Source organism: Danio rerio, chromosome 17, assembly GCF_049306965.1.
Source record: "Danio rerio strain Tuebingen ecotype United States chromosome 17, GRCz12tu, whole genome shotgun sequence".
Lineage (NCBI taxonomy): Eukaryota > Metazoa > Chordata > Actinopteri > Cypriniformes > Danionidae > Danio > Danio rerio.
The window spans coordinates 32591677-32733003 of NC_133192.1; the positions used below are offsets into that span (position 1 = coordinate 32591677).

Consider the following 141327-nt stretch of genomic DNA (forward strand, 5'->3'; position numbering starts at 1 on the left):
CTTTGTATGAGAAAATGACTGCAGATTTTCGCTTATACTGTCTTATTGCTCATTGTCATAAATTAAAATAAGGACTCCTGACAGCTGAGCGGGACTCTGCAAAATAGTGAAACTCTGACCAATGTGAGGAGAGTTTACTCTTACATGACTTGTTTTAGTTATTTTGATCCAGTTAGAAACTTTGCCATGTGAAAGCGCACCGCACCAAGAACAAAAATAAACAAAATTTTTATTACTGTTTTGAAAAAAAAAAAAAAAAGAATCAATCCACAGGTGTGAAAGCACCCTAAGTAATTACAAGTACCTAATTTTTGGCATCTCATTACGTAATTCAGATTACATATTACTTAATACCCATAACTGCTCTTAAAAAACCGGAAGTTGCTGACACTTTAATTTTAGTATGTTATTGTACTTTCAACTGAAACATATATTGTGTAGGGGCGGAGCTGTCTTCTTCTTCATCATTCCTTTGTAGCAAGAGGGGCGTGATTAAGAATTTTGTAGCAAACGGTCAAACTTTGAAGATTACCAAAACAAAAAAATTTTTCCAGTGGGTTAACTTGCACGAATGAATTGTTCACCTAAAGAGAATGTGCACTACAGCAAATTTTGATTTCACAGACTTAAATAATAAAACACAAAGACAGAATGTAAAAATACTAACTTTATTACTTAGTTTGTATTAAAACATATTACAACAGAACAAATTCACACCAATAATACCTCTCTTTCACTGAAAGAACTATAAACAGACACACCCACAGGATGAAGTACAGCATATTTCTGACATATCTAGACACAAATCAACTAACAAATGAAGGACAATGGCTCCTACTAAACATTCCTCTGCTCTTTTTGTGGTTTCAGCAGTTTTCCACCTATTGACGCGGCTCTCTCGACACACACCGGCATCCAGAAAAGCGCTACAAACTTCCAGGCTCATTAACATCAAAGTAAATCTGTGAAAGAGCTTGTTTTCTTTCTCCTCCTGCAGGCATCAGACAGTGTAAAAACAGCCTCAATGTCCTCGCAGTGGACCGTGTCATGCCAAACGTAAGACGGGGGGAAAAGTTAGAAGCCTGTTTTTTTTTTCTTTCCACTTTTTTTTTCTTTCTCCTTCAGGTTAATTATACCTGAAGGGAAATCCTTTTAAATGCTCTTTGGCAGCGTGTAGCATTGGCAGCAGGATCAAACGGCCATTGAGTAAGATGCCTATAAATATAACACATTCATTTGTCTCCAATTCCCTCCTCCCACCCCGCCAGCTTTTTTGGCGTTTTCCTCCTTCTCAAAGCACGGCTCCTGAGGCTTTAACCCGCCTCATGTACACCGCAGAGTTCACATCTGGAACCAGATGGCTGAAGCCACTTCTGAAAGACGCAAGAAGTCGACCTGCAGACATGTAAAGGCAAAGAGAGCCCTTGGGTTAAACACGGCCCGTTTCCAAACAGACACAACAGTCATGCGCTCTGATGATTTATAATGGCGAACAGCGGTTTATTGAAGGGCCTGTTCATCGCATAGACATTTATTTGATGCTTCAGAGTTTTTTTTGTGCCGTGTTTTGACGAAGAGGGGTGGTTCTGCTGATTTATTACTGTCATTTTCCATATAAAACACATTTTTTTAAAATAACACACCATGAGTATCATACCTTTAATTGTTTTTTTTTTTTTTTTTTTGGTCTACTGGGAAAGATATTTGTGTGCTGAGATTGTATTTGGAAGGAAGTTACATTTTATTTAAGCTGTGTTTGTTGCCTTTGTCTGAATTACACTGTAAAACTAAATAAATCTGTGTAGAATTATGCTAAACAAACACACAGTAAAACATTCTTTTAATTGGTATTTGTTGTTTATTGAAAAAAAGAGGAAAAAACAAGAGAAACAAAAAAATTAAAAACATTTAGTTAAAATTTTGTAGGTTGTAATCTATTTTGCTTGAATTTAATTGTATTATCTTTCAATATGTCTAATATTTAATATATATAGTCATATATAGAAATATATTCATATTGCAATGTATATTGCAGAAAAACAAAATATCGCAATGTACAGCCCTAATATCCCAATCCGTCTCATTATGCACCAACGTTTATCCTTTTCATCATCCTGTTTCTCAGTATTTAACTGTGAATTGATTTTAATTAATGAATAAGTTAACACATTGCTTAATATAAGAATGTTCAGTGCATTTGCCTGTCTCTTTATAACTATTTTCAGAAGCCATCAATCTAGGTCAGAGGTCACTGAGACCTTGAGTGGAACTGAGGGCTGAGGACTGGAATCAACTGTTCCTATTGTTATTTCTAGTAGTTAATACTATCTAAAATGTCTAAAGTGATTTTGTTATTTTTATGGTTAATTCTTTTAAAGTGATTCTACTTTTATTCAAGATAGACTTTGTATAGTAAGAATATAACTGCCTGAATGTAATTATACCGGTTTTTAACCAGTTTTGATAAAGACGGCTGAGAGTACACTCAGCCTTGGATTAGAAGCAGATTGTACTTTAAGTGTGTGTGTTCTATTTGATTGTTGATCCGTTTCACAGGTCTGGAGTCAGCTCTAATCAGTCTAAGGGATGTCTGACGTTTATGCTTAAGATAATGTTCAGAATTGTGCGCACGAACCCCACGTGGAAATTTTCCTAGTCTATCTGTGTTTTAACCAATCAGGTTAGAACACCTATATGTATGACGCAGTTAATGATGTTATGTGAGAGTATAATTGTTATTGATTGGTGATTGTAAGCAAAGCGGCCTAGGAACTCATTGCGAGTGTTGAAGCTGGCTTCTGCGAATGAAACTGCAGACTATCTTCAGCAAACTTGATTTATTTATTTAAATCTCTGACTCCGGCTCTTCTTCATCTACCAGGCTGGTCATTCTTTGGGTTAAACTGTAAACTATCCCTACAGTTTATACATATATATATATATATATATATATATATATATATATATATATATATATATATATATATATATATATATATATACATACATACAGTTGAAGTCAGAATTATTAGCCCCCTGTTTATTAGCCCCCAATTTCTGTTTAACGAAGATTTATATTTAATATTTTTTTAACACATTTCTAAACATAATAGGTTTAATAACTCATTTCTAATAACTTTATTTTATCTTTGCCATGATGGCAGTAAATATTATTTTACTAGATATTTTTCAAGACACCTCTATACAGCTTAAAGTGACATTTAGTTGGGGGCTAATAATTCTGACTAAGATAAAATAAATCAGTAATGAGAAATGAGTTATTAAAAACTATTATGTTTAGAAATGTGTTTAAAAAAATCTTCTCTCCGTTAAACAGAAATTGGGAAAAAATTAAACAAAGTAGCTAATAGTTCTGACTTCAGCTGTGTGTTATATGCTTTTTTGTGGCACGTTTTCACCAATGTATGTGCAAAGCCAAGTATGCAAATCAAAATCACTGACCTGTCCATGTAGTTTGGCTGCTGATAGAGAAGCTGGTGCAGTGTGTATGAGAGTTACAGATGAACGCCGCTTCTCTGACGCTGTGAACCGACAACACACAACCCTGCTGTCTGTACGACGGCCAGCATCGGTATTCAACATTCACAACACTCCTCATTCCTTTCAGGACTGCATAATCTGCCAAAAGAAACAAAAAAAAAACATTCCAGGATCCACTCAACACCCATCTGTAAAATATTACCATGACTTAAAGCGAAAAAAAGTTTCCTCTCGCAGCAGAAGTGGCAGAATCTCATGTTACTAAATGTGTGCGCGACAACAAAAGACGTTCATGATGCTCTGCCAAAATCTCTAAACAGTGGAAAAGGAGTTTTACAAGAGCTGTTCGGACATACGATTTGAAGATTTTTTTGGGCCTCTTTGAATGCCTCTGTGCAGCTTTATAGTGGTCATGTGATTGATTTACGGGTGTCAAAGCTCACAGCGAGGGAGTGAGGGGTGCAAAACTGGCCCTTGAAGATAGATTGAGTTACACACGTTTTATGAGCGAAGTACATCTTCTTGAAGGTGCGGCTGGAGACACACTGCGTATATCTGGAATGCCGTCATGATTGAAGACAAATGTAATGGGAGCTGAAAAGTGTTAAAAGGGTCATGAACTGCCATTGTTGTTTATTTTGTACTTGTCTCCGAAGTCCACTACTGATCTCATCAAGAATTTAACATCATTTAGAAGTAATAGGCCCTGTTTTGATTATGACTGGATAATAATCTGCAGATGTAACATTTTCACAAAGTTAAAAGTGTTAAACTTCTAAATAAATGCATGACGGTCTACAATAAGACGGCAACAAATTATTATTTTCATAATCAATTAATCTAACAACTATTAGAGCGATTAAATTATTAATAATCGATTATTTCAATGACTAATCAGTGGGTTTTGATTGATTATTCAGCTTTTGCAACAAGTTAAAACCTCATAATGACATAAGCATGTCCAACTCTCAATTTATAGTGCAGTGTTAAGGCTGATTTATACTTAGTTGAACAATCGCACATTGACAAATTTTCTCACAACTAAGCAATCAAGTTGTCTTTCACTCTAGAGCTACAGCGCTGTATCCAACACAATCTAACGGCAATTCATAACTTTTTCATAACAATTCGTAATCTCATTTATATAATTTTGTACAATTTGCTTATTCCCCATTGGGTTTAGGCGTGGGGGTTGTTGCAACACCTCTTTTTTAAGATTGTAATTTTCTTAATACTAAACTCATACAAATTGAACGAATTAGCCACTAAACAATAATGCCCAAACTAGGGTCAAAGACAAATGGTAATGTTTGATTTGGCTCACCATACCACCTGAAAAGAGAGGGAGAATGATGGGGAGGTGGTTGGGGCAAATTCCTTTGACAGAGACCATTATTTATATTTTAACCACTTGTTTCTTTGTTGTATTGCTGAGTTACAAAAAGCCAATTAAAATAAATGTTTCAGTTAAATGTAAAAACTAATTAAAAGTAAATTAAATGTAAGATGTAAACGTGCTTGTCATCTGACAAAAAGCAATGGTGGGCAATTCAAGGCGAAAGCAGGAGCATGATGACTAGTGTTTTCAGCACTAAACAACATTGTGTTATAAATGAGATTTTTACAGTAATAAGTCCATTATAAAATGTAAAAAAAAGAAATTACACTGCAGTATTTGGTTTGGTATATATTCAGCCCACATCCCTCAATCCAGTTTGGTTTTATAAAAAATTTGGCCACCCCTGCACTAAATTGACAAAACCCAAAATAGTTACGTTTCCTCGTGAGATCAGGCTGCTGTTTTGGTCAAATCATGATAATGAAGAAACTCCCGAGTGAAGAATATCTGTTGACAATCTTTTTTATTGTCAACCAATTCAACAAGCCCTAATAAAGGATCTTTCCAACCTTCAAATATGGATGCTGCTCTGATTTCGTTTAAAAACTTTAGGTTGAAATAGTTAGTAGTGAAGCAGTAGTGAAAATGTAATAAAATCAGTACCTGACAATTGTGGCATTACTGATCCAAAACAGCTGACGACATTTAAAGTGCTGTTTACAATGTTTGCATGTTTTTGTTTTAAAATACTTAAGTATTGTTATGATTAAACCTGACATCCATACTACTAAGGCATCTTCAACCTGTGAAAACTGAGCATTTTAAAAATACTAAAGACCCTTTTATTAGGAAACGCTGATGTTCCTTTCTATACAGACGGACTGACACATAGATTTTTGAAAATCCACAATCATTCTCTGTCTGGTCTTCCGGACTATTGCATATGTTTTCCTGATTAGTCAAGCCCCTCTCATGTGACCATTACATAACCACAGACAGCAAGTACAAATACGGGCACATGCCCAGTATGTATGAATGGTCCTGTATCATGTGTTTTAGGCTGTATAGTGTGGAGGGGGATTGTTTTTCTGAACCGCCTGCATGAGGAGTGTTTTTATTCTGAAACGGTATTTGAGAACAATAAGGCACTAGTGTAAACTGCACTTAAGTTTCAAATGCAATTTCAAACTGTGCCTCGCTTGTAATCAAATCTGTGGTAAAATGAATTAAACAAGGTGAACTAGTTTTTACTAACATGGAATGGAACTTGATTAAAAAAATAGCTAACTCACTCTTTCATAATGGAGGGATCATTTTCCACTTTTTTATTTGGTTTCTGTGAAGACCTGAGCTTGTCTCTCTGATTAAATACTAATTCATATGCAAATATGTGGGCGGAGCTAAACAGGCAATGTAGAAGCAGGCGTCGATCCTTTGTTTAGACACTCTATTACGTAATAAAGCTGTTTGGGCAGATTGGCTTCAACATAAGCTGGTTTAAAGCAAACAAACCTACAGGATATTTTAAACTACAAAGACATAGGGCTCTATTTTGACGCTATATCTATATCAGGGCGCAAACGCTTTCAGGGCGTATCAGAATGCATTTTTTCTAATTTAAGGACGGAAAAATCCGCTTTGTTTCTTAAATAGCGACGCGCCAGCAGTGCCCCTCACAGTGACTTCCTTTTTAGACCAGAACGCCTATGGGCGCACATATGAGCGCAAATGCATTTGCTATTTAAACAACGTGGTGGAAAACAGCAAAATGACATTTGCGTCCAGCTGAAACTAGCAAGTAACATTTGCGCCACGCCTTGCGCCGCATTGCGCCGGGTCTATGATAGGGCCTCAGAGTGTCAAAAGATCAAGGCAATATTTCTCAAGAATAAGAGGTATATTTCATGACTGAAATCAACGCATTACCTTTGGTTATTGATGTGGGTAAGTTCTCCAGGTGCAGTCCGGACTTGTATATATGTAAAATCTTCTCGAAGGCAATCAGGGTTTCATTAATGCTTTGCTTCAAATCTCCTGTGACAAGAATGTAAAATGAAGCTTGCATTACAAAGCAGCTTTTCCTGTGTCGAGTCGAGTTCATGGAGATGAAAACTCACCCGTGGCATTCATTATGTGGTGAATAAGAGGTTTCAGCAACGGGGGAGCCTGATGAGGCAGCAGGTAGGTGAAAAAATACCTGTAGGGGAAATATTTCATATAATTCATCCAGCAGAGTGGCGATTCATGCTGTGAGATCAATATACTACAACTGCTGCCCCGACACTCAGCGGGGTGGATAATTAATCATAACAGACACATGAGGGGAGACTTGAGACTCTTGTAACACAACTTTTTTTCATTATCTGTGGCTCAGACAATAAAAGTGCTCACCTGTAGGCATTGTAGAGGTTTCTCATCTCATTCAGACCCTTGCAAGTTTGGGCCGGGGAGCATCGCAGGGTGAAGTTGCGGAGGGGAAACTGCAGCAGGCAGTCAGAGTCCTCTTGACAGACCGGTTCATGAATACTTGCATCATCCAAGTCTGTTAACTTGAGTTCTCCAGACACCATTACAAACTGTCGAGGCTGGAAATCCAGCAGGGCAACTGATCCCAGAGGTGAGACAGACAGGTATTGAAGGAGTCGCACCAAACCAAGACAGACCTGTGGGATAACACAATCAAAAGGAACTTTTTAATAAAATAATAAGACTATTTGGCTGTAATTGTCAGACAGTTCATCCTCACCTTGGAATTATAAGGTTCTATCTGCTTTCTGAATGATTTTGAGATATTGAGCTTCAAAGATTTTGCATTCCATATAGCAAACAGTATGTGTGTAACCAGGCCCGGCGCTACGGGGTTTTTTTTTTACCCAGTTTTTATAAAGGCTTGTTCACTCAAAACTGAAAATTCTTTCTGTCATTAATTACAAACACTCTCGTTGTTTCAACCTTTAGAACACACATTTAAATATTTTAAAATATATGACATAGCAATTAAATTATGAAAAATTGTGGGGATAAAGCTATCCTATAGTCCAGAGATCCGGTCACAGCGGGTCCGCGTCAGGTAAGGTGCGCCCGTAAATAAAACGCGCACACGGCGATGGAGGCGCACTCAACTCACAAGGGAGAAAAGTGTGTGACATGAGATGAGCAGCTTAATTCATTACATGTTTTGGTTAACTAATTCTTTAAACACAACTCTCTTGAGCTCTAAAAGGAAGAAACGCAGAAGAAATTTGCTGTTAAATTAACTTTAGCAGAGACGCAACTGCCAGTCATTTTCACATTAGTTATTCAGGAAGATATAGCCTAATCAAAATGTTTTAATAAAAATAAATAGTTCACTGCACAGTCCCACAGTAGGCTACACTATAAATAATATTTACATTAATTAATTATTATTATTATTAATATTATTACAATTAAGCTAAAATTGACAAAACGCAGAACCTTTTGAATGTTTGCTTTTATTTTGACATTGCTAAAAAGCGCACTTTTACAGTTGTGTAGAGAAACATCCCATTATGCAGCAGCAGTCAAGGTATAACACTTAATAAATTCCTTTTGCGTTTAAAGATGATCGGCCTACGAAGTCAAGTTTGCAGTGCTATAAATGGAATATATTGCGGATCAACCGAGAAACCTTTTACATGCTGCAGGTAGGCTCAATAATCATCTTTTAAAAATATCTAATTTAGACTGCTATTTGCTCATGCAAAAATAAACAACATAAAATATATTGTAAAGCTAGAAAGAGCTAAAATACAGTCAGCATATCGAGTTTGTTTTGACTTGTAGCTCATGGCCCTAAAATGAAAATAACCTGAAAACAAGTTATTAAAATAGGCTTAATAAATAAATAAAATGACGGGTAGACCTAGCCTAATGGTTTATGATGGTTTACAAATGACAACCAGACAATATCACGAAAAAAACACACTTATGATAGCCTAAGATAAATCTTTATTTTTACATTTAAAATTATGAAAAAAGTTATATAGCCTGAGTTGTTATCTGTGCCAAACTAATTTTCATGGTAATAACTGTAAATTTTGGAATCTTTTTAAGGTATTTTTCTGGCTACACTAATGCCTTTAAATGTAACTAAGTAATTGTTTCAAATGACATTAGATTGTAACATTTAGCTTTTCCCTAACACTGATGTTGGTTGGATAATAGGCTACGTGAAGCGGGATGACTCGGTTAAGCTGATTTCACAAGCCTATATTTATTTACCGGTTATATACGAATAGTCTGATCATGGGTCAGCTTGCATGTGTAGGCATAATTTGACGTCTTTACCTAAAACTTTAAACATTCATATGCCTGTTATTTTAAATAAAACAGAAATAAACAAGAAGAATAACATATGATTTAAAGCACTCGTTTGGCACTAAAGCAATGATCCGTCTGCATTAATAAGCGGTATCGTTGCATTAACGGTATTAATAAAATCAGTAAAAGTGAAACTGTGCATATTATTATTACTATTAAAACGTATATTACTGCCTTAGGTCAGTAACAAGGTAAAGTAATAATACATGTGAATAAATAGCCTAAATGAAAGAAACAAGGGAGACCAAAATCAGTCATCAGGTCTAGTGCCCCCCTATGGATTTAAAATGCCCCCTCAGTTCTGACATCCTGGCGCCGGGCCTGTGTGTAACATTTGTTTTTTACATAAAAAGTCTTAAAATGTAAACTTCTAAAAAAAATCCCATAATGTAAATAAGTTGTCATTTAATAAGAATATGTCAATAACTCAATTTTGACAAAAATGTCATAGAACCTTATAACTCTAAGGTGATGTCATGTTAAGGATTTTATATACACATGTAGTATGTTTATGTATATTTAAATTAAATAAAGAATAGTAATATACAATAATTGTACAGTATTACATACTATAACATAATATTATTTACTATAATACTAATCTACTACTATTAATTATATATAATATTAATCTACTCCCTCCACAGTCTCCCTGTTAAGTTTAGAATCAATTATAAACTTTTGGTGTTTGCTTTTAATGCAGTCATTGGCCTTGCTCCTACTTATTTATGCAAAATTTTGCACATTCACAAACCCAGCAGAGCTTTGCGATCTGCTGACCAACTTCTGCTTGAAGTCCCTCGGTCAAGATACAAGCAGTCGGGTGACCGCTCTTTTGCAGTGGCAGGTCCTAAACTCTGGAATTCCCTTCCTACTGAGCTTCGTACAATCACTAACCTGGTACGTTTTAAAGCCAAGCTTAAGAACCACTTGTTTAAATTGGCTTGTAATGCATAGCACTGACACTTCTTTAAGTTGTAATGTTTGTTGTGTTTATTGATATTTTTGTACTGTTTTGCACTGTCTGCTTTTTTGTTGTGTTGTATAATTTGCTTTTACTTGTGTAAGGCACTTTGGTCACCCTTGGTTGTAGTAAAGTGCTTTATAAATAAAAGTTGATTGATTGATTGATTAATTAATGGTAACACTATGAAATAAGGTTACATTTGTTCAAATTAGTTACCCACATTAGTTAACATCTTAGTTAACATTCATTTCAACATTAACAAACACAATTTTATGTGTAAATATTATAATAACACTAACAATAACAACGATTAAAAAGATTTTGCGAACTGTTAGCTAATGGATTAACTCGTGTTAACCAATGGACATTTATGTGAAGTGTTGCCACTCATTCATTCATTTTCCTTTGGCTTAGTTGCTTTATTCATCAGGGGTCACCACAGCAGAATGAACTGCCAACTTTTTCAGCATATGTTTTAGACAGCGGATGCTCTTTTACCTCTGTTTTTGGAGAGCTGCTGTGGCTATACAGTGTATCCGAGAGTGAAGTTGAGAATGACTTCATATGTTTTTCAGTGTTACAGCACTGCAAGCCAGTACTGGGAAACACACTCACATTCACACACATACACTATGGTCCAATTAGTTTTCTCAATTCACCTATAGCACATGTCTTTGGACTGAGGGGGAAACCGGACCACCCAGAGAAAACCCATGTGAACATGGGAAGAACATGCAAACTCCACACAGAAATGCCAACTGACTCAGCCGGGGCTCAAACCAGCGACCTTCTTGCTGTGACCTTATGTCATCTTGCTGTGCTTGCTAACCCCTAAGCCACTGTGTATACAATATTAATTTCATTGTATTCTAATTTGATGGGTTTTTATCCAAAGAAAAAATTTATCCAAAACTAATTTGAGAAACAAAACAATATTGTTAACTAAAGGGTCTTACTGTAAAATGTTAAAAATGTATTTGAAGTGCTTCTGTTATCTTAATTTGTAAATCATGTAAAATGAAACATTTATGTAAAATTAATTTAATTATTAGATTAACATTATCATATTGCAATTTGGTGTTGATTTTGTGCACTTATATTTTGTTTTACACCTGAATCTCCACTGTGCCATCAATAACATAATCTAATCTGTCTTAAAAGTATGTAAATATGAACCCTATTTTTGCAGCTAATTATTTTTATGACAGCTTTTTTATACATGTAAATATTGCTGTAACACTGAAAAACATATGAACTCATGCTCAACTTTACTCTTGGATACACTATATAGCCACAGCAGCTCTCCAAAAGCAGAGGTGGATGAAACCAAACACCTTTTTGAATAGCTCTCGACCACGTGTTAAGACTTTTCAGAGAAGGTAAGAATGTCAAAGAGACACTCGATTACAGCCCTTTAGCTTAAACACATTTGTCATCATCAGAAATCAAAGGCACACAATATCAGCACCTGCTTATTGCACACCAACGTGAACATGAGAGAAACACTCCATGGTGTAGTGAAACTCAGTATCGCCTCGCTCCCTCAAACAGTGCCAAGAACTGATCAGGGTAAAGAAGAGTAAAAGGATGGACATCTGAGACAGACATCTGTCCCCTCTGTACTATTTGATCAGGCTCAGTTGGTATGGAGATGGGGCTCCAGTTAATCCAGCTAAAGCTGAAGAATTTCATCCACCCCCACCTCAGGTATGCCCTGTGGGGGGACAGTGGGTGGGGAATCTCTGATTAACACTCCATAGGAGGCCTGGGGGTGGTGCTCTTACCCGAAAGCGCTCTTCCCAGGGGCTCTGCAGGAGCTGGATCATCTGAAGTGGCATCCCCTGCTCCAGAACTGCTGTGATGCCACCAACCAGGATGCTGTCCTGACATTGACCTTTCAGCTAGAAAGAGCACAACAAGATCAATTAGGGCACATATTAAACATTTTAACCTATGCATGTCTAATACTTTACATAACACAATGAGACAAACTGTAGGCTGTTTTTACCTCTACAATATTAGGGTGCTGAAGTTTCTGCAATAACACAATCTCCTTCCTCAGCTTGAACGACACCAGCTCAAGGCATCCCTGGGAATCTTGGAAAACATCCAAGCATAATCTCATGTCAGTGCCTTGATGGTTTACAGATTTCAGTGCCACAAATAATCCGTTTGGCAGTGCTGCTTTTAACACTGTTTTGGTGTAACCTGAACCAAGAAAGTCAACAGCTTTCACGCCACCAAGTTCTTCACAACCAATGTCAGCTGCAGTTGGATTATCCAAACTAATTTTCCCATTAAATCCTTCTTGTTGTTGTATGTCTTCAAAAGTGATGTCCAGAAGCACAAGTTCTTGTTGTCTTTCCTGAAGTTGTTGGCGCAATGTGTCGCGCTGTGGAGCAGAACCATCTGGGCGGGCAGCATCACCAAAAGGCTCGTTCTCTTGGAGACCAAAGTGCCACTTTTTCACAATAAGCGTTAAAGACAAAAACAACAAAGCAAGGAGGACGAAAGCGCAAAACGGACTTCTTTGGAAAGTCATGGCAAGTTTAAGTGGTAGGTCCTTTTTGTGTACTGTCAAAGTACGACAGCGTCTCTGTTCATACTTCACTCTGGCGCTTTGAGTACGTGCGTACTGTAATTTAGTGTAGTAAGTGTGAGCTGCGGTAACGCCCAGTGGGCGTGTCTTACTGCTCATGGCCAAATAATCACCTCCCACACAATGCAACCTCCATTAACACACACACACACAGATAAAAGAGCCTATGCGTTTTAATATACATATCATCAAAGGCTAAAACGTTATGAGTTTTAAAATAAAACTGATAAAGTTCATGCTGAGGTGTGAATTGATTTATTTCATTTTCTAAATAAATAAATGAATACATCGAATATTATAAACGTTATTTATTTAAATATAAATTGTTAATTAAACCCTAACTAACAACCCCTATTACATCGTTATTACTATTAATATGTATCCCAGATTGCTTATTCTTAAGCCAGTTTTGGCTAGATAACATCAATTTTAATTCCTCCTCTCTGATTCAGTTTGTCTCTTCATGTACTTCCGAGTGAAGTTATCACTTTTTTTTTACCAGAGAGCTTTGATCATCAAGTATAGAGATTAAATGCTAATAATTACTGTGTGGCTCTTTGCTGTTTTTACGACAGTCGCAAGACGGCGCCAAAGAGCAGCCTGTGTTAGAGAAGCATGACACGTAACGCTCGTACAAGTAATAAACATTTGAGTTATAAAATCATTTAAGTGGGGTAACAGTCTAGAGTCGATATATTGGGTTAATGGAGAATTTATTTATACACATGTATAATTAGATATTCGATGAGGATTAATTGGATTCAATCTCTGCAAGGTGAGAGATGCACCTACCTATCAATAGGTGGTGGCAAAGTGTCACAGGCATCCCATGCACGTTCTTTTATTTCAACATAAAACATATTTCTACATATTAGGATGTAATGCTGTTTGCTCCATTAGTTATATGCAAAAAACACACCTTACATGACCAAAATACACTGACATTTATTAAATTTAACAATACATACAATACAAATAAGCATAATTACTAGGTGATACAAGTGATCCCCTAAGACACATTACTCTTCATAAAAGAGGGTCTCATTAATTTAAGTGCTTAAAAGAGGGTACAATCCCAAAAGTAGGGTGACAAGGTGGCGCAGTGGGTTGTATAATTGCCTCACAGCAAGAAGGTCGCTGGTTTGAGCCCTGGCTGGGTCAGTTGGCATTTCTGTGTGGAGTTTGCATGTTCTCCCAGTGTTGGTGTGGGTTTGCCCTGGGTCCTCCGGTTTCCCCAAAGGCATGCAATATACAGTAGGTGAACTGAATAAACTAAATTGGTCATTTGTGAATGAGTGTATGGGTGTTTCTCAGTGATGGGTTGCAGCTGGAAGGGTATCCACTGCGTAAAACGTGCTGGATAAGATAGGAGTCCATTCCGCTGTGGTGACACCAGATTAATAAAGGGACGATGCCAATAAGAAAATGAATGAATGAATCCCTAAGTTTCTAAAAAGACAGAGACTTAAAGTAAGAGTTGACCCAAAATGATATTTGCTCACTATTTACTCTCCTGTAAGTAGTTCCAAGTTTTTTTCATCTGCTGAAGGTATTTGAAGAATGCTAAAAATCTATAAGCATTGACTTGCATTGTAGAAAAAAAAAACAAATACTACATAAATGGTTACAGGTTTCTTCCAAGATATTTCAATTAATGTTCGACAGAAGAAAGAAACAGACAGATTTGGAACATGTAAAGGGTGAGCGAGTAAATGTTTACAGAAAACTCCATTTTGGTTGTACTATCCCTTTAATATGCATAGTATATCTATGTCTGCAATATAATTTGAATACTATTAAACTATTGTTGCAATGATGTTCATAAACACAGAGTGACACTTACACAAATCCTATCCTCCTGGAAAGCATTACTTTGAAAGCAAACATATTTTATAAAAACAACAGCACAGAAATGTTTTCAGCATACTGTTTCACACACATCTTTTGCCTTTGGGAGCTTTTTCTCACTGCTGTTTTATTAAGGAAATGTATCTTTCTGTCTCGATACACGCAGAGGAAATAAAACAACAACGTAGCTCACATCACTTCTCACTGGGTCAAATGTGCCTCTAGAGATTACTGAAACACTCATGATCTGAAGCAAACATGCCTGAATGGATAGCACTGGGAGTTAACACACATCATGTCAAAGCTGGTTGAGTTGAAGCATGTGATAGTCTTTTTCCAGAACTCTGTCTGCAGAGAATAGTGAGTCATAATAATGAATAATATATTAGTTCGGTGCTATTTAAATTTGTGATGAATCTCATTATAGGCATGTAACAGCTCATTTTTATAAATTGCTGTGTGAGATGTTCTCCTACAGCCCAGCTGGTGTTAAACATAAACTGTGAAAAATAATGTTGCCCCCCTCACATAACATTTGTATATATATATATAAAAAATCTGAATTGCTGTATTTATTATATTTGTCTGCAATCAGTCTTTTTGATCATTTGTAAATTTAAAAAATATATATATATAGTCAGAATTATTTCCCCCCCTGAATTATTAGCACCACTGTTTATTTTTCCCTCCGATTTCTGTTTAACCGAGAGATTTTTTCAACACATTTCTAAACATAACAGTTTCAATAACTCATTTCTAATAACTGATTTATTTTATCTTTGCCATGATGACAGTAAATAATATTTGACTAGATGTTTTTAAAGACACTTTTATACAGCTTAAAGTGACATTTAAAGGCTTAACTGGGTAATTAGGTTAACTATAGGCAGGATAGGGTAATTAGGCGAGTTATTGTATAGCGATGGTTTGTTCTGTAGACTATCAGAAAAAATATATCTTAAAAGGGGTAATAATTTTGACCTTAAAATGGTTTTTAAAAATTAAAAATTGCTTTTATTCTAGCCAAAAGACTTTCTCCAGAAGAAAAAAAGATTATAGGAAAAAACTGTGAAAATGTCCTTGCTCTGTTAAATTTGGGAAATATTTGAAAAAGAAAAAGAAATTCAAACGAGGGCTAATAATTATGACTTCAACTGTATGCATGACATAATAATATATAATAATTATTTAATCAGTGTTCCATGAATGGTTGCCAAATTCGATATCTTCACATATTTTGGGAATGGCCTAAAAGTGTACATTGGCAGGAGGTTAAAAGCGAGATTAGTAAAGTTTTAGCATACAACGTATTAAATGCACCCAGTTTTTTATTTTTTTATTGTATTTTTTTTTGCTTGATGGCTTCCCCCCTGATCAGTTCAGTAAGTCTCACCTATTTGCACTACATATATTATTAATAACAGCTAGGAAGATAATTACAGTGAACTGGATGAAGACCCGTCAACCTACTTTGACAGAATGAACACAAAGGCTGAATCAGATGTCCTTTGAATTTATTTTGTCTTTTTTAAATATTTCCCAAATGATATTTAGCAGAGCAAGGACATTTCCACAATATTTCCTATAAAAAAAAATATTCTGGAGAAAGTTTTTTTTTTTTTTTTATTTCGGCTAGAATAAAAGTAGTTTGTAATAAAAAAAAATAAATAAAAAAAAACATTTTAAAGACAATATTATTAGACTCTGTGGACCCGGTACCGGGTCTGGGACGTCACTGACTTTCGCTTTAAGATTGAAAGGGCATTGTACCAGACCCCGTAAGTGGTTTCGTTTGAAAGTGTAGAATCTATATTTTATGCACATATGGATCACTTGTTTTATTTTACTGTACAAAAGTTATTTACACTGAAATACACAGTATTTTGGATACCCAAGCTTGGTATTGAACATTAATTTTCATATTTATAATATGGTTTATATGACACATGTAAAAGTTATAGCTCAAATGAAAGCTCTTGCTGGTGCTCATATGGTTCTAGCAGTCTTTTTACTGAATTATATTAACATATCAAATAGTTGTTGAATGAATCACGGTGTTTCCATGATGCAGAAGTGAAAACAATACATTCATGATCAATAAGCAGCCCCAAGATAGCACAGACAGCGGTCATCTCTTACCTTGTTCTGTGTGCTTCAGGGCCATTTCTCCTGTTTTTTTAAGGTGATGTGCATAAGTAATCCTTTTATATGTCTGACAAAATATTACTTCTCACATATAAAGCTCTAAATAATCGAGCTCCTGTTTATCTAACCAACCTTCTGTCTCGCTACAATCCAACTCGCTCTTTAAGATCTCAAAACTCAGGGCTTCTGGCAGTACCTAGAATAGCAAAATCAAGTAAAGGAGGTCGAGCCTTCTCTTTCATGGCTCCTACACTCTGGAATAGCCTTCCTGATAACGTCTGAGGCTCAGACACACTTTCCCAGTTCAAAACTAGATTAAAGACCTATCTGTTTAGTAAAGCATACTCTCAATGCATCACCTAGCGGGTTCCACACAGGCTTCTGCATCTTGCTTATATACACTATGAACAGCAGCTACGCTAATTATTCTCTTTATTCTCTATTTTCACGTGGGGACACACATCCCGAGGTCCTCAGATTATGCGGAGTCACTGATTGGATCCAAGACCAGCGACGAGATGATCCCAAGGTTTCTATATCCGGGACCAGGCCATATCCTGAGCTGCTGCTGCGCTGATGGTCGTGGGGAGTGGAGAACATGTGTCTGATTCCAGCGACGCTCCAGGGACAGACGAGTCTTCGCTAAGGCCATCTTCCAGCCTCCACCACGGTGACTGAAGCTCTGCACAAGACTTTTGGCCAGCGGAGAAATTAAAATGGTCGTGCCCAACTGAGTCTGGTTCTGTCAAGGTTTTTTTTTTCACTCCCATCAGGTGAAGTTTTTTTTCCCTCTCCGCTGTCGCCACAGACTCGCATGGTTCAGGATTGGTAGAGCTACACATCAATGAATTTGCTCTTCAGTGTTTGAACTCTCAGTAATGATTAAATCACACTGAACTGAGCTAAACTCAACTGAACTGAACTTAAACACTGTTCCAGTTACTATGACCATTTGTGTGAAGCTGCTTTGACACAATCTACATTGTAAAAGCGCTATACAAATAAAGCTGAAATTAATTGAATTGAACATGGTCCAAACAGAGTGAATTATGTTTGATCAAACAAAAGAATAGTGAAATATGAAAACAATGATCAATCCCTGTGGCTTGTACAGCACGTCTTATCAGTTGGAATGCAATAACTTTTGCATAGATTATGGTACACATTGTTCTTTTTTCCTATGATTACAGACATGTGCAGGAACCACCAAAATGAATTACAGCACGCTAGACCACACAGAACCTAAAATGTACACTTTCAAATGAGATTTTATAAAAAAAAAAAATACAAAAAGCGCCTCTTTTTTTAGGTGTTTATTATGACACAGACAACATATACAGGTATTTTAAACACTTTTACTGACATCATGCATGGCAAAGATCAAATAAATCAGTTATTACCAATGAGTTATTAAAACTATTATGTTAAGAAATGTGTTGAAAAAATCTTCTCTCCCTACACAGAAATTAGGGGGCTAATAATTCAGGGTATTTATTAATTCTGACTTTAACTGTATTGAGAAAATGACTGCAAATTTGCAGTTTAAATCAGATATTTTTTAACAGACCTGGGCATTAATCGAAACAGAATTACTTAATCTTTGTTTTCTTTTTTTTATTTATTATTATGATTTATCGATTATTATTTTTTATCTATTTGTTTAGTTTTTGTGAATGTAAACATTCAAGTAAATGTTATGTGTATATTATGTTTATTTAAAAAACTTTATATATTCATTCATTCATTCATTTTCTTGTCGGCTTAGTCCCTTTATTAATCAGGGGTCGCAACAGCGGAATGAACCACCAACTTATCCAGCAAGTTTTTACGCAGCGAATGCCCTTCCAGCCGCAACCCATCTCTGGGAAACATCCACACACACACTCATACACTATGGACAATTTGGCCTACCCAATTCACCTGTACCGCATGTCTTTGGACTGTGGGTGAAACCGGAGCACCTGCAGGAAACCCACGCGAAGGCAGGGAGAACATGCAAACTTTACACAGAAACGCCAACTGAACCGAGGTTCGAACCAGCGACCCAGCGACCTTCTTGCTGTGAGGCAACAGCACTACCTACTGCGCCACTGCTTCGCCAAAAACTTTATATAGAATTATGAAATTATTTTACTAAAATGAAATTAGATTACTAAAATTATTAAATTATTGATAAATAATAATAATAAAAAATTCATCTAAATTAAGTGATACTCCCATTTAACAATACTGAAAAAAAAACAAATGTACATATTTATCGATTAGTTTATATCAATAAACAAATTTTATGGGTTAAATTGTTATAACAACTCTAGAACAATGGTGCATCTGAATTGGAAGGCTGATAACACTGACAGATTTGCTAATTTATTTATCTCTTTTCAGAATCTACTGTATTTTAGTGCTATAGCAAGTTTTATATTTATGTCATAGTTATAATCATTTATAATCTGTTAACATTTTTGAGCAGATCAATTTTCAATTTTAATATACAATAAAATTTCCCAAAAACGTAGTAAGCTAAAACTGTAAACAAGCTGTAAACCAGTTGTGTTCCAAATTTTACATCGATATCTTAATAAATTTGCATGATTTTGTTTAGGTGCACCACCAAATATTTCTATTATTCATTCATTCATTATTTTTCTTTTCGGCTTAGTCCCTTTATTAAACATGGGTCGCCACAGCGGAGTGAACTGCCAACTTATCCAGCATATTTTTACGCAGCGGATGCCCTTCCAGCCGCAACCCATCTCTGGGAAAATATTTCTATTAATTATGACAGTATTATGTATTACTGCAGGACCTTTAAAATAATTTAATGTGTAGTTTTTTTTTTTTTTTTTAAACTTTATGTATTCACATAGCAAGTGGTTAATAAAATGAATACAATTAAAATAAATTTGTCAAATATGACCAAACATCTACAGAGATTTAATATTACAACTTTGGGGGCTTAAGCCCCTGATGTATTGTCAAAAGCCCCTGATCTTTTGGAATATGTTGCACTTAAATAAAAATAGGTTGTATAACATTTATTTTGTTATCAAAGTTCTGTCAATTAACACGTGTATATCACGCGTATTCATATCGGTACTCACACTTTCCTTATCATCCGTGTCGTCCATCTTATTAGCGCATGCATGATCCAATCCACAGGTGACGCTGTCACAAAAAACTAGGGTCCTAAAGATGCGGTCCTGAAAATGAAGCCACTCCAGTTGTGCAGGAACACCCTTCTCATGTGGTTTCAAACTTTTGTACGTTTCTTTCTTCTGTTGAACACTAATTGCCATATTTAGAAAAAAGCTTAAACCTGTAACCATTTATTTCCATAGTAGGAAAAACAAATACTATGGAAGTCAATGGTTACAGGTTTCCAGCTCTCTTTAAAATATTTTCTTTACAGAAGATAGAAAGAAAAACGGAAGAGAGCGTAAATTACGGCAGGATTGTCAGTTTTGTGTGAAAGAAAACCTGTTTTTTGTCTTCTGCTGTTATTTACTCACTGTAAATGATATTTAGAAGCATTGCTGTAAACAAACAGGTGCCTGGCCAAAGTGACATTTTACATATAAATGTGCAATTTACCACATAGCATTCTCACAGTATGGAAAGTATTAATTACTATAGGGTTACTATGCTAATAACTATGTGAACATCCACATTCTGTTATTGTAAAATTACATTTGTGATCCAACAGGAATAGTGTTTTTGAAAATGACACAGTATTATGGTGACATTTGAATATGTATTTGATATAGGCTTAATATTGACATTGCCGTTTTATATTTCTAACATACAGGGCCATTGGAAAACCACAGAGATGCAATGAAGATGGGAATCCTTGTTAGCATCAGGAGCATGATGAAGTTTAAGAGCCCTGTCAACTGTGCTGAATGTCTGCTGTCCTGGAAGAGGAGATGATGGTGCTCGACAATAGGAGACTTTATCAATGCATCTTCTGTGCTTTTGGATTATAGTATCTACTCAACCTGGAATACGATGACTGAATAGGTTTACATGGTAAATATTTGAAACAGATGCAGCTTTATGTGCTTGAGGTTGCTCTTGAAATTTTTTTTTACTTTTCTTGAAACTTTTGTGAGTTTTTTTCTGTTCTGGAATCATCTGTGTCAACTGGGTAAAGGAACCCATTGTTTAGATTTGATGGTGCTTTTGACGATTTTAATATTCATTTATTAATTTTCCTTCAGCTCAGTCCCCTGTTTATCAGGGGGAGCCACAGCGGAATGAACCGTTCATTGTTTATATGCAAATATATTAGATGTTTAATGTTAATGAATGGGTTTGACCATTAAAAATGTGATTTCATAAGTTCAGATTATCTTTTGTAGAATGAAAGTATTCAGGTGACAACACTAAACAATGGTTAAAGTAACCTCACAAAAATACTCACATTTTATGCTGTTTTTTTTATTATATTTTTGCAGATATTTGGGATATATATTAAGTACACTTCAGCTCTATGTATTTTTGGCTGGAGATTTCCGCTCTCATTCACTTCCATTGATTTTTAGATGTTAAAAACTGTTTGTTATGATGCTTGATGTTGCAAACTGATATTTTCTTAATATATTATTCTGCTTTCTCTGTAGAGTCATATATTGTAAATATTATTCAATCAAAAAATTGAATAAATTATTTTAAAAATTTTTTTATTTATTGTATGTTTTATTATTATTATTATTATTATTATTATTATTGCTTATTTTATTATAGTTTTATTATAATTTTAATAGTGCAATTAGTGGTGGATTGTTTTGAAAATCAGGTTAAAAGGGTAATAATAATTCCAGAATTGTTACTTTTATTTATTAATTATAACTTGATAAAAATCAACAGAATAGAGGAAAAAGAAAAGAATCGCAGCCTCTTTTATATGTATTAAATGACAAATTTATTAATTGATTCATTTATTTAGAATGGTTGCTTCCACGAATCCTGCGACTTCCACATCTTCGGGTGATTCTGATGTAAATCTGCTGTCCAGAATCAGCTGGTTTGTCTTAGTCGGGCATCTCCGCTGAGACCAGTCCACTATGGGTGACCCTGCCGGTATCTGTGAAGTACCAGTGGCGAAGCTCTCAGCATCACTGATGCACACAAGCCCTCACAGCACGTCAAGCTGCAAACCACGTGAGGGACCCTAACCTAACCTACCCTAACCTAACAGACACCGCAAATCACTAAACGCATCGAAACTCTCAGAAGAGTCCAGCGACCGACCAGCAACACGAGAACAACCGCTCAGAAAACCTCGACAACCGTGCAGAAAACCACCTGAAACATCCTGAAGACCACCGAGCAAACCAAGAACTTCAAGTCAACAACACCAAGAATCAATAAAAACAACCAATTGATGAAACAAAACATGCAAAAGGAAACTTACTGTGAACTTGCTCTACAACTATGTACACTATATACATACGCAGGCCTGCAGTGTGGTTTGGGACACTGTGGAGACTCAGCGTCTGGCCCTCTTTCTGCTGGGCTTCTCAGGCAGTGGCTCTCCACTGATGTCCACATGGACTCGAGGAGCCATGATGTTTGGTCTGGACCCACATCTGCGTTCTGTAATGAGGATTCGTCCATCAGCCTGCACCGTCTCCTCCATCACAGGACACCTGAGCGCCTCCCACAGCCGCTGCTTGATCTCCAGGCCCAGCTGAAGGCTGTAGGGACGACTCTTGATCATGGGCTCGACCACAGAGCGGTAGATGTCCTGGTAGGCCTGAACGCTGTAGCCATGGATCGAGAGTGGCTCCTCCTGCTGTCCCACGTCCACTGAAGGCACTGAGGATGCTGGACGGATTTGGGGCAGGACAGCTGCGTTCTTCAGGTGATGCTCCTTCAGACCTGGGGAAGAGATACAGCTGTAAGTATGATCCAACCTGATCACAGCTGCAGGATCCTGAACAGACGGGACACCCTCCAGCAGGAAGTCCTTCAGGTGTGCTGGAAGACTCCTGGTTCGTCTGAGGCGCCGCTGCTCCATGATTATCAACTTTCCAAATCAGACAATCTGGTGAAACTTGTCAAAGTGAAGAGTTGAAAGAGCTCAAGTGATCAGATTCAGAGAGATGTGTTGATTTCAGTGTAAACTCAGGTTGCCGTGGTGACAGAATATTGGAGTCAATTAAATGTAAACAACACTTGATCAGCAGAAAGTCAATCAGAGCAGTAGAGGAGTTCTTCTCTATTGCTTCTCTATTACACGTTGTGTCATTTTTACATTATAAATAAGTAAATATAGTGTGAACTAAACAAAATGTGTAATACAGAAACATTAACACTTTCAGTTAAATTTCATTAAAATCAGTTGGGGGTAAGCAGATATCCTGATAATTATAATTATAATTATTATTATTTTTTATCATAATCAGATCTAGATCCCAAAACAATAATATAAACGAAAACATACATACAATTTTGTCTTTTATTTAATTATTTACTTATTTATTTATTTTCATAATCAATTTTAATCAAATTTTGTCGCAATCAAACTTTATTTAACCAAATTTCAAATACGTTTTTTTTTATCTGATCATATTTTTGCATTAATTATTTCATTATTAGATTCTATAAAACAAAATTACACTGTAAATAAAATAATTGTTGACGCTGACAATTAAATATTGACTCAACAAATGACTTCACCATAATAAGCCCCAAACGAAAAAAAATCCACATTATTAATTTTAGCTAATGTTCTGAAGTAAAAATGACAAATATTCATTCACCAAACATAAAACTGTGCTTTGGCAAATTATCAAACAGAAGTGAAAATAGTATTTGTGTTTGGCGAACAAACCTTGCAGCAAAAGCGCGTGTACGCATGCGCGTGAGAGTCGTTTGTTGGATCAGGTTTAAATTCCAGCGCAGCAATGGCAGAGCTCCTCCGAAAGAGCGGAGAGGATGGACGTTTAGACCGGCGGGTGGCAACACTGAGTTGTGAATGAGACCAAGATGGGCGGAAGGGAAGTAGAATCCGGAAGTGAGTTGGATATGGAGGATGAATTAGATGGCGGGGAAGATGAAAGAAAAACAAGTAGCAAGTGGACTTTAGTAGAAAAGCGAAAAAGGAGAAAAGATTGGAGCCAGACTTCAGGAACAGAGAGTGAGAGAGAATGTCACCAGGTGAGCAAAATAAAGCAGGAGTATAAAATAATGGTGAAATTTTTGTCAGGGGACGCAAGTAATTTGAATCCTTTGAAACTGACAAAATCTTTAAAAGAAACAGTTGGAAACATAGAAAGTGCAAAAATGCTGAGAGATGGGAAAATGATCATTTTCTGTAAAGATAGCAAACAACAAAAAGTTGCTTTAGGGTTAAAGTCTATATTAGGACAAAAAGTCACTAGTCAAATAATGGGAGAAAAGAAATGGACGAGAGGAGTCATTACGGGAATACCAACAAATATAGCTGTAGAAACAATTAAGAAAAGCATTACGGGAGCAAAAGTGATAGATGCAAGGAGACTAAAAATAACCCGAAATAATGAGAGAAGTGACAGTCTGTCGATAATGATACACTTTGACGAGGAGAAACTGCCGGAAAGAGTGTATGTTGGATTAATGAGCTATGCAGTAAGACTGTTCATCCCCCCCCCGCTAAGGTGTTACAAGTGCCAAAAATTTGGACATGTTGCAGTAGTGTGCAAAGGAAAACAACGTTGTGCAAAATGTGGAGGGGAACATGACTACGGAAAATGTGAAGAAGGTGTGAAACCAAAATGCTGTAATTGTGGGGGAGAACATAGCGCGGGATATGGAGGTTGTCAGGTGAGGAAAAGTGCTGTAAAAGTTCAGAATGTTAAGATCTCTGAAGGAATAACATATGCAGAAGCCATCAAGAAGGTTAAGACGGAAGAAAAGAAAGAAACAGAAGTTAAGGTTGTAGACACAAAAATGAGAAAAGAGTGTTTGGTTCAAGAAATAGATAATTCCATGAATATTCAAAATAAGATGGAATTTTTGACCTTTATGGTAGAAGTGGTAAATTGCTCGGCCCAAACTGAAAGTAGAACAGAAAGAACAAGAATAATTCTAAGAGCAGCGGAAAAGTACTTGAATGTTGTAGGAATAACAGTTGAACAGATAAATGAGAAACTAAAGACGAATGTAGCAATCTCTCAGTCATCATGTGGAGAAGTATAATGGTGTTTTTAATCTTGCAGTGGAATGCAAGAAGTCTGATATCAAATGGATTAGAATTTAAAAAATGGATAGATGATTTTAAGATAAAACCACATGTAATATGTGTACAAGAATCTTGGCTAAAACCCAATTTAAATTATGTGGTTCAAGGATACGAAATAGTAAGAAAAGATAGGAAAAAAGGAAATGGGGGAGGAGTGCTTACTTTAGTTAAGGCAGGGGTTGCATACAGGGAGATAAAAGTAAACGAGGAATATGAATCAATAGTAATAGATGTAAGGGCAGAAAATCGTAACATAAGAGTGATAAATTTCTACAACCCCTGTAAGAGATTGAATATCGATCTAACTAAAAATATAGGAATAGAGGGACATGATAACATAATATGGTGCGGAGATTTTAATGCACATAGTACCTTGTGGGGATGTGTAAATAATGATCAAAATGGGCAGGTAATAGAAGAAATATTAGATTCCAATGAGTTAGTATGTTTAAATGATGGAAAAATAACAAGAGTGGATGTATTAAGAGGAAGAAATTCAGTCATAGATTTAACAATAGTATCCAATAACTTAGCAAGGCAATGTGAATGGGAAGTCTTATATCATAGTACTTTAGGGAGTGATCATTATCCTATAAAATGTTCAATAGGGGTAGAAGTAGATGAATGTCATGAGGAGAAAATGACAAGATGGAGATTTAAAGGTGCTAATTGGGAAAAATTTAAAGAGATTTGTGAAAATAAAATGCTTAGTACAAAATTTAACTTTGAGGAAATAGAAGATACAAATAACAAAATTAATGCAGTTTTATGTAGTGCAGCACAAGAGGTTATAGGGAGAAATAAAGGGGGGAAAATTAAAAAGGCTGTACCATGGTGGACAGAAAAATGTAATGAGGTAATTAAAATCAGGAATAAAGCTTTAAAAAAAGTTAAAAAGACATACTCTTTTGACGACTTTATAAAGTATAGGAGAACCCAAGCAAAAGTAAGGAAGGTAATAAGGACAACAAAAAGAAATTATTGGAGAAAATTCTGTGATGAAATTGGCACAGATATAGATATAAATGATATGTGGAATATGATCAAGAAAATGGGTGGAAAGCAAATAAATAAAAATATTCCAGCTTTAATAAAAGAAGGTAAATACATAATGACCAATGAAGAAAAAGCAGAGGAGTTGGTAGAAGTATTTGTTAAGGTTCACAGTAATAATAACTTATCAGACAGTATGAGAATAAAAAGGGAACAAATCATAAAAGAAAATCCAAATGTATTAACACAAAAATTACCAACTGGGGACACATTGGATGCAGATTTTGCTATACATGAACTGAAGCAGGTAATACAGAATTTAAAATGTACATCTCCAGGTAAAGATGAAATTTGTTATGAAATGATAAAACATCTTTCAGATACATCACTAATTAGACTTCTAAAGCTCTTCAATAAAATATGGGAAGTGGGAAAACTTCCTATGTCTTGGAAACATGGAGTGATAATTCCAATTGGAAAACCGGGCAAAGAGAATACAGTAGCAACAAATTATAGACCAATTGCGTTGACATCCAATTTATGTAAGATAATGGAGAAGTTAATAGTATCTCGGCTAAATTATGTGTTAGAAAGTAAAAATCTTTTAAATCATTATCAGAGTGGATTTAGAAAAGGACGAAGTACAATGGATCCAGTTTTATGTTTAGAATCTGAAATTAGGAAAGCAATGATGAATAAGGAGGTGTTAATAGGGATATTCTTCGATATCGAAAAGGCATATGATATGCTTTGGAAAGAAGGAGTATTAATTAAATTAGATAATATGGGAATCAAAGGAAAAATGTACAATTGGATTATGGACTTTTTGTTTAACAGAACTATTCAGGTAAGGGTAGGAACAAGTTATTCTAGCATACATTCTATAGATAATGGGACCCCACAGGGTAGTGTATGCAGCCCGGTATTATTTAACATTATGATTAATGATATATTTGAAACGGTTGGACAAGATATAGGCAAGTCTTTATATGCAGATGACGGTGCTTTGTGGAAAAGGGGAAGAAACGTAGAATATGTTAAAGAAAAAATGCAAAAAGCAGTTAATGAAGTGGAAAATTGGGTAAATAAATGGAGCTTTAAACTGTCTGTAGAAAAAACCAAAGTGATGTGTTTCTCAAAAAAAAGGAAATCCCCAAATATCATAATAAATCTATATGGGCAAGAGTTAGAGCAGGTTCAAGAAATCAAGTTCCTAGGAGTATGGATAGACTCAAAACTTACATTTACAACCCATATAAAGAAAATACAAGATAAATGCAAAAAACGATTAAATATTCTAAGATGTTTGGCAGGAGTAGAGTGGGGTGCTACCAGAAATGCATTAAAAAGAATATACTGTGCTATGATAAGGCCAATTTTAGATTATGGCAGTATAGTATATTGCTCAGCATCTAAATCTCAGCTACAAAAAATTAGTGTTATTCAAAATCAAGCATTAAGAATAGGAAGTGGAGCATTTCGAACATCGCCCATTCCAGCGATTCAGGTGGAAATGGCAGAACAACCAATAAAGTATAGAACACTTAAGCTGAAAATGGCATATTGGAGCACTATAAGAGGGCATGCAGATACACACCCAGTAAAAGCAATAATCAAAAACTGTTGGGAACATGAATATAGCAAGAACAGGAGTTTCGGGTGGAATGCAGAATTGGAGGCCAGGAAATTAGGATTGGATCAAATAAAAATAGGACCTACATTAACTATACCAGATACACCTCACTGGATGTTTCAAGTGCCACAAGTTGATTTACAGATACACAGTATAATTAAGGATAAGAACAGGAGTCTGTCTAAAGATAATATAGTAAGACGATATCTAAAACAAAAATATTTAAATTATACACAAATATATACAGATGGGTCTAAAAATCCAGACAATGGTTATACAGCAGCAGCTCTATATATTCCTAACAATAAACAAAATGTTTCAGTGAGGTTAAGTAATCATATATCAGTTTTCTCAACAGAATTAATGGCAATATCAATGGCAATACAGTGGGTGGAACAAAATCAGCCATCAAGAGTAGTGGTGTGCTCTGATTCATACTCAGCACTACATTGTTTGAATATGGGGACCTCAGAAACACGACAGGATCTACTAAATGAAATATTTCAAAACATAAATAAAATAAACCAAATAGGAGTAACAGTAAAATTTTTATGGATCCCTGCTCATGTAGGAGTAGAAGGAAATGAAATAGTAGATAAGATGGCAAAAACAGCATTGGGGAAAGATGAGGTGGATATTGAGATCCCGCTATCTAAAACAGAAATAAAATATATTATAAATAAATCAGTAAATAATCTTTGGCAAGAGGACTGGGATTCAGAATCAAAAGGAAGACATCTGTATAATATACAAAATAAAGTGGGGAAAGAAAGGAAAGTATATGGGAACAGGAAGGAAGACACAGTCATATCCAGACTTCGTATAGGTCATTCCAATTTAAACAATTCACTATTCAAGATAGAGAAAAGGGAAACAGAATGCTGCAGACATTGTGGACAGATCGAAACCATAGAACATGTATTAATCAAGTGCACAAAATATAGAAGAGAGAGGGACCAGTTTAAAATAAAACTAAGAGATTTGGACATGACAGACATTACAATCACTAACATTTTTAAAAATGCTCAGAAAGAAACAAAGGTATATGATTATCTGCTAAAATTCTTGAGGAGTACAGGTTTGTTTTACAGGATTTAATCGGAAAGAATTATATTTTGGTTATTTAGTTAGTTTTATTTAGATTTTTATTATGAATATTGTTTATTATTAATAATTTACTATGAAAGGGTTTAAAATAGGTATTTTTTATTTTATTTTATTTTATTATTATTATTTTTTTTTTAGAGAATAAGTAAAAAGCCTTCCACTCATTGAAGTCTCACACTCCAACACAGTAGGTGGCGGTAATGCACCTCAAGCTGGTTTGCCACCCGCCATTAAACGAAAAAGAAGAAGAAGAAGCTCCTCCGAAACATCATATTCAGGCGATTTCCTTCATCAAAGATATGGTGAGTAGTGAATTCTGTATGTATTGAATCGTTTTTAAGTTTAGCCAAATGCAAGTCTCAGTAATTCCTGACATAAAACGAAAAGCATGGGTATTACGTTAGCCTGCCGCTCCGTCATAATGTTGTACACAACACGTTAACGTTAATTACAGACATTGCTCTGGCTAGTTATATGTTACCGGTTGTCAGTTCTACTGTAGCCTTATTTATTTTCTATAAAACAAAATATTATGTAAAACACAAGCCTGCCTTATTGATTTCAACTTAAAAATATTAAACATTGATTTGAAGTTGTTCTTAAAGGGACAGTTCACCCCCAAATCAAATTGTACAGGTAGCACCTATGTCTGCAGCCGGCACTTCGCTCCGGATGATTACAGTGGTGGCTGCGTCGTTCGCCGCCTGAAGAGTGGTGTTGTCCCGAGCCTATTCCCTTGGAACAACTTTACAGCTCCTTTGAGAAGGGAGTCAGTATATGACAGAACCTACAAACGTCAGTCTAAACAGCTATGCTGTGAAGATAGCGACACGGTGGCTAAGGCAGCAAGGATGGATCACGACTACATGACACACCCACCTGCATTGAGGTAAAGTTGGTTTTATATTCACACATTCGTTCATTTAGAAGTCTCTATATTATTTACCATGTTACTTTGAATATTCGATCGAAATTAGCATGCAAACATGACTAGAAAACAACATTAACACTGGTTATTTGACTGTGAACAATGCTGTACTGATAGTCATTGGCTGCTAATATGATTTCGCTATTTAGAGTTTGCAAATAATACTTTAAAGAAATTATTTTGTTAAGGGGAAAGTCTGAATGTGCAAATATAAAACCAACTTTACCACGATCCCACCTGCAGGTAAGATTGTTCATAGTGTATTTAGTTAACGCTAGTCAACTATGTGTACCGTTATGCATTTCTACCTGAACAAATTAATGTTAATAATATAAGCTGTTCACGAAACTCAACTAATAAAATAAAATATTTTTTTTTAATAATGAAACAATTTATTGCTGTGACATCTAGTAAATACACGAAGTTTTATCATACTAGCATGTGTGGAAGTATTTAAAACAAGTGTGTTACAACTGGCCCTGTGTTAGGTTCTACCCTGCTCTCCCCTATTTTAATTGCATGTATTTAATTATTTATTTAATTAACTTCGGAAGACAACTCAGGCTCGCCGAAAACACTCCAGCTGCCTTTTCTCCGCCAAAAAACTCCTACCGGAACTGGGTTTACACGTTGTTGACGTACTTCCGGTTTTTGCGTAAAAGGTCTATAGTATGATCCTGCACAACTTTTTTTTTATTTTTTATGATCCTGCACAACTGGAGTAGCTGCACTTTCAGGCCTGCATTTTTATGACCCTAGTTTTTTTGCGGAAGCGCCACCTACCGGATTGGATGACATAGTGCGACTGCATAGATATATACAAATATAGGTTGTAAAGGTTGTAGAGAGTCGACACAAGAATGATTCAAGAATGCACTTTTATATAAATATCCACACACTCATTTTTTTTTTATTAATGCAATTCAACCACAAAAATGACCCCACTGTTTAATCAGTTGCTGCATTTAGACTGGCTGTAGACTTCAGCTCCTGTGAATGAGAGAGAGGGAGAGAGTTCAAATATATACATACACACACACACACACACACACACACACACACACACACACACACACACACACACAGTGGGGTAAATAAGAATTTAACACGTCCCCATTTTTCTCAGAAAATATATTTCTAAAGGTGCTATTGACCTGAAAACCAAAGAAAAAATATATGAATAGAAAACAAATCTAATTACTTTACAAATTGTTATCAACATCTGGTGAAAATTTCAAGTCAACAGCACCTTTATAAATATGTTTTCTGAGAAAAATAGAAACGTGTTGAATATTCAATTTCAATTCATCTTTATTTGTATAGCACTTTTACAATGTAGATTGTGTCAAAGCAGCTAAACATTTATTAAATTTAAAGTCCAAACACTGAAGAACAAATCCATCTATGTGCAGCTCTACAAGTCCCAAACCAAGCAAGCCAGTAGCGACAATGGAGGAACAAAACTTTACCAATTGATGAAAGTGAAGTAATAAACCTTGAGAGAAACTAGGCTCAGTTGGGCACAAGCATTTCTCCTCTGGCCACACTTCACGTGCAGAGCTGCAGTCTAGGCGCTGGAGGCTGAAGAACACTGGGCATCCATCGTGGAGAAGCTGCAGGTGTGAGTAGGTCACCAGCAAGTTTTCAGGCTGGACCACAGGATCAATGCGGGCACTCATCTGTCACTTGGGTCTTTCATTAATCAGTCTCATGCTCTCCACTTCTCCATGACCACCATTGCATCTGCTCATGATACGGTCTGGTCCAGGAGTATGGATACATCTAGAAGTCCTCTATGGTGGCATCATCTCTTCACATCTCTAGAGGGCCTGGGATGAATATCCCTGGTGGAAATAAGGAACAAATAAAATAATTAGCGCAGCTGCTGTTCATAGTGTATTTAAACAAGAGATTTTAAATATCAAGACAAAAATTAAGTGCTATGAGATAAAATAGCAGTTTTATTATTAAACATGAAACGCACATGATTATTTATAACAAAATGTCTGGTGCATTAAGACAGCAAGAGTGTGTCCTCCAGGTGGTTTGTCAAGCCCACTCACCCGCATAGAGCACATAGGTTAGCACCGTCGCCTCACACCAAGAAGGTTGCTGGTTCAAGCCTCGGCTGGGCCAGTGGTAATTTTTGTGTGGAGTTTGCATGTTCTCCCCGTGTTCCGGTGTATGAGTGTAAATGGGTGTTTCCCAGTACTGGGTTGTGACTGGAAGGGCATCCACTGTGTAAAACATATGCTGGATAAGTTGGCGGTTCATTCCGCTGTGGCAACCCCTGATAAATAAAGGGACTAAGCCGAAAAGAAAATTAATGAATATATATATATATATATATATATATATATATATATATATATATATATATATATATATATATATATATATTCTAGAATATGTAAAATCATGTATATGAACTCAAAAGGTTAACCGATTGTTATGCAATTAAATTTAGATTAATATTTAAGAGGTATAATAACAAACATTTGCTTTACAGTGTTAGCTATATATATATACCTATATATAATATATATATATTTCTGGCTTAAGTTTATGCACTGTTGGGAGAACCAAACAGGACACCTTACTCCCAACTCCATATTTTTAAGTACATAAGAGCAATACCCACCTATTAAATGGTCTCCCTTCTTTCGTCAGTTTCTTGTCAATCTGTCATCTGTTAAATTCTTCTACTTCACTAAAATAGAGAACAATCACTGTTGAATTAACATATATACCAGTAACAAAAAGGCTCTTTGAGTATTCTGCAAAAATAAACCATATTCTGACCTGTAAAAATCTTTACCAGAAAGAAAGACCTGCTCAGCATCATCCAAAGACAAGTTCCTCAAGACATGTATGATGGCCTATGAAAAAAAAATCATTTAAATATGGACTAAAATACCACCACAGAACAGCAAATCATTTTACATGGGTTCATAAATGAGTAGCACCCAACATGCAGTTTATATACTTCTTTTACCTGAGGAATGCCAGGCCAAATTACACCACAGATAAGTTGCACTTCATCATAGATATGCTATAAACTCAAGAACACAGCTAGCATTTGTAACTGTATTTAAAAAACTGCTTATCTAATAATGTAGAGTTAATGCTAAACAAATAAAATAATAATACATCAACTAGTTGTAATGCTTAATAATTTATTTATAGTATGCAGATTTTATAAAGTGTTACTCAACAGTTTGAGATAACCTCAGTTAAAATAATCCTGTAGTTTGTTTTCTTTTCTACAATGAGCCTGGGCAATCCAATCATATTGGCCATCAGTTCTTATTCGCCAGGTAAAACATACCTGATATACATTAAAAATATGAGACTCTATATAGTTAAGGCCTGCAGAATAAGCCTAACTATAAAAACGGTCAAACATCTCATTCATCACTGTAAAACATGACAAAACATCAGGCTAATAACACATATTGTGGGGCAAACAGGCAGTCAGCACAATGTTTATTGTGCTAATGTAATACAACGTTGAGTAGAGGTTTTCACACTAATAAAATACAATATAGATAAATCTACAACTCGCACATCAACGTGCTTTTACCATCTTAGTTTAATGCATGTGTCACTAAGCACATTAGCCGTTCAGTCAACAAGCCAATAAATCAACAATGTTTCATTAAACCATGGCCATGAACTACAAACGTCGTTACAATCAAACTAGAAACCGAACTCTAGAAAATGTATTAACAGTTATAGCAGCTCTCACTCTGGCTGTGTAAAATTATCCATATTTATTATTATTATATTTTATTCTTCTGGAAAAAAATCGTCACATAACATTTTTGTCCCAGACCCTTGAAAGTGCATGGGGTAAATCATGCGGGCATTTCTGCATAACCTCACAATATAAAACAGTAGCATTACAAAATAAACACATACTTTAACAGTTTAAAATAAAAAAATAGAATACAGTTTAACACTTATAAAACATACAAAGCCATTAATAGACACACTTAAAAAATTATCACTAGTGTTACAACCAATCCCGGTAACGCTTTCTTTTACAGCCCGCAAAGTACCGCGTAAGTACAGTGAAATTACAGTGTACTTTTCTGTACGTACTGTGTAAGTATAATGAACGTATGTGTAGGTATAAGGGAACAAACCGTAATGCTTGGGTAAAAAGGGGGTAACAACCAGATGTTCATCACGAAAATTACCGCGTAAGTACAGTGAAATAACCGTGTACTTTTCTGTACCTATAGTGTAAGTATAAATAACGTTTACGTAAGTATAAGGGAACAAACTGTAATGCTCGGGTAATAAGGGGATAACAACCAGATATTTAGCATAAAAGGTACCGCGTAAGTACAGTGAAATAAGGTTGTACTTTTCTTTAAATTGCAAAAGAACAAACCATAATGTTTGCGTAAAAGGGGAGTAACAATAAGATATCCATCACGCAAAGAAGTATATTAAGTTTACGATGTACATTTCTTCAAGTATTGTATACATATAAATAATTATGCAAGGATGGTGACAACCTATTGCTATCTGCAAATGTACTGTATATGCACCTGCGTGAGTACATTAGTACTCTTATTCAGTGCTTGGGTTTTATATGGGGTGTTTAATGAATAAAAGGTTTACAACCTGTGAAATTATGAACCCTTATTGTATACTGTACGTATTTTAAATCTGCAATTCAATATAAAATATATTTCCATACACTACTTACCTTGTTTACTCGTCGATCTCACCAAAGCCATCAATGTCTCCATAACTCACTATCAACAAATAACTTTGCATGACATAGGCCTACCGTCAGGGTTCAATGCAGATTAAAACAGGCTCGCATCTTTACTGCTGTTGAAAAGGGGGCTAACTGTTGCATTTCAGTAAATGTATAGCTGATGCTTTATAGAAAAATCTAGTAATTTGGTCTTCAATCAATAAAAACCGCTGCTGTAGTTTACTCTGTTCTTAGTGTTCAAGTATACACTAGTATGTTAAAGTTCAGCTTCTTCCCTCTTTGTTCCCTGTAGTTAAAGGGTAAATACAGTATTTGTTCCCTCCTTGTTCCCTGTACTTACAGGGTAAATACCACATTTGAGGGTTGTAAATTAAAGTGAAGCTTTGTTCCTCTCTTGTTACCTCCTTGTTCCCTGTACTTACAGGGTAAATACCACATTTGAGGGTTGTAAATTAAAGTGAAGCTTTGTTCCTCTCTTGTTACCTCCTTGTTCCCTGTACTTACAGGGTAAATACCACATTTGAGGGTTGTAAATTAAAGTGAAGCTTTGTTCCTCTCTTGTTACCTGTAGTTAAAGGGTAAATACAACATTTGTTCCCCCCTTGTTCCCTTTAGTTTACAATGTAAAATCTTAAAGGCAGTGAAATAAATATACAAACACACAATATATTTCTTCTTTACTTTGTAACCTTTATTTTAATAAATAAGCATTTTAAAAGACTTCATATTAATCAAACATTGTCTTGTCTATCATTGCCTATACTCATTCATTTTCTCTTCGGCTTTGTCCTTTTGTTAATCTGGGGTCGCCACAGTGGAATAAACCACCATCTTATCCAGCATATGTTTTACGCAGTGGATGCCCTTCCAGCTGCAACCCATCTCTGGGAAACCTCCATACACACCCACTCACACGCATTCACTACGGACAATTTAGTCTACCCAATTCACCTGTACCGCATGTCTTTGGACTGTGAGGGAAACCGGAGCACCCGGAGGAAACCCACGCGAACGCAGGGAGAACTCCATGCAGAAACCTTCTTGATGTGAGGAAACAGCACTACCTACTGTGCCACCGTGTTGCCACCCAGCTGCAACCCATCACTGGGAAACATCCATACATACTCATTCACACACATACACTACGGATAATTTTACCTTACCCAATGTCACCACATATTTTTGGACTTGTGGGAGCACCCGGAGGAAACCCACGCTAACATGGGGAGAACATGCAAACTCCACACAGAAATGCCAACTGACCCAGCCGAGGCTCGAACCAGCGACCTTCTTGCTGTGAGGCGATTGTGCTACCCACTGCGCCTGCCTATACTCAAACAGCAAAATAACACATTATTTCCTTCCCCCTTTTTTTCTGGCATCTCTTGCTTGGCTTCCTCTTCTGCTCTTCTCAGCTTCCACTGAGGACTCTGATGGTGAGTGGCTGATGAAATCCCATGGGTCTTGCTGCTCTGCATTTATATAAAATATATGAACAGACAGAAAGGCTTTTAGTAAGCTATAGACATGTTTATTTTCCTGTTTAATGTGTGTGTAGTGGTTGTCCAACAATTTCACACACTAAACATTTACAGATACCATACAGACACTATACATTACTATCAAACAAAAGTACTATCATCAGATCATATGGGAGATTGTGATCATTTATAGTGATAATAATTAAAGCGCAGAGGGGAAAAGGCTTAAATATATGTGCAGGCAGTATAGACTTTGAAGTAAAGATTATTTGCAGTTCAGTGTACATATTTAAATTCTGTGTCACTCATTAAATGGTAAGTAAATGTAACGTTTGGGTTAACTACCCCTAAGGTTAGTTTTTGATTAAAGTACATGTCTTAACCCATCATTAGTCCTAAATAAAGTGAAAGATAACATAATATGGTTGATGTACTGTTATGGACCCTTTTTACATTTCAGCACAGTGAATGGGAAAGTACAACACATTTTTTTACAATCTTCTTTGCTCAAATAAAATGAAAACTTTACGATGGTGTTGTCTCGACAATTAGAAAAATAAAAATATAGTGTGAAACTGATAACGCCAGCAAGAAGAGAGAATAACTTCTAATTTACTCATGACCATAGACACTGTTTGAAACACCTCGCACATGTAATCATATTATATAATGCATACGTAAATACAAATAAATGTTATTTTATAAAAAAAATCATATAAAAAACTCAAGGATTTTAGATCCTGATGATCGTTAAACGCGTCATAACAGTGTTGTGAAAAGGGTGTAATTGTTAAAAATACGTACAAACATCAGATATAAACAAAAACCTAAACAAACACTTCTATGTACATAACGTCATAAAAATACTTGTTTTATTTACCTCGCGCTGCCGTCCTTGTACTGCCGTGAACAGGAAATTCTGGGAATGGAGGACGGAGAGTTGAATCGATTCGTCTTCAACAAACCGATCGGTGTGACATCAAAACATCGCGAGAACAACAGACAGCTCCGTGTGCATTTGAATCCATCTCGCGATATTGTATCACTTCAGGTACGCGCCTACTGATTCGTTGATTCAAACGAGTTGTGAATCAAGAAGCCTCTAAAGATCCGAATCAAACTGCAGCAGCACGCCACGAGGTTTTGCTCAGACTTTTGGGACGTTTGGAATTGCTCCGTCTTGTCACCATGTAACACATGTGAGTAAATCGTTGTCAGTACATAAGGCTATTGTTACGATTAGAAATTGTGCATTAACCAGATTATATTTATTTTGTTTCATTTGTTTTTAGCGTAACATTAACGTTAGTTCATGGCCGAATCTAAACGGCCAGCAGCGAATATTTACCAATGTTTACTGTCGTTTACTTTGCACATCTTAGAAATGTTGCCAAAGTTCCTATGGATTTAGTTTCTTCATGTCATTCCAGAAAGACTGGATGATGAGCAGGTCAGATCTCTGTGGCTGTTGTCATACTGACTGTGCAGACGATTTTCTCCCTGTATACGTTAATTACAGCAAAGTTAATGACAAAATTAATGTTTGGAAATGTAAATTGATATTTTCTGTAGCATGCCAGTTTGATATATCAATAACCCCGCCCCCCCCCCCCCCCACCCAATTACTAGTAACGTTTGCCTAGGACTTTAGCACAGTAGCCTACTATTTAAGCCTTTTCCCCTCTGCGCTTTAATTATTATCACTATAAATGATCACAATCTCCCATATGATCTGATGATAGTACTTTTGTTTGATAGTAATGTATAGTGTCTGTATGGTATCTGTAAATGTTTAGTGTGTGAAATTGTTGGACAACCACTACACACACATAAAACAGCAAAATAAACATGTCTATAGCTTACTAAAAGCCTTTCTGTCTGTTCATATATTTTATATAAATGCAGAGCAGCAAGACCCATGGGATTTCATCAGCCACTCACCATCAGAGTCCTCAGTGGAAGCTGAGAAGAGCAGAAGAGGAAGCCAAGCAAGAGATGCCAGAAAAAAAGGGGGAAGGAAATAATGTGTTATTTTGCTGTTTGAGTATAGGCAGGCGCAGTGGGTAGCACAATCGCCTCACAGCAAGAAGGTCGCTGGTTCGAGCCTCGGCTGGGTCAGTTGGCATTTCTGTGTGGAGTTTGCATGTTCTCCCCATGTTAGCGTGGGTTTCCTCCGGGTGCTCCCACAAGTCCAAAAATATGTGGTGACATTGGGTAAGGTAAAATTATCCGTAGTGTATGTGTGTGAATGAGTATGTATGGATGTTTCCCAGTGATGGGTTGCAGCTGGGTGGCAACACGGTGGCACAGTAGGTAGTGCTGTTTCCTCACATCAAGAAGGTTTCTGCATGGAGTTCTCCCTGCGTTCGCGTGGGTTTCCTCCGGGTGCTCCGGTTTCCCTCACAGTCCAAAGACATGCGGTACAGGTGAATTGGGTAGACTAAATTGTCCGTAGTGAATGCGTGTGAGTGGGTGTGTATGGAGGTTTCCCAGAGATGGGTTGCAGCTGGAAGGGCATCCACTGCGTAAAACATATGCTGGATAAGATGGTGGTTTATTCCACTGTGGCGACCCCAGATTAACAAAAGGACAAAGCCGAAGAGAAAATGAATGAGTATAGGCAATGATAGACAAGACAATGTTTGATTAATATGAAGTCTTTTAAAATGCTTATTTATTAAAATAAAGGTTACAAAGTAAAGAAGAAATATATTGTGTGTTTGTATATTTATTTCACTGCCTTTAAGATTTTACATTGTAAACTAAAGGGAACAAGGGGGGAACAAATGTTGTATTTACCCTTTAACTACAGGTAACAAGAGAGGAACAAAGCTTCACTTTAATTTACAACCCTCAAATGTGGTATTTACCCTGTAAGTACAGGGAACAAGGAGGTAACAAGAGAGGAACAAAGCTTCACTTTAATTTACAACCCTCAAATGTGGTATTTACCCTGTAAGTACAGGGAACAAGGAGGTAACAAGAGAGGAACAAAGCTTCACTTTAATTTACAACCCTCAAATGTGGTATTTACCCTGTAAGTACAGGGAACAAGGAGGGAACAAATACTGTATTTACCCTTTAACTACAGGGAACAAAGAGGGAAGAAGCTGAACTTTAACATACTAGTGTATACTTGAACACTAAGAACAGAGTAAACTACAGCAGCGGTTTTTATTGATTGAAGACCAAATTACTAGATTTTTCTATAAAGCATCAGCTATACATTTACTGAAATGCAACAGTTAGCCCCCCTGTGCAACAGCAGTAAAGATGCGAGCCTGTTTTAATCTGCATTGAACCCTGACGGTAGGCCTATGTCATGCAAAGTTATTTGTTGATAGTGAGTTATGGAGACATTGATGGCTTTGGTGAGATCGACGAGTAAACAAGGTAAGTAGTGTATGGAAATATATTTTATATTGAATTGCAGATTTAAAATACGTACAGTATACAATAAGGGTTCATAATTTCACAGGTTGTAAACCTTTTATTCATTAAACACCCCATATAAAACCCAAGCACTGAATAAGAGTACTAATGTACTCACGCAGGTGCATATACAGTACATTTGCAGATAGCAATAGGTTGTCACCATCCTTGCATAATTATTTATATGTATACAATACTTGAAGAAATGTACATCGTAAACTTAATATACTTCTTTGCGTGATGGATATCTTATTGTTACTCCCCTTTTACGCAAACATTATGGTTTGTTCTTTTGCAATTTAAAGAAAAGTACAACCTTATTTCACTGTACTTACGCGGTACCTTTTATGCTAAATATCTGGTTGTTATCCCCTTATTACCCGAGCATTACAGTTTGTTCCCTTATACTTACGTAAACGTTATTTATACTTACACTATAGGTACAGAAAAGTACACGGTTATTTCACTGTACTTACGAGGTAATTTTCGTGATGAACATCTGGTTGTTACCCCCTTTTTACCCAAGCATTACGGTTTGTTCCCTTATACCTACACATACGTTCATTATACTTACACAGTACGTACAGAAAAGTACACTGTAATTTCACTGTACTTACGCGGTACTTTGCGGGTTGTAAAAGAAAGCGTTACCCCAATCCCTGTAGCCTATAGGCCTATCTGTCATTTAATTCGACATAGTCAAACATAACCCACTGTGAAACCGTCATAACCCCATTCCACAGTATTCAGCAGCATCTCCTTGGCATATATAGTTCTTTAAATAATAATATTTCGACATGTCTTTAGCTACACACCCTTGCAGTATTCAGACGCTGTGGTTTTGTTCTCCAACACCACCCTCTGCCGAACAGCGCGCGCTCAACTCACTGTCAGCAGCATCCACACACACACACAAACGCAAACACGCACACACACATTCGCTAAAGCAGAGCTGCCTTCAACACTAACACAACCCCGCTTCCACTGCATCCCTGCACACAATTACACATCTGACCCCAATATTAAACACACTCCAGCATGGAAAGCGGGTCCATTTCCAGACAGCGCGAGGATGCTGAGATGCCAGATTCATCCACGACCGAGGGACCTTCTCTGGAAGCACCTCAAAGGTACGTTATGCTACTGTATGTGGATAACAGGGATTATAATGCTAATTGTGAAGGCAAGTGTGCCTGATGGTCACCTAAATGGCTGTTTTTGCGAATAAACAGTGATAGCGGACGTGTCACTTTTAAGCGGTGTTTCATTTGAGCTTTTGTTTACAAGCGAAAATAAATAGCATACTGTATGTCGAGGACTGCAAAAACGGTAGACTGAAAGTACAAGCAGATCACGAATAATATACAGTAATACTACTATTATTATTAAATATTGCATTGGGTTTGCTCTCATATTAAAATCTACAAACTGTTTTGACCGCTGATACTGATGGCACGGTTGATGTTTTTGGGTCACAAAGGCTATTATAAATTCATTTTCATGGCGAAATCCATGTGGATTTATATTTGACCTGCAGTAATTCAAGCGTTGAGAAGAACATTGGAAATTTACTTTAGATTTAGAAATAAATATCAAAATCGAGTTTGCCTGTTTCATGTCTGCTGCTAGGTGGAAATTGAAGTGGCATGTCAGCTTTAATATATATAGTCTGCATTTAAAGCTATGGACGAAAACTATGAACACTTGAATTTCTGGACGCATTGGATTTACTTAATTCTTAATATTCGCTGTATTATCTTTTGTGCAGAAAATGACCATTGGTCAAAATATCTATTGGTCAAAACATTGGTCAAATTGTTATTTGAGGTTGGTTGTCATTGTGTTGTCTAAAATGATTAAGCATTTGTTTTTTCAACTAATTATCATTTTACTGTATGCTCTGAATGAAAGTATTTAAAATTTTATTAAAAAATCATCAGTAGTTTTTGGAAAACATTAAATAAAATAGATGACATAACTCATTCATTAATTTTCCTTCAGCTTATTTAAGTCCCTTATTTATCAGGGGTTACCACAGAGGAATATTGTGGCATATATTTTGCACAGCCGCAACCCAGTACTGGGAAACACCCATACACTCTTGCATTCGCACACATACTCATATACTACAGCCAATTTTGTTTACCCAACTCAACATTTATTATACTCAGTTTGTTGCTATTATGTTTGTGTACACTTGTGTGATCTCTGATCTTGTTTTTAATCACAAAATATTAGCATAATAATTTTTTATACAACCCCAAATCAGAACAAGTTGAGAGAACAGTATGGAAAACACAAATACAAATAGGAAAGAAGAGATTGAAAAATATACTTTGACTTGTATTTCATTGCAGAATATACAACAAACATCATTTGATGTGTTCCTCATTATTATTTTTTTAAAATAAACACGTATTTTAATTTTGATTCTTGTAACACATCAATAAAGGTTGGACCAGTAAAACATATACCTCTTTGTAATGTTGCCATTCCTTTTCACAGCACTTAAAAGACATTTAGGGACCGAAGACACCAAGTGATAAAGTGTTTCAGGTGTAATTTTGTCCCATTCTTCCTGCAAACAAGTCTTAAGGTGGTCAACAGTACAGGGTCTTCATTGTCACATTTTGCCAGTCAAAATGTGTCACACATTCTTTATTGGTGACAGATTTGGACTGCGCTCAGGCCAGTCAAGTACCTGTTTCCTCTTCCTCCACAGTCAGGACTTTGTAATGTGTGCAGAATGTGGTTTTGCATTGTCCTGCTGAAATATGCATGCACATCCCTGAAAAGTTAGGCAGCATATTGTGCTCCAAAATCTCTATGTATTTTTCAGCATTAATGGTTAATTCATCACAGGAGTGCAAGTTACCCTTGCCAAGGGCACTTGACCATGACAGACCAAATCTTTTGGACTTGTTGCTAACCACAGTCTGGATAATCCTTTACTTCTTTAAGTCTGGTGCACATGGAAGTCCATTTCTTGCAAAAATAATAATAATAATAAAAATACCTGAAATACTGATTCATCTGAACATAGTACACATGTACACTGTGTGATGGTCCATCCCAGATGCGACCAGAAGTCGGCAGCTCTTCTGGACACTGTTAACATAGGGCTTCTTTTTGGTACAGTACAGATTTCACTGCCATTTATGGATGCAACTACATATTGTGGCACTTGATGCAGTGAAGGATCAGAGATCACGGTTGTTCAGCTTAGACTTCCTCCAGATTTCTTGAATCTTTTAATTATGTGATGCTGTTCAAGGTGAATAATCCAAATGTCTTCCTATCTTTCTTTGAGAAACAACGTTTTAAAACATTTAAATAATTTTCTCATGAATTGGTTGGCAAACTGGCGATCCTCTGGTCATCTTTTCTCCTAAAGGACTAGACCTTTCTTGGATGCTGCTTTTGTACCAAATTATAATTACAAGCATCTGTTGACATAACCTGTTTTAAATCACATCATTATTTAACCAATTTACCTGATTTTTTGCCTAAATCGCTCCTGTCACAACCTATTTTGAAATGTGTTGCAAGAACCAAAATTGGAACGTGTACATTTTGGAAAAAAAAATTAAAAAATCGTGAGGAACACATTAAATGATGTTTTTTGTATTGTCTACAATGAAATACAATTCAAAGTACATTTAGAAATCACTACTTAATTATTTTATTAGCATTTTCCAAACTAACATTTTCAGATTTGGGGTTGTAATAAAAAAGGGATATTCCAAATTCTGTCCTATTACTTGTTCCAAACTTCTTTTGTTGAACACAAAACAATATGTTTTGAAGGAACCTATAACTATTCACTTCTATAGTATTTGTTTTTCCTACCATTGAAATCAATGGTTACAGGCTTTCAGCATTTTTCATTATATATTGTTTTTCAGAAGAAAGTCTTAAAACACCCTGTGTTAAGTTGCATTTGTTCTTTAAAAAAAGAAGTCTACAGCAACAAAAGGAAAGCAGCTCTGTTCTATATATCCTCGTTTGTCAAGATTGTTTCTTTCAGTCGGCAGTAATTCTAATAATGAACTACACAGTGATGTAAGACTCTAAATGGAGGTGTTAGAAGATTGATTCTGAAAAAGTTAATCACACGGCTCATCTGTTACTCTGACTGAGATGTTTAGCTTCAGCATAACTAGGTGTAGATTCCCTGTTCTGCTAACATCGACCGTAATTAACTTTAATGATGAAATGTGTCTGTAGATCAAAGTTACAGGGAGCAGATGGTGAGATGCGTCCTTCAGCTTTGGTGGAGAAGATCCAGCTGAAGCTGAAGGGACTCATGTTTGAGTGTGACCCTCTCAAGAGGAGCCTTGTCTTTATATTGCAAAGCGATCCGCACACATGGGCCCTTCTTACCAGCCTTTGATTTGTTAATCAAAGGTTTTGTTCCATGTTATTATCTGCTGTTTATGGTGCTTAAAATGGCTGCGCGTATCCTACACACAACAGCAAGTGCTTCATCTTCACAAAACTGTCACAAACAAGCCTGGGAGATGTTACAGTCTGGTGGAAATTACATTAATCTGAATCATTTTGTGAAGAATTACATTACTGAGACGACAATGAATCATTTTTTTCATCTTATGATCTAAATGTTATTTAAAGTGCCCCTATTGTGGTGTTTTGAAGGTTTTTATGTGCTCTCCTGCAAAAGATTTACTTCCAACCAAGGTCAAAAACACTATGAGATTTATTTTAACAATCTAGGCGCAATGTCTAAAGCGCATAGTGCTAAAGCATTAAGGGCATGTCTGGATCCACTTTTGCTATTTTAAGGATAAAAAAAAAAAAAATGGTTTGTGCCACGCACATGGTCTAGCAGTGTTGTGCTTATTCTCTTAATGAGTGATGGGTGTGTTTTGAGCATAACATGCATTCAATCAATCAGAGGCTTGTCTCCCATTCAGAGTCAGTTGAGTCGTGTCATGTTGCATTTGCTATTTAAATGGCAATCTTTGTAAGAGGAAAAAATGAGAGCTACACTAGCGAGAAAAGTTAAACAGACCATCTGCAGTGCGAGGATTAGGATCGAGCCTCCTCCATTCGGCCTTCACTTTCACTTTACTTTACTTTTACTCTTTACTTTACTTTTTTACTTTCCTGGATAAGGAAACAGTGTTGTACACACTCCACTGAAGACATCCATTAGCCTACATAATAAATTTAGTTTATTATAGAGCTAATAATATGCCAAAACAATCTGAATTTGAATTGTGTTCGTTTTAATTATTGACAATTGTAATTTAATGAATCTGAATTTGTCGTTGAAAATTGTTTTGACAACTTTTTTTTAAAACTGAAATTTAAGACATCTGAATTTTTCAAGGCAGATTTTTTTATAGACGCAATTTCAAACTTCAGATTTTTGTTTTCTGATTTCATAGACTGCAGATTAATAAAGTACAGTTTCAAGTTTTCAAGATGAAGAAATTCAGAACATCACCTACCTTTCTGCACTGAATCTGAATTTCACGGTCTGAATTTCTGGTTTTGAATTTTAGGATATTGAATTGATGTTCTGAATTTTGGATCTTAAAAACCTCCACAAACTGCAGTATATCTGCAGTCTATGAATTCAGAACACAAAAATCTGAAACTTAAAAATGCGTCTATAAAAAATTCTGCCCTGAAAAATTCAGTTGTTTTACATTTCAGAGTTATGAAATTCAAATTCAAAATAAGAAATTCAAATTCAAAAAAATTCAACACAACATAAAAATTCAGATTTAATAAATTTCAATTTTCAATAATTCAAATTAACACAATTCAAATTTAGATTATTTTGGCATATTATAAATGCACAATATTAACAAAGTGTGGTCAAAAAATTAAGTTATATCCAAACACACAACCTGTTTTATGCCCCATAAGCATACATCTTTAAAACCCAACAAGTGGAAAAATCTGAACTTGTTTTTACTGAAACAAATATAAATTTGCATATAATAAATACTACAACTGCAATGCACCAACAATGCACCTTAACACACTTCCTTTATAGACCAGCACTCCCATGAGTTAATAAAGTGGCGCAAATGTATTTCCTATTTTAACAACATATCGCAAAACATGAAAATTAGGGTTGCACTGGTCAGAAAATAGCAACAAATCTTGCCATACATGTCTTGCTTTTTATTGCACCTGGGTGGATGATAGGGTCCAATGGGTTTCCTCTGGGTGCTCCAGAGAAACAGTCAAAGAAACAGTCCAAAGACATGCACTACAGGGGAATTGTATAAATAAAATTAGCCGTAGTGTATAAGTGTAAATGAGTGTGTATGGATGTTTTCCAGTACTGGGTTGCAGCTGGAAGGACATCTGCTGTGTAAAACATATGCTGGATAAGTTGGTGATTCATTCCACTGTGGCGACCCCTGATGAATAAAGGGACTAAGCCGAAAAGAAAATGAATGAATGAATGACTTTAAGCATTTATTTATCATCTCTTAAACAAATAGCTTACTATTAATTGATTGGTCAGATGTCCAGGTTTGTTTTAATTAGTCAATAAAACTCTAATAATTGTGCATTTAGATCACCTTTTACACTTACAAACAACTATAAATATGCAAAAAAGGGGCATTTTAAAATATTGTTCATAAGCAAAAATAGTAGTGTAGTGTACTACATATATAATAAAGTATAAAGTAGCTTTGCACGCAATAGGATGTGACTATGATCGGTCTCACTTGATTCACCCTTTTTTTTTATCGAGTCTGAGTCATCATATGTATCAGTGGCCTGAAGTAAATCTCATGCACCGTCAGGGTGCATTATACTACATGATATTAGTCAGTGCTTGCCAGCCAACATGGCTGATATCCACTGAAATGCTGTGAGAGCATCTGTTCAATCAGTTCCGTTTCTGTAACGTTTCAGCCATTCTTTCAAGATCACAACTTTCACCATGCAAGATCAACTGTGCAAAAAAGCTTGGGTGAAATGCGAAAACAAACTGAGCGATGCTACTGCTTACTATTTATTTAAATTTCAACAACATATGCTCATAAGATTTGCTATGAAAGAAGCAAATTAGGTTGCTCCTACATATTGTAAGCTGGAGTTAAACTGGAGTAGATTTGCCCTGGAATTCAGTCAAAGATATTACTGGGTTAAGGACAGAAACTCATGAGTGCAAGATTTCTGGTGTCTTACCTTGTCGGCAGCTGAACGGATTTCGCCCCTACAGTCTGACAGGCCACAACAATCACTTCTGAGTTCTGACAGTGCAGACCGTCTGACACGGCACACCAGCTGCAGAGCTGTCAAATCAAATTGAGCCTGTGCTCCTTTTGAAATCCTTCCAAATATCTCCAGCATGCACACAACTAAAACGCATGAGCTGACCATGTCAATGACTATCGCTGTAAAATGGTCCCTATTTTGCTAAGTCTTTTAGTAAGTGTAGAAAATTAGCAAACCTGTGCGTAAGCCAGTCACAATATTTTGTTGTTGTTGTTGTTGTTGTTGTACGATATATATTTTTCCAAAATATATTGCAATTAACAATATTATTGTCATTTTTAAGACCATTCATTTTATGCCACTTAATCTGATTGTATCTGACAATATAACAGCATCACAACACAAGTCTACTCCACAAACTTAATTCATGCAATTCCACTCTTTCAAAGAACACATAATATTTTATACTTGAGAATATTTCATTTAACTATAGCCATTTTAACAGTTTAATAATTAGGCATTTGAATCAGAATGGGAAAACGTCAAACTTAAATAAATAAATAAAAATAAATGTTAACAAAAAAGTGCTAGGTAAAAAATAACATGTGCATTGTCTGCTATCAGATCTGTTTTCAATTGTCAGGCACCCACATGAAAATATGCTGAAGTAGTATCTATATTAAATAATATAGTGTTTTTAACCATACTGACACATACATTACATTAGCTAACATTAGCTAATATGTTGCTAGAATTGTTTTATTATGTATGGGTGATATATATAGCATCACCAAAAATTATTGAGGTCATGTCCATGTGTTGTGCAATAAGTCAATATATTAATTGTTGTGACAGGCCTACCTGTGTGTTTTTTTTTACAGAAAGCCAAGTAGTAAGACTGTTTGTTTAATTCAGTGTGATAATAAAAAATTATCTACATCAGGTACTCAGGCAAACATTCTTTAATGCCGCAATAACTCATCATATCTGCTGACAATAACAAGTTTATGATGCATTGCATTGCATTATCAAATTTCCTGATGCTATTTTTGCAGCTCCATGTTTATCAGTTGATCCACAGCAAAGATGGCCATGTTTTATTGCAGGTCAATATACACTCATTGGCTTTATTATGAACACCTTGCTCAAAGTTTGGTTAGACCTGATTTTACTCGCATAACTGCCATAGCATCGATGTTAGTTCATTTTAATATGATGATAGCATCACACAATTGCTGCTGATTCCTTGGCTGTTAGATGTAAATGTCCAATTGCAGTACACTGGATGACTGGAAGTAGCCATAATGCTCAATTTTGATACTAATGACCTTAAAAGCTACAAAAAATCCCCACTGCTCCTTTTGACAATGAACAGCATGATTGAGGCAATTTAGGATGAATCCATGCTTTCTTGTTCATTCATTTATTCATTCATTCTCCTTCAGCTTAGTCCCTATATTTATCAGGGGTCACCACAGTGGAATGAACCGATAACTTATCCATAATGTGGTGGTTCATGGAGGAATGGAATAGATGAAACGTGAGATTGACAGGTGGATTTGTGCATCGGCAGCAGTAATGCAGACAATATATCAGTCCGTTGTGGTAAAGAAGGAGCTGAGCCGAAAGGCAAAGCTCTCGATTTCCCAGTCAATCTACGTTCCTACTCTCACCTATGGTCATGACTGAAAGAACAAGATCTCAGATACAAGCGGCCAAAATGAGTTTTCTTCGCAGGGTGGCAGGGTGCACCCTTAGGGTGAGGAGCTCTGTGACCTAGGAGGAGCTCGGAGAAGAGCCGCTGCTCCTCCACATCGAAAGAAGCCAGCTGAGGTGGCTTCGCTGCATCTATTTCGAATGCCTCCTGGACGCCTACCTAGAGAGGTGTTCCAAGCATGTCCCATCGGTAGGAGGCCTCGGGGAAGACCCGGGACATGCTGGAGGGACTATGATCCCTCCAGAGGAGCTGAAGGAGTCTGGGGTTCTCTCCTAAGACTGCTGACTCCACGACCCAGCTTCGGAAAAGTAGAAGAAATTGAATGAATGATGAATGAATGCTTTTCCAGCTGCAACCCAGTACTAGGAAACTTCCATACACACTCACATTCACAATTTAATTAATTTAATTTACTTATAGCGCATATCTTTGGACTTGTGGGGGAATCCGGAGCACCTGGAGGAAACCCACGCAAACACTGGGAGAACATGCAAACTCCACACAGAAACGCCAACTGGCCCAGCCAGGACTCCAACCAGCAATCTTCTTGCTGTGAGGCGACAAGGCTAACCACTAGCCACCATGTTGCCCTGCATTCTTGCTATTCATGCAAATTCTGATCAGTTCATACAATTGTCACAGTAAAAATCCAAACTCATCAGACCAAGAAGGAATTGTAGTCTCAGTGTGCTGTTTTTTTTTAAGCAAGTAGGAGCTCCATTGTATTACATAAATTTATCCTAGGTCTTAAATTCAAAACAACACATCAAATTAGGAGTTTTTTTTTTTTTAGCAAATTAGTATTAAAGAAGCAAATATAAGTTGATTTTGGATTCTTATCCCAACTTAGAAAATCATATCTTATATCTAGTCAGAAAATCTTAAATTGAGTCTCCATCACCTTCAACAATTCATTCTCAGATCTGTTTCCAAGCAACCAACACTATGTGAGATGCCAATGAGTTAGCCAAAACTAAATGGATAAACAAAAAAAAAACTGGCAACAAAACAAGACCAGAAAAAAGTAATTTTATCGGGCTAGTCTTGTCACTTGCATAGAAGACTGTAATATGTTGTGTGGCAGACTTATAATTACTTATAAGTGTTTTGACATGGGGGCGTAACTGTGGCGCAGTGGGGAGCACGATCGCCTCACAGCAAGAAGGTCGCTGGTTTGAGCTCCAGCTAGGTCAGTTATTATTTCTGTGTGGAGTTAGCATGTTTCTCGGGTTTCCACCACAGTCCAAAGACATACGCTATAGGTGAATTGAATGAACTAAATTGGCCGTAGTGTATGTGTGTGAATGCAAGAGTGTGTGGGTGTTTCCCAGTGTTAGGTTGCGGCCCCAAGGGCATGCGCTGCGTTAAACTTCTGCTGGATAAGTTGGTGGTTCATTCCTCTGTGGTGACCCCTCGTTATTAAAGGGACTAAGCTGAAAAGTAAATGAATGAATGAATGTTTGGTCATGGAAGTGTAACAAACATTTAGGGTCCTCCAAGAGCCTTTCGACCATTAAAGATCTTTGTTTTCAATTATCGTTAAATGTAATGCCATTGTTGGACAGCACAATTATAAGCATTTTGTCTCTTCGAATAAATTTGAAGCTAGTACAGCTACCCTGACCTTTGTTGCTCATTCTGATGCTCAGATTGAACTTCATCAGATTGTTTTGACTAAAGTGTATAGAACTGCAGAAACACATTTAAACATGTGTACCTAATAAAGTGGCCAGTGAATATATAAAGGAGCTCATATCAAGCAGGCGATGTGTCAAGAAACAATATAAGCATTTAGGTTGAGGAAGATGTTATTTTACAGTGTGAAAAAAGGCACACATGTTCAAATTTGGCATTAACTTAAGCACTACTGGCTCAAAAGTCATTTTATTTTTTTTGCACATGATTTATCTTGTATTTTAAAATGTCAACAGCTAAGTAGGATCAGTCTTGCATGTTAAAATCTGCCTAATTTAGTTTGCACATTTAAAGAAACCAAACAAGACAGCTTATTTGTTGCTTGAGCACATTTAAACACTTGACCAGCAGTCATGATGTGCGCTAGTGTTTGCATAGCTTGTCACCTTGGTAATACTGAGAGTCAGCAAAAGCACATCTCTGTGAAAACAAGCTTGTTAAAGGCCAAGTAATTCAAAACTTGATTGTTCACAGACACTGTGTTTCAATATTTGAGAGTGTAGATGAATCGTATTCTCACATAAAACCTGCCAGCTTTAGTTGAAGTGTGGTAAACAGGGTTAAACAGAGGAATAGCTAATATGTAGGCATAATATTAGATATAAAATTGGTAGTCTAGCATCACATTACATTTCAGCACAGTTACATTTCATTAACTCTGAACAATTGAGAAGAACATTCCTGAGCTAAGCTTTGGTTCTTCAAAGTGATTCCATTTTAAGCAGTTGTCCCTCTCTCATCATATTTATTCCATTCTAGAAGAGTAATAAGTACTAGCGAGCCTTTTTTCTCTCATCTGGACAGACTCTTTATAAGCTTGACAGTGTAAGCTGATGGAGTCCCTCCTTCGTGGCCTAATTGGGCCTTCAAGCATTTCGCTGATACATTCTTTTAGACATCGTTGCTAATCTAATATACCCGTATGTTGCCAGCAATTCAGTAGTGCTCTGATGTATTTCCTGACAGAAATAACCAATGTTAAAAGCATACTGTTCAGACCAAACAAGACAAGCGTAAAGTTGTATAGGGCTGCACAATATATTGTTTTAGCATCGATATTGCAATGTGCACATCCACAATAGTCACATAACAAGATCTGCAATGTTAAGTTGGGATTGTATAGTTTAGGGAATTATATATATATAATATATAATACATATATATATATATATATATATATATATATATATATATATATATATATATATATATATATATATATATTATTATTATTAATTCCGCTGTCACAACCCCAGATTAATAAAGGGACTAAGCCGACAAGAAAATGAATGAATGAACATTGAAATTACATAGCCACAGATCAAAATACATGACATTTGTGGAGTTACTGTAGAGTTAACCCTTAATAGAGTAAAAGTTTATCGTTTGCACATGTTTTAAGCGCAAAGAGCACTCAGACACAATATTTCATTGAAAATAATGTTATTGAACTGTTTAAACATTAAAATCTTTGCAGAGTTATTTTAAAATTGGTTTTTTTTTTTCAATTTCTGTACCTTAATAAGATTTGAATGTACTGTGAAAACCACAAAGCACTGTTTATTTCACTCTTATATTTGCATATTACATTTCATGCATGATTTGTTCCCCTACAAAATCATGACAATCGAAGGAAAATTGATACATTGTTTCCAAATAGGGCTATTCAATTCGTCTTGTAAAATTGTATTTATATCGCAATATATATTGCAGAAATAAAAAATATAACAATGTCTTATTTCCTAATATTGTGCAGCCCTAATGTTGTATATGCTTAAGTATGGGAATAACTCATTTTTATATATCAAAACCATTACAAAATTTTGTTCTAAGCGGTTAGCAGTTTGACTATAAGTACAAACACAATGAGCTATTTAACACAACAACTCTTTTCAGCTGATTTAGCACTTTAACAACAGTCATAACAGGATTTTCATTGCCCAAACCAAAATGTGTCAAAATAGTAACTAAATTTTTTATTGCTTCATCAGTTGAATCCACAATTGAGTGGCAAGGATGATTTTAGATTATTTGATAATTTTCATCTGAAATGACTAATTATTATAAAGAATTTATAAAGAAATTGTAAAGAAAGAAGTTATAAAGAAAATCAAACAGTTACAATCTGAAGGTTAAAATGTATAGATATTTCAAGAAAGAAACCATTTACCTGTTGAAAGAGCATTTATAGGATGTGTAGTTGATGGTTGAGCTCAAGAAAATCAGTAATGAGATTCTCAGACAATCAAAATAGGTGTCAAATAATCCAAAACTCACTCAAAGAATAATTTCCGCATTTAAGGCTTCTTAATGAGCGCATGGTTCTAAATAGAACTGTTACTCTTTCTTATAGTGTACAAAGTTGTCCTGAAATGCAGCAAAACTAAACAAAGTGATTTTCTAAGAAATTTGTGCTGAACCAGGGTTGCGTTTTCTAAACAATGACCACATCTCGAAGCTATGCATCGAACTATCATAGTTCGATGCATCGCTTGGGAAAAGAATGATGTAGTTCATAATGATGCTCTAAACATGATGGAGTAACCAGTTCTTTAGAGAAACAACCCTATAATTTATTGTGCAAATTATATTGTTTTACATGCACTCGCATTTTAAAAAATCCAATATTAGTTTTGGTAAAAACATGCACTTGTTTTTTATAATATGTGAAATATAAGTAAAGACACAAATAGGACCTAAATATGTTTCAAACCATGCTGGCATCCTACGTCAAGTGGTCTCGCCACTAAAGGAGCGACGACCCAGCAAACAATTAATAATATAAAACTACAGAATTTATGCAATAACTCAATTCAATTCAATTCAGCTTTATTTGTATAGCGCTAGCAGTAGATTTATAATTACTACTAGCGCTTTTACAATGTAGATTGTGTCAAAGCAGCTTCACATAAATGGTCATAGTAACTGGAACAGGGTAGTTCAGTTTTTAGTGTTTAAGCTCAGTTCAGTTCAGTTTAGCTCAGTTCAGTGTGATTTTAAATCATTACTGAGAGTTCAAACACTGAAGAGCAAATTCATAGATGCGTAGCTCTACCAATCCTGAACCATGCGAGCCAGTGGGGACAGCGGAGAGGGAAAAAAACTTATTTTATAACATTAAATCAACTTGTAACTGAATCAGCTCAACTGACACATTATTCAGCGCACTCAAATCATTTAACGTGGTTTATTGAAACTGATGGGAGTTCTTCAACATAACTCAGCTTGTTTTTTTCACTTTAAAATGTATTATTAAAAAGGTATAGCTAACAAGTAAGGCACATAAAATTTGACTTCATGATGTGACTCTTATATTTACAGTGAGATCCCTGAAGTTTCGTTGTGTCCTCCAGACAGTGACAGCACAGAATCTCAGATGTGTCCTGTCGAGATAGAGGAAAACCAAACCAAGAGCAGCAGTCCCTTCAACTCACACTCCTCGACTCAACTCGAGCGTCAAGTGTCACAGGGCTCTGCCTATCATTCACCACCACACAAAAAATGCCCCTGCTGTGGCCACCAGCAGCCCAGTCAAAGCGATGTCTGTCCGGGTCAAATGAATGCGCTCCATCAAGCAGACTGTGCAGCAAGTCCTGTTAAGACTCTCTATAGCTGCAGTCCATCGCGCCTGCCTTCGTGTCATACTAAAATGCAGTGCCACTGGCTTCATGGATCTCATGATGGCAGCAACCACAAGCCTGTACAGCATCACATGGTGACAGTGAGGTCCGGACTCTTTTTCTATTATGATTGCAGTTTTAATAACCATGCAAAAAGTGTAAACATTTCAATATGTCTGTATGCTCAGTAGGAATGATGGTCTGCACAGGATACCAAGGAGGTGAGGTGGTTTGTTTTTTAATAACATCACATATTAGGAATATCATAATTTTCAGTAGAGCAGTAGTGCAATTATGTTCAATATTAGATTTGGTTTGCTAATGTAAGTCTAAAATGCACTCTGTGCCACAAAGCAATTAGAGTAATTTGACCATTTAAACATCATTTATATTTTACAGCTATTCCCAGGTCATAGTGGAGTACCCAATGACTGTACTCATCTCATGTACGCTGGTTCTGTTTGCTTGTTCTCTCGCTGGGATCTTTACTGGTCCTCTTCCAGACTTTTCAGACCCATTGTTGGTGAGCATTTCCACGTCTACAATATATGATGTTTGGTCATCTGTTTTGTGCTAAAAATAAAAGGAAAATATCAAAAAAATGAGTACAAATTCTGCATATGATTATAGGGTTAAGTTTAAAAGAAGATATAGTCATAGACAAAACTGTGAGAAAAATATACTGTTACATTGAAAAGTTAAAAAATGCTTAAATTGTGCATTTTTTTCCACAGAGACAGAAATAGGCTAGTTTTTTGTGTGTGGCTTAAATACATTTTCAAGAATAAATTGACCAACGATGGCCTTTCTTCATTAGAATTGTAAATTAGAGTATTATGTGACTACAATTCATTTTTATAATGATTTCAAAGAGTTTCTGCTCACCGCTCTTGTGCCTTTGATCCAATCTCGCAGGGATTTGAACCACGTGGAACAGACATCAGTGTTCGACTAGCAACCTGGACGAGGCTAAAGCAAAACACTGGGCCTGGAAAGCCACTGTCCCCAGTTCCATGGCAGCTCACAGAAAAAACTACAACAGGGTATATTCCTGGTCATCGTATGATAACAAAGGCCCCAATATACTTAATGAAAAAATATAATGAAACCAAATAACAAAAAGTTAGCTTTGAGTTTGTCTTAGAAAAAAACTACTGGCAAACAACTTTGAACTGTCATTCTGTTACATAACATACGCATGGTCACGGGCTCTGCCTACCAAAAATATTCTCTGATTAATTTCATGTTTAGTCTGATGAAGGTCATATGTTCACAAGTAAAAATAATAAAAACCAGAGAGAGAATTTATAGTAGAAAGCCGTTCAAATTTGAATGTTAAATTTAACACTGTGAAGCTGCTTTGCTTTGAGTATATAGGAGCCTCAAATATAAAATAAACAATCATAAAGACAAATGTTTGATGTTCCTAATATTTAAAAAAAATCTTTTTGTCTTGCAGAGAGGACACAATTAAATCTGAACCTCAGTTCAGAGAGCGATCGAGAAGAATGCTGCACAGAGATAACGCGGAGCACAATTTTTTTTGTAATGCCCCAGGTTAGATTTTATTAAGGCATCATAAGGTATTTACCAACCTAATAAATCAGTGAATGGACTACAGCTTGTTTTATGTGATGCTGTTTCCTATCTCTGCTTTTGCAGGAGAGCGCTATGCTCAGCTGGTCTTCCGCTCTGGAAACTCTGCCAGTCTCTGGAGTCTAAAGGCTATTTACTCCATGTGCCAGATGGAACAGACACAGGTAATCCAAGGACTATAATCTTCAAAAATGGTATAATATTCTTAAAGGTGCCATAGAATGCACTGTTACACTTTTTAAATTGTTCTCTGATATTTACACATAAAGTATGTGGCTTAGGTAAGTGCAAAAAAATCTCCACAAATCCTCTCCAGCCCATTTAGAACCAAGAAATTGGCTAATGTTACTCTTTATTTTACCTTATTTGTAAAGGTTGTGTATATTAATAAACTCTGCTCTCGTGTGTGGCCTATATCTCTGAATCTGACGCAGCATGATGTACTCTGAGTACATATGTTAAAAAAAAATCAGACTTCAGTTGTCGAAAAATATTTGAAAATACTGAGTAGATGCTTTGTCATTTAACAATCATTTCAACTGAAGTGCCTACATGAAGGCTGATGTGAAGCAGATCACGTGAGCTATTTGTAGACAACTAAATCTGCTCCTCCTGCTCTTTAGCTGTTTGTGTTTCTGTTGCCTCATTAGAAACAAATATATACAAAGTTAGTACACAACACACATGTTAAACTAACAAAAAAATCTGTCAGACCTTATGCTTCTTTGGTGTGGCGCTGAATATAGTTATAATCGCTCTAAACTAAGACAACATACTCTGGCATCATGCATGACTGCCTGCTTCCTACCGTTACTTAAAGCCTGTCCAGTGACAAGACTTGGAAAATAAGAGGAAGCAATTATCATAGTTGTTATCCGACTAGGAAATGTTGAGGCTGATCAAACACTGCTGCGGCAGTGCATATTAATGATCAGTTGATTGGTCTGTTTTCCACAAGGATTTTCCACTCAAAGGATATACATGAGGAAACAATGGTGTTTGAGCCTAACGATACTGCCTTACGGTCTTTACCATGAACCAAAATCGTATTATTTAGCTTTGTCTAGGTATATCCAGAGTTTTATTTTATGGCACCTTTAAATTGTTAAATGCATATTTTGGTGGATATATATGAGATTGAATGTATCAATAAAACGTAATTGTTTTATCATTCATTTTAGATCCGTTCAGGACCACAGTTTGATAAACTTTGCCAGGTCAAATCAGAGTTCTACGGCTCCATGGTGAAGAATGAGTGCTGTCCAAGTTGGTCCTTGGGAAACTACTTGGCTGTCCTCAACAACATTTCTTCCTGTTTTAGTCTGACTTCACAACAGGTCTCTGAAAGCCTTGGCCTGCTTAGATTCTGTGCCCCTTACTACCACGATGGAAGCCTGATTGCATCTTGCACTGAGAGGAGTAAGTTTGGCCGCTGTGCATCCGTCCCACATCGATGTAAACTATCAAGCATCTTCCAGATCCTCCATTACCTAGTGGACAAAGACTTCCTAGGGCCACAGACTGTTGAATACAAGGTCCCATCCCTAAAATACAGCATTGTATTTCTACCAGTGGAAAAGAGTGATTCATTGATGAACATTTATTTGGACCATCTAGAAGGTCACAAGCTCACATACAACAACACCACCATTACAGGAATAGATTTGGGGATTAAACAAAAACTTTTCAAGTATTACTTGGCAAGGGACTCCATCTATCCTGTTCTTGCAGCTCTTGCACTTTTAATCACAATTGGACTGTATCTGAAATCACTATTTATAGCAGCGATGTCACTGGTTGCTGTCATATTATCACTTTCCACCTCATATTTTTTCTACAAAGTTGCATTCCGCTTGACATTTTTTCCACTTCTCAATCTTGCAGCAGTCTTTGTGCTTTTGGGGAGTTGTCTAAATCAAGCCTTAACTTTCGTTGACTTCTGGAAACTACAGCTAAGCCACAACCCTCCAGCTGTACCCGAGAAAAGAATGAACCGCGTTTTACAGGAAATGGGATACTTGATAATAGTGTCAGGTCTGACATCTAGCGTCACATTTTACTCGGGCTACATAAGCAGCATCACTGCCGTCAGATGCTACGCTGTTTATCTTGGCAGCGCCTCATTAATCAACACATTGTTTGCTCTCGTTTGGCTTCCGTGCACTCTGATTTTGCAAGAACGCTATGCTGTACTGTCTTCAAATACTGTCGGAAAAGTGGCATGGAAGCCCTGTTGCTCAAAAAATGCGGGTGGATTCTGGGAGACAAGTTCAAGAAAGCGTTGTCTGTTTACCTTTAGACAAAAGCTTCGGACACTGGGTCGAGGGTTTTCAGACACATCAAACCTACTGTTTTTAAAGATCCTGCCTTGTGGAGTGGTGAAATTCCGATATATATGGATTTGTTGGTTTGCTGTGCTTGCAGCCGGTGGAACATACATATCATGTGTTGATCCTGGCATGAAACTGCCAACTTCAGACAGCAGGACAACTCAGCTGTTCCGTTCAAGCCATCCCTTTGAGAGATACGATGCTGAATATCGCCACCAGTTCATGTTTGAGCGAATGAAAGACGGCGAAGATGAACCCATGACGCTGACTTTAATTTGGGGCATTGTACCATCAGACAATGGAGACCACTTTGATCCAAAAAGTAATGGATCTTTATCCGTTGATCCAGGGTTCAATATGAGCAGTCTACAAGCCCAGATATGGTTGCGAGATCTATGTGGAAAAATTCAAAACCAGACCTTCTATTCTCCATTCTCAGCTGAACAAGACACAGCAGAAGACAACGTGTGTTTTGTTGAACATCTGATACACTGGGTTTCCATACGTCGCTGTTCTGAAAGTGAGGATGCATTTAGCTTCTGCTGCAATAATATTCCCTTTCCTTACCCACCAAGGGTTTTTGAGCAGTGCCTTAGCATGATGGTGGCGGAGCAGCATGCAGAAGGGCGCTTACCCAGTGCTGGAGGCTTACGGTTTGATTTAGAGGGTCGAATCGCTGCTCTTGTGGTAATATTCAAGACTGTTCAACTTTATAGCTTCAACTACAACAGAATGTCACAGTTTTACCAAGAGATCTTATCCTGGTTTAATAGGGAAATCTCTAAAGCTCCAGCTGGACTTCAGAGAGGATGGTTTGTAAGTCAGCTAGGCTTATATGATCTCCAGCAATGCTTGAGTTCTGAGACTCTGGAGGTGGCGGGTTTTTCAGTAGCTCTAACATTTGCACTGCTCTTACTTACAACGTGGAATATTCCATTAAGTGTGTACGTGTCCATTGCGGTGGCAGGAAGTGTGTTTGCTACTGTTGGTCTCCTTGTGCTTTTAGAATGGCAGTTAAATGGTGTGGAAGCACTCTTCATTTCAGCAGCCGCAGGTCTCTCTGTTGACTTTGTAGCCAATTATTGCATTTCATACAGCCTGGCCCCACACAGCGACAGACTTGGCAGAGTTGCACATTCAATCAAGAGAATGGGTTGCCCGGTAGCTACAGGTGCTGGGGCGTATTTTTGTGTGGGCATTATTATGTTACCGGCAACTGCATTGCTTTTTAGAAAGCTTGGGATCTTCCTCCTGCTCGTAAAGTGTGTTGCTTGTGGCTTTGCTACGTTCTTCTTCCAGTCGCTGTGCTGCTTCTTTGGCCCCCAGAATAACTGTGGGAAAATAACCCTACCCTGTGTTACACAGCAGTCCACTGAAAATATACTGTCGTCCTGTTCAGCAACAGAACCTGGGACCAACAATCCTGCAGCTAATGGGGCATTCGGCTGTGGCAAAGGTTCTCGTGTTCGAAGAAGTTTCAATAAAGAAAATGAAGGCTTCCTTTGCCCTAATCAACAGCACCACAGAAAGAGGCAACCAGTCGGAGGACGGGAACCAGAACAGTATGAGCTTCAGCCACTCGCTTGCCAGTTGAGTGACAGCTTCGAGAACAGCACTTGCACCAGCAAGCTGTCCAACAGACCTTCTGTCCTTTCTGATGACATTCAATTCTGTGGCCTTAGTCCAAAGCAAGACTATGATCGAGTCAGCATTGAGGCTGACAGCACAGAAATGTGTAGCAGGCACCTTAAGGGATGCAACCCACCTCCAGCGCTCCAGACCTCATCCCCGTACAAAGAGAACATGTTGCGTCTTCCACAAGATGCATGTAAAGAGAAGGTTTTGTGCAAGAAATGCAGAGGTCAGTCAAGAGGTGGGCTTCAACTTTGGAACGTGTCTCTATCGTCTTCCTCTAGTATGGATGAAATCATGATCACTCAGACTACAGACACTGTCAATGAAAGGTCACTCTCAATGGATGACCATATACACAAACGACTGTTGTCATGTCAGTCTCAAAGCTCCATAGAGGGACTCGAAGAATCCAATGACACTTGCTTAACTGAGGTAGAAGCGGCTATTCCTCAAGCTGGTAAGATCGAGGATGAATTTCAACCTGGCCACCTTAATGGCAAGAGGGATACTTTACGTCTGTCCTTGAAGGAGACTGTATATGACCTTGCATCTCCAGGGTCTGGTAGGGTGAGGACAGCTCAAAGTGATGTGCCAGTGATACTGCCCAACAGCAAACCCGATATGCCTGATGTCTGGATAAAAAGGGAAGGAAAAGGTGAAGGTGGCAGCTGATCAATATTGTCAACACGCTGAGCAAATCTAATCCACAGCATGGCCAGTACTTTCTATGGTGGGCTGAACATTTCTACTCAAATTACACTTCCGAATCTGGCTGAACAATGCTTACCAGACAATGCCTTGCAAACACCAGTTAATAGTACAGAATAATACACAGAAATTGTTTTTATAAGCATGATTCCTTGCATGCTCGTGAATATATACACAGAATGTGCACCTATAATAGCCTTTGAAAACAAAATTCTTCAGAGGCCTTGAACTGCAAATGTACAAACACTTGTTGAACAATCGTGCCTGTTCTTTTACACAACCAAGCCATGAGTTTTTCAACAAAACACCATCATTTTTGCAAAGGTCACAATCATTGATTGATTTCTTTTGTAGATAAAAAAACAACAACATAACAAAAATGTTCTCCAAGTAATTTTCAGATATTCTTTACTTATTATTCATTATTACAGTCATTTTACTCTAAACGTATGCCAGGAACACTTGGCAAAAACACGCTTGCTACTGTGGCTATAACTGTTCTACACATGAATACATTCTTATCGCATGTTGTGGTAAATAATACCTTTTCAAATTTGATTTGTTCACAAAAGCTGTACAGAAGTATCATAATGTTATTGCCAGAGACATAAAAATACCTCAAGGACTGCCCATCAGAACATACTGTAGGCCAATTACCACAGTGAGTTTTACTTAGGATGCTTCAGTGTGTGGATGTTTCACCAATGCCCGAGATTTACAAATCACTGCAATATGACATTTGAACCCTATATAAGACTGTGAGTGTTACCTCTGTTCAGTATGTATTTGAAAGCTATGCATTAAGTAGAATGCATAAGGTTGTATGTAAAAGTTGTTCCGTGACGTGCACAAAGATGTCATTCCTTTATGAAACTGGAACATTAGCAGAAGTCATTTGTTTGCTGGAAAGAAGATCCTTTATACTCAGAATGATTTAGTGTTACTTCATTAAGGCCAGCGGATGTATTATCGCATCTTAAAATACAAAGTGCCAAAATGTAAGAACAATTTGTGCCAAAAGTTTTTTTTCTTTTCCTGAAATGATGCAGCTGTATTATAAAACCTGCTGGTGTGGAAATACTGTTGTTGGCAGCCTCTGTGTAAAGTCAGATTTGAAGTTGTCTGAAGATAAACTATGATGAAGTTCAATAAAAGGAACTTATTTTTAATTGAGGTTACAGTGTCATTTATCTCTGACTTTCCATGGCGACTTCAGGTCACAATAGGTGGATGTAATTAAAAAGCTCTCTCATGCTCTATTATGGTGCAGGGAGAGGGAATAAAAAATTAAGAGACCACTTAAAAAATATTAATTTCCCTGTACTTATTGGGTATGTGTTTGAGTAAAATGGTAACAATATACCATTTATGATCTATATTTATTATAATATTTCCTCCAAATGTAAAAAAAAAAAAAAAAACTATAAATATTTACACACACACACACACACACACACGCACGCACGCACGCACGCACGCGCACACACACACACACACACACACACACACACACACACACACACACACACACACACAAAGTCAGAATTATAAGCCCCCCTGTTTATTTTTTTCCCCATTTTCTGTTGAACATAGAGAAGATTTTTTTTTCAACACATTTCTAAACATAATAGTTTTAATAACTAATTTCTAACTTTTGGATCAATCCCTTCACCATTAAACTGACTTCGTGAAGTAAACAATGTTTGATAACAACAGCATTTCTCTGCCACTCCGTTCACCTAGTTGTGGTTAATGGTAAGTGAGTTGAACTTGTAACCCAAAGGTAACTTGTGTTCCTCTGTGAGTTTAGTATACATTTTGCACAAATTTCATATAGAAAGTCCTTTCTTGAAGATGATATCCTTTGGTTTAAATCATTTAATGCAGATAATGAGTCAGACACCGTATCTGTCCATTGCGTGGCCAGTAAAATTCCCATCATCTCTGTTTAATAATTATTCAACCTATTAACAAGCTTAGATTTGAAAGGGTGACAGGCCTATTAAAAGAATTCTTTTTTTTCTTTACAGAATTTGTAATTAAACTCTTCTACACTTAATGTAACAATAGGATTTCTGAAAACTTCAAAAAAAACATAAAAATATGATATATAAACGTACAAAAATATCTGTTTTTGCAATTGAACTCATAAATATCCTGCTGCTGCCTTGTAACGGGAGTATGTTTTTTTTAATCTGTCTGTATAGACCAGTATTATCAAATATTTTTGTTTCATGTATTGTGACATTCTGACATCTTAAGGCAAACTGAGACTGAGAATGATGATGTTCTGAAGCTCCACATTCTGTTCTTAAGGTTTTGTATTTTACCTCATCTCATTTCTTCATAAGGTTTTGTATTTTACCTCATCTCATTTCTTAGACACTATAGCCATTAAATATTTCAAACACAATTTCACAGCAATTCGTAACTTTATGATTTAGTGGCTAATTCGTTTGATCTCTTTCCTACAATTTAGTATGATTTGCTCATCCCCCAATAACGGTTAGGTTTAGGGGTGGGGTTGGATTGGATGCCACACCTCTTTTTAATAATCATTAATTTTCGTACGACTGAACTCATACGAATTCATCACGAAACTGAAAAAAAAAAACGTAAAATAGTTACATTTCCTCATGAGATGAGGCTGTATATTTCTGGTCTTAGCATTGCTCAGTAGCTATTTACAATCATTGTTGACTTGCTCCTGAACATACCCCCAACAACAACAGAAAAATTTTTTTGAAAAAATAATTACATTTAAATTAAAATAAAAAAATCAATTGTTTAAAAGTGTTCTCAATAGTTCAGTCAGTACAGTATTCACATTTTTGTATAATAAAGTCTGCTTTATTGCTGTATGTTCATGTCAGATGTCCTTTCCAAGTATAAGTAACTGAAAGAAAAGAAACACAGCAAGGCGCCACAGTACTGACCAAAAATAGCCAACTTTTAAGTCAATCCCAATTCACACTAAATATATTTAGTAACTGAATAATCATTGTGTGGTAGAGTCCGCCAACAAAACTGCATAAACACATCTGACTTTAGCTTAATCCTGAATCCAGTCTTCTTTAGCCCAGTCGGGCAGTTGAGTAGAGTATTCAAAATCAGGTCCCTTATAGCGCAGCGCATGCAGATACATAATCAACTCTTTCTCTGTCGGGTCAGGCCTTACGATTTTACACTCTCCACATAAATGATCTCTAACAAAATCCTTTGATCTCCCAGTTCTGCTGGCATCATCGGAGGCCAAATCCTTATCTTTGCGTGCCCCGTTTATCTCTCCCACAGACTCAGATGTGCTCTGCTGAACAACTTGCATACTTTCTGCCTTCACTTCATCCAGTGACACTTCACTGGAGCCACCGCTTGACTCGATCACCGTTATTTGCTCGTTGTGTCCTTGAGCGCCATCCTTACACTTTGTCTTTCCTGAAACCTCTTCATCAGGCAAATCCAGCAAGTGCAGGCTCTCCTTTGACCTATGTTCTTCGATGAGAGCCTCTAGGAGCTCCTCGTCGCTCATACCCACCAGCCCTCCTTTCGCTCTGTTCGGACCCCACGCGGAAGATCCGTAAATGGGATCGTTGAGAATTGGGAAGCCCAGGAACTGAAGGTGAACCCGAATCTGGTGCGTGCGTCCTGTGAGTGGCCGACAGCGGACCACACTGGAGCGTCCGTTAAAGCTCAGTCTCTGGAAGATGGTGCGGGACTCTTTGCCTTTGGGATCAACCCTACAGAGACCTACGCGAAAAGACACCACCAGGATGGGCTCCTCGCAAACCACCTCTGCCTCTGGAAACTCTCCCTCCACACGACACACATACTCCTTCTCTAACTGGGAAATGAAGAAAAGATTGTTAAAGTCACAAAAACGTCACTTTATTTTAAAGGTACAATTCCCACTATTAATAAACAATTAACTAAGAATTTAATATCCATAAACTACCAATCAATAGACTACCAATAAGTACTTATTAATAGTAACTAGTTAGTAGGGCTGGGCAATATTCAGAACCTATAAATCAATCAAATTTTTCCAGGTCAGTTTTTTCAGACACTTTCCCTGCTGTGTGTGGAGTCACGTGACCTCGCTCTGTTAAGGCTGATTTATATTTATATGTTTTTTTTTTTACTTATATATTATTCTGATGTTATAGTTCTGCCAAGCCCAAATGTACAGTCCTTCGCATACCTGCGCACCTCTTTAAAAACTTTTAACTACACGTCACAACTACACATAGTGCAAACTTTGTTATTGGTCAGCTTAGTAGCAGTGATAAGGGTGGGCAGCACGGAGAGTCGTGTTTTAGACAATGTGTGTTTTAATTTCAGTTGTTTAGCATTGATGTATAATAAAATATCATAAATAGTAGATAGTGCGTGTTTACTTCAATTATTTTAAAATCATGTTATGCACCCTTCATTTAAAAATCTCTCACTTGTAATAAGTGAGCATATTTACTGTACAAAACTTGTCAGTGAACTATGAGGGTAAAAACAAAATAAATAAATAAAATAATCATTCATTAATCGTAATCTAGTTAAAATATTCAATTAATCGAGATTTTGATTTTAGGCCAATAGATATTGAGTAGGATTAAGCATGTAGAATAAGATTATACTTTATAAGTACTAATAAACAGCCAATATCTTAATAATAGGCATTAGGTAATAGTGGAAATTAAAACTAAATTTTACATTTAATTAATTTAAACTATTTATTTAGTTTAGAATTTAAACTAAAGTGGTAACAATTTTAGTCATTTTCTGTTGTGTGTACATGATGTGTGAATTCCTTTTGGCATACATCTCTTTTTAAACTAAATAATCATTTATCAGTATGCCATGATTGAAACTGGTTTAAATTCAAATTCTCTAATCAAAACATATATATTTTTCAATCATTCCATATGATTAAATCCACAGTAACTGTGAATCCCCGTTCATTTGAAGAACAAACATTACACTTTATAAATGGGCCACATTTGTTATGAGGTATCACATTAGTTAAAGAAAACTTACAACAAATAATAATGTTTTAGCAATTATTAATTTTAGTTGATTTCTGCATTTTTAAAACATTATTAAAATCACTCAAAGCTATATTTGTTAACATCAATTAATACAATGTGATATAAGTAACACATGAACAAGCAATGCACAAGTGTAGTTCTGTCACTTGAAATGAATGAAAGTTAATAAATGCTGTAACTAATGACACTCAAATGTAAAAGCATTAACAGTTATGTGACTATACTAAATAAATGCTTCATTAAAACATTTCAATTGGGGGACTAAAGTGTTTTTCTTTTAAAACTTTTGAAACATTTTATTTTAATTCATGCTAAAAAATTAAACAAATTTACACAAAGAGCAAAATACTACATCAAGTGACACACATTGTCTTTTTTATACTGATCACCACAAGTAAATTGTGGTCAAGAATATTCCAAAGCAAATGAGGGTATAGCTTTTTATGCTAAAAGGCTATTTCAACCATTTCTTTTTCCCTCACCATTTACTCTAACTCAAATAGCTCTCAGTGCTTCCCCCAGGTTTGAAATATACTTGCGGTGGTATCCTTTACCCACAGCACATAAGTGGTCAACTACATGCGACAAACAAAAAAAATGTGATTTTTAACTACATTTTTATTTATTATGACACTGTTATACACCTTTTCTTTTTAATGGGTTAAAGTTACTTTTTATGCTATTCAGTATTGCTAAAGCATTTTAGATATGTATAAAATATGTAATATATTAACATCATTAAATTAATCAAATATACAGCAAATGAAATATAGATAACAGAAAAAAAATAAAAATACACATCATTGCTAAAAATTATAATAATTTGTAGAATAAAAAGTGTAGATTATTTAAATCAGGCAAATTAGTTGATTAGCCATTTCTATTGGTGTACAAATATTTAGCAGCCAGTATATTTTATTTTCTCTGAGTATATAGTAAAGCTTATCTGAGTCATTTATTAAATGATTAATCATTTAATGTTTTTCTCGCGGCTGTGTGCTTGCAGTCAGCTGCAAAAGGTAATGCAAAAACGCATACAGAACCAGCAGTAGGAAAAGTGCAGAGCAAAGAAGAATCGATTGCAAATGTTTGGCCTTCTTGGACGGATACAAAAGAAAGTGTAAAAGCATGATAATAATAGTATTATTCATGCATCATCACCAAATATACTCGTGTGGGAAGCACTGAGCTCTATACTTTCATGATTTTTTTTTTTATATTTTAAACATAAAACAAGAAATGAGATATTCTGATGAATATTAGTAAAAAGCAGCCACTAATATTCATAGTAGGAACAAAAATATGATAGAAGTCAATGGCCATTTTTCCCAATAGTCTTCAGTATATCTAGCTTGTGTTCAACAGAGGAAAGACCCTCAAACCGGTTTGAAATAAGTAGAGTGAGTAATTATTATATTATTTATATATAAATTATATATATATAATATAATTATGATTAATATTTGGGTGGGGCCGCACAGTGGCTCAATGGGTAGCACTGTCACCTCACAGCGAGACGGTCACTGGTTCAAGCACCGGCTGGGTCAGGTGTCAGTTTTAGTGTGGAGTTTGCATGTTCTCGCTTTGTTCGCGTGGGTTTCCTCCAGGTGCTCTGGTTTTCCCCACAGTCAAAAGACTTGCGCTTTACGTGAATTGGGTAAGTTAAATTGTCCGTAGTGTACGAGTCTATGAATGAGAGTGTATGGGTGTTTTCCAGTGATGGGTTGCAACTGGGTTGGCATTTTATTCCACTGTGGCGACCCCTGATTAAAAAAGGAACTAAGCTGAAAAGAAAACGGATAAATGAATGATGAATAATTTGGTGAACTATCCTCTAAAATAGCTGTACTAAATATGGCGAACAAACTGAAGGACGTAAGACAGAATTCTCCAGATTTCTTGGTATGTCTCACCTGTCTCTCTCGAACCATCACGTCCAGTTTTTTGGAGACCTCGAGTGTTCGTGCAAACAGCAGCACACCTGAGGTGAGGCGGTCCAGACGATGAACAGTGTGGAGGCCAACAAGACCTTTCTCCTTTCCCAGAATGAAGATGACAGTGTTGTGTCGGTAGCGACCGCAGGGATGGACAGGCAGTGAGGAGGGTTTATCCACCACCACCACTTCACCATCATCCACCAGAAGCTTTAAGGGCTGGCCGCACACCGGAGGCTCATGACGATGAACAGTGTTCCTCAACAAGTCATTGTTCTAATCGAAAAACAAAACATTGAAGAAACTTTGAGATGCACTTACAGTTTGGAGAACCTGTTTACAATGTAACTCAAACTAATTTTAAATAACAAGATTCTGCTGTACTAGAAATATTCTGTAAACCTACTGAAAACTGGGTTAGTTTTTGTGATTTGTTTACTTTTTTCAATTATCTTTTTTTGTGGTTTTTCACCTTTATTATGACAGGACAGTAGAGATTTCTGACAGGAAAGTATTGGGAGCAGAGAGAGAGAAAGGATCAGCAAAGGACTTTGAGCTAGGAATCGAACTTGGGTTACTGTGATCATGTCGGTGCTATATGTCGACGCACAGTACCACTAGGTTATTGGCATTGACGTGACTCGTTTACTTAATGTGGCAGTATAAATTGTATCACAATCATATCGTTTTCTTTTTTTTTCGAGACTTTTCATTTCTTAGAGTTGTTATATTTAACAAGTCATTGAAGTGATATTCAAGACTTATCTCAAAATTTTGGATTTGTTTGTGTACTGAATGTAATTTGTTAATAATAATACGTGCCATTTTATTATTCGATGTCTGAAATCACTGAGAGTAAAATAATGTCACCGCACTGTGCGTAGTTAAGTAATATATATATATATATATATATATATATATATCAGAACATTAAAAGTACCACTAGATTTGTAATAGTAATATAACTTTAAGTTATATTAACTTAAAGAGCAAAGAAATGCATTACTTAAAAAATAATATTTGTTACTTTTTATTTTAATTGATTTTTTTTTTTTTTATAAATTGCTGAATTAAACCTAACGTAGTTACGTTGAATCATGACCTCAATGAGAAAATATGTTAATTATTTTGAACGCAACGAAGAAATGGAAAAGTAGAGGATTGTTTCAATGGACAATGATTTTCAGTGATTGTCCTCAGCAAAGGTGAGGAAAAGTAACGCAAAAGTAACGTAACGCCTTACTTGGCAGGAAAAGTAACAGTTAATGGTTACTTTTAGGGGGTGTAACTCAAATATTGTAATGTAATAATTTCAATAGAAACTTTCCACAACACTGCTAAAATATAGGGCGACATAAGGAAAATCAAGAGATCTCTTACCTTCAATACCACATTCAGGTCATCCACAGGGGTTTCATTCAGTTTAATTCGCCCCTCTTTGACAGCAGCATTGTAGTAATCCAAAGATTCCGCCCGAAATTCCTTCTTAAAAACGTCCAGAAGAGTTTTACCAATCCAGCGCCCCTTACAGTAAGACTTAAAGTCAAAATAATAGGGGTGCACTTTTCGCAGACCGCCTTCAAAATAGTAGGAGGTTTCCGCGAAGTGCTCCTGGTTGAAGCTGACGCCGGTGTTGCGCTTCTGCGGGGGAGGCACGTAGCGCTCACCGGGCCGCAGCTGCTTTCCGCCGCCACGCTTTCGCTTCCTACCGCTGCATTGTCCTGCAGCCTCATCCGTCTCCTCGTTTTTACGCTTCCCGCAGCTTGTTTTGACAGTGCTGTCCGTGTCCCCGCCGCCTTCTTCCCCTTTATTGTCCATGTCGTACAGTGATAAATGTGTGTTCACCGGGTGTTTTGAGGACTCTACTTGCGTGCTGTTTCTCCTGACATTCAGCACTGAACAATGGGTTCTCTGAGTTTCAACACTCACGTTTCTGTTCTGATACACGCGTTTTATAAATTCACTATTTTGTCTTCTTCCAAATCTTAATAAAGTTAATGCTTGTACGTGTGTTATCTTCCATACGTGAACCATGCTATTCAGCGGCTCAGCGATACATTTCCGTCTTGTGTTGATGACATAACGTGACGTCATGTGTTAGTGAAATATCTGTAGAGTGAAATGTTGTAAAACCTCCCAAGATGTACATTTTTTGGACCAATATTTCTGAAAGTATTCAATGGAAGAGAGTTTATTACCTGAAAAGTTCAGCATATCCAACAAAGAGAGGATCATGTATATTTGCATCATGTATATCCTACAAATTACCAAATTGCTAATTATTTTGAAATATCTCATTTGTGTACTTTTTGCAATGTACATGAAAAAACTTTACTTCACTTATTCTATAGTTGCACTCACGATAAACATCTTTGGGATAACATTTTTTTTTTTTTAATTTATCATCCTTGTTTAAATATGATTTAAATTTATCTATGAAAGATCTATTTCTGTATTTCTCTGGCAATGACCATGCTTGATCTTATTGTTAAATCTTTTATACACAAAATAAATTCCAAAATTTAATATCTAGATTTAATACTTTCCTTGCTGTAATTTCGTTCAATAATAAATGTCTTAAGCCTATTAATAAGAAGAATAATACGTTTCTTAAAGCTTATGATAATCTTTTTTTCTTAATGATTGAGGCTTTGTAAAGGTTTTTTTTCCACTTTCTCTTTCCTAACTTTTGCTATTGTATTTTGTCTTCAATGCAGTCATGTTATTTTTCTTGTATTCAATAAAAAAAGTAAAATGCTGTAATTTATTTTATTTTATACACTTCCCAAAGCCAATTAAGTAGAACAGATAAATGTGTGTATTTTTTATTTCAAACTTACATTTAGAGTAGTCCAAACAAATTTTCTTTATTTATACAATTGCATATTTTAATAGCATTTCTTAATTAGATATATTATAAATCTATTTTACTTTTTAATATATACAGTATAATACTGCATGATTATATATTATGATAGTTGTATATAAATTTTCTCTTTCTTGAAAAAAAAAAAAGTTTATATGGTTATTCAGAAATCATATAGAATAGTAAAGGGTTTTTCAAACATCAGTTATGTTGGGGGTCCGTGGAAAATAAGCTAAATGCATAAAAAAAGTTTAACCAAAATCATAGCAGGGTTTGTCTACAAGAAGCTAAGTTTGATGAAGGCCTCTCACACAATATGAACTTATATGAAGGTTTGTGGCATTTAAAGGGCACTTAAAATAAAAATCAGCTTTTGGACAGAACTGTGTGTGTGACCCAGGAGTGCGGTTTCCCCAGCCACCGAATTGATTTACTCGTGCCACGTTTCTATAATAACATGCATACAGAACTTGTTTTTTTTTTTGCGAATAAACTGGAATTAAAGCATTTGTTACAAGGTTCTGTGATTTTGATAAGTTTTATAAGTTAAAAGTGTTTTTGAAACAGAGCATGTTTGTAATAAAGACAGTAAAACCCAATTGGTATTTTTGACTAATAAGCTGTGTTTCAGCTTCATTCGAGTCTGTCTCTATCACTGACTGCTGTTTATCTGATGTAACATGATGAGAGGCAGACACACACGTGGCATGATGGGTGGGGAGAAGCAGCTCATTTGCATTTAAAGCCACAGGCTACAAAAACAGCTACAATGTATTCAGACAACAAAATTGGCAGATTCTGGAGCCTATTAATAAATAATCTGATAGGTATTTTGAGCTGAAACATATTCTGGAGACACCAAAGTCTTATCTTAAATCTTGTAAAAGAGCTAAAATAGGTGCCCTTTAAAATATTACAGTGACCTGGCAAACTATACTGATTCCGACGTTAATAAGCAAAAGACACAAGTTTTTTTATTCTGTTTACATTTATTGTGTACATTGAACATCCTACATTTACCATGTAGATTAATACAAAAATGTCCTTAATTAAAAACGTTAAATCAGATTACACAGCTGATTAGACGACAGCAAAATCTGGCTCATGCGCAGAAGAAAGGAAAAAATTATATATATTTTTAAACTAATTCTAAGTCCAATACTTAAAAGTATTTTGTTTGCAGTTTATTTAAGCCTTGGCATATAACTTAGTAGTGAGACGTTAAAAGGTACCATGATAGCAGTACACTATTTCCATTGCTTCTTGCTGTATAATATGCCGAATAAGCAGAGCACATGGCCACTTATGAAGCATACTGAGATCACAAGCCTTAGATATGGAAGTTCTTGCTCACTCAGGGTTAACGTCTGTGAAGACACACACCACCTACTGAGCTTGTTTCAGTCTTCTAGCAATTTCTGCATCTGAACCTCAGTTTTAAGTCGAGAATCGGTAGGATCCAGTCGATTGTGTTTCTAGGCAGCAGGTGAGATGGGATGAGAGGCTTTTCTTCAGCACTACGGGCTTTCCGAACCACAGCACCAGCGCCATCTCCTGCAGGGGTAACCATACTGCAATCAGAGCTCATCGCTGGAAAGAGAAACAAATCAACAGCCACACACTTCAGATGAGCTGCAGTACAGTACAAAGCAATGTGTTTTCATTCATCTCTGAAAGCCAGACCCTGCAGGAAAAACATCACTTTTTTCATGCACCTGACAGTTTAGAGATTTTGGGCTTTGGGGCTTATCTTTATGCAATGGATCATTCAAAATACACTTTTATTTGTTCATTTTCTCACATGTATCAGTTTGTGTCTATAGATTTCAGTTGTAGTACAGATTTTTTTAAGGCTGTTTTCTTATTAGGAGTTTTTTTTTTTTTTTTGATTAAGACTAAATCTCCACTTCAGTAGCATTTACATACCCCCAAAACTTCATTATATTTAATTCCTATCTTTGTGCTGAAGGTTTTTACCAAGGGTTCATACATTAAACAGAGCTCCCACTCTAACCCACGTGACAAGTTACCAGACTTTCACTGAATAAAATGCTAAATTTCCATGACCTATAATGAACAGTTCAACATGCAGCCAATAAATAGCAGCAAAAAGTATTTTAACAGCCTGGTGACTAAACTGTACTAAAGTGTTTGTCGTTTTGACAAGCAGAAAAATTGATACAATGATTGTTTCACTTACTTTTCTAGTGTCTTGAACTTATGATTTTGTTGTTAATCTTTATGAATCCATTACCCAAAGAGCACCAACACATTAATTACTCCTGAATCACTTTTGGTTTGATTTTAAATAAAATGATATTGAAAAACAGCCTAAACATAACAATAAGCAAGACACACAAAAAACAAGAAATAAAACCGTGTAGAAAATTAAAAAAATTAAATTTTGATAAATAGAAAGAGAAATTTAAAATGTCAAACGAAAATCCCAGATATCCCATGATTTGGGCAAAAATATGTACAATTCCCTGACTTATAATATCTGGAAAAGACTTATAAAATGATCTGATATTCCATGATTTGGGCTAAAATTTATAAAATTCCCTGACTTTTAATAATTTGAATAGATTTTTTAAAATTTTAAATTCCCTGATATGACATTTCTTTCCTTAAATAATGCATAATAATGAAAATGATTTTTTGGGGCTGTTTGCAGTAAATTCTAAATTAAGCTGTGATAAAAAAAAGAGATTGCGAAATTCCCCTCAGTAAAAACCTTGACTCTAATAAAAAGTAGAAATGTCTGCAAAGTAGCACATTCTTATTTAAATAATGGCTTGTTTGCATATTTAAATAAATATTTTTAGAAAACTTGCAATCCAATTAAATGTAATCAATCACCTTATTAAGTCTGGTGATAAACATGAGTTAATTATTATTTGTTTTTCACCCTGTTCACCTGCAGTGTCTTGCCTTATGCCGAGTTCAGACTGCATGATTTTAGCCCCAGTCTTGACTTACCGACAGGTTTTAAAAAAAACTGCTGACAAATGCCTGACATCACAGGCAAATCAGTGCTCGTTCATGTGAGTAACAATCACACAGTATGACCTATTAAAGATGCGATCTCAGAGAATCATGCCGTGTGAAATGTGCTGACTGAAAATAACATTGGCGATTACCTAGAGCCAATGTGAGATTTGCATCCACTAGTATGGGTATCTGCAGGCCAGGGGGAGGTTGGGGTGAAGTTAAAAGTGCTCATTTTCAGTTTATTTGTACCCAAGAAATTGAGGAAAAAAATAGAGTAAATTTGTCCTCTATCGCCAATTTATCTTGCAGTGTAAACAAAGCCTCGACGAAATGCTACCCCAGATAGTCATGCAGTGTGAAAATATCTGTGGCACGACTACTTTGAAAATCATGCAGTCTGAAGTCGGCATTAGGAACTCAAACGTACCCCGGCCACTGGTGTTGCTTGTCTGTCAGTGGGACATAAACCACTCCCATCAGAGGTTTTCTGAGGAACGTGCCATCGCTCTGTCGGTCGTACTGCTCCAGAACTTGGCTTCCACCCTCTGGGCCCACAGGCAAAACAAGTCTCCCACCTGGCTTCAGCTGTTCCAGGAGCTGTTGATGCACAGGTTTAAATAAGACAACTGCAGGGTATGTGAACAAGAATTCAATCAGATTCATTCTGTGCATACAGCTTTCGGGAGTGTAGGAGCAGCTGCTCCAACATGAATGGCATCATATGGGGCTTCATCAGGAAAACCAAAGCGTCCATCACCCACTGTGGACACAAACATTAAGCATTTGTAATGTAATGTAATTTCAACACCAATGTCATCAAACTTAGATGAACAGAAACAATGTCAATGTAAAAAAAAATCTATTATATTAATTCCTCACCCACTAATTTAATTCGTCCAGATGCAAGTAATTCTGGGTCGTCTGCCTGGACATTTTTCACAGAGGACTGCACCAGTTGATCTATGTGGTCTATTCCCACTACTTTTCCAGATGGTCCAACCTGTAGAATAAACACAGTAAATCATAATGATGATTTACAAAAAGAAATTAGCAAATACATATACATTTTGTCTGGCAAAACAGTAGAAATGTAATATGGTGTTAATTGGTTTCTTAATTGGATGGCATGGTGGCTCAGTGGGTAGCAATGTTGCCTTACAGTAAGAAGGTCACTGGTTTGAGTTTCGGCTGGGTCAGTTGGCATTTATATGTGTAGTTTGCATGTTCTTTCCGTGTTTCTGTGGGTTTCCTCCCGATGCTCCAGTTTTACCCCACAGTCCAAAGACATTGAATAAACTAAATTGGCCGTAGTGTATAAGTGCATGTGTGCATGTAGGAATGTATGAGTGTTTTTGTTTTGGGTGGGGGGCTTATATTATAGCCATTGTAATTGTAAAACAATTACAATGGCTATAATATAATCTATAAATGTTTTAGAGAAGTCACCTACAATGTATAATAAATGTTTCTACACCAAAAATCTGTCAAGAACAATTAGAACAATCATGTTTTTTACATAAATCTATCTGTTACCGTGAATGGTAAACATGGTTTGAAACAAAAAGTAGACTCTTTAACTGCATTTAATAAGCTTAATATGCAGATAAAAGAGCTAGTAAATTTAGTGTGGACCACAAATTTGACCAAACGTATATAATGATCATTATTGATTATAATTTAGTAATTTGTCACTAAAAACAAGATGGAATAAGATCATACTTCATTTTGTAATACAGATATATTTGTGTCTTGAAAAAATAGCAACATTTGGAATTACTGTTAATTCGAAAGTAGTACTGTATTTCCATATTTTTAGGATTTTCAGGAACTTGAATATTTGTTTTTCTTTATTTTAAATCCTACAGTGTCTTCAAAACTGAAGATGAGGTGATTATTTCTAACAGCTGTTTATCCTAAAATAAGGGTTCATAAGGCAGCTACTCTGCATGTGTTCAAAACCAAAAGAAACACATTTTCAATAAGCAAAACGATGTTCAATAAGAAAAACGATGATCAAAAAGGTAAATGATGATCAATAAGGAAAATATGTTACTAAAATGTACCACAATCATGCTGCACTGCTTGCTACAACCTTGAATAACTATTTTGCACAATGTAAAACTTTAAATACCTCTTTTGCACAATATTCACCTTTAATACCTCTCTTGAACAATATCCTGCACAAATTGTATAGTTGGGTCTCTTATAGTACAGGTATGTCCAAACTTGGTCCTGGAGGGCCGGTGTCTTGCAGATTTTAGGTCCAACTTGCATTAACACACCTGCAAGGATGTTTCTAGAACGCTTGATGAGCTAGCCCATGATTAGGGTTGGAACTAAACTTTGCAAGACACCGGCCCCCCAGAACTGAGATTGGGCACCTCTACTATAGTATATATTTTTTAAATACGTGTTTTTTTTTAATGAATGATTCATTTATGTAGCACTGTTGTCCTGCGAGACACAACATTCGCTGCTCTGTATGTTCACACATGGAGCAGAATGAAAATAAAGCTTGACTTGACTTGACTTGAAAGTTGAATGACCAAAACTCTGTTAATAAACATATTTTAAAACAAAACTCACCATTCTGGCAAAGCAGGCAGTGAGATATCCACTTCCAGACCCCACATCCAGCGCTGAGGCTCCTTCTGTTAACTTATCACTGAGGACCTCAAGAGCATGTGCATGCTACACAACAAACCATTCATTGTAATGCATAATAATTGACAATAACATCTATTTTTACATGTGTTTTTCTGACCTACCATATGAGGGGCACTGATTGTAGCCTTGTATCCTTTGCACAAAACAAAACAAAAAGTTGTTTAAATGAAAAATGGTCGTGCACTCGTTTCAGTTTGCTTCAAGCAGTCAAAGCAATATGTTTGCTGAAATAAGAAAGTCACCTATGGACTGAGGAGAGTCAGCGTACGGGTGGTCTCTGGAATAAATCCCTCGATCAGTGGCAAGCATGGCATTAAACACTCTGTCGTTGCGAATGACTCCATGATCTGTCACAGAAAGACACATTAAACTGTATGGGACTCCAGGAAATGGCCTCAAATTTGTGTGTTGACATGTACAATTGCTTTCTGTGTTTACTATCAACACTACTGGTCAAAAACAAGAAAAAAAATCTACTTTTTTTGAAAGAAATTCACCAAGGCAGCATTTATTTAATCAAAAATAGTGTATAAACAGTAATACTACAACATATTATATAAATGAGTGGTTTTCTATGCGAGTATATTTTTTAATTTTATTTATTTATATGATTTAAGTCTAACACTTTATTTTGATGGTCCATTTGAGTATTAGTAGACTTTCTGCTTAATATCTGCTGATACTGCTCCTTCAACAGCTATTTAACTGACTATAAGAAACTTTGCAAGTACATGTCAACTTACACTTACCCCAACCTAACAGTCTACTTATAATCTAATGAGAATTAGCTGGCATGTAGATGTAATGTAACTTAAATTCAACAAACAGACCATCAAATTAAAGTGTGACCGATTTAAACAGCAATTCCAGATTTCATCAGTTTATAAAGCAGTAAATCATCATTTCATAATAACACAGAAAGCAGTTATTTAACACGTAAATATTTTAGTTACTGCTGTTTAATCAAATAAATGCAGCTATAATTAATTACATTAACAGAAATCTTGCAGAAAAACAAGTATTTATCTACATACTGTATATCTCTATATATTTTCTTACCTCTCAAGCGAGTGATGAGTTCTACATGTGTTTTGCCACTAGACATCCATGCCATGGTTCTGGAGAGCAGCAAACCCATAGGGACCGCTACTGCCGCCAGCCTGAGGACAGACTGCATTGCCTAATAAGCACGGCCTGCAACAAGAAATTACATTCTGATTTCACGATCAGTCCACAAGAACAACTGCCACGTTTGGCCAGGATGTAAATTCACTCTAACATACACCTGACAAAAGTTATTATTTCATGAGAAAAACTAATTGGATATAGATATATTTTATATATACAGCTATATTTAATATTCTATAAAAATAATATTAAGATTATTTTTGAAATAATATAAAAGTGCCTGTTTTCACACATAATATTTAGACATTAGAAATGTTTTATGTAGTGTTCAAATAAGCCTGATTTTAAAATCTCAACAAACTATAACATTTGTTATTCTTGTCAAATGTTATAAGCTAAAGGTGGGAAAGGGTCTAAATCAGAAATTCCCAAACTAGGGTACTGCGACCCAAAGTTGGCCCAGGGTAACCTTTGATTTGGCCCGCCAACCAATCAGATAGGGAAGGTTTGGGTGAATCCCTCAACAAGGGATCGTCATTTCTAATTAAATATAACCTTTTGTTTGTTTGTATGTCTGTTTAATTGCTGAGCTACAAAAAAGCAAAACTGAAATTAAATGTTTCAATTAAATGTTGTGACTCAATCAGGTTTTTAAAAGAGTTTTTTCTTTCTTTTTTTGCCATTTTGTTGACAGATATATATATATATATATATATATATATATATATATATATATATATATATATATATATATATATATATATATATATATATATATATATATATATATGTGTGTGTGTGGCACGTTGCTAAAAACCCTATTAGGACACATTATTTAACTATCAAGTAAAAAAAAACGTTGAACTCTGTTATAAATTACATTGTAAGAAGTAAATTATAACATGTAAAAAATATATAAATAATAATACGATTAAAGTATTTTCTTTATATTTTTAAATATTATTAAATTGGAATGTTACCATGGCAACTTTAATGTAATACAGTTTGGTATATTTAGCTTCTGCCCACCACCATCAATCAAGTTTAGTTTTTGGCCCTTCATAAGAAAAGTTTGGGCACCCCTGATATAAATATTAACATTGTACTCAAACCCATTCCTAATAAATCCAGTAAATCCAATTAATTCAATTGATATTTTTCAATAGCTGAATGTTTGTGTATTAGTGTGTATGATATAACGTTACACTTCGTAGTCTTCAAAGCCTAAAATTAAGCCAGCAGCAGGCTTGCTACTTTTTAATTCTTTATTTAGCATGGTACATACGTTTTTGTGCAAAATAAATTTCATAATTCAATCTTTACTGTTTGTTCGAATCATTAAAATAGTTTTAATATCTGAATACCTGCTGTCGGACCTCAGACCGCTGATGCGTCCAACATGAGTCCTTGATTCAGGTCAACAAACGTGAGAATCGGACCTAAATATTGCACGCCCTACATCAAATAAAGAGCGAAATAAGAGAGCGTTACTGTATACGCAACAAACTGGGCTTTACGTTAGACGCAGTTTTCTCAACGCATGACTAAAACGTCACAGAGCATTACAAATTAATATTACGCAGCGCATTGAGAACAAGTTTGAATAAGACTGTTTTAAAATGGTAGCAAAGGCAAGCTATGTTACTATAAGCCAAAAGTACGTAACTGTCAGAGCGGAGCAAAAATCTTACTCGTAAATTTCGACCCGATGTCAACGTGCTGAAGGAGTAGACGGAAGTCGAGTTTCCAAACACATCACTTGGACCAATCACATTCAAGGAAATTCTGACTGACAGGCGTAACAGCCAGTGCGATTCGGTAGGTAATCCCTGCCGGTTACGTGCATCTCAGCAGCAAAAGCAGAAGGATGGGTTTTACATGCTAATGCTTGTATTTATTTATCCTTTTAATATATGATATTAGGTCTGAGGTGTACCGAGAGCATCGTAGTTTAAGGTAAGCACCACTGTTTTGGTTTTACGACTGGTAATTGTATACAGCTTCATTAAATGTACTTGTAGGAGAGCTAGTATGTCAACAATCGGTTTGATAACGTTACATTGGCATGTAAACAATCAGCCAATGACATTTTACATGTATTCATAGAATATCCTAACTGGCATGTGTTTTTAAGGTTTTAAATCCACTAATTTTAATTTCCATGTTTTTATTACGCGTGTAAACAGCAAACTTTTAATAAAAGCATTCTCCATTAAATTTGTGCTTTAATAATCAGGATAATCATGATGATTGACGACTTCGAAACCCACGCGGCCCGGTCTAGCGGTGATCTGTGGTCAGAGGTCTGCTCCAGTCTGCCAGAGCCTCGGGAACAGCATGGAGGACAGTTCACAGACTCATTTGAGCCTTCCTCTCCTGGCGACCCTCACACAGACTTCCCCAGAGCTGCTAACTTTAGCCCATGGGAACCAATGGCTGACTCTGAGGTTTACATTGCTGGTTTAGGTACAGGAGATTAAATATGATTACTCTGTATTTAATATATGGCCTGTTGAATTGTTTGTAAGTGCATGGTACCCTGCTACTTCACAGAAAATCGACTGAAGAGAATCAAGGGACAGACAAGTGAAGTAACATCAAGGGAAATGTTGCGTTCTTTGTCCCAGGCTAAAAAGGAGTGCTGGGATCGATTCCTTCATGATGCCCAAACCTCAGAACTATTCCAGGAGGGAAACTTTGATCAGAGGTTAGTATAGAGATTTTAGAAATGCCAGTCTCGTTGAAACAACACACACACACAGACAGACAGCTAGACTGGAAGTTCTGTATTGGGAAACCCTAATATGTGGCCTGACATAAACTAAGGTATGGTGCTAAAATTGACAATAGGAAACTGTCTTAATGAATGAATCATTGGATCAAATGATTAGTTCTGCAGTGTTGCTCAGAGATGCACAGTTTGGATTTTTAAATTTTTACTTATTTAATCAGGAATGTCCCATTGAGATGCGTTTATCTTAAGCATAAGACAAAGTTAAAAAAATAATACATACAAAGACAATAGAAAACAGATTTTTTTTAAACATAGCTGGTACAGATGCCATCTTTGGTACATTTTCAAATTCATTCCATATACATGGAGATTAATTAGAAAATGCAGATCGACCAAACTGCATGAAAAAAAGTAAACAGACAATATTGTGTCTTAATTGCAGCTTACTCAATATTGATCTCTTGTTGAACTTGAATAAATCAATATAACAATTTGATTGCTCTCATAATTCGTACAGTAGAAATTCTATATTTGTATTATATTATTGATTTACATTTGATTAATCAATTTCTGTAGTATATCTTTTACCTGAATGCTGTCACTGCTCTGCAGAACTGACTTCTAAAATTGCTTTCATATCCTTTTTTTTTACTAATAAGTAAACTGTTAATTTAAACTAATAATAATAATAATAATAATAATATTTTTTCAATATTACTGTTTTACTAAAATTTTGATCAAATTAATACCTGGGCATTTAAAAAAAACATTTTAATCAACCATCAATACAGAAAAGTATAAATAAAGATGCCATTAATTGGAAAAAAGGCATACATTTATAGAATAATTATGCAATGTTGACTATAGCCTTTGCATATTTATACTCCTAAAATACTGACATTTATCTGGCCATTGTTCCATACCAGTGAGTTTTAGCATTACATTGTAGCGTGTCAGGGGAAGGTCAGAACTCTTGGCCAATCTAAACACTAAATTTGTTCTGCCTGAACTAGGTTTACTCTTGGATTGTGTCTGTCCCCCACATCACCGATAACAAGTGTGCAAATGTGCTGCTAGCCAGATAAGATGCCCACTCTGGTGAGAGTAGCAAATTTTGATGATAGTCTAAAATCATTTTACAATCTTTTGTGACGTGGTCCATGGAATCCTATTTTTGCAATGGGATAAAAAGGAATAAAAACTCACATTCTGTTTTTAATCTAATGGCACAATATATAGAATTTTTTGTTTATTAAAATATCCTAAAATCATTAAAGCAGTGTTCTATATTTTTCTGATTATGTACATTATGCAAAAAGTTTCAAAAGTTGTTAAAATCCAGAGAAACAAGCAATTTTTTTAATGGTAAGGATGTCATACATCCTTAATTTCCATTTTGGTTTTATTGAAAACAGGGAAATGCCAAAGATGCAAATATCAGACTGCAAAGTGCAGAATTATGATAGGACCCTAAAATGTATTAAGTGTGATATAACAGCACTGCTTCTTCCCCATGTGTTCATGAGTAGAAGAACTAAAATTGGTGTTTTGTGGCATAATAAAAGTTCTGCTGCTTTTGTGCCATGCCGTATTCGTCTCTCATCAGCATTTGCTTAAATGGCCTTGTTTACTTCAATGGCTTTCAGTCTTACTCTGTTTCATACTACCATGGTAATAAGTGAATGTATGAATGAATGAATATGATTTCTGCAGGAGACTCATTGAAGACCACGATTCCACACTCAGTCACGGCAACAGCAAACTGTCTTTGTTTGTTGTGAATACAGTATACTGTGCATTTAAATATCAGAGAACAGATATTTTCTTCTTAGATTTGCCAATTTATATCTTGAAATTCTGAATAAGCATCTTGCAGTGTTTTTTTTTATAAGTGTTTTTTTTATATTTGTGATATCTTGCTATTTTGAGATCTTATTTATATAAGAATATATTTTCCCAAAAAGGAAAGAAAGAAATATTAACATACTCTTGCTGTGTGACAGTTTCATTACATTAAGTCATTTAGTAGACAATTTTGTCCAAAGCTACTTAAAAATCAAGAAGATATTAAGCGACTCAACACGAATATACACATGATACTTGATATATTAATACTGCTAAACAGAATAAGCTTGGAAACGTTTTTTTCATGATGTGATTAAATGCATTTTCAATTGGCATTTGCATGATACCAGTAATACCAGTGATTCAGCAATCCTTGTGGGATTGGGAAAATCTTTCTACCAGTGAGGAACTGTGAATGAAAATGTCCTGGAAAATAATTTAGAGCCGTTCTGTGATGATAACAGGAGATGACACTCGCTTACTTACCTGGAGGGGTATAGACTTACAGAAGCAGGTGGAGGTGAGAGGGGTGCAGTGCCAGTGGCTGTTCTTTTAGTAAGCATCAATGATTTAAACTTGTTGCAAGCTTTGACCAGTTGCCAGTGCAGGGGAATAAAGAGATGTGTGACTTTTGCTCAATGAAGACCAGACAATCTGCAGCTTCATGAATCATTTGTAGAGGTTGAAGGGTGTAAGATGGGAGAGCAAGCCAGAAGAGCATTACAATAGTCCAGCCTGGAAATCACAGGAGCTTGGACCAGAAGTTATGCTGCATGCTGAGTCAGGAACGGTCTTATCCTTCTTATGTTAAAATAGTAAAAACCTTTCTGATTGTGCTGCTGTGTTAGCAGTGTGGTCCTTGAAGAATAGCTGGTCTTCAAAGATCACCCCAAGATTCCTCACCAAATTAGATATTTGTAAAAAAAAAAAAATGTAGAATTTTAGAATGAACATCTCTGGCCCTTGATCCTGTACAATAGCCTCTTCCGTGCATTAGGTATTTCAGCAAAACTAAAAGCTATTCATTTATTTTGTAAAGTAAGACCATTTCTAGTTATTGGCCTGTTAAGAAAATAAATTTTAGTTGATTAAATTATGGATTTCTTTTATTTTCACATTTATCAGTCTATGTGTCAACATATTCATATCAGTTTAGTACTGCAAAATATAGTACTGCATATTTATGGAGGTGAATCAATCATGCTTCTGAACTAGTCAAAAGAACTATAAAAGACAGAAAAGAGTATTGATGGGAGAAACAAACTGAACCAACAGATCAGTTCGCTGTGTTAACATTTGGAAACAGCACATGCTAGTGACACCTGGTGGTCCAAATAAAATAAATGCAACAAACTCGGAAAACATGAAGGAAAATTAGCTTTTTCAAACACATTTCCAATAAATAAATGTATGCAGTCAGCTTTTCCAATATGTGAATGCACATCTTTTATACATTTTTTTTTTATTATGCGAAAATCACTTTTATAAGGGGTTTCAACACAGTTGTGGGGCAACAGTGTGCGAATATATCTCTTTGTACACTTCATTAGAGGCCCATTAGTGATGATTTCTCTCTCATTAGCTAAAACAGCTCTGAGTGAGAAGTAGCCACCGGCCATTAAGATTTTTTTACTCTATTACCTTAATCTGCCCTGCCAAGGGTGTGCTTATGTGTTCATGTTTAAGTGCTAGTCTGATTTCATCATGTTGTTTATAGATGTTTAATAGTCCTAGTCTTCATGTTGTTTGTGTGTATTCTGCATTACAACTATCAACTTCGGTGCCTTGTTTTTCTTGGGAACTAATGGGGTTGAAACCAAAGTTTATTGGACCATATAGCTTTGGTACTTTCTCAAGTGGTGGACCTAAATTTTTAATAGGTTGCTGCCAAACCGCACCATAGCTCAATACCATAAAGTTGAGCTGATTTCAACCCCTCTTGATGCTCAAGCCATCCTAAACGTGTTGTGACGCTTTCACCAGAGCATGAAGCTGGCTTCTATTGACAATGAATGACTTCCAGCTACATTGATGCTCTCGCCGATGGCGGTTAGAGTTTTCACTGTAAATGCTAAAGATAATGCCAGCGACTAAGAGGCGTTATATATAGGGTTTTATGGCCCATTTCTCCTGAGTGGTGCGGTATAGGTCGGTGCACTTTATGGCCGTTTCCACTGTCAAAACGTACCAAAAAGCGAACTGTACCATACCACTTTTTGGGTACCCCTTCTAAAGGTTACCTAACATGACAACTGGGTACCAAAAGGCGGAGCTCATGCACAAGCCAGGAGAATGAAAACAAAACAGCCTTTTAAAAATACACAGCCGAGACGTCACACCGTAAGTAGAATCTGTCCTGTGTCCTGTTGTTGTTTACAAGGCCGTCTAAACTGTGAGTGGTGTCACTTTCTCAAGAGAGCTTGCGTGCTTGTCTATATTTCACGTGCACGTGATTATTGAAGTGCTTCTCACATCCGATCCTTTCTGAGACTGAAGGAAAAGAGCGGAAAAACAAACAAACAAACATGATTCTTTCAGCAACCTAAAAAATTAACTAACTGCATCTATAATCAAAATTAACTATAATCATCACCATTTGGACTATTATGAACTCTGAATGCTGGACTTACTTTTTAACAGAGGTTACATGTGCTGGTGAAGATTACAGATACTGATGAGAGGTTTGCACTGGTTTGCATGTTGTTTTTGAACCCAAAGAAGGACTAAATGTTTGCTGTGTGTAGTTTTTCTGTAATTGGTAACATATCAGAGACTGTAAGGGGCTGTGTATTCATACATGTTGCATTTATTTATTTATTTTAAATAATCGCAGACGTTACAGGAGGCTATTTCGCATTGTAGAAAGGTTAGTAATGAACATTTATAAACAAGTATTTGTGTGTAAAGAATCTGTTTTGTGAGAAGTGCTTCTCATACGATTTGTGAACAACCTGTAAAGCTTTACTTTGACATTTCCTCGAGCGAGAATGACGTCGACTGCAGCTTTGTCATACACCACACCCACCTTAAGGGTACCATTGGCAGTGAAGACACAAGCCTGATAAAGGTGACCAGTACCAAACCATACTGTGCCACTTAGTGGAAACGGGCCGTCAAGAAGCACAAATGATAGATGGCTTTCTTCTAAACCACTTCTTTTCAGTGATAATGTTAGTCCTGTTTTGAATCTGCCACTATGCTGACCTATAGACATTTGTAGCTCCGCCCTCATCTCATTTGAATTTAAAGCGACAATCACCAAAAATAATTAAATGTGGAGAATTTAGGCTGAAACTTTACATACACACTTAAGGATATCAAAGACTTATTTTACAAATAATAAAAAAATTGGGGCATAATAGGTCCCCTTTAAAACATCTACAAGCTACTAAGTGATTCCCCACTGGGGGCAATCTGAGTGAATTCCATGATTCATGTGGATTTTATGGTATTATACGAATCCTTCCAATGAAGAAATAATTAATTCTTGAAAGGTTTTGAAATTGACTATGCCAATTTGATATGCACTTCAAACCACTTTTTTGAAAAACAAAAGATTTTTACTACGATTCAAAGCTTCATAAAGCACCGAAAAAAGCAGACATCATTAAGAGACTGTGTTAATACAATGTGTTAAAAATTATATGACAAAGCACATAAGAACAGTTCCTGTCTGTGATTATGTTGAATAAATGGTCTGCGTGTAATTATTCTGTCTTGGTATTCTTGTAGTGCTTTGGAGCAGTTCAAGCGCTGGCTGTCTCCTGAAAGAGTGGCCATCAATGCAGAAGAGCTGGAGTACCTTCTCCTGCCCACACAGAACAGCGAGACCCCTGCCAGCTCCAGCCAAACTGACAAACCCTGTGTGGAGGAGGAGGAAGAGTGCCTGAGTCCAGAGAAATAATGACCATATCACAGCACAACCTGTATGCTGACCAGCAGTACAAGCGCATATTGTGATCCATTTAATGGGATAATATGTTTTACAGAAATAAATTAAGCTGGTGCTCGATTCAAGATGAATTATTGTACACATTTTTGTTGGTATATGAATAGATCAAATCTCTTTATTGGAGATATTATGCTTGCCAAGTAACATATTGTGTGGATGGAGGAAGCCAGTTTGTTATGAGAAAGTATGTGTATAAACAACATCACTACGTCATCATGTAACATTCCATGTATGTATCATCTGATGCATTTCTGTATGTGTTGATTTTTCTCCCGCCTGTAGTATTAAAGGTGATGCTGTTATAAGCTAAACAGTGCATCCATGAAGACAGGATTTCATTCAAACATTAGTAGAGATCGTTAAGTGTAACATACTCCATGTCTTTAATGATGTTAGCAACTGTACACTTTATTCTGAAAAGATAATAAAATGACGAAGGAACCATAATGAGATTCTTGTGTGACCTTTGTAGTGGTGCATACTGATTTTTTTTTGCCCAGCAGTAACCAATAGATGTCAGTATTGTTGAATATGGATGAGACATCACTTCAGGGCATTCCAATCATTATATTGTTCAAGCATCATTGCTTTGTTCCACACCGGCTGATTTAATTCTAGAAAAAAAAAAAAAAAAAAAAAAGAGTTATTATTTATATATATATATATATATATATATATATATATATATATATATATATATATATATATATATATATATATATATATATATATGGCCTGACTTCTTTGTTTTCTTGACGTTTTATTGATCAGGTTTTCTGTAAACCTGCTTGGAATTTCCTCCACAGGAGTTGTTTTGTGTTTACAATATTGTGAACAAAGATTGGTCATTATGGATGCTGAGAAAATACAACAGACCAATGCTTTGTTGAACTTTTTTCAGCATTCGATTGATTTGTTTTGAGGAGTTTTCACATTACTGTAATGACTTTATGTTTGCGTCTCTAAACTTGCGAATATGTTGGAGGTTAGATGTGATTGATTCATAGAAACCTATAGTGGACAAAAAAGAATGAAGAACATTTTGCTAACTTTCCATTTTATTATCAAAACATTCTCTGACTGTGTAAAACATCCTTTTTAAAAATGTTTTTAAACTTATTTTCTTGGCTATAAAACATTGAGGAAACATTATAGGAAAGTTACTTTTGATTTTTTTGTTAACATTTCATAATCACAAGTGATAACATTTTTAGACAAATGTGCAGCTAAATGTTTAAAAAGAAAAACGTGTTATGAACGATGTTAAACTAATGGTTTTAAAACTATTAGAGGCCACATAACTTTGCAAAAATGTTACTGGATGAGTGTTTTTTCAAACAAAGGAAGAATCTTGCAAGAACATTCAGAGAATAGTTCTTGGAAATGAAAAACAAGTTGTAAAAGCATTGTGCTAATATTTATAAATATCCATGATATCACATACATATACAGTTAAAGTCAAAACTATTAGCCCCTCATTGAATTTTTTTTTTCTCTTTTGAAATATTTACTAAATGATGTTTAACAGAGCAAGGAAATTTTCACAGTATGTCTGATAATATGTTTTCTTCTGGAGAAAGTCTTATTTGTTTTTATTTTAGCTAGAATATAAGCAGTTTTAACTTTTTTTTTATAAACCATTTTAAGGTCAAAATGATTAGCCCCTTAAAGCTATTTTCTTTTCTCGGTACAGAACAATCGTTATACAATAACTTACCTTATCCTGCCTAGTTAACCTAATTAACCTAGGTAAGCCTTTAAATGTCACTTTAAGCTGTATAGAAGTGTCTTAAGAAATATAGTAAAATATTATTTACTGTCATCATGGCAAAGATGAAATAAATCAGTTATTAGAAATGAGTCATTAAAACTATTATGTTTAGAAATGTGCTAAAAAATCTTCCATTAAACAGAAATATATATATATATATATATATATATATATATATATATATATATATATATATATATATATATATATATATATATATATATAYATATATATATATATATATATATATATATATATATATATATATATATATATTATATATATATACATATATATATATATATATATATATATATATATATATATATATATATATATATATATATATGTGTGTGTGTGTGTGTGTGTGTGTGTGTGTGTGTGTGTGTGTGTGTGTGTATGTGTGTATTAAATGTTACAAAAATCATTAAATATTTATTTATTAAATATTTATTTCTTACTTATTGTATGTAGTTTCAATTTAAATTATAACTACAGTCATTATTGTTTTTATTACTATTTGCATGATTATTAATAGCAATAATTATTATTAATATTAATGTTAGAGTGATTTCTGAAGAATCATGAGACTGTAGACAGGAATGATGAAGCTTAAATTCATCTTTAAAAACACTGAAATAAATTATTAAATTACAGAACAGTGTGCATTTATTGTGCAATAACATTTTACAATTTTATATGTAGTTTTGATTAAATAAATGCAGCTTTGGTGAGCACGATAAGCTTATTTTAAAAATATTTAAAAGTCCTACTGACTTGGGTTAAAAAGGTACAGAAAAAAAATATTGAAACCATTAACCCAGTTTCTGTGTGGAGTTTGCATTGCATGTTCTCTCTGTGTTGGCGTGGGTTTCCAGCGGGTGCTCCGGTTTCCCCCACAGTCCAATACATGCGTTATAGGTAAATTGGGTAGGCTAAATTGTCCGTAGTGGATGTGAATGGGTGTGTGTGGGTGTTTCCCAGTGATCGGTTGCAGCTGAAAGGCCGCTGAGTGAAATATATGCTGGACAAGTTGGTGGTTACTAAGCCGAAAAGAAAATGAATGATCAGTTACTCATGTCCATATCTGGCCAAATGTTGGGTTAATACAACCCAGCATTCTTTGAAGTGTAAATATTTAGAGATAAAATGTTTCAGGGGAAACATTTTAATGTTGTTAAAGACCACATTCTTCTGTAAGTATTATGCTTCATGAATATTGGCTCCTGCACGTGTGTTCATAACTTTGAGAGAATCTGCAAGAATGTTCTGGAATGTTTCCAGATATAAATGGGATCGCGCCATATGCGTTCAATTATCACTACAACCAAAAAAGGCGAAGTGTAAGTCCAGTAGGTTTTAGTTTAACTTGTTTTTATTTTACATAATGTTAAATGTAATTAAATGCGCCCTCTGAATAATTATAACTTAATGAAGGCTATTTAAAATGATTCCTCTTTTTTACATTCAATTTATTAATATATGTATTGCTTAGATATGTACACGTGTCATAGGAGAAGGTCTGCAAAATCGCATTTCGAACAGACAAAGCAATCTGTTTCATATCATTATACAAGTAGGCTGGTCGTTCACGTGTGCGCACTGCCGTGTGTTGGGGATCTCCGGTCAGCAGCGCGCGCTCTTGTCGGCGATCTTCGCGCTGGATGGACACGAGTTGTGAAGCTTTCATTCGGGAAATTAACAGCGGGTCTTATTTAATCACGGCAATATATTTACGCGACACGTGAAGAAGTGTCACCTATATATTCATTTAGAAGTGCTTTTGGATCATGCATCCTCCACTGAAGAAGTGACCAAGAGGACAAAGGTGGGCAAAATATCGTTTGCTTTGAAATAATGCAGTGTTTTGTAATAACATTTTAATTAGCAAGCTAATTTAAAAGCACTGAGTCATATCGAAAAATTAGATATTTATACTGTAGAACAAAATAATCAGTAAATTTATTTGTAGCCTATAAAGATAACGAAAACAAGCCCATTGCAGATGTGCATTCACTGTAATTTGATGGATTTTAGATTAAACATTTCTTACACTGAAATAAAAACCCAAAGGTGTTTTTGTCCTGTACATTTCTTGCTTTTTAAAAGAGAAATTAAGTGAAGTGAGACACTCATTACTCTGAGATGTCTGGTTGCAGAACTGAATTGAATCTGTCTTTTAGGTGTGTGAGAGCTGGCTCCACCATTACAACTGTTAGATTACCTCTCTAGTGCTGCATGAGGAGAGAAAGATTTTAGTCATACAACTGCTGTGTAGAGGTGTGCTGCTGCTGTTCATACAGTCTCCCTGGATGCAGTGGATTAATCTGATGGTCCAACAAATCAGTCATTATATTGTCTTTGAAAGAAAAAAAAAACAGGCTCGCAGGATGTTCTCATTTTAATGTTGGCCATTATTGTTCATTAATAATGGAGATCTCAATAATGCATCAGGTAAAACAATCAACAATGCCCATTAATCTTTTCTCTTTCTATTTAGAATTTTGTGCTATTATATTTGCTGCTCAATAGGGGGCATGTTGTCACAATTTTTAAGTAAACATTGACAAATTACATTTTGTTATTTGTCAAATTAGGACGCTTGTTCCCCCACTAAATGTAGGGTAATTGAATTTAGGTATAATTTTTTAATCTCACATTTCTGCCTTTTAATCTAAGTTGCAATTATTGCACATATTTTAGAATTCTCACTTTTATCTTCAGAATTGCTCGTTTGTGTCTCAGACTCAGACGGAAATGTGAGACAGCCTTAACCCGCAACTGCAAGAAAAATGTAAGAATTGCAAAACAACCTGCATGAAGAAAAGTTGCAAATCCAACTTGAAATCGGAGGAATAAAAATAATTTATACAAACTCAGAACTACTAACAATGAAGCCAAAAATAAGAAATAAAGCTTATAGTTGACTCATAGTCTAAATTCTTTTTTGTGTGTGTGTGTGTGTGTGTCAGAATGGTGAGACGGCCTAAACTCACAACTACAAGAAAAAAACAATCATAACCGTGATCCAGTACTCAAAATTGTGAAATATTCAATTAAACAGATATTGTTTGTATTCATGAATATTAATTAGGGCAGGGTGAATAATTTAAATAAAAATTGCAACGCTGTGAAAACTGTGACACACGTCAAGAAGAAACAATACAAGAAATCCAGCCTGATCTCACAAACAAATGTAACTATTTTACGTCAGCGTTACCTATAATTCTTATAAATTTATACACTGTAAAAATACTCGGTTCCACACAATTTAATCATGTTGTCCTAATGCAAACCTACTGAGGTAGCTGATTGTGTTTACAAATTTAAGTTAATTGAACATAAAACAATTAAGTCCCCCCCAACCCCATTTCATTAAAAATTTTATTTCAAGTAATTTTAAATAAATAGTTTGAACAAGCAGCAAAAGTCATTTTTTTAATGGTTGGATTTCATTCATATGAAAATGTAAAATTTTTAAAAGGATGCTTGGCCCCAAACCTTTCCCCCCATAGGGGATGAGAAAATCTTATTAAAATGTACAAATGACATTGTATAGATTCATATTAACTACTAAACAATGATACAGAAATTGCCCTACAATTGTGTTGGGAAATCCCCATAGTGTTGTGTTAAACAAAAATTTTTAACTGGATTCATTGATTCAGTGTGACTGATTGACAATAATGCCATTATTACATGGCCTTATCTGAAGGATTTAATTCAAACATTTCACTTAAGTTTGTAGCCGAAAGCAGCATTTCAATTTCATATTGTCTGAATAAACTGATTTCGATTTGAATGTGATTTTGTGAAGTTTGTCAGTGAACTATGACAAAATACCGCATGAAAATTGCCTTTGACTAATCACCAAGCCCTATCTATCTCACACAGCCATATCACCATGCTCCCCAAGACCATATACTCACATATTGTGAGGCCAGCCGGAAGTACTCAACCTGCGGTCTGTGTGAATCCTAATGCCCCAGTAAAGTGAAGGAGACACCATACTGTCAGTGAGCACCGTCTTTTGATTGAAACGTTAAACCGAGGTCCTGACTCTCTGTGGACTTTAAAAATCCTATAGCACTTCTTGTAAAGAGAACCACAGTGTCCTGACCAAATTCCCTCCATCAGCCCTTACCCATCATGGCCTCCCAATCATTCCCATCCACCGAATTGGCTCTATTACTGTCTCTCTCCTCCACCATTAACTGTGTGTGGTGATGGCACTGGCGTCATTGGCCTTTGGCTGCCGTCACTTAATGCAAGTGGATGCTGCCCACTGTTGTTAGTGTGGAGAGACCCCCCTCATGATTGTGAAGCGCTTTGAATGTATGGCCATACATGATAAACGCGCTAAATAAATACTCATTGCTTACTAATATTAATGTAGAATTTCTATTTCACAGTTATGATGTATCTCACAAATCCTCTTCTTGTAAATGTGGAAAATAAGTCAGAATTGTGAGTTAAAAAGGTAGCTTATTCTGCTACAATGCTAACAATAAGCTGTTATGCTACAAAGTGTTCAAATATGTGACATTATTGCCTTTGCTGAACAGAAACATTCTGTCTCAGCAGCAAGTTCAGCGTGACTCATTGACTTCTTCCATTCACCCTTTACAGTGAACGCTTGTAACTCTGAACATCTAACAACTTGTAAGAGTCCTCGAACAGACAGAAGCCAAAACGTCTGCTGAAGTTGTTCAGTTCAAGCCAGCATTAAAGAGACTTCTTCTCCATAAGTACATATGAGTGGCCGTTAATGGAATTTTATTGCAAAGAGATAAAAGTGGATCCTCAGTGCTCTACAGCTTTTAGGAGATGAAGACTAGAGCGTTTCGCTATCTCTTATGCACAATCCAGCAATGATTACCCCGAATTTAAAAATAATAACATACAGTCCTGACCAGGCATCATTTCAAGACGTTATCTGTACATCTTCACTTTCATGAGGACAGAGAACACAGATTAAAGAGATTCTCTCGCTGTGATGTACACTGTGGTCTGTTCGGGTTACTTAAGTCTGTCCTTTATACTGAACACACAAACAAGTGAACCACAGTGGACATCCATTTCCAGGCCGGCGTATAGTGGTCTGTGCTGATATCAAAGGTCATTCAGATCTGAGGAAATACTAAAGTATCTTCATGAGAAAATGCCCAACCAATACATGAATTCGTTTTATTTCACTCCTGCTGAAACAGCGGTTCAAAACTGGGAGGTCATGACCTCAAAACTGGGTCAGAGGTCATTTCTCACAAAATTCAGGGTCACAGAAAATACGACCCAGACTACATTGAATAAGAGGGATGTGTACAAGGCTGACCACGTGTTTGGTGTGGTGAGTTTGTTAGTATGAAATCTATTTATTCCTATTATATCATTGAGCAATACGCACAAGAGTTAATATTCATTGTAGTAATTGTAATATTTTAATATAGTAATATTTATTTGTTAATTGTGACATGACGTGAAGTGGCTTCCAGGTCCAGGTCCTCTATTAAACTGCATGGGAGACTCAACAAATGGTAATAATAAATGTTTACAAAGCATTGTAATACTTTCGAAAATCACGATCGCAATATATCCATGCATAATATCTGATGGCCAGAAAGTGATCATTTTTTTTTAATTGTTAAAATATTGGTGTCTGTGAAGCAGCAAGTCCAGAGACTGTTATGTACACCATGATTTTTATATGAAATTCAAATTCAATGTAAAACTTTGTCACAATTTATGCTATTAACTACTGGCTTGTTACCGGTCTATTAATAAAATATTAGCTGTTCATTAGTGGTTATAAAATATGATCTCATTCTGCATTCCTAATATTTTCCAAAACCTAATCCCAACTTCCACATTACTAACCATTAATAAACAGTTAATTGGCAGTTTATTAGGCTAGTATTGTTAGTTAATGGTCCGTTAATACCGTGAATTGTGACCAAAACTAAATGTTACCAAGATCACTTTAATGAGAGACTTGACTAAAAAGTTCTCATAAATGTATATTTTCTCAATTCAAATGAGTAGTAGTTTGGCCCCGGAAACAGTATTTCATATGTCATGACTTAACAAGCGAATAAATCGTTTTTAACACTATATGGGTCATTCTTTAATTACGGGCACTTTTATGTCCTTTGAATATATATATACATATACAAATTTGTTCAAATTGCTCTTTCCATGTCAAATTTATAATAAAATTTCCTTTTAAAAAATGTAATCCCTTTCTATTATATATATTTTTCATATATTCAACCTCCTTTTAGGTGTCAAAATCACTGTTTAAGCACCTTGTTGAGTTTTAAACTTCAATAATGTAAATAACATTTTAAAATATTATTTATCCGGTAACTATTAATGAATCCTAATTAAGCACTAAGGAAATATGGAATCTGAGGGTATAAATCTTGAAATATGGAATGTGAGCGTTTAAAAAAATCTACATAGAACACCTCTGACAGATCTACCTTTTTAATAAATACTTTCTCTGGAATGCGATATAATTAGATATGTTTATATTTACACATCAAACTAGTCAGCATCAAAGCCAAAACTAATTTAGTAAAATAACAGAGATCATAGAGCAAAATGAGTACATCTGAATGAAAATATAATAACATAGTAAAAATATTAAATAACATTTTAATAGAGGAAAAAAAAACTTAAAATATTAAATCTAGATAAAAATTTGTAATTGTAATTTTTAAAATTTAAATTCACATGTATTCCTAAAGATGTTAGGTGAATTTTATTTTAAATGTTATCTTTTAAAATGAATATAGCTGTTTAGAGTTCCTGTGAATTGCTTTGAAGTGTGCATTTTTATACGATATTTGACTAATCTTTACCGAAACATGAAGAGAGGGTGGGTCTGTGTAGCTCCTCCCTTTTTTAAAAACAGCCAATAGCATTTTGTTTTATCACACCTCTGCCAGTGAGAGTCAATGAGCTCAAGGGCATCAAATGAAAAGCAATTGAGAAGCGTCTAGGAGGCAGGACATGTCAGATTTTAGAGAGCATTTGATTGGTCAAGATTTAATGAGAAACTGTGTGTATGTATTTAATTTCATGGGACCAATTTGCTTAAAAGCACCAAAATCACATTGTTTATATTCACTAAGAAATGTATCCAATGAGTCATTTTCATCAACGCAATAGCCTATAGTGACCTGACATATGGTGCGGTAGCACTTCGGGGCGCCCGAGTTCGAATCCCTGCTCAAAGACATTTCTCGACCCTACATCCCTCTCTCTCTTCCACTTTGTTGATGATCACTGTCTGATTACTGTCCTTGCTAATAATAATAATATAAAATTTTATTTAGAGTGCGCTTTTGAAACAAAGTGATCCCTGAAAAGGAACATAAATAACGAGAGGAACACACTGTAGATATCAGATTGCATATATAATCAGGAGCAGAACCATGAACTGATTTAAAAGGTAATATCAAGGTTTTAAAATCGATGTGTGACTTAAGAGGCAACTCATGTAAGTATAGGGGAAAAGTATGAATGCGATGGTGTATGAATTAACACACATGCGGCAGAGTTTTGAACATATTGTAAAATCTTAAGTAAATTGGCTTGTAGACCCTCAAATAAAGTGTTGCAAAAATCTAAACAACAGGTAATAAAAGCATGGACAAGCCTTTCAGCGTCTGGTGTTGAGAGAAAAAGAAGGATGTGGACAATGTTCCTTAAGTGATAAAAAGCGTTTTTAAAATGAGGTTTCAGGCTAAGTTGAGCATCAAATAGAATACAGATAATAAAGGCAGAAAGGCCAAAAATAAATCTTTAAAAAATATTCATTTTCCAAGGCTGTACTCATTTATGCTGAGTATAAATATATCAGTAAAACATTACTGAAATAGATGACATTTCGGCAGCCATTACTCCAGTCTTCAGAATCTAATCCATTAATGCTATTAAATAATCAAGCTACTCATTTTCTTAATTCTAACCACACAAAAAGAGCTACTGTGCACATTAAACAAATATTCACTTTCTAGTGACATGCTACATTTCTGTTTACAGCGTTTACATTTATCTCAAACAGGTGTCTGTTTATTGTCCCTGCACCATGGCGGACATGGATGACCTCCACAACGAATCCCGGAGAAACATCTCTCTAGATTTATCCTCCTCATCCTTCACCGGACTCCAGCTGCTGATGGATCTGAAGCCACTCTTCATTCCACTGTACACCATGCTTGTCCTGATCGCCTGCTCTGGAAACCTGCTCCTCCTCATCCTCATCGGCCTTAACAAGAAACTCCACAGCACCACAAACTTCCTCATTGGAAACCTGGCCCTGGTCGACCTGGTCATGTGCCTGTTTTGTGTCCCCCTGACAGCGTTTTATGCCTTTGATGAGCGCGGCTGGGTGTTTGGCCAGTTTATGTGTCACTTTGTTACTTTGATGCAAACTGCGACTGTATTCGCTGCAGTCCTTTCGTTGACCGCCATTGCCGTGGACCGATATGTAGTGGTCGCCTACCCAATTCGGCGGCGTGGAGGTCGTTGGTTTTGCGGATGGCTGGTGGTTAGCATATGGCTCTGTGCACTAGCGATGTCAACTCCCACCGCTTTACACACAGTCTACTTGGATCTCAGTGAAACAGGCCATGAAATGGCGGTCTGTGAGGAGTTCTGGCATGGTCAAGAGCTCAGTCGTCTGATATACTCTTGTTTTTTCCTGCTTCTGTCTTATTTTGTTCCTCTGGCTGCAGTTTCCATATCCTACTGTGCCATCTCGTGCCACCTGCAGCACAGAGCTACACCTCGCCTCATGGCAGCTACACCTTCCAACCAGGAGAAATGGGGACGCAAGAGGCGCAAGACATTTCGCCTGCTGCTGGTGTCTGTTCTGTCGTTTGCCTTCTCCTGGCTCCCACTGCAAATAGTAAACCTCATTCGGGATCTGGACACCGACTTCGCCATCCTGAGCAAGAATCACGTCAATGTGATCCAGGTGTCGTGCCACTTGCTGGCCATGAGCTCGGCTTGCTACAATCCTTTCATTTATGCTTCACTGCACAAAAAGTTCCTGTCATATCTGTGCCACAACATGTTTCAAAAACGAAAAGCTCACTGCACACAGAGCAGCATCACCACCTCCAGCCGAATGACTCGCTTGAACACTTGTAGCACTCTGGCTGACATTCCCATGGCCATTAGTAAGACTTCACAGGATTGAGACTTTTTTCTCTCCTCCTCTCAGATGTTTGAGAGTGATCAGCCTGAGACTGATCAGAACTGATTTGTTAAAGCAGTGGCGTTTTGACAAATGCTATAAAGTGAAAAGCATTTTTATCTGCTAGAACGTTAAACCTTTGAAACTAATTTAAGGATCAGTCTCGTGAAGTGTTTAGGAGTTGTAAGCAAATATGTTGCATCTTCTGACCAGTAGGTGGTGCTGTGGCAAAACTGCTTATTTACATTCAGGTCACACTTGTAATGACATATACCTACACTGTAAAAAATCTATGAAAAATTAGTCATGACAGCAAATGTTTTAAGTTCATTGTAACTTATTAAACTAAACTATTCATGTTCTAATTTAATTTGATAAGTTACACAAGCTGTTTTAGGTTAGTTTAACATAATATAAGTTCAATGGACTCAAGGTTAATTTGATTCAGCTTAAAAATTTAAGGCAGCCAGGATTTTTTTTAAACTGTAGTATCTTTTTTTCTGAATAAGCTAAATGTTTGTAAAGATACAGCCTTGTGTCTTTTGTAAAGTGTTATTTGTCATATTTGTGTGCGCATTAGTAATCAACACAGGCTCACTGAAAAATCTGCCTATAATAAGCGGTAACACTTTAATTAAGGTTACAATTCACTGTAATAACAAACCATTAACTAATATTACTAGCTTAATAAACCGCTAGTTAGTTGTTTATTAATAGTAAGGTAGAAGTTTGGTTTAAGTTTTGGGTAAGATTAGGGATGCAGAATAAGATCATGCAAACTAACGGACAGTTCGTATTGTAACAACAGGCAGGTAATAAGCAAGTAGTTAATAGCATGAATTTTGACCTAAAGTGTTACTAAAAAACATACTTCAACGAATGTTTGACTGCAGTTTCTAGGTAAAATGAATGCTAAACATCAATATTACACCAACAGTAGCTGCTTTTCACACTTTACAGGGACATATTATTGACAAATAAAAGATTACTTTTGAGCAACCACAAATATATAGCACAAAACACCTTAACAATCTCCATGATTAATAATCTAATAGATCTGTCTCCTTATAAACAACTTTTCTAGCGTGGTCAGTTTGCTTGGTAGCACACCTTGTACAGTACTGTACTTCAAAAAACTTTGCGTTCAAAAAAGATACACAAAAGAGATAAAAGTAATGTGAAATACATGGCAGGGGTGCACTTTTCTATTAAGTTTGCTTTTAAAAAACACTATTGTTTGGGTTTAGAGAGGGGTTTAGGTCCATTTTTTGCTTGTCTAGGTAATCTGTATGACAAGCCCCACCTTTTCATGGATGTTTACAAAAAAAATGTGTATCTGAAACATACAAAAAAAACCTTAGTAGCATATTTCACATTCACAAAAGTGTAGATGGCATCTTCTGCTGGATTTTTCATCTAAAACGTGCAACAAAACATACCTGAAGCACGTATTCAAGGTTGTTATAATGTAGACTGAGGCACGGTGAGCCTGAGTTGTTATTATGGGTTTGAATAAACATGCTGAGTTCTTAAAGGGGACCTATTATGCAAAAATCGCTTTAAAGGGGTTTAAACAAAGTTGTTTTACAACAGTTTGTGAATGTAACCAGCTTTAAAAAAAATTTGTAATCACACTTCATATAAACAAACACACTTTGTTTGACATTCTCTCTTTGTATTAGTCATCATAGGGGGAAAGCCCTGCCCATTAGTGACAATCTTTCCCTCGTTATCATAGGATGTTAGTCTTGTTTTTGAATCTGCCATTATGCTGACACAGGCAGTGTTGCCAGATATAGCTGACTTTGCAGCCCACACGCTGTCCAAAACTCGCGCAAATAGACAAAAAACGCCCAAAATATTAGATTAATATTTAATTTCGTTTTAATTCATTTAAATCTAAATTATTAGTTACTTTAACTGTCATAGTTTTTAACCATAAAGCAACCAACACAAACAGTCACAGTCAGAACATAACCGGATCACTTGGAAACATTGCCTCCCTCTCACCAACACACTGCACTTATTGTTGTGTATTACACTACCTGTTAAAAATGTTTACTTTCGAAATGGCGTAAAAATTAATCCCATTTGGCGATTTAAATTCATTTGAACATAATTAGGTTATGCCTGTCAATCAGACAAAATCTGTTCTTGCTCTTAAATGCAGAAAAAACAAGATCAATAAAAGTGTTGTGATAAACCGCTGTGAGTTTAACTACGGGATCTGCTTGAATGCACATGCACGTGAAGGGGAATTAGATTTTGCTACTTTCCTTTGCAGGTGCATGGGCCCGCGCAGTTTGTGCTTTGCACTGGTCACTACTAACTGAATGGAGTAGGAGCACACAGATATGTTTTGTTAAATAAGTTGCTTATAAAATTTACATTTCAAAACCGCCCAAATTTGTCACCCTGCCTATGCCATTTTTACCCGCACTATCAAATTCAAAACCATCCAATCTGGCAACACTGCACATAGGCATTTGTAGCTTCACTCTCTTTTGAAAAGAAGCCTAGGAGCACAATCTCATTTAAATGTAAAGAGACAGTCACTAAAATCTCACAATTAGCATTAAAGCATAAAAGGCGCAGTTTCAAAAATTAATAAAACATTATTTGTGTGGTATTTTGAGCTGAAACTTCACACACAGACTCTAGGGACAGCAAAGACTTATGTTGAGTCTTGTAAAATGGGGCATGATAGGTCCCCTTTAACTTTTTGTTACCATGGTCTAAAAGATGATCCGAGTTTATTTTTGTAAAAATCAAAGCATGTTTGTAAATATATGTTATTGTCTGTAAAGCTTTGCTTTTTGTATTCTGGAATTAAACAGCCTGAGTGCAAGAAATTGCTATGTGTGAACTGAAAAATGTATGTATGTTTTAAATATTAAACATCTGAAACAAATAGACCACACTCAAATAAAGGTGTTCTTTTGCATGTGGCTCCACAGACGAGCCATTATTGTTTCCCAAAACTTCAATGGAGAGCATCTACACTGTAAAACCCAACAGTCAACTTTATCAAGTAAAATGAGTGTAGTTAACTTAGAATTGAATGAAAATAAAATTCTACTGAAAAGTTTTGAACGCAGTGTTGAAGGCAATGATTTATTTAAATACCTCTTTACTTCAACTTAAACTGAGTAAATTCACAGTATACGTATTTAGTGTAAATTAGTTTTTTAACATAAAGAGTTTGAGCTACCTTAACTTTTTGGGTTTTACAGTACTCAGTTGTCTTGAGTTCTCTTCATTTATTGGGTTTTACTGTGCTCAAATTGCTTCATTTGCTCAAATGGATTAAGTTCACTGTACACGTTAGAATAATTTAAAAAATGTATTTATATGTTTTATTTAAATTTAAATAAAAATTAGATATGTTTGTTTAAATTTAAATGTTTTAATCATTTGTTTTCACAAATGGTTTGAGTTACCTTAACTCTTGGGGTTTTACAGTGTAAGAAAGCCATCAAAATTGATATAGTATATTTATTTCATCTTTATTTTTAAGAATGTAGTTTTGTGAACCATTCAGAAGTTCTTAACAAAAATGACGTTTCTTGACCAGCTGTGTGCTGATGTGCCAGGATGTGATATTGCATTACAGCTGACTTATTTAACGCTACAAATTTAAAAATCCAAATATTAAGATGGAAATTTTAGAATTGGAATTTTTACTTTATTTAACCCCAAATAATAAAGTGCTTCCTTAAAGGGATAGTTGATCCAAAAATGTACATTTAATCAATATTTACTCACCCTTAAAAGGTCCAAACCTTCACAAGTTTCTTTATTCTGTTGAACACTTAAGAAGAAAAACTGTAGATATTAGCTTCCATAGTAGGAAAAGCACATATTGTGGAAGTCAAATATTTCCATGTTTTCTTCAATATATTGATACACATTAGAATAATGATCCATTAGTTAATGTCAGTTCATGCATTTACTAACATTAATTAAGTATCAATAATCTTGTAATCTATTTATTAATTATAGTTCAACATTACCTAATGCATTATTAAAATTCCAAAGTTGTGCATGTTAACATTAGATAAAGTTCCATGAGTAAATATGAACTAACATTTGAAATAACTTAATCTTAAATAACATTACCTAACATCAACAATGATTAACAGTTATAAATGTATTACTAATTGTTTGTTCATGTTATTAAATACATTTACATTAACTAATGGACCAATATTTATATGTTATATTATAATGGATGAATATTTATATGTTTATATATTATATTTTTATGTTAAACCATTAAGGAAAAAATGTCAAACAGGTTTGGGACAAGTAAAAGATGAGTAAATGATGACAGAATTTAAATCTTTGGGTGAACTTACCCTTTAAAATGTATTAGTAGGGCTGCATAATTAATCAAAATTCTGTTTCAAATTTCAGTTTGGTTTCCAACGATTAAGAAAAAACATTAATTGAGATTAAACACTCATTGGTTTTTACATGAAAATTAGTAAAATCATTTACATGACTTCTGCAGCATGGAAAGTGCTTATTGATATTTATTTAATTCATTTATGTTTTTAATACATTTCTAATTCATGATAAATGTATATCTCCAAAACTTTTTGGATATATGACCCACTGATAATCATTTTAAATAATAGTGAATTATGAGCAAAATAATTTTGATTATTATTTTTCCAGAGTTGAGCAGCCCTATGTATCAGTATTTTAGTAGCTAAAGTGTGCTTATTGGTATTATTTTACCTTTTGTAGCTTGTGATAGTACCACAATAACCCCTTTTGTATATTTTGTTTCTGAGAATGCACCTAAATGGACTTGGTAAACATTTTTTGGCAGGTTGCGAGCCCTGCTCTAAATTCAGACAGTTTAATATCATATCTAAACATTGTAATACAAACGTTTTTGCTGTTTTTTGGCAGCAACTGTCACAGCTGCTAGACGAAAAGTGCAATCCTCTGTAGACTAGACCGCCTCATTTAACAATGCTCGGCTTGACCTTTGTGGACTTTGAGAGATGCAGCCTCTGAATTGAGACCATTTGCAACACCACATCCATTGGGGTTTTTTCATCAGCTGCGCTATTTTGAAGAAAAGGGACTATCTTAAAATGCAACTTTTTGGATGGCATGGCCTAAAGATCATTCCAGTTGATTATTGTAAAAAAAAAAAAAAAAGCACGTTTAAATGTTTTTAAAATACTTTTCATCAAAATAGCATCTAAAATTAAATTAAAACTGATTTAAGACCCTAATTATTCAAGCTTCAGATATACACAGGTGGTATAAATGAAAAAAAAGAGGGAAAAAGGCTGCTGTTCACTCACTGTTCTTATGTATTCATTTAGTGTCATTGTACGGTGATGCATTAATAATGTATGTCCATCTGCTTGATGTTAAGCACTGCACTCAAGTGTCCATTAGAGGTTTACTTAAAACAAAAACACCTCTGTAATACCAAACAATGTAATGCATAGCATATTCAATGCAATAAAAGTGTACCAAGCACATTTGCATTGTCCGTATATTCTTTTTGAATACACAATGTTGACCTATTTCATTTGAAATATTTTACATTAAAACATTGGGATTTATTTTACTAGTGGAGATTTTTCAATCATTTATTTTTTCTGCTGGTTTACATCAATTCTTCACAACAACAAGGCACTCTTTATGAGTCTTCGACTTGTCCATTAAACCGATTGTGATTTTGCTTGAGAATGTATTATACTGTATGTTGAAGTCGAAGGTTTTAAAGCTATTTCTGTTGGCAGAGCAAACGTAGACTATGTACAGTACAGTACAAAACTAATTATTTATTTTGCTTAATATTAATATTCATAAATGCTTATTCACAGTTATAAAATGGCATTTTATTGCATCTACTGGTTGTGTTTCAACAAGGTACTGGAAATATTCCTCAGAGATTTTGGTCATGAATGCAGTGAACTCATTGTCATTTTCAAGTAACCCGTCTCAGATGATTAGCTTTATGACATTGTGCGTTATCCTGCTGGAAGTAGTAATCAGAAGATTGGTACACTGTGGTCATAAAGGGATGGACATAATCAGCAACAATACTCGGGTAGGCTGTGGTGTTGACGCGATGCTCAATTGGTACTAATGGGCCCAAAAGTGTGCCAAGAATATATACCCCACACCATTACACCACCACCAACACCAGCCTGAACTCTTGATACAAGGCAGGATGGATCCATGCTTTCATGTTGTTGACGCCAAATTCTGACCCTACCATCTGAATGTCGCAACAGAAATCGAGACTCATCAGACCGGGCAATATTTTTCCAACCTTCTATTGTCCAATTTTGGTGAGCCTGTGAGATTTGTAGCCTCAGTTTCCTGTTCTTAGCTAACAGGAGAGGCACCCGGTGTGGTCTTCTGCTGCTGTAGCCCATCTGCCTCTAGGTGTGTCAATTGTGCATTCAGAGATGTTCTTTTGCACACCTCGGTTGTAACGATTGTTTTTTGAGTTACTGTTGCCTTTCAGCTTGAACCGGTCTGGCCATTTCCTCTAACCTCTTGCATCAGCAAGGCATTTGCGCCTACAGAACTGCTGCTCACTGGATATTTTCTTTTTTTCAGACCATTCTCTGTAAACTCTAGAAATGGTTGTACGTGAAAATCCCAGTAGATCAGAAGTTTCTTCAACACTCATACCAGCCTGTTTGACACCATCAACCATGCCATGTTCAAAGTCACTTAAATCACCTTTCTTCTCCATTCTGGTGCTCGGTTTGAACTGCAGCAGATCATCTTGACTATATCTACATGCCTAAGTGCATTGAGTGTCTGCCATGGGATTGGCTGATTAGAAATTTGCATTAACGAGCAGTTGGACAGGTGTACCTAATAAAAATAAAGTAGCCAGTGAGTGTATATGGCAAAATATTATTATACAAATAAAGGGAAATTAATCCTGTAGTATTACTTTATTTGTGAATTTCAAATTAATTTTCTATATTTTTTCTATATGAACATTTTATATCTGCAAGACTGTGTTTTTCCGTAGCAAAAATATCAACAAAAATAGCTAATTATTAATACCAAAAAATATACAAGTAAATGAATCCTTCAGTATAAATAATTTGTTTATTTCAAATAAATTTTCTTCTTTGGCTCCATATGGACGTCTGCCCTTAGCTTCGGCAGATGGTAAATGAACCAAATGCAAATGGCCTAATAAACGTCCTGCATTTAAGATGATCATGGCACACATAACCGTAACAGAATTACAAGCAGTTCAATTTAAAAGCACAAGTTATACACCAGACTTCATGACCTCGCTTAAATCATCCAGCTGATTACATCACGCTAATTTGTAACAAATGCAATTAAGCTGGTTATACTTTAAACAAAAAGCTAGCATATTGAAAATCAGCTCAGCTTTACTGAGCGTAGAAGTGTATGAGGAGTCTAGTGTACACTCAAATGGTGAATAGGAGTGCGTTTTGTACACTACACAGTGTTTAGACATTATTGCTGACCATCTTCAAAGGAAGTGTGCGAAACACTGTTAGGCTGCATAAAAGGCCAGAGACTCTCTCATACTGTATTATGAAACTACTTTCATCTGCTGCACCTTCTGCTCAGTTTCTTTCGCCTTTCTGTTCTATTCACTTGGCTGCTTTCATATTGTTATGCATCAGAAAACTGATGAAGCTGATAAGATGTTTTTTTAAAATGTTTGAATACCTTTTAGTGCTTTATTTTCTGTTTGCTTTCAGAAGCCTATTTAACTTTGCCCACATACTTGCATTTATTAATTTTGCACTAAAATTAGCAATCATAAAGTACATTTGTTTACAGTCTCATGGGTAAATCTCTCAATTTTCTACACTACCTTACAAAAGTCTTGTTGTCGATCCCAGTGGAGAGAGCAACAAATAATATCTCGATTTCTAAGTGATCCATTGGAAAAGTGGCAGAAGGTGTATATATATATATAAATATATATATATATATATATATATATATATATATATATATATATATATATATATATATATATATATATATATATATATATATATATATATATATATATATTTATATATATATATATATATATATATATATATATATATATATATATATATTTTTTTTTTTTTTTTTAAATCATCTGTTGAACATCCCAAATACTGCAGAAGATCTGTTTTAACCAACATGAACCCAATATTCTCACAGAATTCAGTCTAGTTTGGTGAAGGAAAAATCATGGTTTGGGGTTACATTCAGCATGGGGGAGTGCAGGAGATCTGCAGAGTGGATCGCAACATCAACAGCCTGAGGTAAACAAGACATTTGTGCTGCCCATTACATTACAAACCACAGGAGAGGGCAAATTTTACAGCAAGATAACACTCTTGCTCATACTTCAGCCTCCACATCAAAGTTCCTGAAATGAACGTCAAGATGCTCCAGGATTGGCCAGCCCAGTCACCAGACATGAACATTATTGAACCTTTCTGTGGTAAGATGAAGGAGGTGACACTGAAAATGAATCCAAAGAATCTTGAACTCTGGAAGTCCTGCAAGAACGCTTTCTTTGCCATTCCAGATGACTTTATTAACTAGTTATTAGAGTCATTGCAGAGATGTATGGATGCAGTGGTCATGGGAGTCATACACAATATTTATTCTTTTTTTCACTGCAGCATGACTTTATATTCTGTACTGTACATTATTTCTGTTAAGTGACAAGACTTTTGTCTAAGCAAAGTCAGACCTTACTGTCCTAATTAAATAATTAAAAATCAAGGCATGATCATATATATATATATATATATATATATATATATATATATATATATATATATATATATATTTTTTTTTTTTTTTTTTTGTAAAATAAGCGTAATCTAGAGGCCTTAGCCTTTCATATAAGCTACTTCTGATACCAAATGATCAATTAGAAATCAAGTGATTATTTGTTGTTTCTAAAACTTGAAAAGACGACAAGACTTTTGTCAGGTAGTGTAGTAGATTCTCTCTGTCTCTCTGTTGAAGAAAGCTGGATTTAAAAATAATCCGGCAGCATTTGTGCTTGACTTCTGAAATCAAAATTACACTGGCACTTTATCTCTTCAAGTCTAAATGGTGCAATTACGCACTTCTCAAACTTTAGATCGCGGTGCCTTCAGAATCCCAGACTGCATTTGGTCAAGAAAACTGCAGGAGTAGAAGGAAATCAGATGCCACACATTAACAGGAGGCAAGATTAATTCAGAACGCTTCTGCCGAGCACATGCTTGAGCTTTGCCAAATCAGACAGTAATTAAGAGATGATTAAATGTCTATCAAGCAGGTGTTTCATAACATATTCACTGCTTTTAGAACTCAAGTAGCATAAAAGTGAACAGTCTTGGTAATTAGTGTTATCTTAAACAATAATTGTTTGCCTATTTATGCTCAGCATTATGTAATGTCTACACTGATAAATGATGCAGCACAGTTTTGTTGCCCATTAAGACTTCATTGCATATTTTAATTAAACTATTCAGCCTACTTTAATTCAAATATGCAAAATAAAAAATAAAAAAGACGAACAGGTGAATCAAACAGTCACCATGATATCACACCAGTAAAGCAAGCTGTTGTATCTGTTTAAGTTCTCAAAATTCACTTTACATTGTGGCCTTAATCACTACACTGTAAAACATTCTGGTTGCCATAAATTAAAATAATAATAATAAAGCTAAATCTAATTAAATGTATCAGTTCATTGAACTTATATTATGTTAAACTGACTTAAAACAGCTTCCATAACTTATAAAATTAAGTTGATTAACATGATTAACTTAGTTTAATGAGCTACAATTAGCTAAAAAAATGATCATATAATATTTTACATTGTACCTACTCACATTTAAGTTAATAATTTATTTTAAAAATATCTGCAAGTAATTAAATCTGTAATTCAGTAATTGCATTCATAATTGCACTGTTGACTTGTCACTAACACTTTAACTCAACCTTAAACCCACCAAAGTAGCACCATATGTGTTGTGCAATACATTTGAAGTACCTAGTAGTAAAGACCACTTAAAATGTAAACTAGGACCAAATATACTTCTTTGGGATTTGCTAAATGACGTCTGTTGTAAGAGAAATTTCTCAGATTTATTTGTGTATAATGATGTTTCAGGCTTCTTGTTCTCAATTCTTTTATTTCACAGAGTTTTGTGCAGAGATCAGTCCTGCTGTTCAGCTCACAGCTAGCGGTTCCTGCACATGCTGTACTGTCTACATGTGAATGTGGCCTAAAACAGAATGGATGGTTTTCACCCTGATGTTCTTGCAGACCAAATAACCTTTATCTACTATAGAAAACACTCACGCTGCTCTTTTACATATAAAGTGAATGGTAAATATCAGCCTTTCCATCTATCTGTCTGTCTCTGTCCGTCTCTATCTATCTATCTATCTATCTATCTATCTATCTATCTATCTATCTATCTATCTATCTATCTATCTATCTATCTATCTATCTATCTATCTATCTATCTATCTATCTATCTATCGACATTATTTCTATTTATCCCCTATTCATTGATCAATTCATGATTGATAGATCCATCCATCTACATCAGTCCATCCATCCACATCTTTAAAAGTCCATTTATTCCCCATTCAATCAATTCATCACTGTTGGATCCATCCATCCACCCATCCAATCAAACTTCCACCCATTTATCTGTATCATCAACATCTTTATGTCTATTTATTCCTCCACTCATCGATCAAACCATTAATCTATCCATATCATCATGTCAATTTATTCCCCATTCAATCTGTCAATTCATCATTGTTGAATCCAACTATCCAATTATCTATCCATCCATCCAATCATCAAACCATCTATACAATCATTCATTTACCAATTTATTTGTATCAATCAATCCATCCATCAACATTGTTAGGTCTAATTATTCCTCCACTCATCAATCAATCCATTAATCCATCCATCTACATCCGTCCATCCATCCACATTTTTATTTGTCCATTTATTCATCATTCAATTAATTCATCATTGTTAAATCCATCCATTCAATCATTCATCCACCCATCAACATCTTTATTTATTCATCCACTCATCAATCAAACCAATTATTAATTCTTCCACATCAGTTCATCCATCCACAACGTTGTCCATTTATTTCCTATTCAATTAATTCATCATTCGATTCATCATTGTTGCATCTATCCATCCATGCAATCATCCATCCATTCATCCATCCATCCATCCATCCATCCACATCTTAATACTGTATGTTCATTCATTCCCCCTTTAATTGATTCATCATTGTTGGATCTATCCAATCATCCATCCAATCATCCATCCAATCATCCATCCATCCATCCATCCATCCACATCTTACTGTACAGTATGTTCATTTATTCCCCCTTTAATTGATTCATCATTGTTGGATCTATCAATCATCCATCCAATCATCCATCCAATCATCCATCCATCCAGCCATCCATCCAATTATCCATTCACCCATTTATTGTATCAATCATCCATCCCAAAATTTGTCTATTTATTTCTCCACTCATTGATCAATTCATATAGCCTCCCATCCACATCAGTCCATCCATTCACATCTTTGTCTATTTATTCCCAATTCATTGTCTGTTTATCCCTTTATTATCCATCTATATCAGTCCATTCATCCATCCATACATACATAAATATATGTGTATGTCTATTTATTTATCCATTCATGTGTCTACACAAACACACTATTGCTATTGCTTCTAGCGTGATGACATCTGTAATTATGTGGCTTGCTTAAGGGCAACTAATCTGGGTATTGAAGATGGACAGAGTGTGGTTCATTCACTCCTTCAATTTACTGGGGACCAGAAAACAAACCAGCAAACTTCAAAAAATGCGCCTGCCCATCTATCCGTATACTGTCTGTCCACCAGTCTATCTATTCATCTTTCTATCCATCTGAATTTATCACCAGGTCACCATCTCCACCAAGAAAGGTTTTGAACCAACTAAAGTGGTCTGAATGAGGATGACTCAATAATGACATTTAAAATCTTCGGTGTGTATCAGGTAAGCTAGAGCAAGTGAAAAGCAAACATCTCATCAGAATGGCACGCTTAATGGATGAATATTCAAAGGGAGTGAGGGCTGAATATTGAGTGCAGGGGGAAAATTGATTCAAAGCTAATTACAAGAAAACAGAGGAGGCCCTTGTGTGCTCTTTGTAGAGTCTGGCTAGTTTAAAAGATGAAAAGTAAATTGGCAACTAGAACAGTGAGGAACAAGACTCTCAAATGATGCTCAGCAGAAAAAGAGCATCAGTTGCAAAAGAAAAAGCAAAATGGCGTCATTTGTCTGATATTATGAGTGCAAACTGCTCGAGACCAAAGGCTCTTTTTAACATTATTAGAGCTACCTTAAACCCATCTACCAGTCTTCTTCCTGGTATGTCCTCCCCTTCATGCAAAGAATTCTTATATTCCTTTAATAGTAAAATAAGAGATCTTGGACTAGGGATAACTCCTCCTTCTCTTAACCTGACTTTCCCTGACACAGCAAGCATCTATTTAAATCAATTTAAATTAGATTCTGCATCATTGTTACTGGAAATTGTTAAACACTCCAGATCACCAGTGGATGTTCTTCCATCTTTTTTGTTTAAGTCTTTGCTGATGTTGCCCCATACTTCTTGAGTATAATAAATAGGTTATAAATAGGTCTGGTTAAAAATGTTTTTAACCAGACAGCCTTAAGCAGGGGTGCCTAAACTCTGTCCTGGAGTGTCGGTGTCCTGAAAAGTTTAGTTCCAACCCCAATCATCTAGCTAATCAAGCTCTAGGTATTTTAGACACATTCTTGAGGCAAGTTGAAGCTAAAATCTGCAGGAAACCGGCCCTCCAGGACCGAGTTTGAACACCCTTGGCCTAAAGCGTGCAAAGTGTCAGGATTCTGCCACTTTGGTCTTGGTAATTCTGGTTTTGGTGGCAAAGTCCAGACACTAGTCCAATCATGTCTTGTATGTTATGCTCGGCTCAAGCTTTCTCCGGCATCAAGTTTCTGTCATTGTGTGTCTTTGTATGAGCACTATTTTGGCCGTGTCCAGGCCGTGCGCTCCTGCTTGATGTGGTTTTGGTCGGCGCTGGGATCGAAACATGCATTTCGCATGTGTGAGTGCATGGTAAGTGTTTTCATTTATCCTGAGCATCTGTCTTATGTTTAGACTTCTGTTTGTTTCAGATCATGGGTTTGTTTTTGTGCCCAGCTCTCTCTCAGCCAGGAGGACCCCAAGACCAACCCATAGCCAGAGGACTGCCACACCAGTAGAACCCTTTCGGTGTATTTGCCAAAAGTCTCCTTGAGCTGGGTAAACTTGGAATATGGATTTATTGGGAGATGGTGAAATATGTCTGCCTCAGGAATGAGAGTGAGATCCTCTATGTGAAAATGGATTCCTTTACCACCAACAACCCCCAAGGGTTAACCCGCACCCAACAGCGGAGACTAAAAAGAAAGGCGTCTTCAGTTAAGGGGGCTCCAGCCCCAGAGTGCCCGTCAGTGTTGGCTCCAGCCCCAGAGCTTCCTGTCGTGTCTTCTAGCCCTGATCCCTGCCAGCCTGCCCAGTTAAGTTTGTTTGTTTATTCATTTTGGTTTTGTTAATGTTTTCCCCCTTTTGTTGCCTTATTTAATTTTTATTCTTAATAAACTCATTTTGAGTTACTGCGATTAAGCCCTCATCTCCTCCCTACCTGATCATACCAGCAAAGTAAAAAATTCAGACCCATTTCAAGTCTGCTCTGTTACTAAGATGTTTTAGATTTTTTTTTTTTTCACAACTGCAAAGTTTTTAGCCCAAAATAATTTATTTGCAAAGCACTTTGGCCAATGAAAGTTGTAAAAATTGTGTTATCTAAATAAGATTGTCATCCTCATCATTGTCAGTTACAGACCATCTAAACTACTTCTCTTCATTCTCAGTCAACAAATAACTCCCCAAGATCTCAGGCTTGATGCATCCACAGCTTATCCAACATAAATGAATGCCAATGCTAAATTACCACACTGTTAAACCCAACAGTCAACTTTACCAAACTAAATGAGTGTAGTTAACTCAAAATGTACTGAAAGTTAATTCTACTCATTTGAAAAGAGTTTTGAACTCAGTGTTGAAGGAACTGAGTTAATTAAATACCTCATTACTTCAACTTAAATAAGGTAAATTCACAGTACTCATATATATTTGTTTGTTTTTTTACTCAAATTGTTTGTAGCAATCGATTTCCTCAAATGGTTTGTGTTGCCTTAAATTATTTGGTTTTACAGTACTCAGTTGGTTTGAGTTCTCTTTATTTATTGGCTTTTACTGTGCTCAAAACGCTTCGTTTTCTCAAATAAGTTCTCAGTACTCATTAGGATTAGAACTTAAATACTTTTTAAGTTAATACTTTTTTGAACTTTGTTTTAATGTTGAGCTTGTTGAAATCTGTTTTCTCAAATGGTTACCTTAACTTTTTGGGTTTTACAGTGCAGTGTCAACACTATGATCAACACTGTGATTCTATCAATAGTTGAAAGTCCACAAGCAGCTGAACACCAGAAATGCTTGTTCATAAACAACCGAAGTATATTTTTACATATTTTACCCCCAAAAATATGATGCTGGATTTAGCAGAGTAAATTTTGGATAATTGGATGAATAAACAGTAATTGCAATACATTCATGTCCATTTCCACATGGATGGACGTGCAATCAGATTCATAAGCTGCGACTGCTTTAATCAAAGCAAGCTGAAACAGCCATTTGCCTGTTTGTCCATGCAGAAATAGAAAACAGACCACACCACAGCCATGGCTTATTCATTTTCCAAAAGGTTTATTCATTTTCTATTTCCAATCTGCTTAATATGACTCACCAAATGAGGAAACAAGAGTAACCAAATTACTTTACTTAATATAATACACATCATATGGACACTTCCTCTGCTCTCGCAGGTAATTGCCTTGTAGATGATTATAATGATGCTAAATTTGTGCATGCTTCTTAGGGTATTCGTTTCATATGCAGAATGTTTCTTATCTTGACTCGTTGTTAAAGTTATTTGGATATTGCAGTGTGAAATTACAAGCGGTCCCTATTTTGGTGTCTGCATTAAGTGATTTTACATATAAAGCCTATTGCTTTATTGTTCTGATGGTTGAAGGCTAGCTAGCATTTAGTGAGATAAAAGTATTTAGCTCAGATTAATATTCTGTGTCCATTTGTTGATGTTGGACGAAGCTGTAATTCATCCGTAATTCATCTTCATCATGACTAGGCCAACATGGAGTCTGAGTGCGCAGAAATCCACAGATTTCCACAGATATTTAGTCAATCAGAGTCTATTTATTTCCATATGCAAATGTGTGAAAATATCTATTGGTTAAGTTTTTATATTAATTTCAGTAATATTATTGACTAATATGCAAATGTTTATATGATTTATTTCAAATAAAGCTTATATTTTAGTAGATACAGTAATTTATATAAGACATGCCTTATTTACAAAACTAATGTATTTTAATTGGATTTGCATTGTAAACATTAAATAAAAAATGTAAAGTTTTAGTTTTTTTATTTCATGTTTTATGTTTAGTTACTATACTTTCAAAATCATTCTACATAAGTACGCAGATTTCTTTTTTTCCACAAAATTTAAGCAGAAATAGCAAAAAATGTCAGCAGATTGTGTCTGTCCTATTCATGATTTTTTTTTTTTACAATGGCTATGACAGTACATTCAATACATTCTCTCTTAACGCAGCAACACACCTAAATTACACTCCACAATACACTGAATATCTTCTATGGCCCGGCACGTTAACTGTGGCCCTTTGGCCTATTATGTTTCTCCCACGGTGACATCCCCAGCCTCGTCAACATAGATAATTCCATGTGGGACTTGATTGGCCTCAAACTTCATGACTCTCTGAAAGTAATTAGACACAGTGTATGTAAATGCTATACTGTACTGTATATCTACTGTATGTACTAATGCAAAACACTCGGTGTATAGTACAGTATTGACTGTATTGCATAGCCTTACCTGGACGTATTAGTGACGGAGTTCTTTGATGCGCTCACTGTTCCTTAAAAAGCCTCTTTGTCCTCTTTTAGAACATATGATCATGTGATTGGAAAAACATCAACCCATTAAGTGTGCTTTCTAGATGGGAATCAGCTGTGATATACATATATAAATTTTTTCGCAGTTTAATTTAGTGGATGTTTTCATACTTGCAGTAAATTTGCCCATATTGTTGAGTTAAAAAAATAAATTAAATAAAAGCATTTTCTTGTATATGTGTCAAAATGAGATGTCACCGAAAATCATTCTGCTAGCTGAAACACAGAAAAAGTTATGGCCAAATTAAGACTCAAAATCATCCCAGAGTGGATAAAAACATCCCCAACAGTACATAGGGGTTAACACATATGCTATAGCTTGACCTGAGCATATTTTTGAAAACCTGACACACTCATACAGAAACGTATCCTTAAACTACAACGTAGCTTTTAAAAGTTACTTCAAAAACTAGGTCACCGTATGACACCGATGACCATCCTTCCGCACAGAAGTGTAAACACAAGGATCAAACTGAAGCATTTCAGTCCTTTCCATGTCACATTCTGCAAGACAAAATGCATTACTGTCTGTCTTCTCTTTTTCCACCAAGTTCACCGTCCACCTGAAAGCCACTGGCCACTCCTTACAAATCCCCACATGCAAATGAGGCCATTGCCACGCTTAGAAAAGCCATTTAAACTTCCATTTCTGACCGGTCTCGTTTAGTCAGCAGTGTCAGGCAGCATTCATTAACTTGTTTCAGTCCTGCTCTGTAGGCTTTAGTCTTGATGAATCCCTCCTCATACCAATTACACTGATTCTGCTTGGCAGTCAATCCCTCCGACTCGAGAAAAGGTCTGTGTAATGGCTTCAGATTAAGACCTGATCTCCAGGAAAAGCAATGAGAGCCTGAGCTCCAGTTGTTCACCCATTATGGCCACTCGTTACCTGCCGCGGCTCGAGGCTGTGTTAATAACCAGCCTACAGTTGGTTTGGATAAAGACTGGGTGACCGAAGGCAGGAGGCCATGCTTATAAATCAACACTTATTTGAATTAGTCACTAGCTGAGTAGAGGTGATACTTTAAAGAATGTGCCTGAGAAAACACTATATTTTTTTGAGAAAAGAAGTCACGGTTGATTGAATTGAATGAAGAGGACAAAAATAAAACATACAGGTAAGTTGCAGTGACCTATTTGATCATTTCATTCAAATGTAAAATGACTCTTTACCCCATAATCATAGGGGAACCACTTTATTTATAACATATGAAGACGATCAGTGTTTCTGTGATTAAAACACTGTGCAATTGTGAGCTGCCCCTAGAGGCAGCCCCGTGCAGAGACTATCCATGGGGCATGTACAGGTTAAAATATCTGAGCAGTGGAGCGGGGGGTGGGGGGTGGGGGGTGTCTGGGTGTCTGCGTGTCTGCTTAGTGTTGTGAACTAAAGAGTGGGGGGAGGGGAGTTGTCGCACGTGAACTGAAGAGTGGGGGGGTAGGGTGGGTGGTGTGGTTGTCGCAGGGACACTTCAGATGATTTTGAAATGGCACTTTCTATCCAAGGCTAAAAAGGGCATGTGCACTGCACAGGTTGAGCCCTATGTGTGCACGTGTCTGCTTAAAGGGCACCTATTTGACCCTTTTTCAAGATTTAAGAGAAGTCTTTTCTGTCTCCAGAATGTGTCTGTAAAGTTTCGGCTTAAAACAACCATCAGATTAGTTATACCTTTCAGGTTATTGGGATTTTCTGCTTTGAACACAATGTCAAAGTGTGCTTCAATCTTCGCCTTCGCTGCGTCAGAGAAACAGCAAAGACATGAAGGAGGCAGATCTCACGTATTGTGAGAAATACTACAGTAAGAACTTTCCCAATGATTATTTGTTGTATTTGTTGTGGAGTTACAATGATGAGTTACAATGTCATTACAAAGTTCACAAACACACACACACACACACACACACACACACACACACACACACACACACACACACACACACACACACACACACACACACACACACACACACACACACACACACACACACACACACACACACACACACACACACACACACACACACACACACACACACACACACACACACACACAGCATACGCAAATGTGGCAGGCTACAGGTTAATATCCACTGCTGTATGGATATCCGTTATGGTAATGTACAACATAAACCTGAATTAACGTCCACAAACCGAGATTAAAGCATTTTCTTTTATAATTGTACTGACATGCAGCTGTGGTGATAAAGACGGTAAAGTCACTGTAATTCATTACAAACATGCACTGTTTTAAAAATGTTTTACACTTGTAAAGCTCATTCTTGATCACATTTGATGATGATTGATGATCACAGCGAGCTGAACAGATCTTTAATCCCAGTTGCCTCACGCACGCCCTGTCTTGTTGACATGATTATATGCGTTACTACGGAGACATGTTAATACACGGCTGTCAATCAAATTGGTGGGCGGGGACACCATACTCCAAAGTCACATTGCGGTGAGCCTCAAAATGGAAGGGATTTGGATCCTATTTGTAATGGTGATGAAATTTTAAAAAATAGACCTTTATATTACCCCAATATAATGGTAGACACACTATACCCACGCACAGTTCTGTCCAGTTCCTCCCAAACCTGTCCCCCCTTCCTCAACTTTTGGTACAGTCTCTCTATCCTACCACCCCATAATAAAAATAAGTTTCACGAGTTACAGATGCTGACCGAATAAAGAAAGCATATTCAGGAAGAGGGCTCTTAGCTCAGAATGACACCCTTCAATCCCCTTGTAGTGAGGGAGAGTGATAAGATTCCAAGCACAGTATTTAGCCTGGCATCAGAACACTCCCCCCAATGAGGCAGAAATGGGATCTAAAATGTTTGAAGTTGGGGCGGTGGAGGGATGCTGAAAGTCAAGAGAAAATAGTGGCAAAGAAAGCTTGATTATGTATAGGGGTTTGGTCTTATGCTGATTGGATAATAGAATGATTGCCAATGATGAGTTAAACTTGTCAAAACATCAGCAGGCTAACTACTCATGAAATTTGTTTAAAAAACATCACTTATTTCAAGCTTTTTAATAAGCTGCTCGGTTATCATCATTTATCACCTGGAAATGACTTTATGTACTTTATGATTCCAAACCGAACATTATTGTTTCCCTGTACCATTATCGTCATTGTGGTGTGGATCTTTTTTTTAAGCTCTATTTTATTCATATTATAGGGATATTGTCCTACTGAAATGACTGATGTGCAGTAACTGCAATATAGCAAAAACTGATCAAATCAAAACTTTATAGTTTCAGATAATTCAACTTATGCATAATTTTATTAAGTGGCAGAACCACTGTTACTGTTAGTCCTGCATTCAAGTCATTAATGGCCAAATTCACGCATGTTGTAGTTATTCAAGGCAGTATCAATCACAATTTATGACCGCAAATCTCTACTTTGAGCATGGGTGGATTTAATCAAAGAGCAAGGTTAGCAGCCGCTTAGGGCCCCAGGAAATCTGAGGGCCCTCAAATAAATACCTGTAAATTCAAATGATACCTAAATATATATAACATTGTTTTCTATCATAATTTGTACAGTGAGGGTCTAAAAATGAATTTGAATGTAATTATTACATCTGCGCAAATGTGTACCCCACCTTCAATCATGAAGCAGTCCAGCAGTCAAATCAGTAAAGATTCAGTTCATTTATTATTTATAGTTGTGAATTCATTTAAAGAAAACAAATAATTTCAAAAGTTTTACAAGATGCTTTACATGTTAATGTAGAAAAGCAGTTTGAATAATATAAGAAAAAATAGCAAAATATTAATAAAAAAATTAAAGTACAAAAGAAAGAACATTTAGGTTCAATGGCTGGAATTGCTTAGTGCAGTGGTTCCCAACCTTTTTCTTTGGGGCCCCCCCCATGAACATATACAAACATTGGAGCCCCCCCACCATATAAATACACACGCACGCACGCACACACATATGTACTGTGTGTATATATATATATATATATATATATATATATATATATATATATATATATATATGTGTGTGTGTGTGTGTGTGTGTGTGTGTGTGTGTTTGTTTGTGTAATATTAATATATAGTAATATGTATAGAAAATATATATTTTAATATTAAAATATTAATTAATCAGTTTTAACTTGTCTTGGCCTTCAATAAAACCAAAATTTAGGTAGGCTTTGTCATACTGTCTAATCTTTTTCTTCGCCTCTGAAGAATCACTGCATTTACGTTTGTCTGCCATTTTTGTTTTGATTTTGCCTTTACGACACGTTGACAAGCAGATTGCGCAAGTGAGCAAAATTTAAATAATTATTTAAAGTTATTTATTTTAATTATTTTCACTATTATGTTGGAATTTTAAGCATGTGTTTAGATTATTTTTTGGTACTTAAAAATACATATATGTAGGGCTGCTCGATTTTGGGAAAAATCATAATCACGATTATTTTGGTCATAATTGTAATCACGATTATTCAAAACCATTGCCAGTTAAAGTCAAAATTATTAGCGCTCCTGAGATTTTTTTTTAATAAATATTTCCCAAATTATGTTTAACAGAGCAAGGAATTTTAACAGTATTTCCTATAATATTTTTTCTTCTATTTGTTTTATTTTAGCTTGAATAAAGAAAGGTTTAAATATTTTGAAACCAATTTAAGGTCAATATTATTAGCCCCCTTAAGCAATATATATTTTTGATTGTCTGCAGAATAAACTACCGTTATAATGACTTGCCTTATTACTCTAATTAAGCCTTTGAACTGCACTTTAATCTGAATGCTTGTATTTTGAAAAATATCTAGTAAAACATTATGTGCTGTCATTATAGCAAAGACAAAAAGAAATCAGTAATTAGAAATGAGATATCAAAACTATTATGTTCGGAAATAAGTTAATAAAAATTTTTTTCCATGAAACAGAAACTGGGCAGGAAAAGGATTGCTTATATTCAAGAGGGCTAATAATTCTGACTTCAACTGTATACATACAGTTATTTTCCACCCTGCAAAGGAAAGAGAAATAAATACAATAGAATAAAAATATGAAACAAACTGTGCTTTAAGCATCTTCACTGTAAGAAAAACACTTTAGCTACAGCAGTCCTTCAGTCAAGAGCAGCGAGGGTTTTCTCGTTATGTTTGTTTAATAATGATAAAAACAGGCGGCAGCAGGATTATAGCGCACTGTCTCTTTAATGGTTTCTCTTTCACGTCTTTTGATCCTCAACTCGTTTGTTTATTACACAAATGAGGGTTAATGTACATAATCACTAAACACCGCGTTTTGACACCTATTTCACGAGTTCACACTTGCATTCGTTTAAGTATAAAGCGTATTTGGCGTGCTGTCCGGGGGGAGGGCTCTGAGCTCGAGGAGACGCCCCAACTCGAGTTATTCCCCTTATAAGGAAACAAAGAGGAGTTGGGATTCGAGCGAAGTATCTAGCCCGGCCCCAGAGCGCTCCCCCCGGGAATGAAATGCAAGAGGTGAGGTGACGGGGTGGTGGAGGGATGCTAAAGTCGTGAGATGCTGCAGGTAAGACAGCTTTGGTATATATAGGCGTTGCTCAGAAACTGATTTGATGATGGGATAATTGTCAATGACGTATTCGATACTGAAACTTCTGCGCATGCTCCTCCCGAAATTTGTTTAAAAACATCACTTCACGAGTTCACACTTGCATTCGTTTAAGTATAAAGCGTATTTGGCGTGCTGTCCGGGGGGAGGGCTCTGAGCTCGAGGAGACGCCCCAACTCGAGTTATTCCCCTTATAAGGAAACAAAGAGGAGTTGGGATTCGAGCGAAGTATCTAGCCCGGCCCCAGAGCGCTCCCCAAAAAATGCTATTTATTACAGGACAGCAGCCGGACAATGTGCAAGCCCCCAAAAATTTGCTGATCTTAAAAATTTGGAGGGGTGCTGTTGAGTTATAAGGTATGTGTTTCGGGAGGAAGCAGTTGCTGTGTTGATAGTGGTGCATGATGAATGTCTCTAGCAAGAGTGTCTGCTCCCACAGGAGACGGGCGTCTTTCATGGGAGTGGTCACTGCATTAGCAATGTTGTGTGTTAAAGTATGCATCCCCGTAATAGCTGTCACTGTGCTGACAGTGGTGTATGATGAGGTATGAGTCTCTCATAGGAGTGGTCACTGCGCTTGCAGTGCTGCGTAAGGTGTACGTCTCCCGTAGGAGCAGTCACTGCGCTTGCAGTGGTGCATGATTATAAGGTGTACGTCTCCCGTAGGAGCGGTCACTGTACTAACAGTGGTGCATAATAGTAAGGTGTGTGTCTCCTGTATGAGGTATGAGTGGTTACTGCCCTAGAGGCAGTGTGTAATAAGGTGTATGTCTCCTGTAGGAGCAGTCGCTGCGCTTGCAGTGGTGCATAATTATAAGATGTGCGTCTCCCGTAGGAGCAGTCACTGCATTTGCAGTGGTGCATAATTATGAGGTGTACGTCTCCCGTAGGAGCGGTCACTGTACTAACAGTGGTGCATGATAATAAGGTGTGTGTCTCCTGTATGGGGTATGAGTGGTCACTGCCCTAGAGGCAGTGTGTAATAAGGTGTACATCTCCCGTAGGAGCAGTCACTGCGCTTGCAGTGGTGCATAATTATGAGGTGTACGTCTCCCGTAGGAGCGGTCACTGTACTAACAGTGGTGCATGATAATAAGGTGTGTGTCTCCTGTATGGGGTATGAGTGGTCACTGCCCTAGAGGCAGTGTGTAATAAGGTGTACATCTCCCGTAGGAGCAGTCACTGCGCTTGCAGTGGTGCATAATTATAAGGTGTACGTCTCCCGTAGGAGCAGTCACTGCACTTGCAGTGGTGCATAGTTATGAGGTGTACGTCTCCCGTAGGAGCAGTCACTGCGCTTGCAGTGGTGCATAATTATAAGGTGTACGTCTCCCGTAGGAGCGGTTACTGTACTAACAGTGGTGCATAACAGTAAGGTGTGTGTCTCCTGAATGAGGTATGAGTGGTCACTGCCCTAGAGGCAGTTTGTAATAAGGTGTACGTCTCCCGTAGGAGCAGTCACTGCGCATGCAGTGGTGCATAATTGTAAGATGTGCGTCTCCCGTGAGAGCGGTCACTGCATTTGCAGTGGTGCATAATTAAGAGGTGTACGTCTCCCGTAGGAGCGGTCACTGTACTAACAGTGGTGCATGATAATAAGGTGTGTGTCTCCTGTATGGGGTATGAGTGGTCGCTGCCCTAGCGGCAGTGTGTAATAAGGTGTACATCACCCACAGGAGCAGTCACTGCATAATTATAAGGTGTGTGTCTCCCGTAGGAGCAGTCACTGCACTTGCACGTCTCCCATAGGAGCGGTCACTGCACTTGCGGTGATGCATAATTATAAGGTGTACATCTCCCATAGGAGCGGTCACTGCATTAGCGGTGGTGCATAATAAGATATGCGTCTCCCGTAGGAGTGGTCACTGCACTAGCAGTAGTGTATAATCAAGTGTGTGTCTCCCGTAGGAGCGGTCACTGCACTTGCAGTGGTGCATAATAAAGTGTACGTCTCCAGTAGGAGCGGTTACTACACTTGTAGTGGTGCATAATAATAAGGTGGGCTTCCCCGGTGGGAGCGGTCGCTGGACTAGCAGTGATGCTTGATTAGGTGTACGTCTCTAGTGGTAGCTGTCACTGCACTTGCGGTGGCACATGATAAATAAGGTGTGCGTCTCCAGTGAGAGCGGTCACTGCGTTAGCAGTGGTGCATGATAATGATGTGTACGTCTACCATAGGAGCAGTCACTGCGCTTGCAGTGGAGCATAATAAGGCGTGTGCCTAGAGTGGAAGCAGCCACTGTGCTTGCAGTAGTACGTAATAGGGTGTGCATCCCCAATGAGATCGGTCGCTGTGCAGCAGCAACCTTATAATAGAACTCCTTGAAGGGGTTAATGACCAGGGTTAGGAAAGGTTTAGAGGTTGAAATGGTAAAAAAGGGGGCGACGATAGCGCATTTCCACTGACTTTTAGGTTTAATTTCTGTGGAAAACTTAATTGATAGGATTTAAAGGAACTTAAGGTAGTGCAAGGAGCGTTGAGCAGAACCTGAAGTTTTGAATGGAGTTTCATGGTTTATACTGAGTGCAATTGCGACTTGAAATCGCAGTGAAAATAGATGGGGTAAGCTAGTAATGGGATTCTGGATGATTTCTGAGCTGAAGTTGCTTATCAGCTTGGTGTTAATATTACTCCAGAATTACTTATCAAATTTATTTAATTAAGCAATTTATTTTATAGATGCGTGTTGTCTATGTAAACGTTAATAACGTACTTAAGTTTATACATGTTAAGTACCTAGACGATGGATCTAAGGAATATAGTCTATACGTGGCCCAGGATCACAGGTGGGAGGAAAAGAGAAGAGGGGCTGCCGGCGTTAGTGACGTCAGCGGAGGCAGCCTCACGCTGGCACTTACGTCGGGGCCTGACAGAAAAATCAGGGACTAGAGCCGTTTGCGGAGGCGTGCTCACGCTACTGATGAACCTAGAATCACAGGTGGGAGGAAAAGAGAAGAGAGGCTGCCGGCGTAAGTGACGTCAGCGGAGGCAGCCTCACGCTGGCACTTACGTCGGGGTCTGACAGAAAATTAGGGACTAGAGCCATTTGCGGAGGCATGCTCACGCTACTTATGACCCTAGAATCACAGGTGGGAGGGAAGGAGAAGAGGGACTACCGGCGTAAGTGACGTCAGCGGAGGCAGCCTCACGCTGGCACTTACGTCGGGGCCCGACAGAAAGTTAGGGATTAGAGCTGTTTGCGGAGGCGTGCTCACGCTATTGATGACCCTAGAATCACAGGTGGGAGGAAAAGAGAAGAGGGCTGCCGGCGTAAGTGACGTCAGCGGAGGCGGCCTCACGCTGGCACTTACGTCGGGGTCTGACAGAAATTTAAGGACTAGAGCCATTCGCGGAGGCATGCTCACGCTACTGATGACCCTAGAATCACAGGTGGGAGGGAAAGAGAAGAGGGACTGCCGGCGTAAGTGACGTCAGCGGAGGCAGCCTCACGCTGGCACTTACGTTGGGGCCCGACAGAAAGTTGGGGATTAGAGCCGTTTGCGGAGGCATGCTCGCGCTACTGATGACCCTAGGATCACAGGTGGAAGGAAAAGAGAAGAGAGAAGGGGCTGCCGGCGTTGGTGACATCAGTGGAGGCAGCCTCACGCTGGAACTTGCATCAGGGCCTGAACAAACCTGGTTAATCTGCAAGCGGCATGAAGGAAGACTCCGCTTGTTAAGTGGTGACCTATTGGTGACGCAAGTAATACTGTTTCCGGGTCCAAGCCGCCACTCATTTGAGTTGAGAAATTTCTTCGTTTATGATCACTTTAAATCCTCATCACACAATAAAAAGTTAATTTTATACAATAAAGTTAATTTTATACAAAATCAGTGTACACAAGCATTGCTTGCTGCATAACAATTACCAAAAAACAATAAGCAATTTATAAATTTTTATCACTTTCTGCCCGTCAGATATAAGGTGTGGACGTATGTATAGGGTATATGCTGAACTACTGCTTTTCCCATGCTGATACACTTCCAGTGACCTGTTATTGTGAACTTTCTCCGTTTGTACAGTTCCTTATACAGCGTCGAAGTTATAATGTCATTAAAATACATTCAGTTAAATTAACTTTAGCATTTATTTGGTTGCTCAAGCGTGAAATTAGACAGAAGCTGTTTACTCGCACGCGGTCGTCAGAATCGGCAGGCTAACGCATAAGCTCCATTAAACATACTGGGGTCACATAAATGCTCATATTATAAAGATATGGCGATATCACTCAGCTAGTGGAAATCGCTCATTTTAAAGAAAACAGACCTTAAACTCACTGGCTTGCATTGGCATTCAATTCGCCCGAAGTGCTTAGCCCAGGTTACTGGGAAATTAAGAGTCCTATTAGCATGCTTTGGCATATACCCCGTTGTGATAATGATTTCGAAAGTAATAAATTGCTTTGTAACATTTCATGAGTCTCCCCATGCAGTAAGTTAAGAAATTATTTGTTTATGATCAATTTTAAACATATTACACGATAAGTTAGTTTTATACAGAGTCATGTTGTACACAACCATTTTTGGGCTTGCTGCATAACAAATACCAAACTTTTTAACAATTTATAATTAATCACTTGCATCATGTATGAGGCATAGACATATATATTGTGATCATGATTTTCGAAAGTAATAAATCGCTTTGTAAACGTTATAATTACCATTTCATGGGTCTCCCCATGCAGTTGAATAGAGCGCTTGGACCCGGAAGCCGCTTCGCGTGACGTCACACTCACGAGCGGACTGGCTTGTTTTTCCTAAATTTGGGGCGCCGAGAGCAGCTATTGCGGGCGCTACTAAGTGGAAATGTTCCGTGCGTGGGGGGTGGATAAGCCCGTAGCGGAGACGTGCTCACGCTGTCATGGCGAATTGGCCGATGGTGGCGCTTCGCCTGTAGAGCGGTGGCCTGGCACTCGCTTGATCTGGGCCGGTGGTTTCCAACTGGGGAGCGGCTCAGGTTTGTTGCCGGTGTCTGAAAGAGCGGCGGCGTGACGGGCCTAAGTTAAGACCGCGGACTCTGTTGATATGCTCTGCCGAGTGTTGATGCGCTGGACGTCGGCTTGGAGTTTGCAAGAGGAGCCGTGTCATCCTCATGGAAATTTGCTGTTTGGACGAGGCTACAGCGATTGGATGTGCCAATGCTAAAGTCGTGAGATGCTGCAGGTAAGACAGCTTTGGTATATATAGGCGTTGCTCAGAAACTGATTTGATGATGGGATAATTGTCAATGACGTATTCGATACTGAAACTTCTGCGCATGCTCCTCCCGAAATTTGTTTAAAAACATCACTTGACCATTAAAGCGCTCACGTTAAGATGACTTTAGATGTCTGCGCTCCTCTGCTCGTCTCAGTGTGCGAATGAGAGTGAATGCTGACCGGCCGCATGCTTCTGACTGCGTGATCGTGCTGCACACACACATAAGCTCTTTCGCGCTTTTAAGAGCAACACGTGTACAACTGTGGCGAAATATGATGCAATAATCAATTATCTCGATTAATGCTTTTTTATAATCGTTTGAAACCGAAATCTAAATCGGATTTTACATTAATTGCAAAGCCCTTTATAATAGTGGAGCATTTTTATGCCTTTTTCTACCTCAATAATTATCCTCTCCCGCGCCCCCCCCTGTGAACTCTGGCGCCTCCCTTAGGGGGGCGCGGACCCCAGGTTGGGAACCACTGGCTTAGTGCCCCAAAATTACTAAATTCGCCCCTGATTTTGAGCCCTACTCAAAGCTGAACTTGTTATTGGGGGACATGAAGGTCCCCAGCTATAGCATTAGACAAAATGTAACAGCCAACATACAACTAACAATTCATCAAATGTCTAGCCGTTTATTCACATTAATAACACATTGACAAACACTGCCCACAATGCCAGCTCTTGAGAGAGGGGATCAAATTTGCATGTGTCAAGTTCTAGCAGGTTTGTTAACCTTACAGGGATACTTCCTTTCTGAGCAACTAGCTGTCTTTCACACCACAGTGTGAGAAACCTGCTCAATGCTGCACAAACTTGTCTAACATGCTCAGAGTTTTCATTTGTGGTTTTGGTATAAGAGATGTAAGCCGTGTGTCATCTGAAGGTTTCAATGCAGCCTCTGTCCTTTACGGGAGCTGCTCACATCAGTTTTGTGGTTTGTACATGACTCAAATGTTTCCCTTTTTGCTAAAGTATAAAAGCCTCTGTTGGTTAATTAAAATCTGACAGATGAAACTACATCATTTGAACCTTTTAAGTGTCTAATGTGATAAGGCTTTGCTATTTTGGACATTGTAATCATTGACATTTAATTTATCACTGCTGCTATGATTACAAATAAAAGTCAAAGGCTGCAGTCTCAATCCTGAGCCTGGATGTCGGTTCACCTTTCAGTGCTTAATCTTGAACATATACACACAGAGCTCAGTCATTTTTAAAGACTAACAACTCCATTCTGCTATTAAACACAAAGTTTTGTCCTGAAACTGTAGACAAACACGCGCACAGGTTGATAAGTCCTGTTCCAACTATATGGCATAGGTGATTGGTTGCTATCACCTCTGCAGCACGTTGCAATCTGCAGCACATTTTCGGATACTCCTCCACATGAGTTCCATACAAGACATTCGAACCAGATAGATATCTCAATATACAATACACTTGACTCTAGATAGTGGTAATGCATTTTATATAGTAAAAAAATGATTATTATATGGCCTTACCCTATATCTAATGCTCATACACTCTCCGGTCACTTTATTAGGTACACGATACTAGTACCAGGTTGGACCTCGTTTTGTCTTCAGAACAGCCTTAATCTTTCGTGGCATAGACTCAACAAGGTACTGGAAATATTTATCAGAGCTTTTGGTTCATATTGACACGACAGCATCACGCAGTTGCTGCAGATTTGTCGGCTGCACATCCATGATGCGAATCTCCCGTTTCACCACATCCCAAAGGTGCTCTATTGGATTGATTTGACTGAGTTGACTGTGGAGGCCATTTGAATACAGTGAACTCATCGTCATGTTCAAGAAACCAGTCTGAGATGAGTCGCGCTTTATGACATGGAGCATTATCCTGCTGGACGTAGCCATCAGAAAATGGGTACACTGTGGTTATAAAGGGATGGACATACATCAGCAACAATACTCAGGTAGGCTGAGTATGAACTGCCCATTCTTTTCTGACCTCTGGCATCAACAAGGCATTTGTGCCCACAGAACTGCCACTCACTGGATATTCTCTCTTTTTTGGATTATTCTCTGTAAATGCTAGAGATAGTTGTGCATGAAAATCCCAGCAGACCAGCAGTTTCAGAAATACTCAGACTAGCCCGTCTGGCACCAACAACTATGCCAAGTTCATAGTCATTTAAATCACCTTCTTTCCCATTCTGATGCTCAGCTTTAACTGCAGCGGATTGTCTTGACCATGTCTACATGCCTAAATGCGTTGAGTTGGTGTTATTTGATTGGCTAATTAGAAATTTGTGTTAACAAGCAGTTGGACAGCTGTACCTAATAAAGTGGCTAAGTGTAAGTAGCCTGTGGCAATATTTGAATTACATTGAATTTATTGATTTTTAAGCATTTTGTGAGGACACAAGGTCAATCAGCTTAACATTGATGAAGAAAGGAGAGTAAAAGCCATGATATTTCAAATTGTGGAACATTCCAGCAAAGCAGGCAGGCAGAAGTACAACTAGGTCATACCTATGTCATTATACAATTCTGTGTCCTCGTAAACCACATTAACAACCACATACACACACACGAATGCAAAGTTTTTTTTTTTGGAAAATATGCTAATATGTAAAAGGACAAATCACAATAGCTAAATCGTGAATGCTGGATAATGAGGCTATTGTACTGCATAAGCCTTAACAGGTATTTCATTTAAATCCACATGAAGCTCAACAGTTGGTCATCTATGACACAGTGGCTGTTAAGTAGCACTGAGAGCAGCGAATAACAGACATTGTCCCCTCTTTCTGATCAACAGCGGGGTAAAGTAAAACGAAATAAAAAAAGGTCTGTTAGTATTTTCTCATTACTATGCAAATGCAAAACTCATAACAGTGCAGTGACCTCCAGCATTAGCCCGTGTTCAAGGTGCTGGATGGAGATCTCATTTTCATGCTGCACCAGAAAACAGCGTCTGGTTTACAAACACTCTGGTCACTCTCAGCCGCGCTGGATGAGGTAAGAAAGAAGCCAGCGGGGAGAAATGCTTCAATTGTATTTTTCACAGAGGAAAGAAAAGAGTGAGTTGTATCTCCTCCATTGAAGATGACATAAAAACAGTTGATATGAGAAGACAGCAGTGCACAGGCTTACCATCGGAAATTCAAGATCTGCGACTTCTTTCAAAACAATTTCCTTTTCACACATGAAGGAATAGCCTGTGTTTATTTCTTTTTAATAGGAATATCTGTGATCAGGATCTGTCTGGCAATGAAAATTCAGCACAGCACAGTGTACACATCACTTATGTGCTGAAATTAGGGCAGCACGGTGGCTCAGTGGTTAGCACTGTCACCTTACAGCAAGAAGGGTGCTGGTTTGAGTCCCGGCTGGACTGTGTGGAGTTCTCCTGTGATTATATGGGTTTCCTCCTGGTGCTTCAGTTTCCCCTACAGTCCAAAGACATGCGGTATAGGAGAATTAAATAAACCTAATAAGCCGTAGTGTACGAGTGTGTGTGTGAATGAGTGTGTATGGGTGTTTTCCAATTCTGCGTTGCGGCTGGAGGGGCATCCGCTATGTAAATCATATGCTGGATAAATTGTTGCTTTATTTCGCTGCGGTGACCTCTGATGAATAAAGAAAATGAATGAATCATTGTAGTGAAATTCACAGTTACTTAGAACAAAATTTATGCAACTCTATGAAAGACTGAAATATCTGACACTAAACCAACTAACTTTGACTGTTTTTCTTTCAGTCATGAAAATTTTGAATCAAATAGAGAAATTTAATTATAAATATTGTTTACTTATAGACAAATAGCTGTTTGAGAAGTCATCTATTCAAAATTTTAGTTAGAAGGTATTTGTTTTACCGTTTTGTGCACTTTTTTCTCAGAAAATAGATTTCTAAAGGTGCTGTTAACTGTTCAAATGTTTACCAGATGTTGGTAACAACCAAAATAATCCATATATACAAAGAAAACAAAACTTACTAGTTTAAAAGTTAAATGAAGATGACACAGAGGAAAAATATTGAACACATGAAGAAAGGAAGGTGTAAAAAGGCATGGAAAGCCCAGACAGTACCTGAAATCTTTCAGCAGTTTAGAAAAAATCCTGCTTACAAATAGACAAACAGCTGTTCAGAAATTCATCTTTTAGCATTTTTAATTAGAAGTTATTTATTTGATCATTGTTGTGCACCATTTTCTCAGAAAACATATTTCTTAAGGTGCTGTTAACTTTTCATATGTTCACCAGATGTCGGTAACAAAAAAAAAAAAACCATTTATACAAAGAAAACAAATCTAATTAGTTTAAAAAGTAAATGAAGATGACACAGAAGAAAAGTATGGAATACATGAAGAAATGGAGGTGTAAGTAGGCATTGGAGGCCCAAACAGCAACTGAAATTTCTCAGCATTTAGAAAACAAAGCTGCTTACTAATAGAAAAATTGTTTAGGACCTCATCTATTAGCAATTTTAGTTAGAAGACATTTATTTAACTATATTTGAGCACCATTTTTCTCAGAGTTTCTAAAAGTGCTGTTAACTTTTCAAGTGTTCACCAGATGTTGGTAACAACCAAATTAATCCATATATACAAAGAAAACAAAACTAATTAGTTTAAAAATTAAATGACGATGACACAGAGGAAAAGTATTTGAATTTTTTTTTTTGCAATTTTAGTTGGAAGATATAGTTTTTATGAAGTTTTAAATTCTTTTACATTGGTTATAATAAGTTAAGGCATAACAATGTTTAAATCTCTGAAAGGAATTGAGGCATGCCATTATTCTTCTGTCCTTAATTTGCACAAAATGTTTAGGTTACAGCAATAGTAGACTCATTGTTTGGCAATTCTGTTACTGTGGTATTTCAGTCTATTTCTCCTTCACAATTTAAAATAATATTATGATCATTTATAAAATTTTGTCTTTGTAACTGATTTGAGGTCAGTATATTGAGCTTAAACTCAAAATGGTTGAATAATAAAATGTCCCAAGGGTGATGCAGTGGTGAGTAGGTAGTGCTGTCGCCTCACAGCAAGAAGGTCACTGGTTCGAGCCTTGGCTGGGTCATTTGGCGTTTCCGTGTGGAGTTTGCATGTCCTGCCTACGTTTGCATGGGTTTCCTCCGGTTTCCCCCACAGTCTAAAGACATGCGGTACAGGTGAATTGGGTAGGCTAAATTGTCTGTAGTGTTTGAGTGTATGTGGATGTTTCCCAGAGATGGATTGCGGCAGGAAGGGCATCTGCTGCGTAAAAACGTGCTGGATAAGTTGGTGGTCCATTCCACTGTGGTGACCCCGGATTAATAGAGGGACTAAGCCGAAAAGAAAATGAATGAGTGAATGTCCCCCATTCTGGGGTTTAGTTTATAGATTCAGTTCACTGCAAAATTCTGCATTTGTTGAATACTGTATCATTACAATTTGAGGAAAATGATTTAAATGTCAATAAATACCCAGGATATTCCTACACCCATACACGTATACACACACACACACACACCCATACATACATACGGTTTTATCTCACTATTAGTCATTAGTATGGCTTTCATGCATCATGCTTCAAAACTAAGACAGGTGCAGTATATCTAGAGTAAAACAGCTGCAAGTCATTTCCTCCCTGGCAACATCCATCATATCATTTCAATGACACTCGCAGCTATCAGGAGCATACTGATTTTACCCCCTTAGATATATATCTCATCTTCTAAGCTTTCTGAACACCGTCCCACAGTCTCATTTACAGCAAGCACTGAAAGATTTAGTGCAGTTCGGCTCATGAGTTTACACATTCCTTGCAGAACACACAAAATATGAATAACTTTAGCAGAAAAAGAGGAATGTATTGTCCTGAGTAAGCTATTTCATATATAACAGATGTTTAAATGTACTCCACAAGACAAAATGAGAGCTGAATATTCATTAAAAAAAAACTAAAGTTTTGGATCTTAATACTGTTACCAGGATGATTAAGGACTTTTTTGTGGTGTTTCTTGTTCTGAAAAGTCAAACTGTTCACTGGGTTTCAGAAAAACCCTCCAGACATTTTTGAAGAATAGTGAGTAAAACTTATCATGACAAACAAGAGACTTGTGATAGACATTTACAAAAAAAGTCATATCTGTGTAATCGTAATGTACTGGAAGAGCCTAACTTTACCTTTTTTTTCTTACATTTTCATTACACGACGGTTAAAAATGAACAAGAACAAGGTTCCTATTTTTTCCGTTAGCACATTCCACACCGTCAGCCTGTTCATTAGTGGAGTATTTTAGTGACTGTGACTGTCTTCATGAATGAGTCATTGAATAATTAAACCAATTCATTCAAAACATTGATTCATTCCGGAAGTACATGCAACCTTATAAGAGAATCATTGATGTAGTCTTCATTCCAGAATGAAATACCTTAGTGTCAGAGATGAAACATGCTTGAATCTTTTTAATGCTGTTAATTAAGCAAAAATAAACAAAACATGACCATATTTCTCACACTCACTTTTCTTCAGCTTAGTTTTCACTCTATCACAAGACACCACAGTATAATGAACCACCAATTACTCTATTATATTTGTTTTATGCTGCGGTGTACGTTCTAGCTAAAACCCAGCACTAAGAGTAAAACCCCAGAGCTGGGCAGTTCATGAAATTAAGCATATTTGTTTTCAATTTGTTCAGCCTCAGGCCATACATACATGGCACCTTTTCTTTCTTCAGTAGAACATTATAAAAGATTTTTGACTGAAACTGTGGTTCTGGGTGGATAGTAAAATGCAATTCAATTACTTTCAGCACTTTGAAAGTCAAACAAAGGTAAAACAAATTTATACTCTTGGCTTATGACAATACATTGACCTCTCATGAAGTAAAACAACCAGTATGTGAAGAACATTATTTTTAGAAACTAACCTGACATTGATGCAATCATAGCCAAGGCTTTAGATTGAAAATAGTCTTAAAGTCCATGGAAGATCTAAATTTACAATGTTTATTTTGCCAGGCACATTGTTATTCTTTATTGTTATTCTAACAAATAATCAATAAAAATTAATCAACTGAAAAAGAAAGTTTACACGATACTCTTAACCAAGCTCTTTTTACCGTTTTCTAAGAGAGAATGAAAAAAAGTAAGCCTTGCCTCCTGTTCAATATTTAGTTTCACTTGGAAGTACATTAGCATACTGAAATAACTCGTACTCCGTGGTGCATACCTGGTATTTATACTTCTGCATTCTGTCTGTGTTGTCCTGCAGTAACACCTCTCAAATATTAGTTTGCAGTTGGCTTTTTATGTTCCAATGTGTCGAGTTTCTTTGCCCTTGTTTTAGGTTTATGCTGGAAATGTGTGTGATGCTGCTGTAGACTCACACCTATTCAAGAATGAAAGATATGTGAGCCAGCAAATGTTCAACCACTTTGATCACTATACTGAATTATCCATTCAGTGCTCCTCTGCAGGACTCGACATTTGTTAAACACTTGTGAAACTGCCTATAGCTTCTCTCCAATAGCTATCAGCTCCGCCCATACCGGTCCCACTACCAAGCAGACCAGGCCCGTGCAGAGACTGTCCAAAGGGCATGTGCAGGGAGGGATGGCGTTGTCGCACGCGTACTGAAGAGTGGTGTTGACGCGCGCGTTCTGATCAGCGGAAGGGGGGAAGGGGGGTGTCCCGGGGGCACTTTTGATCATTTTGGAAGGGCACTTTCTATCCAAGACTAAAAAGGGCATGAGCACTGCACAGGTTGAGCCCTATGTGTGCACATGCCTGAAGCAGACCAATCAGAGATGTTGTGTCTGCATTGGTGCGATATACACTCAAAAAATGACGTTTCGTCATCTTAGAATTATTAGGTTCTATCTGACATTTTTGTCAAAATTAAGTTATTGACATATTCTTATTAAATGACAACTTATTTACATTATGGGATGCAGTTTGTTGTTTATATTTTAAGACTTTTAAAAAATAAATAAATAAAAAATGTTACACACATACGGTTTGCTATATGGAATGCAAAAACTTTAAAACTAAATATCTCAAAATCATTTAGAATAGTTTCTGCATGAAGTTTGCATGTTCTCCCTGCGTTCGAGTGGGTTTTCTCCGGATGCTCCGGTTTCCCCCACAGTCCAAACACATGCGGTACAGGTGAATTGGGTAGGCTTAAATTGTCCATAGTGTATGAGTGTGAGTGAGTGTGTATGAATGTTTCCTAGAGATGGGTTGCAGTTGGAAGGTATCCATTGCGTAAAACACAAGCTGGATAAGTTGGCGGTTCATTTCGTTGTGGCGACCCCAGATTAATAAAGGGACTAAGCCGAAAAGAAAATGAATGAATGATTTGCTGTTTTTACAAATTACTTATTTGATATGATTTGAACCAACACAATTCTTAAGTTTTATGGGGAACAACTTATTGTTTCATGCTCAATCCACTTAAATTTGTAAAAACAATTAAGTTAACTTAAACGATTTGTATTGGGACAATATGAAGAAATTGTGTGGAACCCTGCATTTTTTACAGTTTAGTACAAAAAACAGGTACCAAAGTCTGATTTTTCTGAGTGTTCATTTTGTTTTGCCTGCGCTGTAAAAAATACTCAGTCAATGCATGTCTTTAATTTGTTGTGGGACAACAAAACTTTATAGTTTCTACAAATTTAAGTAGATTGAACAAAAAACAATTAAGTAGTCCCAAAAAACCTCCAGTATTGTGTTGATTCAGCTCATTTAAAATAAATAGTTTGAACAAACAGCAAACGTAATTGAGTGTGTTTGTTTTATGACTCTCAGAGCTGGCAGTCATAGGCTTTCATTTTATGAACTCACCTACTTCCACTGTTTTAGTTAACATCTATTTTAATGTTCGGCTACAGAAAAAAAGTGTCACCCATCTCAAGTGCCTTCACAAGAACGAACAGCAGATTTTCATTTCTGGATGAACTATTACTTTAAGTGTCTGCTGAGCACCTGCGATCTGAAGTTACATCTGGTAATCACTTTATACTCCTTTTTAAAACAACTTGATGTGATAGTATTATTCAGCAATTCACAGAAGAAGCTGAAACATCTGTTCCCATTTGTGCTGTTGCATAATGAAAACTTAAAAATCAATAAATAAAGATCTTCATCCTTTTTCTGAACCTGAAAAACCTTGAATCTACGCAAGGTGAGTATGCCTTTTTGAACTTCTATATGAAAACACTTTTATAAAATTCTCAAATATGCATTACACACATTTAACTATATAATTTGTAGTTAAAAGTTATGCTAAATGCCTAAATTATGACCATTTACAGAAGAATATAAACACAAAAACAAGCATTTACTCTGATCATCTGCTGCTCCCTCTGAAATAACATGCGCATCTATTTTAGTTGAATAAAATAAAACACTAAGGTATAAAATGATCATATAAATGCATATAGTGTGTCCACATAAATAACCTGTGATGAAGCGCATAGACAAAGGATGTTATTCACTCTGCTGACCACTGCAAGGCTGCTGATGTGAGCAATAGGGATATTTCTCTCTTCTCATATTCAAAGACTCATTTTGTTATTATTTTTTCGCTCATGAACTGATCTCATCAATGACAGAGCAAAAGGTGTACCATTCAAGTCTCTCTCATCAGTACGTGAGATGGCATACAAGGACTGATACTAGAATAAATCAGACGCTTCATAAATATGTATAATGCTGCTTACCTGCTCAATTAACTTACTGATCTAAATGCCATGGAAACATTTTGAATCTCTAGCGGTGTGCATTTGGTTGATAAGCGATGAGCTGCAAAATTCGATTTTGCTTTCCTTTCGTTTTCTTTCATTATCTAAGATTTGATTACAGCTCTGAAATTGTTTGTAAATATGTTGTGCGTTTGTTTACGTGCTGAGCTGGGAATACATTTCCCCTGCTATGAATAAATGTTGATAGTTTTTAATTCGTAAATCAGGTAAAAACTTTCCTATGCATAACTCCGTCTGTTAAAATGTATTAGCATTTGGTACATCTCCATATGCAAATAAAGCTCTGACACATCTACACGATTTCAAAACATCCAGAAAGACAACAGAACAAAGTCAAATGATGAAAAAAGCAAGCGACAGTTTGCTCTTTAGGATAAACCAGAGTTATTCTGTAAATGTAGGGAAGAATCAATGACAGCGCTTGTTCGTTGGACAGATGGCGACATCAAAATGTGCTTATCTCACAGCATTAGCATAAACTAACAACCAAAAACATCATTATTGCTTCCAAGGCATCATTTTTCACATGGACCATTAATAATGCAAACAAAAAGACTGCGGAAGAATTTAATTTAGCTCCCGATGTGAGATTCATTCATCTGTTTGCACCACTCAGGTGCAGTATATTAATGAAAACATAATGCACATACAGTTGAAGTCAGAATTATTATCTCCCCTTTGAAGTTTTTTATTTTTATGTATGTTTAATGGAGCAAGAAAATGTTCACAGTATGTCTGATAATATTTTGTCTTCTGGGGAAAGTCTTATTTCTTTTTTTTCGGCTAGAATAAAAGCAGTTTTTAAATAATAAAAAAAAAATCATTTTAAGGTAAAAATTATTCTCCCCTTTAAGCTAAACTTTTTCTGATAGTCTACAAAACAAAACATCGTTATACAATAACTTGTCTAATTACCCTAACCTGCCTAGTTAACCTAATTAACCTAGTTAAGCCTTTACATGTCACTTTAAGCTGTATAGAAGTGTCTTGAAAAACATCTTGTCAAATATTATTTACTGTCATCATGGCAAAGATAAAATAAATCAGTTATTAGAAATGAGTTATTCAAACTATTATGTTTAGAAATGTGTTGAAAAAATCTTTCACCACTTACCATTAAACAGAAATTGAGGAAAAACAGGGGGCTAATAATTCAACTTCAACAGTATATGTACATTAAAAGTATTAACTCACACTTCACTTGTCAGAAACCTGTTTAAGTTTCCTTTTTTTCTGTTGCACCAATGCTATCTCATGCCAATTCGTAACTTACTGCTTTAGTGGCTAATTCATAATAATCTCATTAGTAGATTTTAGTATGATTTGCTCATCCTTCAATGATGGTTGGGTTTAGAGGTGGTATTTGGTGCATCTAACATTTTTATATGACTAAACTCATACGCATTTGTACGAATTAGCCATTAAGCAAAGAAATTGTAAAATAATTAAGCTTTTAACTTTTTTTAATAAACTTTTTGGAAACTAATAAACCAGTTTCAATTCCATAGTATTAGTTCTTCCTACTATGGAATAAATTGTAACTATTTCCAGTGGTGTAAAGTCTGTGGGGATTAGAAAATTCAGTTCTGTGATTCCTGTCCAATCAAATAGCACAGACAAGGTAAATCACATCATAATAAACCACCTCAAGACATGGGCGATTTATAAATGTAGAAAACTGTTTGGAAGCATTAAAAGAGTCCAAGAAGATGTCCAAAATCTTTACACGCATTGACCTAGAAAGTGTTTAGATGTATGTCACTGATGAGAAGATAACAGATATTTACTGCATGTTGGCCGAAATGGCCTTAAACAAAGGCACACGACGTCAACATACCGTTAGATTGACATTGTACCCCTACGTGGTGGGGAAGTTGCGTTTGGATTGGAAATGAAAATCATTTTGAGGTCTAAACTCAATGTCAGGCCGACATCAATGTCCAACATTCAACCTAAAATCAACATCTAATGATGTCTAATGATGTAATGTCTAATGTTATAGCTTGAAGTTTTGTGGATGTTACCACTATAGTGGTAACATCCACAAAACGTCAAGCTGTAACAGGCGTTGAATTTTGTTTGCCGAATAAATGTCAGTGTTTGATGTCAATATGATGCTGGTTTAAGATGTTGGATCAATGTTGGATTTTGGTCACTTTCCAACACAACCTAAAATCAACCAAATATAAACATCATTTTACATCAATAGTGGTGATCAAATTAACATTGTCCTTAGATGCTGACTACACATTAAATTTTGGTCACCTGACATTACGACCTGAATCTAACTTAATATTAACGTCTTATGACGTTGTGTGCCTGTTGGGCAATAACTAAATGCACTACAGAATGTTACGTTTACACACACATCCACAAATGACATGTAAATGCATCAGCATTTTACAGCGTAATACTCTACTCGTTACTCTTGAGTACTTTTGAAAGGGATACTTTTCACTCATACATTGAGTAATATTTACAACAGATACTTTTACTCTAATTGCACTACATTTTTAAGCAAGTAATGGTACTTTTACTTGAGTATGATTTTTCTCTTTCCACCACTGACTATTTCTAACATTTTTCAAAATAAACATCTTTGTTCAACAGAAAAAACAAAACCTATAAAGTTCTTGTAAATAGTGAGTACATTTCATTTTCCAGCTGATCTACACCTTTAATTATATATCAGCTGGGAAATAAAAGCTGCTTTACGTAATTTCTGTAACATTAGTAAATCATTTGCTAGACATCACATTAGATGAATCTGTGGAACATAAACATGAAAGAGGAATGTCTTTCTGGCCTCAAACAAGAAAAATGTAACGCAGCTAGCAGATTTTTTCCATCTGTTTGCAAGTACTTTATCGTATAAACTCTCTGGGTTCTTCAATCCTCATTGATACCAGTTCTCTTCAGAATCTAGGCAGAAAGATAAATCTACAAGTGGATTGGTGATCCTTGAAGGGCACTGAGAGTTTGAGCTCGCCAAGAAGGAAAATTCATTTCAGAAGTCATAAACTCAACAGCTTCACTAGGCTACTGAGATGATGGTTAAAAAAACACTTAGAGGGCGATCAAACAGAACACGATGTGTGTGCAGTGGAATGAAGAAGAAAAACGCAAGGCCTTTGAGATCTTTTTTTTTTTTGTACTTTAGCCCTATGTTTAAGAACAAAGTGTTATGAGATGCTGCAAAAGGCTGAATACGTGAGCACAATGGACAAACATGCCCGTCTTCCGCATTTCAAAGAAATTTCTAGCGAAAAACAAATCTGACTACGACCAGAGCAAGAGAGCACATAAAATTCTTCTACTAAGTTATAAGGCCTTTAATGGACTTGTGCCATAATATTTGTCTGAGCTTTTAATCCCTAAGCACATGCTGCCAAAATTGTGAAATTCTCTTGATATTCAGAATGGAGAATCCTGCTTTTAAATCATCTCTTTAAAGTTACCTTTTTTTAGGGTAGCTTTTATGTGATATTTTAAAATGTGATTTCTAATATTTCTTTGTTTTATCATCTTGGCTTTGTGTGGATGTTTTTTTTATCTAGGTTTTATTATTTTATCCTTGTCTGTGTCTTTACCTCCATATTTTGTATTTGTATGTAAAGTGTTTTGTGAAGCTGCTTTTAAAGGTGCTATATAAAGTAAAGTTTAGTATTACTATTACAATTATTGGTGAAAGCAGTGGAACAGTAGAGCAGTGAAATCAATCTAACTTGCAATATGTCACCTTATCCTGTCTCTTAATATGCTATTTTCTTCTATACAGTTGGTGGAAATGGAAAAAAATGTATGTAAAGTATATCTGAATTAATAGAATTCATAAATTAGTTTGTGAAAAAATATAGCAGAGATTTCTGTTAAGCTTCTGAAACTGTGAGGTTAACAGTCGAATAACAACTATACACTAAAAAAACACAGAGTTCCACACAATTGATTTGTGTTGGGATGAAATAAAGAAATTAAGTTAACTTAGTAGCTTTTACAAATTTAAGTGGATTGAACATAAAACAATTAAGTTGTTACAAAAAGAAAACATAATTAAATTGAGCTGAATCAACACAATTCTGAGTTTGAACAGGCAGCAAATGTAATTTTATGAGTGCATGTGACCCTGGACTACAATGGGGTCATAAGGGTCAATTTTCAAATCCATTTATAGATTTAGACAAATTGAATAAGCTTTCCCTTGATCTGTGGTTTGTCAGGATAGGATAATATTTGAGGAAGTGCTCGCTGCATAGCCGTTTGGGTGGAACTGCAGTGAGTACCACTTGCAATACTTGCCTGAGGTTTGAAGATATTTGAAAATCTGGAATTCGACTGTTCAAAATATCTTAAAATAAGTCTTTATAGTTGCCTAAATAATGTGCTTAGCAAGGCATACAACGTTATATTTTGATATATTTACACAAGGAAATCTTCAAAGAAATCCTTATTTTCATGGAACATGATCTTGTAATATCTAAATATCCCAATGATTTTTGGAATATCAGAAAATTATTCATTTAGACCAGAGTTTTTGACAAAAATATACCCATGTAAAAGGTGTAAAAGGTTTTGTTGTCAAGAGTCACAATCGGCTGGTTGATATGAATTTTTTTTTAAATTAAATTCACAATAATTAATAATAATAATAATTCTAATATAGGTTGATATCAATAATTAATAAGCTTAATTTCCCCCTTTTTTCTAAAAAAAGAGGGCAGATTATTGCTCTGGAGCAAAAGTAGAAACCAGAAATTATGTTATTTATCATTAACAGGTGAACATTTCACATATTAATATCTGTTTTAAATCCTAGAAATCTCCATTTGACAACAGCTTGAATTGGAATGCAAACATATATACAAGTTGATTAATAAAAACAGTAACAAGAGCCGAAATATTTTAATGCTCTGATATTTTCAGTCTGATGTTCTCAGAAGTTTTTTTTATTATTATTTGCATATCGAAAAAAAAACAAACAAACTTTGCAGTGATTTAAAAAAAACAACCATCCAGACTCCATCCATGCTACTGATAGTGAATTTGTGGGATATTCCCTTTAGAGGTCTCTAAAACAATGCATTTTCACATTAAATGTTCACCCTTAAAAATAAAAAATAAAATAAAATCACAGTAAAAAAGCTTAACCTTACTGAAAATACATGAAGTTGAATGCTTTCACTATCTGAATTCAACAAAGCCTGACTTTTAATATGTTTAATTTATATGTATATATGTATTTAGCAACATCTCATTCATTAAAGAAACTTATTTCCAGTGTTTTAAGGATAATGATTGGATTCTGACATTCACAGAGTTCCTCCTATTAGACAGATATCAAATTCTCTGACCTTTTTTGTGGATGTTTTGACTTCCTTCAGGGGGTGATCAAGCCTTAATTAGGGGTGTCAAAACCCTCCCAACACCCCCTGTAATTCACAACAATTACAAGATAATGTAGCAGAATGAAGTGTTTTGAACAGCTAGCAGTGTCTCATTTCTCTTCTAGTTTGTGCTGTCGGGCAGAAGAGGGTCATGGCAGGTTTGGCATGACACCCTGTGGTAACTCTGCTCAAGTGCAGCTTGTGCTCTCTAAATCAGAGACGTTTTAGATCTAGTAAAATATTTGAATCAGATCACTTCAAAGGCAGCCATACATTTCCTAATATTCTAACAAAATGTATACAATGAAAAATGATTACGTGCAGTTACATTATTGTGACAGTTTACTTTTTATTATTATACTGTACTGTGGAATTCCATATAAATTTACTTTTATTTATTTCATATAAACATTCAATTCAATTCATGTTTGTTTTGTATAGTGCTTTTTAGAATAATTATCATTACAAAAGGTGCATATCACATTACAGTGAAAATTAGAGTTAAAGTGTTGTATAACAATACAATACAGACCTTTCAATATGGCGATATCATTGTTTCACGAACCGTTCCTGCTTGTCGTCAAACTATTTTAGAACTGTAACAAGATGCGATTCAGTCACAGCTGTTATAAAAAAAGAATATAAAAATGGAGAGCTTTCTGGATTATTAGATGCTTTGGAAATTAAAAATCTAAAACTGGAAACACATTACGACCATTGTTTACATCTCACAAAATGGTCTATGTACATATAGTTAACCAGCTCTTTATGACATGTAACGTGTGTATATATATTGGGGATGCTCTGATTGATCCAGAGAATGGTATCATGATAATCACATTTCATGACTCGATCAGTACTCACTAATCTGGTCGATCTCATGAACCAATCACAATTGTTTGTTTACGAGTTTACAAGCTGAGGACACATAGAAACTGAAACCGTTTTACATTTCAGAACTGAATGTTCTGTGTTTTCAACAATATTGTGAGTTAATTTAATCCTGGCTGCATATTGAGAAAACTTGAAAAACAATAAAACTTTTTTTTTTTTTTTTAAACTTGGATATTTAATAATAAAGCTTACTGTAATATTATGTATTGTAATAAGCAGTAGTGTATGGACCTATTTCACCTTAGTAAACAAGTAATGGATTTATAAGTGTGCATTTTAACTCCTTATGCACTCCAAACTTCAGTGAAACATGTTGAATTCTTCTTCCATGATTTGCAATGCTTCCAAATTGCTTTATTAATAATTTTTCTTGCCAATTATTTTAATTGGTTTTATCTATTTTGTTCTGTTAAGTTGCTTCTGACCAGGACATGTCCACACTAAATGAGGTTTATTTATAAACTAATTTTGAGAGGATCACATGCTTATGACTATTCTCAGCTGCTCATGCATCAGCTCATTATTGATCCTCCAATCAGATGATTCCTAACTCATTATAAATAACCAAATTTTTCTTATCTCAATACCTTCATCTCGAAAACCACATTTTACCCTTCCCTTCTCCCCCTCCTTTCCAGATGGGTGACATGGTGACCCAGTGATTAGCACTGTTGCCTCACAGCAAGAATGTCTCAGGTTAAAGTCTCTACTAAACCAGACGACATTTCTGTGCGGAGTTTGCTTGTTCTTCTCGTGCTCGCATGGGTTTTCCCAGGTTCTCCGGCTTCCTCCCACAGTCCAAAAAACACGCATCCTAAGTAAATCAAACACACCAAAATTGATACCATAGCCACGTTTAGCGAGTACACCTCTTCTCAGCCATATATATATATCTGTCATTAGCCAGAAATAAGCTGGAGGGAGTTCATCGATATCTACCTGAGCTTAAACTCCCCTCAACCTGCAAACGGAAGGGAGCCCAGGGCTCGGGGATTTCATAAGCTCAGGGCTCTCTCCCAGGATACATGCCAAAAGAGCTTTATTACCAATCATCAGCTAATTGTGAACTCTTGAAATGGTTATAAGTGACATGTTCAAGCAATTATATACAACATCTTTAATTTTTTCTCTGAGGTAAGGCAAGATCTCTACTTAAGTATCATACTTGGACTGAAAACATGCTTTATGCATTATAAAGCTTGAAGCATCAGAATCGGTTCTCAGTATTGGCCGATCACCATGACAAGGAATCAGTACTCCGTATCGGCTGCAAAAAATCCTGATCGAAGCAACCCTACAGTATATAGTTATATACAGTTGAAGTTAGATTAGCCCCCTGAATTACTTGCCCCCCTGTTTATATTTTTCTGTTTAATAGAGAGAACATTTCTTCAACACATTTCGAAGCATAATAGTTTTAATAACTTATTTCTAATAACTGATTTATTTTATCTTTGCCATAATGACATTAAATAATATTTTACTAGATATTCTTCAAGACACTTCAATACAGCTCAAAGTGACATTTAAAGGCTTAACTAGGTTAATTTGGCTGGTTAGGGTAATTAAGTAAGTTATTATATAACAATAGTTTGTTCTGTAGACTATCAAAAAAAAATTGCCTAAAGGGGCTAATAATGTGTACCTTAAAATAGTTTTTAAAAAATTAAAAACTGCTTTTATTCTAGCTGAAATAAAACAAATAAGAATTTCTCCAGAAGAAAAAATATTATCAGACATACTGTGAAAATTTCCTTGCTCTGTTAAACTTTATATTTAAATATATATATATATATATATATATATATATATATATATATATATATATATTTAAATATATATATATATATATATATATATATATATATATATATATATTATATATATATATATATATATATATTATATATATATATATATATATATATATATATATATATATATATATATATATATTATATATATATATATATATATATATATATATTATATATATATATATATATATATATATATATATATATATATATATATATATATATATATATATATATATATATATATATATATATACATACATACACACACACACACACACACATATATTTAAATATTTAAAAAATAAATAACTAAAATAATTCTGCCATCAACTGTATGCTTTCCTTTATTACTAAAGGGTCTTCAGTTTTCAGAAAATATTTTTCAAAGTTGTAAATAAAGATTATTAGAATAGGTTTAATAAGGACGGACAATTTGAAATGGTTATACAAATTTAAAAAATTCATTTTAAATCTGTTTCAAAAGCAATTCTTTTTTACATGTATAAAAAAATAATCTATTATGATTTTGTACAATCATTTTTAATCACCAATCACCAAAAAAGTAAAGGTTTCAGTTTGAATTTTTCTAACACTTTTAGTAATGAGCTCTTCTAATACACACTGTATT

At 36.1% G+C, this 141327-nt stretch overlaps 6 protein-coding genes and 2 long non-coding RNA genes across 16 annotated transcripts; 4 read left to right on the forward strand and 4 right to left on the reverse strand.

Annotated features, from left to right (window-relative positions):
- Positions 1-654: 654 nt before the first annotated feature.
- Positions 655-13517, reverse strand: pkdccb (protein kinase domain containing, cytoplasmic b). Its single transcript, XM_017351821.4, has 7 exons — positions 12157-13517; positions 11933-12049; positions 7232-7503; positions 6958-7037; positions 6767-6874; positions 3463-3639; positions 655-1395 (listed from the first exon to the last, which is right to left on the reverse strand). Exons 1-7 carry the CDS (start codon positions 12844-12846, stop codon positions 1292-1294), a joined length of 1548 nt encoding a protein of 515 aa, XP_017207310.2. The 5' UTR covers positions 12847-13517; the 3' UTR covers positions 655-1291.
- Positions 13518-23747: 10230 nt separating this feature from the next.
- LOC141378604 (uncharacterized) lies at positions 23748-29450 on the forward strand. Its single transcript, XR_012393479.1, has 3 exons — positions 23748-23901; positions 28886-28999; positions 29334-29450. It is a non-coding gene; the product is annotated as an uncharacterized lncRNA (long non-coding RNA).
- A 5577-nt stretch (positions 29451-35027) lies between these two features.
- Positions 35028-36768, reverse strand: LOC141378601 (uncharacterized). Its single transcript, XR_012393475.1, has 2 exons — positions 36722-36768; positions 35028-35832 (listed from the first exon to the last, which is right to left on the reverse strand). It is a non-coding gene; the product is annotated as an uncharacterized lncRNA (long non-coding RNA).
- Positions 36769-40164: 3396 nt separating this feature from the next.
- disp2 (dispatched RND transporter family member 2) lies at positions 40165-60955 on the forward strand. 2 transcript variants are annotated; one of them, XM_005158769.6, is made up of 8 exons: positions 40165-40403; positions 53219-53623; positions 53706-53738; positions 53917-54040; positions 54433-54560; positions 54977-55074; positions 55180-55277; positions 56295-60955. In XM_005158769.6, exons 1-8 carry the CDS (start codon positions 40312-40314, stop codon positions 59748-59750), a joined length of 4434 nt encoding a protein of 1477 aa, XP_005158826.2. In that variant the 5' UTR covers positions 40165-40311; the 3' UTR covers positions 59751-60955.
- Positions 60956-62614: 1659 nt separating this feature from the next.
- Positions 62615-68829, reverse strand: rpusd2 (RNA pseudouridine synthase domain containing 2). The gene is given in 3 exon segments (NM_001327917.1): positions 62615-63627; positions 66739-67035; positions 68140-68829. Coding segments are annotated over 3 exon segments (1740 nt in total). The 5' UTR covers positions 68794-68829; the 3' UTR covers positions 62615-62838.
- A 1765-nt stretch (positions 68830-70594) lies between these two features.
- On the reverse strand, positions 70595-78160 carry pcmtl (l-isoaspartyl protein carboxyl methyltransferase, like). Of its 7 annotated transcripts, none has more exons than XM_005158766.6 (10): positions 78103-78151; positions 77776-77866; positions 76343-76477; positions 75526-75630; positions 75385-75416; positions 75203-75307; positions 73496-73616; positions 73291-73376; positions 73044-73213; positions 70595-71179 (listed from the first exon to the last, which is right to left on the reverse strand). In XM_005158766.6, the coding sequence occupies exons 3-10, from the start codon at positions 76458-76460 to the stop codon at positions 71143-71145; spliced, it is 774 nt and encodes a 257-aa protein (XP_005158823.2). In that variant the 5' UTR covers positions 76461-76477; positions 77776-77866; positions 78103-78151; the 3' UTR covers positions 70595-71142.
- A 61-nt stretch (positions 78161-78221) lies between these two features.
- On the forward strand, positions 78222-85389 carry ccdc32 (coiled-coil domain containing 32). Its single transcript, NM_001198753.1, is given in 4 exon segments — positions 78222-78367; positions 78648-78877; positions 78965-79118; positions 84723-85389. Coding segments are annotated over 3 exon segments (549 nt in total). The 5' UTR covers positions 78222-78367; positions 78648-78654; the 3' UTR covers positions 84895-85389.
- Positions 85390-88312: 2923 nt separating this feature from the next.
- On the forward strand, positions 88313-98869 carry prlh2r (prolactin releasing hormone 2 receptor). Of its 2 annotated transcripts, XM_068214467.2 has the most exons (2): positions 88313-88541; positions 94782-98869. In XM_068214467.2, exon 2 carries the CDS (start codon positions 94806-94808, stop codon positions 95919-95921), a length of 1116 nt encoding a protein of 371 aa, XP_068070568.1. In that variant the 5' UTR covers positions 88313-88541; positions 94782-94805; the 3' UTR covers positions 95922-98869. The 2 variants fall into 2 exon arrangements, with proteins under 2 accessions (XP_068070568.1, NP_001108619.1); NM_001115147.1 differs by lacking the exon at positions 88313-88541 and having other exon boundaries at positions 94803-95923.
- Positions 98870-141327: the final 42458 nt, after the last annotated feature.

What these genes read in the sequence shown, in the direction of transcription:
- disp2 (XM_005158769.6), top strand. Translation starts at nt 40,312, where the DNA reads ATGGAAAGCGGGTCCATTTCCAGACAGCGCGAGGATGCTGAGATGCCA. An exon ending in CTGCACAGGATACCAAGGAG is followed by an intron (nt 53,739 to 53,916) that starts GTGAGGTGGTTT and finishes TATATTTTACAG; the next exon opens with CTATTCCCAGGTCATAGTGG. An exon ending in TTTTTTTTGTAATGCCCCAG is followed by an intron (nt 55,075 to 55,179) that starts GTTAGATTTTAT and finishes CTGCTTTTGCAG; the next exon opens with GAGAGCGCTATGCTCAGCTG.
- pkdccb (XM_017351821.4), bottom strand. Translation starts at nt 12,846, where the DNA reads ATGAGCAGTAAGACACGCCCACTGGGCGTTACCGCAGCTCACACTTAC. An exon ending in CCTGGGAAGAGCGCTTTCGG is followed by an intron (nt 7,504 to 11,932) that starts GTAAGAGCACCA and finishes GTTATCCCACAG; the next exon opens with GTCTGTCTTGGTTTGGTGCG. An exon ending in ACCCACATCAATAACCAAAG is followed by an intron (nt 3,640 to 6,766) that starts GTAATGCGTTGA and finishes TTCTTTTGGCAG; the next exon opens with ATTATGCAGTCCTGAAAGGA.
- pcmtl (XM_005158767.6), bottom strand. Translation starts at nt 76,460, where the DNA reads ATGCAGTCTGTCCTCAGGCTGGCGGCAGTAGCGGTCCCTATGGGTTTG. An exon ending in ACTCATCACTCGCTTGAGAG is followed by an intron (nt 75,631 to 76,342) that starts GTAAGAAAATAT and finishes TTTCTGTGACAG; the next exon opens with ATCATGGAGTCATTCGCAAC. An exon ending in CAATCAGTGCCCCTCATATG is followed by an intron (nt 75,308 to 75,384) that starts GTAGGTCAGAAA and finishes TTTGTTGTGTAG; the next exon opens with CATGCACATGCTCTTGAGGT.
- prlh2r (XM_068214467.2), top strand. Translation starts at nt 94,806, where the DNA reads ATGGCGGACATGGATGACCTCCACAACGAATCCCGGAGAAACATCTCT.